We start from the raw sequence: 137,960 nt of genomic DNA, 5'->3' as shown, positions 1-137,960 counted from the left end.
CAAAGACACGATCTTATGAAGAAACATCACAGGTCGGTAAGGAAATGCAGTGGGGCACAGGTGCATTTCATTCAGTCCTTGATGGACTAAATGCGATCAAGGACACGCAGCCTGTTTAAAACTACAAATTTGGGTTACATGATCATTACACGTATTTAATCTGTTGGGATCAATGAAATCAAAACATCTTCAAAGTAGAAGTGATTGATTTAGCTTTAAATAAGTGATCACTGCTGAATTTCATAGCCAGCTCTTTGCATGTTAAGCAGCACTCGCACATAGCAGCACCCTAACAGCTGATTTTAATCATTTTTTCCCCTCATAGCACGACGTTAAGTCATCAGATATTGGTGGCGACGTTTTTCCAGGGCTGCTAAGCTCTTAGCTGAACCTGATAGATGAAATTTGCTTGCCCAGTGGGTTTAGGAATAATGTATAGACTAGAATTCACTCATTGTATAGCGGCACCTACAACAGCACCTTTTATGTGAATATTTAGTATGACTGTTTTGTCAGGACCTCAAAGACCTTGTGTGTTATCCCGCATTCATTCCAAATCACAGAGAGCCCTGCCTGGCACTCAGTTTTGACACTAAGATTGAGTCTTTCCGTAGCAGCAAACGCGACTCTCTTTGGGATATTACTTCAGAGGTGTGGCAGCAGCTTTACAATGCAGACTTGACTGTCAGCGGTTCTGGTTTTGGAACAGCTTTCACCTCATTAAAACCACGAATGTCTCCGCCTGTATCTGCTTCTCCACTCTTCATTTTACAAACAAGAGCTATTTAACATTGCATCGCAGATGAGAATTATTTCTCCAATCACCCCGTGAATGTAGGATACAGTTATATGCTCTTACTCACACCTGAGGAGTCACTTTATATTTGTAGATTTTCCTTCTACGTAGCCATTAATGGAAGAGAGATGTTCTGACCAGCACAGACATAAAAGGCCTCAGTTGAGTTAGAAACATAGAGGTCTTGTATCTGTTTGTGCGTGTGCAGATGCAGCTTTAAATAGATGAGTGGGCCCATTTGAGAGCATCATGAGTGTTTTCTTCCATTACTGATGATGCAGGAGCATCTCTTTAAGCAAAGAAGGCACTTCCCTGCTTTTGGCCAGCTTGATTTAGTGGCAAGAGAATCGCAGCTCTACGTACAGCACAGTCTTTATCTTCTTTCTGTTCCTCATTTATATATCAGGGCTATGCTGCTCTGTATGATCTTACGTGTACGTCACTACTCATGCAAAGTGTTAAAGGGCCATTAACAGGACTGAGCTGTTTTTCTTCTTCTTCTCTGTCAGAGAGACGTCTGTTGTCAATCCTTGAGTTTATTTTTTTGGAGAGAGGTGATCACACAAAGACCAATTCCTTGTAATATTAGTAGTGACGCTACTGTTAAATGTAGTATTTAATAACAGCACTATTTACGATCAGAAAAATGAACTAGAGTGTGTTATTGTGCTTGGTAGCTTTGGAGACAGATGGCCATTTTTTTTCTTTTCTTTTCTTTTTTTTGTAACTGAATTCTTTAACATAAGCCACTCCCCCTCGACTGTGCGAGGAATTTCATTTGTTCTGAGGTTGCTAAGTGACATGATCTCACGATTGACACAACCTTTTTATTTTTTCTTCCTCTCGTTCTGCTTTTTTTTTCTAAAAGAGAGATCTTGATTTTTTTTCTCCTTCATTTCATTTTAGATTTTAGAAAGGGAAAGAATACAAATGAAATAAATCAGAATATTAATTCAATCACTTTTTCTACTCCTATTTTCAATAAAAAGTGAAAGAAAAAACCAAACAAAAAGTTGATTTGTAAATAAGTAATGTACAGTTTGTATCTGTAACTTGTCAGTCTGTCATTGGTGACAGAGTCTGTCTTGCTTATAACGCACGCTACAAGTAAATAAAAAAGGAAAAAGTATATTTAGACTGTATGGTCCCTTGAAAGCAAGTTTTAAATTAATATCTGATGTATATTCCTGTAACATTGCATTTTTATCTGAGGAATGATGTTATTAAAAAATTGCAAATAAATTGCATTTCCTACAGTGGTGTGTGTTTTTCACAGGTCTCTATCCTCACATGTTCCTCAATAGACTAACTCTGGCATGACCTAAGTGCCGTGAATGCAATACGGTAAAACTATCAAAGGTCCTGAAAAGCTATTGTATGGACCAGCTATTTCACAAAGAACAAGAGGGTCTCATACAAAACAAAACACTACTGAGTTCCTTCTAAGAACTGTGTGGGCTTTTGCTCTCTAAACATGTCCAACTTTGGAAGAAAATGTGTTCACTCTAAGTTTCCAGATGCCTACGTTTGTAAAGGACTCTGTGGATCAGTCCTGGCTCCTTCCAAAGTTTGAATGCAGAAGGTGTCATTGAGGGAGAGGTGGTGTGCCTGATTTGCAGAAACTTTAAGGTGAATGCTGGGAGGACATTTCCTGGCTTCTTCATTGTAACAAATAAATGTTAATCACTTCACCTGGCAGCAGTGAGGTGATCCCGCACAGTAAGACAATGCCAAAGAAACAACTGAAACTTGAAATGACACTCAGGCGCTAACGGATGTGTAGATTGCACCGGTTTTCTCTGACGTTTCGGGTTGTGTCCTACAGAGTTTTTGTTCCCCTGCTGAAAAAAAACACCTTCCACAAGTCAGAATTTAAAGTTGTTGAAACTTTGTTCAAGTGAATACATCTAAATTTTGAGAAAACCCCCAAATTTTAAGATAATTACATTTTTGACAAGAATGCCAAAAAAAATTCAGTGGCACAAGAACATTCATAGGATTCAGCTCAAAGGGAAGGCTGCAGGTTTCTTAAACAGGGATGAAGTTAGAATAGTTTTACAGAGAGCTGAAAAGTGAAAGTGTTGCATATTTAACCAGCACTCCACCCAGAAAGCTTCATCATCAGATTTTCTACACTACAATGTGAGCGAGTGTAATGGTGTGTGAAACTAAAATGAAATTGACATCGCTGATGGTAAGTATATGCTCAAGTGCACTTTAATGCCTGCCGAATACACTGAAGAAAACAAAGCTTATACTTCCAGCGATTGCATGGTTAATGCTTCCCACACTTATTTCTTCGTACAGAAGGTAGTTCATTCTGGAATTCCAGTTTGAAATATACTTGTTTGACTGACAATAAAATAAGAACTGCAAACTACATGTGAGGTTTATGAGTGGCAAGGTGTCTTTTCAGATTCCCCTGCTGCGAGAATTCTCTCTCGCAGTTTGGACACTTGAATGGTTTCACCCCATTGTGGCTGAGTGTGTGTCTCTTTAGGCAGTTTAACGTAAGGAAACGCTTGGGGCATTCAGAGCACAGGTATGGGCGCTCCCCTGTATGAGAGCGCATGTGGACATTTAGGTGACTTTTGCTGGAGAAACCCTTCCCGCACTGGACGCAGGTGTAGGGCGTCTCCCCCGTGTGAGACCGAGTGTGCAGCAGCAGCTCGCCCGAAGACAAGAAGGATTTCCCGCAAGTGGTGCAGAGGTAGTTTTTCTCCCCTCTGTGCATCTGCATGTGTCTCGTGATGCCAGCTTTGCTGAACCATTTCCCGCAGATGTTGCACAAGTTGGTGGGACCGTTGTGCAGGCGTTCATGCTGCTTGAGTGAATACCTGCACAGGAATCCCTTGTTGCACTGGTTACAGATGAATATTCGTCCTCTCTTATGAAGCCTCTGGTGCTGATAAAAGCCTGATGGGCTGGTGAATCCTTTCTCGCACTGGCTGCAGCGGTAGGGGAAGCTGTGGAGCTTCATGTGAGCCTTCAATTGATTTGGATGTTCAAAGAACTTTTCACACATCGGACATTTGGTTTCTTTCTCTGTGAAGTTTTTGTTCACAGGTCGCGTGCTCAGAAACCTTCTGTCTTCCTGCTTGGGCTCTTTCCATCTACGCTTTTCCTTATTTTCTACATTGTCATTTTTCTGCTTGCATTCCCAGTTTTTAGCCACACTTTTTGGTTCGGTTTTCCTCCGTTTGTCTGAGTCACCTTTTACTTGATTTTTCACAGCATTCTGACGTATCTTCTTCCTGACTTTTTTCCCAGAAAAGTTTGTGTGAATAGAAGCGGTTATCTGGTGCTCACTCTGGATGTGCTCCTGGACTTTTCTCTTTATGCGATGTGTGAATGAGCACTGAGGGCAGATGAATAAACAAGAGAAAGGACCTGAAAACAGTACAAAGCACAGCAAGTCAGAGAGATAAGACTAACTGATTCAAGAGTAATATTGGTCTCCTACTTTTTTTTCTGACCTGGTTTCTTTTTTGGCAGCCAATCATTTGCCGTGACATCAAAGCTTTGACTTGATTCTTCTTCTAAGCCCTCCAGTGATGGTGTTTGTTCTTCACTGTCATGATCTTCCTGACTATAAGCCTCAGTGAACCCCTCTGCGACAGTTTGAGAAGGGAGGGCTAGTGTGGACAAAATGACATCGTCCTCACTGCTTGACCGTGCTGTCAGAGAAGAAAGCCCGATAATATTACACATTACTCACTCATTTATAATACTTCATTAAAAAAAAAAGAAAAAAGGTTCCCACCTGAACTTAGAGTCCCCGTCTGTCTGTGATGATGCAGCAGGGTCTTCAAACTGAAGGGTTCAGACAGATGGAGTCCAATTTCTTCTGATACAGGTGTTTCATTGAGCCAAGCTGCTGTCTGAGATGGAAAGAAAAGACCACAGAAATGCAGGTTGTAAGAGAACAAAAAATCTTAGAGGTTACAAATTTTGATCTCGTGCTGCAAATTACTTTTGTAGTACTGCTGGAGTACCTGCTGCAGGTCTGGTACTGGCAGCAGCTCTTCAAGTCTGGACAGAAAGATGGACACAAGCTGCTGGATCCTTTGGTTATAGATGGAGCCGTAGTTGGCAGGAAAAACCTCCTAAAGAAATCATATCTGAACTATAGGTTCATCTACTTGATGAGAAGCATAGATTATAGGTTATACATTTAATACAACATGTAAATTATGGTACTGTGTGCAGAAAACGAAAAAAACAGATTGTGGCTACCTTGTGACTGATAAGTTAGAACCATATGAGCCACTGATTGTAGCTAAATCAGAGGCTTCAAAACTTATGACTTGTGAATTTTTCAGAAACCAACTTACCTGAAAAAAGAACTCCTTCTCAAAAGGAACATTCAAAATGTTCTGAACCAGGCTAGCAAAGTTGCTGTATGATGTCTTCAATATATCAGAACTGGCCTGTCAAAAAGAAGACACACAATACAGGAAAAAGGTTTTTTTCTGTATTTTTAATCTATTTTTTCCTAAAGCTCATTGTTTGTCTAATTTTTTGTTTGCTTGCTTGTTTGTCTTTTTAAATTTGGTGATGAAACAGCTCTGAATTGTCTTTAAAAACACCCACCATCTCCTGATTAGAGCTCAGCTCAACACTGCAGGTGTGGACTTTATCTAGTTGACTCTGGATCATCTGCAGGTTGGATACACCATCACCTCGACACAGCTCAAGAACCAGCTGCAAAAAAAAAAGATCACGACATACTGTGGAAAAAAAACGACTGCCACTATGAGCAGAAGCACAATATTTAGGCATGTAATAACAAGCAACACAAAACACTTCAACTTCGAAAGCAACAAAAATGTAATGAATGAAATGATGAATAACAGAACTCGTGCCTTACATTAAGTGCTATGAAAAAGTATTTGCCACCCTCCTGAGATCAGATTTTTGTCTGGTTCTCACACTTACATCAAACAAGTTGCAATATTAGACGAAAATAAGCTGAATAAATAACCTAAAAAAAAAACAACTTTCAGGGCATGACCCGATAGCTGGACATTCTCCTTTAGGATTTTCTAGAATAGAGCAGAATTCATGGTTCCACCAATTATAGCAAGTCATCCTGTCCTGAAACAACAAAGTAGCTTCAGACTGTCACACTACCACTTCCATGTTTTACTGTTGGTATGATGTTTTTTTAAAGAAATGCTGTGTTACTTTTATCCCAGATGTAACAAGACTGTTTTGCAACCACCTGGATGAGTTGTCGATGTACTCTTGGAGCACTTTTGGTAGGTTGGCCACACCTGGGAACGTTCACTAATGTTCCAAGTAGTTCAATTAACTACCAAAGCCTTTTAAATGTGGTGAAAATGTAAATTGTGGTTAACAACAATATTCAAAACCTACCATATATATTATTACTTAGACATGCACTAGCACATTAAGGTGAAGGCAGGAAAAAGACCCTCTGAGGGGCCACATAGATAAGTACTACATTAGTATAGGTTATTAATTCCTCATCTCAGCTTCACTGACATTAAAATGTATTTACAGTTGGGACTAATCCCTTACCCTTGCTCTCAGGCCCAGGATGAGCTGAGCCTTCTGGGTGGGACTGAGCAGCTCTGGGACCATCTCTGTTGCCAAACTGATGAAGTCCGCCAGCTTGTCATACTGCATCACTTTGAGCTGCTGCGCTACCTGCCACACGAAGGCAGACATGAGTCTCACTGGAGGGACAAGGAGACGCAGAGAGGCTGGAGGAAGAACACGGTCTGCCGAAGACACTGGAAACAAAGGTTTTGGAGTGAAAGCACCACATAATTTAACTAGAAACTGCAATTAACAGGTTACAGCTATACGAATAGAGAGAATTAGCAACGTTAGCTTAACAGCCTAATTGTTTTAAGAAGGCTTCTCTGAGCTAAAGAAAATAAATAAACCTACTAGCAAACAAACGCGCAACATCGCACAAACCTTCGCTTTTCCACGCCATTTTCGTATTTTATATATTTCTATAAAATTGACTGATTATTACTTCTGCAGACATCCTAATAAACACGGAAATAACCTCTTGGTAAAGCGGATGTTATGACGATATCGTGCCTTCAAAATAAAAGCAGACAGCGAGAGGACAGTTTGAGCTCAAATGTGGTTCACGTTTACTTTTTTCTAATAGACTAGAAAAGAAAAGAAAAATCATATTTTTTTCCATATGCTATTTTTTGCCCTTTTTTGTCTCTAGTGTTGCATTCATACATGTTTACTTACAATTGGGCTTTTATTTTTGTACTTATTGATAATGTAACCGTTGTTTCCAATTAATAAAATCCCAACTCAGTCTTTTAAATCAGTGCTTGGACCCTGTTAATATCAGGGAACATTTAGTGCAAAAACAAAACAAAACAAAAACACACACAACAACAAAAAAACACAGTGGAGAAAAAATGGGAACACCCCGTTTTTACACACCCTGCTACTATCAACCAGGGTCGGCGGGCAGCTGGGAACTCGTTACCTTACTGTTATGTGTCAGCATGTCAGCAAATCAGTCGTCGTCATCATGCTGAGAGGTGTTCGGTTTAACTTTAGGAAACACCTTTTCCCAGCTTTTGGCTCTTTTTGCGCGCAAACTTGAATAAAGACGCTCACCTGTCGCCATGGCACGAACAAGCAAAGGCGCACCTAGATCTGACGAGGAGTTTACGTTTGTCAGCCCAGCTGTGAAGTACCTGCTGTTCATATTTAATTTTATATTTTGGGTAAGTAATCGCGCGCTATTATAAAAGCATTGACTGACTGATCTCTGCGTGTGGTGACCTTCATTTTAGGAACTCTGTGTGCTGGTTAATCATTTGTCTTTGGAGCTTCCAGGGGACGTTTGACTAACAAATAGTTCAAAGACGTTTATGCTGTGATTTCAGTTATGCCAACCATGTAAGGCATCACTTCCTTGTCAGCGGAACACTTTGCTGCTTTGTTTCACTTAGTTGTTCTTTAACTTTGGTGTTCAGAGTGAAACTGAGGGAAAGAGTAGAAGGGAGAAGGAAGTACGGGTCTCACTCACAAAGGCATACACACAAACAAATACACCAGGTGTTCTCAGCTCAGTGTTTAAACATTGACTAAGTTTTATTCTCACTTTGAAAATCAGGATTGGATTTGGTCACCTCAGTCAGTGCTGTGGTTTGTTTCAGCCACCAGAAAATGTGAACACAAAGGAGTTTTCCCAGTTTCACTGATTTCCTTTTTTGTTACATACTCAATGCCAAGCAAACTTTCAGGGTCAATGTGCTCATGGGGCCACACATTTGTTTAATGTCCCCACCTCACATCTGTTTCCTGACAGAGGTTGTCCCCTGTGCCAGGTTGTGCAGGTGGTGATACATCTCTATTTCAACAAATGACTGAATAACATCATTCAAATTAAAATTCCGCAAATTATGTAAAACTGCGAAGCTCAGAAGGTTGGTTGTAAACAAAACGTTCCCATCAGTGGGTTGCGGTGTCAGGTGACCGTGGGCCAGAACTTAAGGAGATTTCTTACAGCATTTTTAGAGTTGATCTCTTGTTGCAGATTTAACCAGCTGAGGTTTAGATCCATGTGAGGAGACTAACCCTTTTTCAGGAAAATTAGAATGCTTAAACCAAGATCTGACATGAAGTTTTAGTGTTTTTCTTATGTCCTTGCTCAGTGTTTGTAGTGTTTCCTTTGCACATTCTATTATATTTGTAATTGTTTCATTTTTTGCATGGTTTTTTTTTTTTTTTTTGTGCATAAGTGTGTCAGCAGTATTGAGGCAGTGCTCGTGTACAAACAGGATAAGTCTGTAAAAACTTGTATGGAATGTGTTGTCATTTCTGCTCCCTCCAGCTACAGTGAGTCTCGTAGTGCGCGCCGCTTCTTTTCATGGCAATTACTGACTCGTATGCAGACATGAATTACCTTCCTAATATCACCCCTGTGGTTTTTTTTCCCTTTTTTTCCCTTTGACTGTGAAACTAAACCCTTCCAAAAAGACAAACCTGACCTCTCTCTCCCACCACATTAAGGCGCAGTGTCTGCAGTAACTCGATCTATGTCATTCAGGCTGGGAAGAGTATTTACTATTATTCTATTGAGACTGAGAAAGCAGTGCAGAGTGAAAGAGCCTTTATTTTTTTTAATGAAGTCTGCAGGTTGCTGTAGGTTAATATAGTCAGATTAAAGCAGAGAGACTGGAAGAATCTCCTAGTTTTAACAACCAATTGTTGGTGATGCAGTTTAACACTGATTCAGAGTGAATGTTTCTGGAAAATCATCAGTGCAGCCTTATCGGTGACTCATGTGTAGCCACTGCACATTTTTCTTATTATTGTAATTGAGTGTTCTGGAAAGATGATGATGCACCCTGTACAAGCAGAAACATAAGAGAAATATTTCTTCATATTCCCCTCGAGTGCATATTACACTTCACTTCTAATTTTTTTTTAATTGCCCCAAGGATAAAGAAATCTTGGGTAATCTTTTTTTCTATGTGTTTGTTCTCAGATAATTTCTCTGGTGTTGGTGTTAATCGGAGTGTATGCCCGCATTGTGAAACACGCAGGTAAAACAATTCTCTATTTATGAAGCATACAGTCTTTTTTAATAACACAGTGGGAGTCCCATCACATATAGGTAGAGTGCTTTTGTTTCTGTAAGGCTTTGTTAGTCCACTTTTTCACTAAAAACATACTTGAAAATGCAGTTTTTGAATTATATTTCCAGAAATGTTTCCCAGCCTGCCCTCTCTGTCTGTGTTATCCTTTGAGTGTCTTCTCTCTCCCCTTCTGCTTTAGAAACAGCGCTCGCATGTCTCGCTGTGGACCCCGCTGTAATGCTGTTGATTGTGGGGGTCCTCATGTTCATCATCACCTTCTGCGGTTGTGTGGGGTCCCTCCGAGAAAACCTCTGCCTCTTGCAAACTGTGAGGAAGAAGAATTTAATGGATTTTAAAGTTTTTATTATATCTTTAAGGGTCCAAATGCACAATCTTTTAAGATCATTGGTTATATTTGTGCTATCTATGCCAAGCAAACAGGTTACACTAGGAAACCATTAAAATATTTTGCTTCTAGAGTTCACTAGTTGTTCTCTGCTTTCTTGCTTAATCTGCACATTTTTTATTTTACAAGTGAGGCGCTCATAAGCAACAGCTTCATGGAGACACAGGAGGAGGTTTAAATTACAATGTGGTAACGACTGCTCTTTTTCCCTCCTCCCAGTTCTGTATCTGTCTGATCGTGATCTTCATCCTGCAGCTGACTGCTGGTGTCCTGGGCTTCATCTTTTCAGATAAGGTAATCGAACAATATGGACTGTTCTATCAATCAGAATAATGTAAACACAAATGTATTTCAGTTCTCTGTATTCTCAACTCTTTCAAAACTTAAATAGGTTTCTTTTGTTGCTCATTCTATAATAAATAACTTTGGGTGTAATAGTCTTTTGGGGGGCTCTTTATCATTTGATGATTTTTATACAGTTTTGTTTTATGTTTATACAGAATATCAGCACTAGTCATATGAGAGGTTATACAGTAGCTTCACATTAATATAAAACCTTGAAAAGCACGCTCCAAACTGGTGCTTAAGACTACTTCTTTTGCCTATTAATGATGTTGCACATGATATTAATTTTCTTTTAATTAAAAAAAAACCCAACAAACAAACAACGACAACAAATAAAAGTCATTTTAGCTCATCACTAGTTGGTTGCTGTGCAACATGATTATATAATATATTGTATCGTGTATAACTAAGCTTTTGTGGATATAAATTTGACGTGATTGTCGTGAAATAAAAATAGATTGCTTTAAAAACAGGCCATTATTTCCCATTGCTAGGAAGATGCTTAGTTACCTAAATGAAGTTTTTGGATAGAAAGGAGATGTTATTGTTGTAAGATTTAAATGTTGTTTTCAATTTTATCTCACAACTTAGACATTCACATTACTCACACTCTCATAACACGTACATATAGGATCTTGGGGGTGGGCACGCTACACGGACTCCAAATTGCCATCAGGGTGTACACCTCACCCCTGGCGTCGTTGCTCACCTCTCAATTTTAAATACACGTAGACATTGAGGGCTAGCAGGAGGGGCTGTGCGCTTACCTGCTGCTCTCTGGCAGGTAGCTCCATGTCCTCCTGGGTTTTAAATGCACCTTAGAACACACATGCATCAACACTACATATGAGCGGGCAGAGGGAGGTTTGGAGTCTTCTCACACCCCCGTTCTCTGTGGCCTGCTGGAGCGGGGGGGCTGGGAGGAGGAGTTGGCCGTCCGACTGGGGTCTGGAATGTGGGGCCTCCCTGCTGCTGCGGAGTCGGGGCGGTCTGCATCTCCCCACCGCAGGGAAAAGGGTAACACCACCTGGGTCTGGGTGCAGTTTCCAGCTCAAGGGGTACCTAGACCTGGGGCTTAGAGTACGCTTGGGGAGTGTGATTGTGTGTACAGTGTCTCTTTGTGTTTGTCTCCACGTTGGGTGAGTGTTGAGTAATTGCATATGAGAGCATGAGGGTGGGAATGGATGTTTGTATCTGTGTGTGCCTGTTTGTCTGTGTCCATATGTCAGGTTGGGTATCAGACGCCACCTCTCTGGGGACATCCCAGGTCCTCCAAGGTATGGAGGCCTATCTCCCCCCACCACCACTTCCCCTGCCAGTGGCAGACACCCTCAGACATCGGTGCGTTGGTGGGTCTTTGTGTCCGGGGATGGGAGTCCAGGTACACACCGGCTCACTCCTTGGTGGCTGCTTATCGGGCCCTGGAGCCTGGGGCTCGCTCGGGCCACTTCGGGGGTGGGGTGCCCTCGGCCTCTCGGCCTGGGGCTCGGTCACTCAGGCACGGCTGGCTGCCGGCGGAGCTCCCGGGCACGTCACTGCAACCCCCCCTGGCTTATGCTCTACGGCTGCTGAGTGACCCCTCATCTGGGACTCTCCTCAGCTCTTTCTGGGACAGTGGCGCGGCTGCCCCTCTGTTGGTCTTCCTTGGTCTCTTGTGTTCTGGGGGCCTCTGGATGTCTGGAGTTTTGATCTCCTCCATACCTGCTTCATGCCCTGGAGGACGGGGCTGTGGCTCCCCACACCCTCTAAGAGATCATTACATGTAGGAACCTTTTAAAAACAAACGCGTTCATGCTCACAGGTGTACACACGGGTGCTCACACACACAAACTACACTCTTTTTGGCTCCTACCTTAAAGCACACTGTGCGCTGTCGATCTTACGTGCTGCACAATAATGTTTAATATTTAGTATTTACTGTTATATTCCCATATATCATCATGATGTTGTTTATCCCTTGTTAAATGCTTGTTTTCTTTTTTCTTTCTCAACGAGTGATCCAGGTGATTGATTTATGTATTTTTGTCTGCTTATTTTGTTGGGTTTTGTTTTTTGCCCTTTATCCCCGTCCCTCTTCTCCGCTGTTTTTTTCCCCTCTTTCTTTCTCCCTTTTCTTTTCCTCATTCAAGTCTGTCCCGTATCTAGAAAGTGAAAATAAAAAATAAAATAAACAATAAAAGGTGAATCAAATAGACCATTACGGCAAGGCTGGGACAGTCCATTTGGTAAAGTAAATCCATTGGGCATCTTTCTTCGCCTTTAGACAATAATTCTGATGGCAAAAGAGCCAAACGGGACAGGCAAAAAAAAAAAAAAAAAGATTTAAATATAGGATGATTTTAAAAAGGTTTAGGTTGCTAGGCAACATGATGACGTTACAAAATCTGACGGAGATGAAACTCTTCAAGGCCCTAACATGTACATGTGTGCCACTTTTGGTTGCTCCAAACTCCTGATCTTGTCAGAGTTGGCAGCCAACGAAGCAAACAACACACACAGGGAGAGAGGTTGTGTATTATAAAATGAGAGCGCCCTCTGCTGCACGTTGTCCATATTAATCTAGATTTATTTCATTGTTTTATTTACTTTTTTTATCCATAAAATACTTTTTCATTTTTCTTTCAAGGCAAGAGGTAAAGTGACCGAGGTGATCAACAATGCCATTGTCCACTACAGAGATGATATTGATCTGCAAAACCTTATTGATTTTGGTCAGGAAGAGGTAAGGATTTAGCCTGAAGGTGGAATTGTTGGGGTGATGGCAGCCTTTTAGGTGGCTACTCCATCTTCTGATCTCTTCTGTCTCATCAGTTTGACTGCTGTGGTGCTTTGAGGTACTTGGACTGGTCACAGAACATGTATTTCAACTGCAGCAAGGACAACCCCAGCCGAGAACGCTGCTCTGTCCCCTTTTCCTGCTGTATATTAAGAAATGACACGGTGAACTTGCTTTTAAGAATATGCTGATACTGATTTTTGTGGTTCATTTTTGTTGTTTTTCATGTGTTTTAACTGTGTGCTCGTTTGCGGGCAGGTAATCAACACCATGTGCGGTCACAACATTCAGGAATTGGATTACATCGAGGCTGGAAACCGCATTCACACCAATGGCTGCATAGACAAAATAGTTGATTGGATCCACAGCAACCTGTTCTTACTAGGAGGCATTGCGCTGGGACTGGCTATACCACAGGTAGAGGATTACATACCAACACTCACACAGCTTCTAATAGAAGAGACACATGTTCAACCTTCTGTCATGTTTTCTGGTTTGCAGCTGGCTGGAATGCTTTTGTCTCAGATTCTGATGAACCAGATCAAAGACCAGATCGAGCTGCAGAACTACAACCAGAAACACAGCTCTGACCCGTGGAGCTGATCCAGGAGACACCAAAGTCTGATGAGGAGAACAGGAAGCATGTAGACACCAGCATAATCGGGGTTGATTGGTAGAACTAAACCAATAGAGTCCTTTGAGCCTGTTATGATTCTTGGACAAAGGACACACGGACAGACCAAATGCTGACTTTTGAAAGGGTTACTTTAAAAGCAAACTTTATACCCAAGCAAGGGCAGAAGGTATATTTGGTGCTCAGGATGTTACGTTTTAGTGAGGAGATGCAGTCGAAAATATCTACAAGAATTAAAAAAAATTTATTTTGTGTTATTTTATTACAAAAGTTTTTTAAAAAAAACTTTTTTAAAAAGCAAAAAGCATAATTTTACCATCAGTGAGGTGGCTCTGATTTTTTTCAATGTGCTGAAAATTACTGTAAATCACATATTGTTTAATGTCATCCTTTAGAACTGTGTCTGTCACTCAAGTTCAGCATACTTAAAATATGTCTTGAGACAAGGCCAAGCCAATGCATACAGACCATTTTGTGAATAGTTTCTTCCTCTTTCGCAAGCTTGTATTACCTCAATGCTCCAGAACCTCCCCCACCCCATGAACATGTTACAAAGTTAAAGCAATAACATACAGTATGATAAACAGGTTTCGTTCGACAACAACCGCAAGCAAATGTTTACACTGCTGCTCTGACCTTTCACAATCATGCTGCCATGTTGGCCTGCTCAATTGTTCTGCCAAGACCTCACACTGCACATGATGTCATCGCCTCCTTTCATTTTGGCCAGCTGACTGCCTGCATGGCTGTGGAGACGCGGGATTTTCTTGTAGGGTGTATATTGAAATACGTTGCCATTGCAAATAAATGTTTGCCAAACCACACAGTTCATATTCTTGTGTTTGGACTGAACTAGTTTAAATTTTGAATCCTTCTTGCTCTCACTTTATTTTAAAACTAAAATATAGAAGAATTCTTTTAAAAAGAGGAAAACAAATGTCTGGAGTGCTGTTGAATCACCCTCTTGAAGTAGTTATTCGTACAAGCCAGTTTGTACTTTGTGACCCGTCACTGTGCAGACTGACCTCCCCTGACTGAGGGGGGAAAATATTTATTCACTCTGAAAGCAAAGCAAAGTCTGGTTCTATTGAAATGTTTTGTCAGGATTAGCTTCAGCCTAGTCATAAATGTTTACTGCTTCATGAAGCTGTAAATTTACAGTACTGTGCAAAAATCTTGAGCTACCCTTTTTTTTTTTCTTTTTGGTATATTGCTTGGAAAATTGGAAAGGTGTAGCAGTGACTTATCGACACACATGGAAATACAGTATATAAGGCAATTCTAATGAGCTTGCGAGTCAGTATTTGGTATCACTGACTTCATTCTTCAACACAACCTCTATTAAACAAGCTTTCCTATAATTTCTCCTAAGTATTCTTCAGGAATAATTCTCCAGGCTTCTTGAAGGGCATTCAAGTCAAGGCAATGGTTGTCTGTCCCTGTGTGTTGGCCTTGCAACAGACTGGCGACATGTCCAGGGTGTACCCCGCCTCTCACCCTATGACAGCTGGGATAGGCTCCTGTGAACCTGAAAAAGGATAAGCGGAAGACTCATGGATGGATGGAATTTTGAGGTGCAGATTCTGGGGGTAGGCAACTCCAGGCCTCGAGTGCCGGTATCCTGCAGGTTTTAGATCTCACCCTGGGTCAACACACCTGAATCAAATGATAAGTTCATTACCAGGCCTCTGGAGAACTTCAAGACATGTTGAGGAGGTAATTTAGCCATTTAAATCAGCTGTGTTGGATCAAGGACATCTAAAACCTGCAGGACACCGGCACTCGAGGCCTGGAGTTGCCTACCCCTGGTCTAGTCCATGAGTCAAAGTGTTCTAGTTGATATGCATGCACAACTGGAATCTGAGGTTACATTTCCAGGTACATAATTCCATCAATGTTGACACAATCTCCAACACCACTGGCTGAAATGCAGTCCAAACCATGACACAGCCTCCACTGTGTTTTACAGATCCCAGTAGACTACTGGACCTCTCTCCTGACCTCCATACATATTGCTAATGATTTGAACCAAAAATTTCAAATTTTGATTTAACCCTCCCAAGGACCTGTTTCCTCTGATTTTTCAGTCTGATGTTTAATTTGGCAGACCTCAGCCTTTCTTTACTTCTTTTTTTCTATTTCCTCTGTTCCTTAAGGACATGGCTTTCAGGTACTGTTCATCTGTTCTAGATATTTTTTAGCCCACCTGTTCAGTTTTCTCAAAATGTTTCAGTTTTCAGCTAATTGCTCTTTGGGAATCACCTTGTTGGGGCAGAAATACTATTTTATCCCTGTAAACTGTGTTATTGTTGCCATTTTTATAGATATAGATTCTGACAGGCTACTATGAATAAAGTGTCTAAAGATCCTATTTGAATTTTGGTCTTTACCAAGTTGTCTGTTAAATGTAAACACATTTTGAGTTAGGGGAGTTTAGGGGGTTAAATCAGTGGTAAGTGGTTTAACAAACAACAAGTCCTCTGAAAATGGTAAGGTACAAGGAGCGAACTCCTTGGAAGCAAAGAAAATGAAAATGGGGAGTGGCTCGAGACTTTTACACAGTACTGTACATATTCATTAAAAAGAAATGACACAAATCCTGTTCCCTAACTGGAAGAGTTAACTGGCACAATTTTTACTTCTTACCCAGGGAGCTTTGCGTGGCCAGAAGTCTAATGTAACTGTGAAGAAGCAAACACCAACATGACCTCTTATCTCCACCCCATTTCTCTCCCTGGCAAATGAAAACCTCTGAGGAGATCTCAACTTCAAACCTGATGCCTGTGATGTTTAGGAGCGCACACAGTCCTATGTTTGTAGCAGCCTTTTTTTTTTCTCCCAATTTAAACATGACATGTCTTTGTGAGTTTAACTCCCCTCTTAGATTCTCACTTCATTAGCACTTTTCAGAGACCTGAAATTATGTAATTATGCAGAATAAACTGATGACAAAGTGACAGTTCAAACCGCAGTATATCGCTCCGTAGGTGTCCCTTATTCTAGTCAGTGAATCAGTGTGTACATGAGAGTTGGAGTGAGTGTGTGTTGGCCTGGGCTCCAGTGCTCTGTGTGTGGTCCCCGCTCCTCTGACTCACTGAGGCAGCCGTGTTACTGTAGGTTTTAAAGAGGCCCAGACGTGCATTACACACACACACACACACACACACACACACACACACACACACACACACACACACATTCAGGACAGAGCAGAGCTAACCCAGATTCACTGCGAACACAAAGCATCAGCAGTCATCCAAATACCACAAGTGCACTCTCCAATTAGAGCAATATCAACAACATGGTGGAGTTTTGACCTTTTAGGTATGTGCTTTTTCTGGTATCCCGCCATAGTCAAAAGAAAAGAACGATAAGTGGATGAGCCTAAAATAATTTGACTGTGTGAGTTCTGTCCGTGTGTTTGTGTTTTTATTAACAGTATAGCCACCTTAACCAGAAAAGAGGAAGTTCAGACCATTATGAGTGTCCCAAAGGAAACTAATTTTGAGTTGTGCCCCTCCCTCTCTCTCCCACACACAGATATTCCGATGTCATAATCGCTAAGCCTTCATGTAAACAAATAATAATCCCACACGATTAATAATAAAGGTTGTGGCTGGTGAGCACCGTAAGACATTTTATTTTCACTTGAAAGTCTTATGTAATGCCTGCACATGTACATTCCAGTGCAAGGAGTGTTTACTCTGCATAACTGTGACCAAAAAACAAATGTCATCAGCACAGATCAGCCTGCACGTACACTTTCTGTACATCCAACGTTCTCCATGTGTGACCTGCAGGTAAGTGGCTGCTCTAGAAAGCATTTTAAGCACCCACTGTTCTTCATTTCATCCACAGTTCATGTTATAATATAAAAACAAACGGTTGTATTACCAATATACATACTTTGAAGAGATGCATTACAAATGCTGGACATGCTGATGTTCTACACTTACACTCTGTGATCAGAACTTTGAGAAACCCTGATTTCTATTCCACTGTTAACACTGTTGTTGCAAAATGCATAGAAATACCATACCCATACATATTTCTTATTATTTCTATTTGTGTATCCTATTAGCTTGTGATTTCGTACCTATTCAAAGATAATGAAAAAGCTCATAACAGAATTATGCAGGGGCTGTTGTATATGCAATGTAATTAAAATTGCTCTGAAAATGTCTGAGGGTCACCTGGGATCCTACATGGGGATGAAAGAATGCAAATATTTCATCTTTACTCCCTTCACATTGTCAATAAGAATAAATTACAAAACCCTTCTCACATGAGAGTTAACCTGTCAGACCGGAGAGTCGGTGCTGTTTTGGGGTGGTGGTCCTCGAGATGAGAAACTCTGAGAAGGTCTGCCATAAGGCACATTCTTCTACTTGCAGAGGGGGATGGGAAGGGAGGTTTTGTTGCCCTGGCTTTCCCCCACCATGTGCATACCAGAGATACAAAAAAAAAAACCCCAACAACCAGCAGACAGTGAGTGCAGCTCACAGGGACTTAACAAAAACCTCTCATCAGACACTTCACCCGGAGAGAAACACTTCTTCAAACTCATACAGAGATATAGGATAATTTATCACCTTATTTTTCTGCCACTATAAAAAAAGAGGGGGGTTTTGGAGAAGGGGTGGCGCATGTGAGCTGGAGATCCTATTACAGAGATCCAGACTTTTTCATGGCAAGTTTTTTTGGAAGTTGGGGGAGGGAAGAAGAATCTGCAACTTTCCTATCCAGCTTAAACGACACAAATGGATACTTTATTACCGCTCTAAGATCACCATCCGCGTTTTCAACACATGAGGACATTTTGCGCGGCGGTTAGATTTTGGATAATGAAGGAATTCGGGAAAAGCCAAAAGGGATCGGATGAGAAGTGCAGAATGAAACAGTTTGGAAGGACTTCGGGAAAACTTTAAAGTTAGTTTTTTTTAATTTACCATGCCGCTTTTGGAAACCTATCCTAAATCTAAAGAACAGAGCAACCCATCTTGGTCTTTCTGTACATTAGTTTGCTGAAGCACAAGAAAACAAAGTGATTTTTTTCTCCCTTTTTTGCGCAGTTGAATCTCTCCCCCCCTTCCAAGATGTCTTCCAAGAGTTGGAGCTCCATTGTTGGATTTTACGGGATGCTTTGCATCTGGGCTGCCTGGCTTTCTGGCTGCGGGGCAGTGCTCTCTCCAAACGGGACGATATTTGAGGATACCTGCAAGAAAACCACAACTTGCGAGGTGCTTAAATATAACACGTGTTTGGGATCGCCTTTACCATACAGTCACACTTCTCTGATCCTGGCGGAGGACTCCAGCACCCAAGAAGAGGCTTTTGAGAAGTTGACCATGTGGTCCGGTATGATTTGAAAATCATAATTCATATTTGCTACTTTAGTACGTTTGTCTTTTATGTCAGAGAAGTCAGTTTCTTGATACCGCATGTAAATAATTAAGAAAATGCTTTTTTCTTTTTCTTTTTTTTGTAGTAACAATTAACTCATTTAGCTTTTTAATAAGCCGAAACTCTGAAAATTGGCTGTTTTTCAGTCAATATACCGTATTTATCAGTATTTACTTTGTATTGTTCTATTGAGATAAGATGTTAAATGCATGATAACGGCCTGCTGTGACAATTCACAAGTACTCAGGAGGTTTAAGTAATGGAAAAGATCCTCGAGAGGAAAAGAGGGGTTAAAATCCATTAAAGGTAACAAAGGACAATCATTCAAAGGTGTTAAGAGCGGAAACAAATGAAGACCGGCTGATAAAAGGGTTTTTAGATATTCCGCAAGAAGACTTTGACCTTCATAAACTCTCACTAATGACCTGTCAGTACCAGGCCAGCCTCACAGATCTTAAAGAGTATCATTTGTCTCGATTTTTACTAATTTAGAAAATCATTCTTGTAAACAATAATAAAAAAAATTGCAAGTATTATAAGGTGAAGTCTGTAACCATGCCCGTACATAAGTGTTACACGGATGGAAAAATAAACTTTTTTAATTTGTAAATTTTTAATCCCAAGTTTTTATCATCTAGACTATAAACTGACCTATAATTGACGTCACGAAATCTCACTTTGTCAGACTGCCAAACCTCAAATCTACAACAATCAGAAACAATTTTAGCCATAAGACCTGTAAGACCTCTATGACTTGATGCAACATAATTATAACAATTATGTATACTGTATACAGTATACACAGGGTGTTCAGTTACTGTTAATATGTTCCATTAATAATTCTATTTTGAAAACTGTGAAAGGGGCTATTTTGATATGAAGCATATATCTCTTATAAAACACATTTAAAACATATACATTTTATATGGGAGGGAATGTGGTAGTTTTCATTTTCAGTCACACAAAATGATTTTTATGTCATTTTTTTGTCCATATGTGTTTTATTTATTTTATATATTCATTTATTTATGTCTGAGCAACAGTCAAGAAAAGTATGCAGTTAACTACCTGCTGGAATTTGAATTGAATTGAATTGAGCCGTTATTTGTCACTTGCAGTTGCCTGCCAGCGAAACTGGCACTGCATCATTTGTGCAACTTAAGGAACTTGTGAATTGGCCATAAACACACAGTAAAAGACTGTCTGAAACGCAATAAATACAAAAAAAATCTTATGTTTAATGTTCTGTTCAATGAAAAATGAAAAGAGCTCAACAGTAGCAACAATCTTACTACAAAATGAGAAAACACCACCAACTTAATGCTGCTTCCTTAGCACCTTATCCCTTCACATATCTGGAGAATAAATGTAATATGGACGCCTCAATATTTGTTTATTCATCATATGTTGTCATTGCAATATTGAACAAAACATTGAACATTGTAGATTTTTCTCATATTGTACAGGCCCACCTTCTCTGTTTTCCACTGACTGAGTTGTGGATTACTCGATTAATTGCTATTGTACAAATAGAACATGCAAATTAAAATAATCAGATTCAGTCAGTCATATTCAAAGTGAATAATTTCTTTTTCCCTTTTTGCATAACTTCTCTTAATATGTACATCTCCACCTCCGGCTCTTGGAAATTGATAGGAAGTGTATAACGATCATCACTGTCATCATCACTGGTCTCATAAATCTAACTACTCATGGGATCATTGTCATTCTTGTGGTGAATCTATCATCTCTAAGTTAAATGCCACAGGAAGTTTCAGTTTTGTTTTTGTGTCCTAGGTTTGCGGAATGCCCCTCGCTGTTGGTCGGTCATCCAGCCTCTGCTCTGCGCCGTCTACATGCCCAAATGCGAAAACGGCCGAGTTGAACTGCCCAGCCAGAGCCTCTGTCTGACTACACGTAGTCCATGTAGCATCGTGGATCGGGAGCGAGGCTGGCCCAGCTTTCTCAAATGTGACAAATTCCCTGTGGGCTGTTCGGTATGTTCAATTGTCATGTAATGTCATGTGAGACTTTTTTTAAAAGTCCGGGCTCAGAGGTCAGGGTCCAGTAAACAGCAATGATTTCAAACTGTTAGGCAGCTGTAAGACTACCCATTATATCCTCTGTTTGCAGAATGAGGTGCAAAAGCTGAAGTTCAACACATCGGGCCAGTGTGAAGCTCCTCTGGTGAAGACGGACATTCAGTCGAGCTGGTACAAGGACGTGGAGGGCTGTGGTATCCAGTGTGACAATCCTCTGTTCACTGAAGAGGAGCACAATGACATGCACGCCTACATCGCTTACTTTGGAACCATCACCCTCCTCTGCACTTTCTTTACCCTGGTGAGACAAACTATAACGGTATTCATTTTTGGGGGGGATTGGGTCACATTTAACTTAAGCCACATTCTCGCTTTGTTAATTATTTCTCTTTATTTTTCAGGCCACATTTCTTGCAGACTGGAAAAACTCCAACCGCTACCCAGCTGTCATTCTCTTCTACATCAACGCCTGTTTCTTTGTGGGCAGCATCGGCTGGCTGGCCCAATTTCTGGATGGCGCACGTGAAGAGATTGTATGCAAGAGCGACAACACGATGCGACTCGGGGAGCCCTCGTGAGTGCAAAACCTCGATCTCAGCGTTAAATATGATACGATTTCATGTGATTTTTTCCCCCTCCGCATGCCCCCCCCCCAAAAAAAAGAAAAGAAAAAGAAAAAAAAAATCACAGAAATTCTCTAATCTTGCTCTTTTCAGGTCTTCGGAAACGCTGTCATGTGTCACCATCTTCATCATCGTCTACTACTCCCTGATGTCAGGTGTGATTTGGTTTGTCATGCTGACATATGCCTGGCACACATCCTTCAAAGCTCTGGGCACTACTCACCAGCCACTGTCTGGTAGAACCTCTTACTTCCACATGGTCACCTGGTCCATCCCCTTTGTCCTCACTGTGGCCATCCTAGCAATCGCTGAGGTGTGTATGAGGCTTTTCACTAAAATTCCTCATTCTTTGAGATTTTAAAATGTTTTACAACTGAGGTTGGTCAGTTTTATGATTCCTTTTGTCTATGCCTGGTTGTCTAAAGGTTGACGGAGACTCTGTGAGCGGGATCTGTTTTGTGGGCTACAAGAACTACAGGTATCGCGCTGGCTTTGTGCTTGCACCCATTGGAGTGGTGCTTGTTGTTGGTGGCTACTTCCTCATTCGCGGTGAGTTCCGAAGAACTGGTTTGTCATGTTTTGAGCTCAAAGAGCTAAAAAGAGACACAAACTGTCATAAAAGTTACTCTTTAATCTTTGCAAAGACTTAATTAAAACATTTCTCTGTTTCTAGGTGTTATGACATTATTTTCCATCAAAAGTAATCACCCCGGTCTCTTGAGTGAGAAAGCAGCGAGCAAAATCAATGAGACTATGCTGCGACTTGGTAAGTTCTCTACTCTCGCCTGATCAATATCAGAGAGAAACCATCCTGAGAGTTGAAACCTGGGCTTAACTGCTTGTTCATCATAGAAATCAGGCATTTTAATAATGCAGGGGCGTAATTTCCTGGGGGTTATGACCCCCCCCAAGTAATCAGACCCAACCAATATACCCCCCCCAATAAAATTATGAATTATCTTGCACAAATAGGCTGTTGATTTTCTTTACTTCTTTACTTTTCTGTACTATTTCAGTTATTACCAGAAAAATAGTTGCATGTTTAATCATCTGCCATTTGACCCCCCCTCCTCATGTTCAGCACAAAGTTACGCCGATGTAATAATGCATTAAGGTTTCTTATTCTGTATGATGTATACAAGGAGCAAAGCGACTAATACCTTACATATAATTTGTTGTCCTTGTGTTTCTTTACAATACAGGAATATTTGGATTCCTTGCCTTTGGTTTTGTCTTTATAACCTTTGGCTGCCACTTTTATGACTTCTTCAACCAAGCTGAGTGGGAAAGAAGCTTCAGGGATTATGTGCTGTAAGTTGTGTTTTCTTTTAGACGGAAAACATATAATTTTATGTGTTTTTACTCCTCACACTAACAAAGTCACCACTGCTATTGCACAGCATATTACCCTTTCCACCTTAAAGGGACCACAATGCCAGGCCCAGGATGCATATCTCCTAAAAAATAAATAAATAAATACCTGAATTTTTCCAAATATGTCACATTAATTTAAAGTAAACCTATTATGCTAATTTCTATCTCCATATATTTATAATTGGAATCTATTAGAGTACCTTTGGATAAATTGTCACTATAGCCTGACCGATTTTTAAGACCAATATTTGGTGATTTAAACATTCCATATATTGGCCGATTTTTTTTTTCTTTCAAACACAAAACACATAAATAGTTTCCCCCAATATTTGTTATTTGTTGTTATTTATGAGTCCTAACATAATATGATAATGCAGTTTAAAAGTACTCTTCCTTTTTCGTTACCAGTCGTTGATTACTTGTTTACACCCTGCCTGAGTCTACTTGGATCAGCTGGTTATTGTGCTGTGTTCTTCCCGAAAATGTGTTGTCAATAGGGAGGTTGCAGAGTTCCCTCTGGTGGACAAACTAAGCAACACTTGTTACATGCTTAAAGGCGGTTTCTTCCATATGTTTTATACCACAAAAAATGTATCGGCCATTAAAAATCCCAGTCCCAATATATTGGCAAATAGCTAATATTGGTCCACTAATATTGGCTCCACTCACAGTATTTAATGTTTGCAGACCCTCATGGAGACCTGCTCCTCTCCCTTTAAGGCAACTTTCTTTTCATTGGCTACCCCTTGTAAACAGATGGTTGAATGGAAGGTGATCGGGGTGACCATATTAAGGATACCCCTTCTCAGTGACATCATACACTGAGCAGTCTGAGGCCTGAGATTTTGGCTCTCCTTTTAGGATTTAACCAGCTGATCTCTTGCTGATTAGGCCAATGTGCAGCTACCTGTGAGAACTAATTAACCAAAGCATGTTAATATCATGCATTAGTTCATTTCTGTTGCATTGACATTTAGTTGTTGTTTAAAAATTTTAGAAAAGGTAAAATAACATTAGTTTTTATGCTATTAATCTTTTATTTATACACTCATTATGCACCAAAGTTTTGATTAGGTGGAACTAAAATGGTCAGTGGTAGCGATCAGTATGGAGTCATTCGAATCCTTGTCTGGACTGAAGGAAGTTTTACCTTACAGTTTTGCAGCAGTTCAAGTCCTAAGGTGTTAAAGTTTACACCTGCTTGCTTCAAAAGCTGCTTTATACCTCAGCACTTCTCAGTTTCACCCTCCGCATCCAGTCACACACAGATATCCACAACCTGATGCACACTCCAAACCGCCATCTAACCACTCAGCATGAAGCAGTGAATGCAGCCCTCTTTCCCCACCGTGTTGACACTGGCTGGACTGGAATGAATTTTGCCTCAAAAATGTAAACCACTCTCTCCCCACCCTAACATGTAAAAGACCTTCTTATTAACCAGATCCAGCATTTGAATGCACCTCAGTCATATGACTAGCTAGAAGGTGTGGGAGGCACACACTGTGGGCACTGTTGGAGACACAGACTAATCGTCTCTGTCGTATTTTCAACAGGTGTGAGGCCAACGTGACAATCGCCTCTCAGACAAACAAGCCCATCCCAGAATGCACCATTAAGAACCGCCCCAGTCTGATGGTGGAGAAAATTAACCTGTTTTCCATGTTTGGGACGGGTATCGCCATGAGCACCTGGGTCTGGACCAAAGCCACCATCCTCATCTGGAAACGCACCTGGTGCAAGTGAGCAAGTTAACACAAACTTCTGCAAACACGTATCTGGTGTTATGGCTATAGCAGTGAAGAGATACTGTAGGTTAGGATGATTATTTGCCCTTTTTTAATGTTCTTTTAAAAAAAATTAGCAACAGTCTGTTTTTAAAATCATTGTTACACGCCTGTCCATATTAATATGTACAGTGATAGCGGTGTGTTAAATGCCTGCTCTTTGTCCAAAATAACTGAAAAGTTTGGATTGTATCCCCATCACTTCAAAGTATGAAGACACGCACATGCATTTAGTCCTGTTGTGTACCCCCAGTGCATGCATTTCAGTTTGCACTGTTGACTTTTTGGGGGGTTTGCATTTTCAGTCGAGGCCAAGGCTTTCTTACTCTGTATTTTTCCATGACAGAGCTTGATTGATGATTTTAGCATTTTATCTAAGGTCAAATGGCAGCTGTTGGATTGCAAAACATTAGGTCTCAATCTCTTGCTATCAGTGGATCAGGACTGAATTTTTGTTGTCAGAAAAATTAATGTAGCCATCCGTCATTCTACTTTGCCAGGATCATCGGCCGTAGCGATAATGAACCGAAGAGGATAAAGAAAAGCAAGATGATCGCCAAGGCATTCGCGATGAGGAAGGAGCTCCACAAAGATCCAGAGAAAGAGCTGTCCTTCAGCATGCACACCGTGTCCCACGAAGGACCAGTGGGTGAGTATATCATTGAGCTAATTCAGATAAATACATCTGAGTGCAGAGATGTCATTGTATTGACCAGTAAATGGGGTTAGGGTTAGTTAGGGTTAATTTTTTTCTTCTTTTTCATAGCCGGAATCAATTTTGACCTAAACGAGCCATCAAATGACATGTCATCAGCTTGGGCACAGCATGTGACAAAGATGGTGGCCAGGCGAGGTGCCATCCTCCCACAGGACATTTCTGTTACTCCCACTGGTACACCAGGTGAGCTCCGGAGACCATGATTCTGGCTTTACACCAACTCCCTTGAATATAAATTTCAGATCAGATGTTCTAGACCTTGGGTTTAAAAAAAAAAAATCGTAATCTTTACTTTCTATTATTTTGTCACAGTGCCCCCTCCAGAGGAGAGGAACCGCCTGTGGATGGTGGAGGCCGAAATTTCACCAGAAATGATAAAGAGGAAAAAGAAGAAGAAGAAGAGGAAGAAGGAGGTGCGTCCGGTTGAGGAGATGGTGGACCACCAGGTTTATCGCCAGCGTGAGTTTGGTCGCAGCTCAGTGCCCCGTCTGCCCAAACTGCCTCCTCATCCAAGCCTGGTTGCCAATCTGCAGGAACAGCAGAGACAACAACAGAAGATTGAGGAGGAAGTTCTGCCTGGGTCTTACCCAGACTTCCAACCTTCGCGCCGTCTGTCATGCGAGGAGAAGTGTCCCTACCTGCAGTACCAGACCAGCCAGAATGGCTATGGCCACAGCATGCTGTCTGACCCCCTGACCTTCAGAGATCGTCCAGAGGATCTGGGTCTTGGTCCGCGTTACCCTCCCTCCAATTGGCAGCCTAGTGCGTCTTCACGCTACCCTGGAAATATGGATATCACTGATGGAATATCAGAAAGAATGGCCCACGTGGCTCGGGTACCAGCAGGCCGGAGGGCTGGTTACGGACCCATCCACTCCAGGACCAATTTAATGGAGGCGGAGCTTATGGACGCTGACTCTGACTTCTAAAATCATAGCTGAAATAGACTGTTTTAAGGTGTACGTACATAGCAAGGTAAAAAAAAAAGTGCTGGATACTTTCGCAAATTCTTACTAAAGTGCAGCAAAATCCCAATGCCTGGACGTTAAGATGGAACAAAGCTGGTCATTTTTTTTTTCTTAAAAAAACGCAAAGGGATAAAATAGAATAAAAAGTGTTGTGTATAAGAAATTATTTTTATATTTTATTTGTGTCCAGTAACATTTTAAAAGCAACTCCAGGATGATAAGTCAAATAAGGCAGCTAAAACCGTACATGGCTTGAAACAATACAGAAACCCAGATGTCTTTATCCTGAAGCACCGACTCATTCGTCCGCCTGCATCAGCTCCAACCTGCTGGTTACAACTTCAAGCTCTGTGTGTTACGGTGGGACCCGACGCTCCGATCGGTGCCAGTCAAGGATGAATTAACCAGGTTTACTTTTCCTGGGATTATCAATGAATGACTTCTTTAAAAAGATTTCACCAATTCTAGAAGACTATTTTAAAATGCCTTTTTATTGTTGTTGCTATATTTAATATTTTTTATTGACGTCTTATGTCACGAGTATTTCATCACTCCTAGGGCAGCAGAAGCTGCATAATGCTGTTTATCGCAAGTCTTCTCTTGTATTATATTTTAATGTTTTGCTCTATCTTCAAGCTACTATATATCTATTAATTGTTTGTTCTTATGTACAGTTGGGGTACTAACCATTACCCACACGCCCCCTCACCCTATAAATACTAATAATTGCTAAATGCTAAATGTTCGCACTTCCTGAAGAATTTCTAATACACACTGGGACTAAAATGAAATTAGATCCACATACGATAACTCATAGCTTCTTTTACACTTCATTTTTGATGCCTTAAATAGTAAAGCCTTTTTTTTTCTTTTATTAAATAAGCTACTGTAACTGTGTAGTTATATGTACACACTCTGTTGCCTGGTGCAATAATTCTACACTTTCTGCTTTGATTGGAGGAAAACTTACTTTACAGTTTTGCTGCATTGGACTGAAATGAATGGCTCTCTTTTACTTGTACATTTCAACTTTTCTTCTACATTTTTTTGCAGCTGTATTTCTACTTTTTCTTATTCTGTTGTAAATATTAAGTCAAAACTGCATCCTCCTCAGTTCAGTTAAAAAAAATTTGATAATGCTCCACAAGGAGCTTATTCAGATCTGAAAATAAAAAGTGCAGAATTTTCCATCTCTCTCTCTCTTTCTGTGTGTACTGTATTAGCTGCTCATAGATTTCTCAATCTGTTATATTTCCAATGTACAAATCACTCGATTCTTCTGCTTACATGATGTTGAACAAAAGGGAAGAGTCAACTGCTCTATAAAAGAAAAAAAAATCTGCCGCTGTACTCGTGCTGTAACCAAATGATCACCTACTATCGTCACGTGTGTTTACACTTACTGTGGATAAATGATGCTGAAGTAAACTGTGTTAAATCGCTACTTAGTCAACACAGATAAATTTTGTTACATAGAAGTGTATGAGAATTATTTATGTTATTAGTAGTTGCCACACTGCCACACTATGAATTCAATAACAAAAAAAAAGCTGATGTCCACCTAAAAAGTTTGTGTTAAAAAAAAATAGAAATGAGGATTACTTTTGAAAAGTAATAATTTCTGTTTTTTTGTAAGCTGTCTGAAGATTAACTGTGGCGCTTTGTGTGTTTAGTCTCCAAACTGAGTATAAGAATACTGTCACTTTTACTGTGCAGCTGTATTTTCTTTTGTTTTGTTTTTATATGTAAATAAAATTTTAGTGAAAAGTGAAACAGATATGTGCATTTTTTTTCTTCGTGTTTTGCCTTTTGTAACAGTTGTAATCTCCGCTACGACTCGAGGACAGGAACTTTTATGACATCCCATTCCAAATCGTTCCACGTTTGCAGCTACAATAATTTTTACTCTTCCAGGTTTTCTACAAATTTTTGGGCAGTGTGTAGGTGTAAAATTTTAGCCCATTCTCTGTTCTACTTCATTCCAAAGTGGTTGCAAGGAAGGAGGTCAAGTTCTTCTACAACAAACTCATCCAACCATGCCTTTATGGACTGAGGAACAGTCATGCTGGGACAGAAGAGGACCCAAATGTCCCCACAATGTATGAAGTACAGAACTGTCTAAAATGTCCTGTTAAGAAAAGAATTAGGATTTAACTTTAGTCATATTAAAGTCGCCAGGCCAACCCCTGGAAAAACTGCGCCACAGTGTGGCCCAGTACTTTTGACCGCAGCGTGTACTTGCAGCATGCAGCTTGCACTAATGATGTGCAATACTGCAAATTTTGGTATCAGTCTGAAACCAAATAAATACAGGGCCTGCATTCCCTATACCAATACCGATCCTGATACTTTTAACCCCTAAAGGCAGCTGGAGGGTAGGACAGTCTTTCATGATTTATGAGATGAATCATAATTTATTTGGAAATGATGAACACACCTGAATGACTCTTAAATCACTGTGATATTTTCTTTCCACAATAATTAGCTAAGACAACAAAACCAAAACACACCTTTCAGGTTTAAATATATTTTGAAACTGTGTTTTTTTTGAAGAGCTGGAATGGAAATGTGCCTTTTGGGTCAGCTTCTGTTCTTGAAATTTACCGCAGGCTATGAATAAAATGGACATAACAATCAACGTAAACACTAGTAGGAATCAAAGTAACTTACAAAAATGCCATAAGAAATAACTTAAATTTTATACATAAAATTAAAAAGCGAGGTAAGTGATAAAAAAGTAATTAAATATATAACTTATATTATATATTATTATTATATGACCATATATGATATATTATATAGATCCAATGGGGGCACTAACATAAGTACAGTTTTGGTTTTATGAGATTTGGAGAAGAAAAAAACCCATAATAATATCCGTATAAAAATAATATTAAGAAAAGTGAAGTTGAAAAAATAAAATAAAGTTAGGCGCTCTGTCTGTATTTATATATCAGAAAATATAATACTCTTGCTGTTTCCCGTCCGCTTCCCCCACCGCCCACTTCACCTCGTCCTAATGGTTGACTGCTAATGCCAATAGCAGCTCGGACTGCACAGAATAAAGAGGGAGGGAAGTCAAGTCCAGAGGATTACAGGATAGGAGCAACGCTCGGAGAATAAAGTGTCATACCAAAAAAAACCAAAAAACAACAACAACCCAAAATGTCCCACAAAAACTGTTTACTTTTACCGGGTGATGTGGAAAACTTACCAAGAATATCCGAGGCTGATTCATCGTCAGGTGAGACCAAACTATTCAGCGTGTGCTCCTCCACACCTGCGCAGATCCTTTCATGTAGACTTTTAAAAAATGACGTTTTGAGTATTTTGTCAAGTTTGCGTTCCACGTGCTCTTTAAAGTCGCTTTCGGTTAAAAACAAAAGTTAAAACTAATTTCAATTTGTATTTTTGTGGTCATAATTCTATTGAAAACGACGTTGTTGCTGTTGTTAAACCTTAATGTTTAAACAGATAGCGTTGTGGAGGATAGCCTGATGGTCACAGTTGTATTGTATGTATGTATGTAGGTCATATGGTGCTTCCTTGGGATGGTGTTTAGTAACGTTCCTAGAGGCAACAACTGCTCACTTTAACTCCGTTTAACCTATTTTTTTCTGTTTTGATTTAATGAAAAAATCACATACTTGCTGCTGTTTTCTTCTTGCAGTAATTTCTTTTCATTTTAATCTTTGCCTTCCACTGGCTGCCAACCATTAAATCAACTGCTTTTCATGAACCATAACCAGTATGCATTCCTTTTTTAATTTGAAAGCCCAGCAGGATTCTTAGCGCTGCATTGCAATGCACTGATAATCAGTCTTGACTGATTGCTGTTGAGAGCATGGGTTTTGTATGGACTCTGTATGACTCTCAGGAGGTTTGTGTTTGTCACACACATTTTCATGGAAGCATGTCGGTCAGCTAACACACTATGAATGGAACTGATACGCTGTTCTCTTCTGAAAACCATACTTCACGCTCTTTATAATGTTTCCATATTTAGAGACCTGTGTCCATCAAGAACAGCATCGATATCCACGGAAACTCTCCCTAACTGATAGGCTCTGTGTTGGGGCCCATCATCTCGAGACAGGCCCTGCAGATACACCCTCCCCAGATGCTTCTGGACACCACTTCTGCCACTACACCCCAAAATGTTTTTTTGGTGTCCATAGAGGTGAATATGACATTAGCTGAAACTAGAATAAAGTAGCAGATACCTGACTGGATTTAATAACTCTAGTTGGCTGGTTCTGGATGATCAAGACTACCTTTCCCAACATGGCTAAAGCATTATAAGATTCTGTGTATATGGACATGTGAAATGTTAAAATATAGAGAGGTTTAAATTAGAACAGGGTAGAAAAGTTGTTTTGGTTTTGTTTTTTTAATCTGCACAGGGGGGCATGTCACCTCAGCCCGGTCTTCTCCACCACGCAATGGAGAAGATGGATGGCATGAATGCACCACAAGGACTACAATCAGAGTTGACAATGAAGTGGAGGCACACAGGGAGGCCAACAACTACAAGGTAGGAAACCACTCAATCAGGGCAGTGGTTACGTGCTAAACAATTACTACATACTACGGCATCTAATTTCTCACTTTTTATTCATAAAGGAAAGAAAAGGGACTTGAAGCATTTTAAAATACACATGTGAAAAGGATGCAGCTTTCGCAGTAAATTTAATATGAGTCTAGGGCAAGAATTTAGAAATGTAATCACACAGAATCTTTCATTTCTAGTAACCATAAACTTTAGTGGTTCTGTGATAGCCGTTTGAGGTATCAGAAGTGACGCAGAAAAACATGGGGTTGTGTTTTGGGGCTTTTTCTTCTCCTGTAGTCTGTTATCCATGCAGGCTTAAGGGGGTTTTACTCACTCGGATGGAAAACGCTGCTAAACCGCCTGAAACAGCTCTTCTGTTGTCCTGGCATTTCTTCTGTTACTGTGTTGCACAAAAAAACGTACTCCACTTAATACAGATGTTAACAGCAATTTACGGTCTGCTAGTTTTTCCTTACAGAAGATGCTTTTACTTTATGATTGAGGATTAGTGGGCTAATTTTTACGCTGGTAGGAATGTTCCCACAAGAATAGCAAATATATGTTCAGTGTTAGCATGATGTGCCTGACATTAGTGGTTGCTTATTACGATAAAGCTGTAAACATTTATGTACTTTTTTCAGTTTCACTTCTTTGTCTTTTCTTTCTTCTTCTGCTTCTTGCTTCTTGTAGCCACCTCTGTCACACCAACCCTCTACATGTCTTTCACCAAATTCATGAGCTTTGTATGTGGTCATCCTCCTTTTTTTTCTCCCCCCTGCATGGCAGCTCCATATTTAATATACTTTGTCCACTTCCCGGCACATGTGCAGATTGCCTCTAACGTTGTCACCAAATCAATCAACCTGAGCTGTCCCTCTGATATGCTCATTTCTAGTCCCGTCGAAACTGGTCCCTCACATTATTTCTAAACTGTGGTAAAGCTGTGTTTAAAAATGGCTACATGTAAAACAAAAACTCGGAATATCTCCAGAATGACACTAAAGCTTTTTCTTTTTGAGTCCACACCCCTGATTATGAACCTGTGAGTGTAATACACGCACTCAAAGCTGCAGGTGTTTTTCTTTTTAACAATAATACCCCTTTATTTCTTCAGTTTGGTTTCAGAAAATGGAAGGCCAGTGTAACGGAGAAGCCCATTGAAGACCAATCGGAGATCATGAAAGAGCTGCACTCTGACCTTAGCATTGTTAAGGCTCAAGAACGCCTGGGTTCCTTTTGCCTTTTTTTCATATTAGAACTCTGTTTAACTCCAGCACGCTCATACATGCAAATTCGTGTTTCTTACGCTAAAGAACTAACCTGCGTTTGTGATTTCTGTCTCTTCTCAGGTTCAGTGGTAACCTTTGGGAATGTGTGCTATGTATTTTTATTTGGTTGGTGGATAGCGTTAATCTACATCCTCATTTCTGCTGTCATGTTTCTGACAGTGGCAGCTTCTGCTTATGGTATGTAGTCTTTAAAAAACTGCAGCACTCTTGTTTTCTGTAAATCTGGAAAATAATGCTAATGAGTTTCTTCTTTTAGGAAAAGTTTGTGTCACATTGGCATGGTACTTTATTTGGCCATTTGGGAAGTGTATTGAGAAGGTAATGAAGCCTTTTAATGTAATTTGTGTACTAAATTTGATACTGTGTAGACGCTAGAGTTGCTATTTTAAGTTTAAAAATCAGGATTTTTAATAGGATAAATAGGTTTTAATGACAGCATTCAGTTAAAATCCTCTAATAAGAATTTATTAATTTTTTTTCAGGTTGATAATGTACTTGATAGATTCTCTGTGAACCCTCCAAACTGTGAGGTTATTCCTCATGAGATGGACAGTGAGGACCTTGTCGTGAACAAAGACTCTGCATCCTTAGTGTCTTCACCCCCACCTATCCAGATCCCTGTCCCAGAACTGCCACCAAAGAATACTTCAAAGCACTGGGTAAGAAAATCATACTGACCTCAGTTATGTGGTGCTGTGCACAGTTCTGAAATATTTATATAGAAGTTTACATTTAATTCAACCTCAGGGAAAAAGAACAAAGAAATGATTAGAATTTTAAAAAGTTGCCACGGCTTTCACGTGCATGACGAGTGTATGTAAGCTTCTGACCATGAGTCCTAATCTGCCTCCACAGTGTCGTGTCAGCACTTGCATTTGGTTGTTACTTGGTTACCCTGTCCTGGCTGTCATGCACTGCCTCGCCTGTGTGCTGTCCTGGTTGCTGGTCTTCACCATCCCAGTAGCAAAAATCAACGCTCGTATACTAACCGGCGTCCTTCTCATGGCACCAGAGGACCTTCACATCCACACACTGGAAAAGGACAAGGTTATTTACTGAAACAGATTGATGTTGTAGATATCAAGGCAGAGGATGCGTGAAGGATTTCCCCCTCCATTACCGCAATGGTTATGCTTTTCAAAATACCAACCGCAGTGTTGTTACTTTTTACAGCCGCCTTATTAGCCATGATCCTTTGTACTTCCCACAAGCTTTAAATGTGGTAGCGTGTGTTTAATGCTGTCTGTGACACTTTGTTCCTTTTTTAAAAGAGCAATTGAACCATATCACAAAAAAAAAGTTTTCAGTTTTCACATGGCCTCAAAGTGAAAGTATGATCAAAACAGTTCAGCAAAACTGAACTGTGTATAACTTGTTAATGTTGGAGCTAATCAATTTTAATGCATGTTTACTGAATCCTTTTTTTTTAATTCTACGATCTCCCTTGCAGACACAGGCATGTGGAACCAGAGTCCTCTTATGCTGTTATCAAGCTTTCAATATGCATTACTACAAATACACAGTCCACGGTATCAACATTTTCGCCCTCAGTATCCTTTTTAAGTTGTTAGACATAAAGTAAGGGGCTCAGTTACAGTTTTTAATCCTCAGCCTGAAAGGCCTGGGGGATGATCGCTGAGCGGTCTGGTGACACTCAACTTTGTGAACACGATAACCCAAGGATTGTAGACTTGATACCACAGATGTATCGGCTAAAAATGTAGGAAACGTTTTGGTGACCGTGACCACAAGGTCAAGGCCAGAGGTCAACTTTACTAAAAGTCTTGTGAAGGAAAAATAATTTTTTAAACTATGTTGTAATTGTATTTACTCAGAAAGATATGATATAGGCCTTTCGTCTTCATAGCTTAGCTATAATGATAATAACCCTTCTGCTGTCTGATTTCTGTAACTGTATAAATTTTCAGGCCAGGGCAGACGTGCAGAAAAGATGTTCTACTATAGCCACTAGTATTTTTACTGCTGGTCTGTCCACTGTCTGTCTGTTGTCCTTAAACCTATGCCCACTGCAGACCTGCTTCCGTTGGTATTTATCACTTTGATCATTGGTTACGCTGACAAAGAAAACAATTACTTCAGAGCCGAGACAAAGTTTGCTACAGCCATGATTTCCATTATTCCCCTGTCTTATTATATTGGCATGGGAATAGCCAGGTAAAATTCTTTCATTTTATTTTTGAAGTGATGAAAAATTATAGTGGGTGAAATTCAAACTTCACTCCTTTTTTATTTAATTGTTTTTAGCCTTTGGTAACTATCTAGCCCCAGCTCCTTTCATCTGTTTTCCCTACCAACAAGTAGGCAGCGAAGCAAGTCTTGGACTGCAGCTGTTCATGATAGTCCTGCTCGCAACCAGAACCTGCAACAGGTGGAGGATTTTTAAACTCAGAGGCTGCACAGCAGTCCAAGATTATCGCAATTGAGGTCTGTCCACAGGACAAGAAACACTCTGATTGACAACTGAGTGACACTGACAACTACAACAATAGCAAATTTGCCTGCTTGCATGGGTAAAACACCAGATGGCACTAGCTGGGGCTCGCTGGTTAGCGGCCTCTGAATTTATGAATTAATGTGTTAGTATGTAGCAAGTTAATCCCACTGAACGTTTTCAGAAACTCTTAACTACATATAACATTTCAGTTCTTTTTGTTTATTTTGCTTTGTATCTGTGTATACTTCCTGCAGCATTTCTGCACAGTGTAACTTCGCAGTGGGAGCGGTGGTGAACGCAACTTTTGGCTCCATCACAGAGTTGACATTCTACATCACGGCATTGCTTCAGGGACATCATGCTGCCACCAAATGTTATGAAGAGGTTGTCAAAGCTGCGTTAACTGGCACCCTTCTTGGATGTATACTGTTCATACCAGTAAGAGCAGATGAATTGTGCCCATTGGTTATATTCGCAATTAGATGTCTTAAGCAGATGGCTGTACTCATTGCATAAAAATTCTAACTGCACAGGGTATATGTATGATCATTGGGGGTATTAAACACCAGGAGCAACGATTTAACAGCCGTTCAGCTGGAGTGAGCTCAGCTTTGCTCTTCATATCCATTGGAGGTAAGGATGGCAGATGTGCATAAAACAAACTGAGAAACAAAATTCTTCCAAAACCTGAGTCCAAACCCCTTCCATGCTGCAATATTGTCCCTAGGTGTGTTTGCACCTACCCTGTTTTCAAAGACCTTTGGTAATCTGATGTGTGAAAGTTGCAGCGATGTTCCCGGCAATGCCACTGTGTCCTTCGTCTGTAAAAACTGTCACTATGACACGGTGGGTGGCTGCTTCTTCTTTTTGTATAGAGTTATAGGGTATTTTGTTATAGATCAGCTCAGTAAGTACACTTAAAAATGTCCAAAGGAAAGACTCAACTTTTAGGTTTTTCCAGGGCGACATGTTGCATCTTATTTTATTGTTGATTTTTCATTCTTATCTTGTTTGTGTTCACAACAGAGTCAAAGTGAGCCCCATTTAATTCTGTCCGATATTGAGTAAGTCTTGATGCTTGATTGCACAGCACTTCTCCAACACGATCAGCTTGATATTGTTTTGAGTGATAATTTTTTTTCTTTTTTTGCAGGCCTCTTATGTACACAATTTCTGTCCTTCTGCCTGCTGCATACCTAATTGGCCTCATCTTCACACTGAAGACCCATTCCCACATCTATGATATCCATATCAGCGATGGTCACGGGGGCCATGCACACGGTCAGTACACACAAGAGGGTACCAGCACCTCCAACCCCACTGGTGAAATCACCACCGGCCATCTACTTGTCACCAAACCATGTATTAATGCCAGTATTATTGCCCATGGGCCACGTTGCAACAGGTGTGTTGTGCATGCAGTTTAATCTTTTGGGGAATAGGAAAGTGAAATGATTGCAAAATGCTTATTGCTCATTGCATTCCTTATTACCAAGCATGTGCAGTGTTGCAATAAGGCAGTTTTGCATGTAAAAACCTGTGAAGATTAAGGGAATTGCATTAAATTGTTTTCTAGGGGAAAAAGAAATGCAAACCAGCTGTGTTATGGAAAATCTTAAATAAAACTGCAACCAGTTCTGCAACCAGCAAGACTGGTGAGCATTTTGGAGAAGGAGTTAATAAACACATTGCAGACAAAGAACTCTTACATGTTGGCCCATCTCACTATACCTTCAGCCCCATCCTTAAAATCTTCTCCCTCACAGAGAGAATTATGATCTTGTTTTCTGCTTGGCCGTCACCTAAGGATTTACATCCCTGATAAGGAGGAGTCGTCTCACTATCTGTTTAACATCTCCCATGAACTAACAATGGCCTCACTGTGTCAAGTGTGTGTGTCGAGCATAAGGCCCATTTGTAGTGCACATGCATACTACTAAGTGACAGTGAGAAAGTGATATTACTATTACTAATGTGGTATGATTCAAATATATAATTAATACATCAGAAAAGAAATCTGTCATGACAGCTGCAATTTAAAAAAAGCCTTTCTTTGAACGTTTATGCATTAAAATAAAAAATCATGAAATATAACTGTCATTGTGTGTGTGCCCAACAAGATCTTGGCACCTCAAGCCATTAAACATTAACTCATTATTCTTTATTTGACTCTCATGGCAGACCAGTAATCAGAATTAGCAAATTAGAAGTTTGTATTTTTGTTTGTTTTAGCAAAGTCTGGATGCTAATTTAAAATGTAGCACAAGCTAAAGGTGATAAGCAAGCTGGCTTTTAGAGGGGAACAAGATTGCAGATCATACCTCATAAAATGCATATTTGGATGTCCTTATGGACTGACTGTGTGGAATGATCTGTGGGTAGATCTGGAAATGTTATTTGGTTGAAAGAGCCTTTCCTCTAGAGAGCAGATTACAATCTAATATTTGCAATGATAATGATTTTGGGTTTTCTTTGTTTTGTTTTGTTTTTGGGTTTTTGTTTTTTTTTTTAAAGTTAATGAAATAAAGGGCACTAACGGTTTAAGGTCATAAGTACTTATTGTTAAACCTGTCAATGAGCTCATGGTATGGATGTTACAAGCAGGTCACCATGTTGTCCACTGGTCCCGGTGGAGGGCTCTTGGAGTGCTGATTGTTGCCACAGTGCTGATGGCTTGCTGTGCTGACCTCTGCACTGAAAACATTAAGCCCTTTCTGACCCATTCCTCCATCTCCCAGGTATTTCAATACATTATTATGCTTTTTTTTTTTTTTAATAAGGAAAATGTAAAGGAAAAACTCTAAACTTTATTGAACAAGACACCTGTAGCATGTAGAATGAAGTGGAAACCTTGTATTAAAGCTGACCAAATATTATAATACTGAAGTTAACTGCTTATCTGCTTATGCTGCAGTACTTCATTGGGGTCACGGTGTTGGCCATGGTGCCAGAGCTTCCTGAGATTGTCAATGGGATTCTTTTTGCACTGCAAAACAATATCAGTCTCAGGTTTGATAACATCGTCCCGTTATATTATCACGTGTGTTATAACCCACCTGGATGGGCTCAATTTTAATCTGGAGTACTGGAAATGCACAAAATATTAAACCTTCCTTGTCCCCTCTTTGCAGCCTTGAAGTGGGAAGTTGCATTGCTGTGCAGGTCTGCATGATCCAGATTCCACTGCTCATCCTCTTCAATGCATTCTATGTAAGTTAAATTGATTATTATTTTGTTTGTGATAATTCCAGTTATGACATTTCAAGCTATATATATTATTTTTTTCCTCTTTCCTCCCAGGATGTTGGCTTTATGCTTGTGTTCAGCGATATTCATCTTTGGGCTAGCATCTTTAGTGTAATTGTGGTCAATTACATCTTCATGGATGGGAAATGTGACTACTTTCAAGGTAAGCAATATCAGGATATAATACCAGAAATGTAAGTATTAATTTTGCACGAATCAGATGTTATCAAGGACTTTCTCATATGTGCATTTGTCAAAGTTTTTCCTATGTCAAATATCTTGCTTATATCCACTCGTTGTCTTGTCTGCAGGCACGGCTCTAGTGGTGGTCTACCTCATCCTTTTGGCCCTTTACTTCTTTGCTCCTTCTCCACACTCGTGTTAATGTGCCAAATAGTAATTTTGAAAATTAAACACATTAAAAGATTTCTTAATCTTTGGTGGTTTGGGGTCAGACGCACAAAATGTGGGATCAGAAATGTCATGTTGAAGATTAAAGTGAATATTTGGATTTTTTTTATATTTATATATATATGTATACACATAAAATAGTGTCTTCCAATTCTGTCTGTAATTTAAAAACGTTTTTGCTGTTGAATAGAAATGTCAATTTGTGGTATTTTTCTTGTTAATCGTTGTAATATCTTGTTGATATTTGATATAATAAACATGTTCATTAAAGAAAAAAACTTTCTGTATTTTTGCATTTTGACTATTAATCTCTCAGCTTTTTCATTTTGATATTTTGCCTTTGAGGTTATGTTATTCACTAGCATTTGGGCAAATTCAGCTTCACAAACACAACAAATACAGGGATGTATGACTTTGATCTATTGTGGACTTTGAATAAAAGCACTTTGAATAAAAGAATAAAAGTGGCAGCAACGATCCATGCAAGAGTCTTACACTGGACAATTCTAGTGTGCGTCATGCTAAGCATTAGTACAGGAAAGAAAACTGGGGGGGACAGAGAGCTCTTTACAGAACGCCTTTATTTAGAGACCTCTTAACACGACACTCATACAAGCCCAGTGTACAACATTTTCGGGGTCACCTGTAAAACTGTGTCCCAAAGTAACGATTTGATGTTATTAAAAAAAAAAAAGGGGGGGGGGGGGAGCAGGTAATGACATCATGCATCAGTAATTTGGAACAGCAAAGGGGGAAAAGCAGAAGAAAAAGGAACAAGGTAAAAATAATGCAGGCAGACTCATGCATATGTGACCAAACCATCTGGCAACATCCCATCATATGTATATTAAAAAATACATATGGGATCTTGTCATAATCACATTTTGAAGGTGAATATTATTTGGCATCTGTAAACATGAACATATTTTATTTAAACACTTGGTTTTTAAGATTACAGGATATAAAATTACAATCTTGGCCAGCAACATGTCACAATATGCAATTATGGGACTTTTAATTTACTTGTAAGTCTAAGAATTTTGTCTAAACATGCAAATATCTGCCTCTATTTGTCAAACCTCAATATCAGTTTGGGAGAAAGGCACTGCAGTATAAACAGATGTTCGTGTAAGCCTGCTACTGAAGCAACTCCCTGTGCATCATGTGTCTTAAACAAAGAGGGAGTAAAATTTTAAACAGAATCAAGTCTTTATTCAAATATAATCATCTTAAATATATCTATATATAGATATATATATATATATATTTTTTTTTTTTTTAAGCACCAAATTCACAGTGATGTGTAGCATGGTTTGGTTTACAAATGAAACCTGCAAGCAAACACAATGAAAAGGGAAAGAAAATAATAAATTATCTTGAACATACCCACCTCGCTTCAATTTCATCTCCAGACTAGGCTGCAATATGATGTATAATGAACAATACAGGAACTACAGAGGTCCAGACACAGGCAAAACCAGCATTTAAAACTTCCTTACATGCCAATGAACAGCACAGTGTTTCTGCATGTTTTAGGCAATTCACCACAAATAACATAAGACTCTTTTCACGGCATGCACTAATTTCATTTTTTAGGATTTGAATGCTTTTATATCCCAGGCAGATGGCATGTCTTTTTGTTTTTTAAGATATAAAAATAATTTGGAGAAACTGGAAATTTAAGATTACTTACAGTCAAAGTTATGCAATGATCCACTTTGACATTAAAAGCTCAGAGAAAGGTTATTGTAATTGGCTGATCAATGAACCTTAGAGAGTAAAGTGAAATAAAAAGGCCAGTGAGGAAGTCACAAAAACATTCACAATAATCTAAAACTCTACAACAGGTCAGTAGAAATGAAAATTATATATTAGATAGGGAATTGTATTAAATTGGCTAAAAGGTGCAAAAAACACCGCCATGGTTCAAACCACCATCTGCCACTGTTTCAGACTGATGTCAATACTATCGTCGCCTCTGCATGAAGAATTTTTTTTTTAAAGATGACAAAAACAAAAAACCAAATGTCCACAAATGTGTAAGACAAAAATGTGCAAACTGCAACATCAGTTCACGAAGCTACCCCACCCTCCCCCATAAAAAGTGATTTCATTTTAATATACATGCATTCGTCATTCACACTGAACTTTTAAAATTACCAGATAATGCCGATTTGGACAAAAAACAAACAAACAAACAAACAAACAAACAAACAATGGGAGAAAACAGTGTTTGACTTCATGCCGGGGCAAAATAAACCATTTCCAGCTGTTTGATGAAAACCATGACTGTATTAGTTTGACACAAGTGCAGGGACCAGTGGGGGGGGACAGGGTCTTGAGTAAAATCCATAAAACATTCCACATATACTCTGTTCTTCATCACTTTAACTATAAAAAAAAGGAAGAAAAACAAAAGAAAAAGGCATCCCATTGTTTTTGGTTTTAAGGCGAGGCTACGTCAGGCGGGAGGGCAGGGCGGGGCTTGGGTCACCCTAAGACTTCCTGTGAATTCAATTTTGTACTGAGCCGCTCTCCTCGCTGTCCCTTCCATTTTACGTGTTCTTGCTCCGCTAAGTCTATTTCAAACGTTCAGTGAGTTCCTGTGTGAGGCCCAGGTTGAGCAGCTGCATGGTGGGGAGTGAAGAAAGGTGGGGAAAGGCCTTGAGGAGCTTCTCCCAGCATAGCTCCAACAGGCTGGGCACAGTCAGCCAGATCTTGAACAGAGAGCCAGTTCTCTTGTTCTCATGGATGTTCACCACACCACCATGGATGTACATGCAGCCAGCCTGGGTACAAAACAAAAGAGATGGGGAAAAGGTACATTTTACAGTGTATACAGCTTAACAAGGTTCAGGCTTCTAAACTTCTTCAATGTCATCATTGATTATCCAACTGGTAACAAACAAAATCTTTTCATTAGGTTCTCCTTGCACCTTCTGGATCACCAACAGTTTTTTATTTTTATTTTAAGAGGACGGTTCCATATAATAACTATAACATAGAAAACAAAATTAGATGTCCACAAATATAGACAAAAAACAGCCATCATCAGGGGCTTAGAGCCAATCACTGGTCTCATCCACACATTGAAACTATCTATCACACCTCACCACATGTCTTGCAGCACCCTCTCATATTTCTGCCACTCCTGGGTTCATGCAGTAATACTGATCCTCTCTTGGCACCATAACTTAATGTTTTATCTAGATCCATAAAGTGCAAGTCCTTCTCCTTAATACTTCTGCATCAACACTCTCAAAGCAAACATTGCATCTGTAGAGCTCTTTATTGGTGTGAAGCCATTCTGCAGCTCACTGATCGTTACCTATCTTCTTAACCTAGCCTCCACAACTCGTTCTCATAGCTTCACGGCATCACTCGTAAACTCCTTCCCTCTGTAGTTACTACAGCTCCACAATTGATCAATAATGTGCATCAATGTCAAAATTGTCAAGGAGCCTCAAGTTCTGAAATGTGAAGCCTAAAACCTCATATTTACTAACAGTCAGGATAGGGATGATTGTATAAGACTCATATTTTCCCCTCTTTTTTTTAAAGAAGAAAATGACCCTGCTTTTTATTGGATTTACAACATTTTCAACATTTCTGTAAATATTTTCCTCATAGTATAAATATTTACATAATGAAATAACCAGTTTCATTATTTATTTATACCAGAATGATATTCACTTTGTAAATTATATATATTTTGTAAAACGGTTTGATAAACCATGCTGCGCTTTAGGGCATCACTCCTCTGTGATGGACAGATTGCTGTAAGCACTGTCCTCACAGTTTGTCATATTTGGATTTACAAACAGATGCATCAGCTAGAGGCTTTACAGAGAGAATCTGCAAACCAGAAGGTGACGTCACCATGGCTTTGTCCATCTTTTTATATAGTATATGCTAGGAACCCACGACAGCTTATCTAACATGTAATTTCACCTTCTGTGTATACATTTATATTCTGAGTTTGGTGAGTACTAAGGTAATTTTGCTACTTTGAAATTTAGACTGATCCAAAGAAATGGTATTGTACTAACTGGGGTAACAGCAGCACAGTGAAAGTAGGCTGGCTCGGGCATCACTGCTGGTAGTTTGCTCCACTGGAAAGTCTGAAGGTTGATTTTCCACAGATCAGCTAATATCAATTCCCCATTGTAGCCTCCACAGATAAATACATCTACAATAGAAAAAGCAGATAAAAACATTAGAATGAGAGGATGTAGTATGAAATTACAGTGCTTAATAAGTGATACTGGCTATACAGAAATATGTTCTTTGGTATAGCAGGCCTCACCGTTGCGTATCTGCACGCAGCTATGGCACCTTCGAGGAGCAGGATAGCCTGTCAAAAGCACAGATATTTTAGCAAAGTGCACTACTGTTAAGGATAGCACAGGCTTACAGTTAATCATGATGTGAAGTATACAAACCTATCTTTTCATGAGGTTTAGTTGTAATCTCCTCCCAGGAATTGGTTTCCAGATTATAAGCATGTATCTTAAATAAATAAAAAAAATTAAAAAAAACATTTTAAAAAGTGACATGTGTGAAAAATGACAGACTTGGACAATTATCAAGATGGAAGACACTTCTACTGATAAATTCAAAATATTTCCAAATCATCTGATCAGCTTTTGCGTAGAAGTACAGATATATAAACAATGACTAATGCTAGCATTTTTATATGCTTTTTTAGTAGTAGTGTACAGATTTTTTATTTTTTTTTTTGTAAAACCAGAGTTTTGTTTCTTCTCTTTTTACCATTGGCACACTAAACAAATCCTAGGGAGTTCAAAAAAAGACTAGACTTTAGACTAAGACTATGAATACACCAGGGACATGGATTTTCCTTAGCTGGAACCTTAGCTGGTGACAAGTTACTTGAGGGTATATAAAATCTTTCAGTGGTACAGTACCTTATCTAAAGGATATGATGTCCAGGAAGTTCCTCCTCCCAGAATATAGATCCTCTGTCCATCATGTGCTATTTCATGCCTATATCTGTGAAACACACCATGACAAGGAATTTTAACATTTTAATACTAGTAGAGATGGAAAGAGATATGTTATCAGAAAACTTCACTCGCGATACAATATTATTGTAATTTTTAAGATTCTGCAATAATAATTCCGGCGACCTTCCAGTTACAGATGCACTTCCCAACCCCCTGAGCCACGGTCGCCCAATTATTATTAATAATTCTTTTTTGCTTGCAAAATGATTTTCAAGCATACCAACAATGTCACTATAACCTGCCATAAATGTTAACATAAGACGGAATCAGTCGGCAATTGAATGGGGTCAAAGTGGCAATTATATCCAATCTGTTTCTGATAATACAGCAGTGAACTGCAGAGAAATTTATTGTATTCTATAAAATATTGATATTTGGTTTCCCTGTATTGATACAATATTGCCAAACAAAATATCCCCCCCACCCCTAATGCTAAACTCCTCTATCATCATACCGCTCCTCGGGCAGGTCATCGGGAGGGTTGTTGGGCTTAAGGTGGATCCACTCTCTTGTGGTCAGGTCCAGCCTGTGTAGGTCTGTGCTGTAGATATAACCTGTTGTCCCTCCAAACACGTACAGGAAGCCGTTTATAATAACCATTGCCTGGAGGCAGAAAGTATGAAATGGCAGATAAAACACTGAAACAAAAATTTTACGTACAAATTTTTCTAATTTGAATGTGGTCGTCAGAAAGGAGGACGACTGATTTCTGTGGCTACCTGTCCATAGATTCTGTTGGGCTTCTTCCCTCGACAGTTGAGCAGCGACCATCGTTTGTACTTCACGTTACAAACGTGAACGTCGTTGCCATTATTTTCACCAAAGGGGATTCCGGTGCCCCCAAACACCAGGAGGTTGTTACCGTGCAAAACAGCTGCAGAAAAACAGCAACACCAAATTTGATTTTCATACATGGGGTTTTTTTTTTTGTTTGTTTGGTTGGGTTTTTTTTGGGGGGGGTGGGGGTATGAAATACCAACAATGTGTAAACACTAGTAAAATGTTCAGAAGTACTAAATACACAATGCTTCACCTGACATTGATGCCAGCTCTGTGGGCATGTAGCCCTCTGTTCGGATCTGCTGCCAGCAGCCTGTTGCAAAATGATACCTCCATAGCTCCCTGAAAAGTGGATAGTCTTCATTTTCTGAGCCTCCTGACTCATCGTAGTCAGGGTTGTACCCACCAAACACATACAGGTTAGTGTTGTCAGCGACGCAGCGGTGCCCACTGCGGGCAGGTGGTGTGCGATGCCCTGGAAACAGAAAAAAAATAAACAATCAAAGCCTAAAAATGACAATGAGGAGTACCATCCATCATAGCAAAAAGCTACTACTTGAGCTAAATGCTGCTCTTAATTTTATGCATGATTTGAACTTTGACACTGCTTTACCAGATAAAACAAACTTTTTTTTTAAAACTGACAGGAAAAAAAAAGGTATATAAAAAACATTATCCAAAAGTAATACAAGTACTTGTAATAACAGTGATATGCCGTGGTCATATCACCCAGCAATCAAATCAATTAAAGCGTTAGAGTATAATCTGCATATGCATCTAAAAAGTCAAACGTTTTTTAGAACTTAAGACTAGTTATAGCTCCAACCTGACTAATGCTCCACCGGTTATATACATAACATGTCAACTTTCAAATTCATAACTATGAGAAATTCTGCATTACAAGAGTCGTTGTATGACATTTACTGGAACTTGGGAAGAAACGTAAAGGCGTTAGACCAAGAACGCTATATAAGCTCAAGATTATGATCTATGTTAACTGATAAGAATGTGCTTAAGGTTCAGTATAATCAGCATTCATTACTAATTTCCTTGGCTGTATTGCAGTCTTTAGGATTACCATAAATAATTTTTACAACAGGTCAGCTGGGATACATGATGGATGGAGCGAATTTTAATGCAGTTGCATAAATCCTTAACAGAGAGGAGGAAAGGAGTTACACAGAAGATTAAAAAAAATCCTATTTTCTTATATTTAATTTTTTAAATGCTATTGGATAGATATACTAATTGAGGCAAATTACTGTGAAGCCGCAGTTACAGGGTAATTTACTAACAATGTGCTGTAATTTATATATAAAGATGCAGCCAGTTCACCTCAGTAAAAAGAAAAAACAACTTTTTTGTAGAAAGAATGCAAATTAGTGGCTTAAAAATCCAGAGGAAGGCAAAGCGCTGCATGCCTGCTAACTAAAATAATCCAGTTTAAGCTCAGGTTTCATATAATTTTTTTTCCTCTGAAAACAGCAAGGCAATCATGATAAATGAGACGAGGCTGAATAAAAGTGAATATGCTTTTTATATAAGAAATAACTCTTCTATCAGAAGAGTTATTTCTCAGCACTGTGCAAAGGGGTCTAATGATTAGGACTCAGGTGCAGCGCAAGATTGATCCAGAGGAGAACTGCATTATTAAAAACTGTCCCGCCCTATAAACCTGAAATCTGTGTGGAACAGCTGACCTGTACCATGCGCAAAAGACCACAAAACATCATTTACAGTCAGATGATGAGACATCTCAGTTGCTATGTTACTATCCCATGTGCGTGAATGCGCACTTCGCCTTTTAGTTTTAATAGCACATTGCAACATTTAAGCATTAATTTAACTCCCCAAACCTTTTATTAGTTACAGATTCAACAAATGGGGTTTGCCTCTAAACACGCACGCAATTTTTTTTCCAAACACAACTTTTTTTTTTTCCAGCACTAAAGTTTGTGCAATTTGCAGTAAATTGTGTTCCGAAGACTTTGTAATTTACACTGGTGTGACTCATTTAAATATTCTCCTCCTGAAAGTGAAAATACAAATACATTTGGCATAATACCAGCCTCAAAAAACCCCTCCTGTTCACATACTGACACTTAGTCTCTTTCGTAAATCCAGCAGCTTTTTAATGTCAAAAGAAGGCTTTGTGCTGCTGTAGACGTTAGTACACCTGGCCCTAGATTTTTCTTCTTTTTAAGCCTACAGTGAGTTTTTCCACAGACTGTTCTCTTTTATAAGACCTCCATAAAACAAAAGGGTCAGAACATGTTGTGGTGAAGGAGGATGTGCGTTTTGTAGTCCATCTTCTACTCATTGTAGTTTCATCAATACTCAGGCACACTATGGCACCTATTTGCTCCTACTGTCTTGTAAAACTTCATATGAGCAATAAAACTACAATATAAGTATTTTATCAGTCATCAAGATAATATTTCTCTGTAGATCTATGTCAGCATCCGTTAGAGTGACCAGTTTTGGTCTTTGCACTGCAGAATTTCCCTTTCCTGACCAGCTTGTATCTGTAAAACACAAAAGTATACAGGATCTCAACTTAGGATCTACCACAGGCATAAGAGGAAATAACTAGCAACCAAAGAGCAGTCTATTCTTTGAAAATTTTATACACACAATAGATCAGCTCAGATATGTTTGGGTTTTAGTTTTTAGTTTTTTGACCAGTAGAGGTTATACTGAAGTTATCCTCGCTATACGTTGCTGGAAAATATAGATGTAACACATCTCTCCATGACTGAGAACATACCTAATAAGAGCTTTAAACATGTTAGTGGACATGGCTCTGTGATCCGCTTAAACCATCAAATATTTTATCAACCCTCAGCATAAACCACAGATACACACAAAGCTTAAACCTTCAAATTGTTATAAATAAAACCTTAAATCCATGAAATCCACTCCAGCCGATATTAGAACATTTACTGTAGCACACTGCAGCCGATAAAGCTCTATGCAAAAGTATTATGTGCTATTTTCTCCTGTTAGCTTAGATAGGATCGCACCCAACACATCAAAAGATAATCAAACAGAATTGCGGGATGTTGCTAGCCTGAATGTAATGCTTTAAAATATCACGAGTAAAGTCAAAGTTTAAAATTCCTGACTCAAAGTAACAAGCAGCTGATGTAAATGACACAGACTCAATTTGACTGTACAAACATGATAACGTCCAGGTAAAGCGTAACGTCGTTAGCATATCTTGCTAATGTTTTTGACCGACCTGCTAACGTCACACCGTGCGGCGGCCGGCCTGTCAATTTCTGGAATTTATTCAGCTGGTCTGGACTGTGAGCACATTCGGCGTCCGACATCGTCTCCCCCTTTACAATCCAGTCACGGAGAATGGCACGTCAAATAAAAACAACATCTCATAAGAGCCGTAGAATCATTTTACGTTTCAGTCAGTTTGGAAGACATCCACAAACGTTACCTCCCCCCGCTGTGGATTGGACTTGGCCAATCACTGGACTCGTTATTAGGACGTTGCGTCATTAGATGTGGGCGGGGCGGCGCTTGCCGGTATGTATCCACAACACAACAGTTTTACTTGGAGTGTGGATGGCCCAAAATGCGTTCCCAGGCTATATATATATATATATATATATATATATATATATATATATATATATATATATATATATATATATATATATATATATATATATATATGCACATATTAAAAATACAAATAATGAAAAAAAAATGTTGTTATTGCTTGCACTGTACAGACCTAGTCAAGGTTACCAATTACCTTCTTTTAACAACTGAGAGTGGAGACAGATTATCATTTAGAACATGAAGTGGCATTCTTATGTTTGGGGGGAGAAACAAACAAACCATTAAAAAAAACTGTCACCATGGGCAGCTATTCATTATCTAGAGATCACATCACCTGTGGTGCACCATAAGGTTCAGTTTTAGGTCTTACTTTGTTTTCTATTCATGTGCTTTCAGTTGGAGAAAATACAGTTAGTGAATCAGGAAGTGCAGAGGATGAGTAGTAAGAATTGGGGGCAGCTATTAAAGACATACCTGGAGATGTTTAAGACAGAGGGCTTTTGACCAGATTGTTTAACACAGTCTTGGAGAACATGCCTAAGGAATGGAGAATAAGTCGAGTGGTAATGATTTTCAAGAACAAAGGTGATGTGCAGAGCTGTAGTAAAAACAGAGTTTAGAAAGTTGATGACCCAGACCATAAAGACAGAGTGAGAGATGTGGAAACTAGATTAGGAGGAGAGTTGAAAATCAGTGAGCAGGTGATGTAGGCGATGGCATGTATGTAAAATTTAATTTAATACTTTTAGTCAATAATTTCAATCACTAATATCTTTAGTATTTTCTTCCCTAATGTTAAAAATATGGTCAGATAAGCAAGATGGGACAAAAATGTTTCTGCTTTTATCCAAAAGTCCTCGATGAAAATATATTGGGACAATGCTGGGCCCTCAGAACGCATCATTCTTACTCAAATGCCTCCAGATCATAAAGTAGAACTTTGCTGGCTTGAACAGAGACACATTTTCCTACTATCTGGTGATGCAATATTCTAAAAATTGAGCTAATAACAGTATCTAGTGGGATGTGTTGCAAAACAAATCTCCACCAAATAAGAATTTCTTCAAAGCGACTTTGTTTTTGTCTATATAGCATACCTTATAGTTGAAAATATTCATGTTTTCATTACATTTGTGTTAGAGCTATTACTTATTTGAAATTTAATTTATGTAGCTCTTTATTCTACAACAAACTACACAGCATTATATGGTGTCTTAAGAAGCCTCCACTTCAAACTACAGCAGAAGATATTAATGGATTACTAATCTTACAGTGTAATATTGCCCAAAAAAATAAATTCAGAAGGGGGAATTTTGTATGCATATTTATTGCAGTTTATTGCATCTGTATAACAACATTTAACAAAAGATCCATAATAAAATACAAATTTAAAAAGTAAAATTTTAACCCTAACCCTAAACAAATTTAAAAAAATTTAAGAAATTAAATTAAATTTAAAAAGTAAAATTAAATTTAAATTAAATTTAAAAAGTAAAAATAATAATGTTAAAAACACACAAAAAAGTACATTTTAAATCCCAAATTTTTTTTATATTAAATACCAAATAAATAATTCTTTACATTTAAACATTAATAACAGTTAATCTATGAATTTAGCCTTACGGAATTACGCTTCTGAAATTTAAGCTATGTTCACGGTGAAGAAGTGATGTTGTTGCAGCGCTGTGGTCTTGCAGCATCACGAAGCGGAACTGTCGGTTTCAGGGTGTATTTTCCGTGGGACCGCAGAGCCGATCATGGCGACTCTCGGCGGCAGTCGTGGGGATCGTCTCGGCAATTCTAATCACAACAAGTCTGCTATTGTTTCCCCGGAAAAAGTTCGTGAAATTCTCAATGAGGGGGTGTCGTCAACAGGCGTGGGTTCCAACAGGTGCGATTCTTTTTTTTTAATCAGAGAGCGCTCATGGTTCAATTTAAAAAGACGGAGAACAAGTTGGCGCTAGCTAGTTTGCCTAGCCACTTAGCTAGCTGTACTTTTAGCTTCATTCAGTCAGCATAACGAGAAGACGGATGAGATTCCGCAGGTTTGGATGCATCTAAGCTAGGAACTGGCACGCCTTTGTGCTTTCATTGTTGTATTCATCGGGCAAGTTTGTTATGGTAGCATCTGAATTGTCGCCACTGTGTACAGTTAGAGATAAGAGGGGGTGGGGACCTTAAGTTTGGTAGTAACTCCTTACTTTGCAAGTTTGCGGTTTTGCTTCCATCATTAGGTTAAACGAATCGATTCTATTCAGTAGTGTGCGATTAAAAAATGAAAATAGGAAACATATAACGTGAAGTACGCATAGCTTTAACCAGTTATATTTGTTTTATCAATCATGTAAATAAAACTGCATACTGAAGATGTGTTTTCCCCTTTTTGATGATTTCAGTGTACAAGGGGATTTGAATGTGCTGGAAGTGAAAAGCAACTCTCAAGCACCTTGCGAAGCAACGAACAAAGAAGCCTTTTTCTCAAGAGTGGAATCCTATTCAATATCCTTTTTTCCCTCATTTTGAATCAGTATGAGCCATCTTAGTTCTTGTTTTTATGTTATGTTGTTATTATTACATGTCCTTGCTGTATGTAAGTTGAAGTTTCCCTTAGCGCCGCACTGTTTGAAATGGGCAGGCAAACCACGCATACTTTCCCCTTTGATGTGTGCCAGATATGGCTGGATCAGTGTTGGCTGTGATATGCTCAAGTGCTGCAGCTGCCAGGCTTTCCTATGTGCATCCTTGCAGCCAACTTTAGACTTTGAAAAATGTGAGTGAAACTTAAAGCAACTGCACAATAACACTAGAGGACAAACAGGTTGTTTTGGGTTTTTTTGGCAAGGTTAGGTTGATATTGTTGGGCTGCCAAAATTTTTTTTTTTTAAATTGAAGCACATCTCCTCTTTTAAACAGATGAAAGCCGCATTGCAGAGATATCAAGGCAGCTTCAGACACAGCATGAAAAGTTTTGTCCTTGGCCTGACTTTCCATGTCCAGGTGGGAGCAAGCATTTTGCATAAAACGTATATATCAGCAAAAGTAATTTGCCTTGAATAAACTTTGATTTTCTTTTTTGTCCATGTAATGATCATGGTAAATGTTGCTTTTATTTCAGAGCGTTTCTGGCTTGTTCCAGCCTGTGAACCATCGACACTTCTTGCTGCCTTTTTGGAGCGCTTCCAGAGCGCCTGTCTCCTTGCACAGCAGCTGCCAGCAATGAAACCGGAGCAGCTGAAGTCTATGGTGAAGCTGCAGAAGGGCTTCAGCCTTTTTAGGATACTGACTTCAGTGCTGTTTAAAGCATTATACATATTATTTACATTAGAGAATACACTTAAAAGAATGCATTATCGAGATTATAGAAACAGTTGTCTGAGTCACTCCTTCACCTATACTTATTGGCCACTCTTTCCTTGCAGTCTTTGACAGAGGACGTTATCAGCAGTATGCTGCAGGTGATTGAGGAAGAACAAAAAAGAATGGGAGAGACTCCTTGCTCTGAGCCTTTAGCTATCCAGATGGCAGCATGTATTGTTTCTCTCTGCGGTTGGGCAGCAAGGTGAGATGTAACTCGAAACTCCTTTCATAGAAATTAGTGTTGTCATATGCTGACATTAAAAGTTGCGTGAAAATTTAGAAACATTGGACAAAAAAGTGTTTTTCTCCATCTTAGTCCTGCTCTGCACGCCATGAGCCTGCCGATCCTCACCTGCTCCTACTGTATGCGCAAGGTGGGCTTGTGGAATTTCCATCAGATGGAGGGAATGGGAGGTGAAGCAGACAATTCAACAAATACACTGGGCACCCCTGTTCAGGCAACCAGTCCTGCTTCAGCAACCCCAAATGATGGTCAGGGAGAGCATTCGACTTCCACCTCACCGAGCCCTGCTACAACTCCTTGTCGCATGAAGCTGCGGAGCCAGGACTCCACCCGCTCTGACCAGGTAAGGAGGAGGACCAGGCGTATTTCCCGAGCTGTGCCATTAGCTGGAAAAACACTGAACCACGCTGTGCACAAGCTATGATGCACGCTTATTAATCCGTTCAATTAGAACAAGTGAATGTAAACTTCAGAATATACTAAGCTGCTTCTATGCTGTCTTGGTGTATGTTACAGGGAGAGGGTACCTCCTCCCCAGTGGCCTTGCGTGCCCGGAGCAGAGACTCACCTAGCCCCAGCGAAGAACTGCCAAGCCCTTTGACGAGGGGCAAGAGGCCCGCAACTCGCAGTAGAGGACAGGGAGATGGCTCAGGGACTGACGGCACTACTAGCCTGCCTCCAAAGCGCCTGTGCCTCTCATCAGCTGGTGGTCTAGTAAGAACTAACATTACTGAGGTTTTTTGTTTGTTTTTGTTGTGGTTTTTTTTTTTAAATGATGGCATCAGACTTTATCTGAGGGAATCCGTACAGTCCTGCCTGGTTATTCAGCCAGTGTTTCAAGAGTAATTTGAGTATTTTGTTTGGTTTACATTTCAGTTAGAAATTTTGTTAAATTAAAACATGAAAGACAAACATTCCCTTTTTTAAGGCAGAGGTGTATAATACAAATGTTGACTTACTATCTCTTATTTCAGGATGGGCCCTTGCCCAAGAATGTATTTGACCCCTTAGCTCAGCACAGGGAATGGTGTCCCTGGATCTCCGTAGGAAAGGAGAATGTGGATCCTGGGGCTATCCCTTTTTCAGAAAAAGGTTCAGGACTTTATCAGCAGGGCTGGAAAGCTGCTCTGGACCTCCTCATGCCCATGAAGAAGAACTCCAGTATAGACGAAGGCAGTCCAGCACAGGCAAGACAAAAAGTTCAAATATTTATATTTCATAAAAAAGAGTCATCAGACATGAATATGATAGATTTACAGATTTTTGCTTTGTTTGTTTGTTTTTTCTTCCAGGGCCCCCGTGACAAATCTAAAAGGGTGTTTGCTATATTCCGACAGTGGCAGGTTTCCTCTTCGCCATCTCAGTAGACTCTTTGCAAACAAAAACAGCATTGCAACACTGAAGTGATGAACTGACCTCCACTCTTGTTTGTGGTACAGAATCCATATTATGAATGACAGGAGTGTCAAGTGTTATTAAATGTAAGCCATCAATTGAGGTCTTGTTTCTGTTCAGTGTTTGTCAAGGACAAATAAGGTTCATTGTGTCATTAGACAAATGAATGTGTTCCCAGTAAACAGTAAAAAATGTGAATGAATGAATGCTGTGGCTTTTTAAAAAACATTTCAGTTCGGCTACAAAAGATTTGGGATGTGTACCGCCATCCACATGACCACAAAGTCTGCTTTGGTAGTCCTTGATGACAACGTGATGGTCTGGATTTTTGTGGAATATAGAAGATCATGAGAAAGGGCCACATGGCTCTACACTGGAAAGATGATGTTTACCTTTATTGTATTTTGAGTTCTTTGCAAGAGCAGTAAACATTAACCTCAGATTAGCAAAAAAAAAAAAAGACTGTGAGGAAGTACTTATGTGTGTATTGTTTTGCTTAAACACCAGATGGATACAATAGCTGTCCTCGAAGAGAGCAGAATCTTTTTGGAGTAGTGATGTTTTGTTTTTTCTCATCCGTGCTACCCGGTTTGAAATTCTTGATTTTCTGTGATATTTCGTTACCGATGCAGTTCTCACTATCTTGCATGTACCTTTGTCTTTGTAGACGCTCCTAAAAGGGTTTAATAAATTGCTCTTCTGAATGTTTGTTTTACTTTGCATGTCGTTCTTCTGAGATTTGTAAGATAAGGCCAGTCAAAAAATTTATGAAATTATATTGTAAATCCAAGAAAAATGCACACAGTACAAATGTGTCAGATGGCTCTGCTTCACAAAGATTTTTTTTGGAATGTGTTTTTTTAAGTTTATTTTAATTTTATTTGCTGAAGTGTGTTTATGTGCATGAGTGTATTTATGTATAGATAGATGGATAGGTATTGTGGTCTTGTAGAAGTGGTATTTTTAGCCATGACCATTTTATTTATTCTTTCCCTAGATTAAGTCTTGTTTGTATTCTATAAATAAGATATGAGGTATATTTCAGCTTCGCATAACTCTGGGGGAACTTAGTCAGTTAACAGAAATGAATCACAAGACTGATGCCCCCCTCCCCCCCAAAACCATTCACTGTTCTTGAAATGGACTGTCGGTCTTGCCAGACATTTTGGGGTGCAAGTCCTGACAGCCAACATGTAGGGGTGACAATCTGGAGGAGCTGAGCCACTGCTCGCAATTATGATATCCTGAACATCTTGAAATATTTTTTCCAATATATCAGTTTTTAACTGTAAAAACAGGCATGTACGTGTTTCCAAATGAAACTTAAATATTAAAAACAATGATATTTTGGATAAAACTACAAACATGGCCATTTATGGTGACGTTTGGGTCGCACATAATATGACGTCATTCGCGGAGGGATCCCTGTGTCGGAACCATGGTCATATCGTTGAGAGGCAGTGAACGGCAGAGGTCTAGAGACAGCTCAGCTACTCATTAGGGCAGAGATACGTTGAAGTGGGAAGACGTCTCGCTGCGAGCATTTCTGGAGGCAAATGTTAACTTTCGGATAGTACCGTTTGCTAGACTATCTAGCGTTCCGGGTGGCTAGCTTTCAGCTTTCTCACGGGTGTTCTGCGGTGGAAGAAGCAAAAATGTCGTCTCCAAGTCCGGGTAAAAGGCGAATGGATACCGATGTGGTGAAACTGTATCCTTTCTGAACATAAACAACAGTCTCTCAATCGCTATCTGGTCAGCTATGTGCTGAACAGTTTGTCAACGTTATATGAGTGAACTCTATTGGTGCTGCTTGTTTTTCTTGAAACCCCCCTCAAGCAGAAAATGCTTTCACAGTGAATGACTGGTGTTTTGTGTAAACAACATTTTGCTAGCAAAGCCAAGTGTTAGCTAATTCTGTCCTGCGAACCTTCAGTCGCTTATCGGGACAGCTGTATTAGCTAATCAGATCGGTCACAGGTCCTTCCGGCATTTTTTTTCCATCGCAATATTATTTCTTTGTAACTAACATTAGCTGTCTAGAGCTTGCTCTCCAGCTCTGAAAATTACTGCAATGTCCGCACAGACGCCGACGTTTTTCTCCTTATACAGAAATGTTTTGCTACACCACCAACAGATGTAGCAGAGGTAGACTACCTAAAACACCTTGTGGCAATTTGGTTTCTTTGTTCACTCCTCTGTTTTATGACGGGAATCAAACTCAAACTGCCCCTTTCACACGCTTACACAGAACCTTGTTTACATAACGTAAGCCCAACTGAAAACGCTGCTGCTTTTGTTCTAGTCGCAAGACGTTGGCGTTATTGCTGCGTGTATAGCGATCTGGGTTTACCTAGCTTTGCTTTGTAACCCCACTAAGGGTTTGGTATGTGTGTTATTGGATCTACCACTTGACAAGAAGACCTGCAACGAGCGTTGTTGAACTGGCGTGCTAGTCAGTTGGTTAATTTCAGCATCAAAATGGCCACCTGATCAGTGTCTCTCACTGTACTTCAGTGTCAACAGGCAAATGCATGCAGTACTAACTTGTCTCATTTTCGATGGGTGTTAACGTGTAGTTTTGGACATACTGGATCTGGAACTGAGTGTGGCAGCTGTTACGTGGTACAGCAGGTGTCAAGTCCCCTACAGTCATTTTCACTGTGGAATGTTTGAACTTTTTGGCAGCATCTAGTGTGTTCTGCTTTTCAAGTCGTCGTCACCATGTTTACTCTTGCACCGCTGCTTTATTTGTTTAGCTTCACTCAGGGATGACAGAAGCAGTTATAAAAGTGAATCATAACGTCAGATTTCCAGTCCATGCAATGTTCCAGAAGGAACAGTATGAACAAGTAGTTTTGTTTTTGTCCCAGAACAGTGGAAGCCAGCTTAATGATTGGGTAGCCTGTTACTAGCCGGAAACCACATGAGGGAGGGACTTAGAACAGCTGATGGGATCGCAGTAAAAGCTTTGCAAATATGGGGTTAGAAGTGGGCTGGTCAGAATTAAACCAAAAACAAGTAGGAGTTACCCCAACAGCTTCAAACTAATAGTTTTAAAATTAAAATATTGACAGTGTGTTGTTTGTTTTGTTTTTGTTTTCAAGCTTGGGCTTAATTTAATTATTTCTGACCAATAATATATAACTCTTTGAATATAGCATTATATTTTTCTTTTTTTCTTTTTTACTGCAGTAAGAGATTGGTGATGAGTATGTAAAGTTTATTCTTCCCCCGCTCGACACCATTTATGTGTAAGGTGTAGCAACTGTGACAGGGTGCTGAAACGGACAGAACAAGAGTTGTAAAGGTTGTAGTGTGGACACCCACACACAAAGCATTGGAGTGTAGTAAAACCCCTCTCCTTCTTGAGCTACTTCACTGACAGGCAAGAGCAGGTTTGCTAAATACCGCCTGCTCAGTTTTGTACAGTGGCCTGAGTGTTTAAACATACCATCCAAGACTAGTGGTCAGCAAGTGTTAAGAATGACAGCTATGTGTGTTTTAAATGTAGATCTTAAAGAGTTGGATTTGATCTTGAGCGGGCAGGTCTCCAGATTCTAGTAGGCCCTTCTTCTAAACTATCAATAAGAACCTGTTTCTGTGCTTGCTATCAATGCATCTCCCCCTAGTGTAACCAAAACCTGAAACTCACACTGGCTTTTAGACAGACGCAGGTTCTGAGAGGCCTTGTGCATTAATTTGCTTTGGCCACCGGAGAGCTGTGAATCTAGAACGGAGGCCGTGCGGGAATTCGTGAAAATGAATGTCAGAATGACCTTAACATGTAGCACCACTCAGTTAAGCTTTGTCCCAAGCCAGCCAATACTCTGCAGCCTGCTTTTATATGCTAGTACTCACTACTCTTTGTACAATTCTGTGAAATATTGATAGAGAAGACATTAAGCGTTAGTGTACAGTGACTTTCCACTGTAATACGTCTTCCTGCTAGTTCGTTCCCTCCTATACAATATGAGACAATATTTATTGACCGCTTCTTGACAGACTGGATTTCTTAAACATTAAATTAACATTAATTTCCTATCATCTGCATAACCTCTTGACATTTGGTATTCTGTCTTGGTCTCGGTTGGGCTGATTTTGATGTCGAACACAATGTTCTTGAAGGAGCTTAGCACAGTGTGTCACTTCTAAGAGCTTTACATTCAGCCTGTTGTGTGGGATTGACTGCACATATTGTGTAGGAAGTTGTGCTGTTATTTGCATATAATTTTTTATTGGTCTTGTTGTTTTACAAAGACTTTCAGGTGGAAAGCTCCTGGAATTTGAGAACAGGTGAATTACATAGCACTAAGCCTATTGTGTGTGCTAAAACAGGTCATTTTAACAAGGCTCTTATTATTGACTTCTCTCGCTTTTGCTTGGCATATAATTGACCAACAATAAGACTTGGACATCTTTATGTGTGACAATTCTAATTTATCTAATGTAATTGTTACAAAATTGGTCTTTCAGTTAACACACTGCAAAATTGTTTATTTAATTAAAAATGGGAAAACCAACAGAGAAGAGTTTTAAAATGTCTCTTCTCTAGGTGCTAAAAATGTAATTAATATGAGATGTAAAGACTTGAGGTGTATATTCTGCTGTAAATAAAATTTCGCTCTATCAGAGGGGATGTTTGGACATCTGATGTCCTCAAAATGACATCCCAGCTGTACTTTTCAACCTTTGAGTTCCTGCTGAAAGGGCTCTCTGGAGCATGGCCACCAGCAATTTTTATTCAAGTCTGCTAAGAGTTGCGCAGAGGGGTGTCAGAGGCTTTAATCTGCTCCAGTATTCATCATAATACCTCATGTCAACATTAGCATATACCTCCTTTTATATTGATAAAGGTGTTGCACATCACACCTCTCAACTTGCAGTTTTCAAGGAGAGTTCACATTTTTAGACTTTTTTAAATTATTTTTTAAAAGTAACATTTTACGCAGCAGTCAACCTTTCGCAATCTGATTTATTCACTTGTCCAGGTTCATGGGACATTTTTGATTGTCCTCTCCAAAGCATCCCTCCTCCCTTGCTAAGTGTAATACCAATCCTGAGCTTTATCTCCTCTCTGCTTAGTTTTTTTTGGCCCATTGTGCCCATGTAGAATGACATCCGGACAGCATCAGCGGTAGGTTCTTTTGTGTTTCCCATTTAGAGAAGCCCCTGTGACCCACCCCTCCCTCTCTACCTCCTGCTGCTGCGTCAGGCCATGTCGCACAGTCACGGGCAGCTAAACTGCACTCAGTGCTATTATTGCTGGACTGAACTAACTAGATGCAGTTTATTGTAGGGAAGGAGCCAGCAGTTGTATGCTCTTTCCTGACTGATTAAATGGAAGGCACAATGAACCCATGAGCAAAATGTGGAATGCCCTGGTCTGATGAGGAAGTTGCATAAGCTACCAGCATGCTTTGTTACTGGGCTGGAATAACTACACAGTAGTTGACACAAAGAAGTTCATAGAAAACTTGCTAACTTCAATTTTATTTTCATTGTGGTTGCAAGATAATGTGACGTGCTGTAGGTATAAAAAGTGTAAAGCACAGTTGTCCTTTGCCTCAGTTACTCACCATACTATTACTCCCACAGGCAAAATATCTGAAAGCATACAAAAAAATCGAATTGAATTTAAAATTCGGTTAAATATAAGTCTTGTCAAGATTTTGTGGGTGTTGAACCGCATGCATGATGCTGTCAGTTGACACAGTTTTTATTATCTTTATTTACATTTGGTGCATAACTTTGCTTGTGTCACTGCAGGTGTGTTTAAAACATATCATCCAACCGAGCTCCTGCTTTTTATCGTTTTTAGGACTTTGTGAATGAATGCAAGGTAACAAAGTCAATTGTGTATGAGGCCCCTACTATTCAGGAGGTGCCACACTGATTGACAGTCCTGTTTTGGGGGTCCAGGAGCAAGGCATCGCTGACAGTAGGGTGTTTGAGGCCCTCACTGTTAATCCCATAGTGCATACAGCGAAGCTTCCTGCACGCATGGCTGCGTTCCCTTGGAAAAACAGATGGACTGAAGTTCCTCTCTTTGTTTCGCATGATTTTTTTTTTTTTTTTTTTTTTTTTTTTTTTTCCCCTCCCCTAGCATTTGGGAGTTCAGCCTGGCTCTGTCACTCACATGCAGAGGTGCTTTAGTGTGGAAAATCAAAGGAGTGACAATGGGGTAACTAAGTTTGGTCATGTAGGCCAGAGCCGCTGGATCTGCCTATTTAAATGTTGCAGTAAAACCACTGCAGCTTTTATTTGCTTGAAATTAACCTGCATATAAAGTAAAAGGCCCTTATCAAAAAAATGCAACCTATACTTACACACCCTATACTTGCCTCACTGTGCTAATCTGCTGCTGTTCATTTCTCATCTGTGTCAAGTTGATAAAATTAACCCCGCGTGTTTCTCTAATTAAAGCGAATTTCACCATAGCCATTTCCTGAAAATGTCTCTTGAGTTTTTTTGTGTTTTTCTCTGTACAATAAGCAGCACATCTTGTTTATTAGATTTTCTCATTAGACTGCTGCTTCAGATCCAGGCCATTGTTTTTCTTGCACTGGCTCAGTTTTGTGTTAATGATCAACTCATTTGTATGTGCATGCACGTAGCTCAAATGCACGTGCGCACACACAGACTCTGTCACTACTGCTGTAAATTGACTGTTGATTTAGTGAAGGGCTGAGAGGAGGAGCAGCTGAAGGATTCACATTTGATTGCAGTGGGTGGGCTCTCATCTCTCACCAGTGAAGACAAAGAACTTAGTCTGCTCAATTCTGAGCTCCTCCGGCTCTCACACTGGGAGGTAGCCATTGGTATATTGAGACTTGCATCTGATGAAAACTAAATCTGCATTGCAAAGTGAATAATACATTTGGCTAACTCTTGCATGTTGAGCTGGCTATTTACGGTTTATTACTAAATGAGTAAGGGTAAAAAAAAAAGAGCTTTTCAATTTTGCTGCAAGTGCAAGTTGTTGTCTTGTGCAGATGGCTTTTACATCTGGTGAAATTTGAAATCTGTATTATGTTTAAAAGGTTTGCCCAAGGTTTATTATTCTCAGGAGCAATGATTGTGCATATTTGAGAAAGCAGTCCTATTAAATGTGTAAAATTATAGACTGTGGATCTTTGAAGCAGAAATAAAACAGACATATTTATTTTTAATTTATTTCCCATCCACCTTCCAGTGAGTGCGCCGCTTAACAGTACCAGACATTTACAATCGGATTTCAGTTGAGTCAGGCCTTTGGGGGCATATGTCCATTGATATGTAAAGCCTGCTGCAAGATTTTCTTTTGCACAGGCCCCACACACCGGTCCTCCATCAGCATTCAGACTCTTTATGTCTCAGAAGGAGCCGGAGCTGATTCTAAAACAGACAGCTTAAGCCCAGCTTTGCTGAATAACACCACACTTGAGATTTAAACAACAAAAAAAAAGCAAAGGATAGCCATTTCCATTCAGCATTTCCAACATGCTCATTTTGTGGTGGGTGTAAAAGAATGCTTCTTTGTTTTTCTAAAGCACAACTAGACCTGCGCCTGTCCAAGGTACAACCTGTTACCATTGAGCAGATGTACCTTTTGCATTGTTTAGCCTTTTAAATGTGAATTAACCATTTCCCCCTGTCTTTTAATTATTTTTTTTGTAGCTGTGTTATCTATAAAATTTTACAGTGTAAAATAATCACCATATGGCCATGAGTTAAATGGTTGTCTTTTTTCATGAGTTAAATGGTTGTCTTTTTTCAGTTAGTAACACAGACGGAATATTTAGTCTGATTATATCATGTAAAAAATTAACTTTTGAATATAAAATATTAAATTCAGAAGCATGTAGATGTTTGCTGCCACCCAAAGGTGCTGTACTTGCAAGAAGCACATATTAGCATGTGAAAATAACTATAGAGTAGTAAAGTATAGTGTGCAGCTTAAGAAATAGTGACATATTTTATCCATAGCAGGAATGCAGTTCACTAAACGTTTTGACATCTGGTATTAGTAACAACCATCTTCATTTACCATAATTATCAATCATCGTCTTTGCTCCCAAAGAGCCAGCTTATTTTGATTGTTATTTAAGCAGAGAGATAGGTAAGCTAACATAGCTTTTTTTTTTTTTTTTCTTCAAGTGCTCTGGTGGAGTGAGCCATAATGCTGTTGTGGTATATTCTGGCTTTCTGCATTTGTCTAGAAAGGGGGTTAAAAATGCCCAATAATAAAGTGGAGAAACTATGCAAAAATAAAAATAAAAATGGCACTGAGAGAAGGTGAGGGACACAGAGATTCCTTCTATTCTTAGTGAGATGTTGGAAAGACATGAAATAAGCAGAAGGCTAACCTATCTGCTTCCACATTACTGATGTAGTTTGAAACAAATTATCAGTAACATTGTAGCACCAGAGGTTTTTACCTACAGCATTCACAGTTTCAGGAACAATTTGAATCAAAATGAATTTGGTGTAAATCAAATTCTCATATTAGTAAAATCCTTTGTTTACTCTTTAATTTATGTTGCTGTTGTTCTGATTCACTGTGTACTTCAGTTCCCCGTTGTGTACCTTGCAATCTTTGTAACGTGGTGAGCAGAGTCTGCCTCAGTGCACAAGCGTGGAAGCATATTTGCTGGCATTTCTGGTGTATATCACTACAGGATTGTTTAAGTAGTGGATGATGATGATGATGATGATGATGATGATGATGATGATAATAATAATAATTTGATTTGATTTGACTTTTTTTGTTTGGCTTGTTTTACTTTGCAGACACTCTGAAGAACTCTTACTTAAAGTCCTCTGCATTGGATTAGATTTAATGGAGAGTTCATGTCATTTTATGAGCCAGTAAAGCAACTGGCAAGTTTACATATTATATAGATTAATTATTTACATCTTGTTAGATATAAACAGAACCACTGTCGTATCACTCTTGTAAATACAAGGGTGGGTTTGAGCCATCTGTAGACTAGTTGAATTGCAGCTGCAGGCTTGATTCCGTTCTCATTTTCATTCCTCTTTAGCTGACCATGTATTCACAGGATTATCTGTCTACAGAGTCGATGAGCTGGGGTTTAGTTTTTTTTTTTTTTTTTTTTTTTTTTGTTGTTGTTGTTTGTATTTTAATTTTAGTTTTGTTTTTTCAGGCTGCAAATCCCCATTAACACCAAGCTACATTTGTTTTTTTTGTTTTTGTGTTTTTTTTGTTTTTTTAATTTGTCTTTTCTTAATTAGCAATATCGGAAAATGCCCTACTTGGGGAAAGTGTTTACTTCAGGGTAAGAGGGAGACTGTAGGTCAGTGAGGTTTTGTGATGATGACTGCAAGGGGAGAACAGTGTTTGTTTGGTGTGGAGTTGATTAAATCACTCTCTCTCAGAAACACCCTGCCTATCACTCGCTCTGCCTGCAGTGGCAGGATGGTTGCTGTGCTACAGTAGCTGCCTCTGTTTTCAGGCAGAGTGTAGTGGAGGTCACACAGTAATCTTGCTCGGCTCGGCGCGGTGCAGTAATACATACAATGTTGAATGCACAAACACATCCAGATTTAAACACAGGATTGGACTTTAGCAGGAACAATCCACATGTACAGATAAAGTTGTATGCTGGCAGAGATTTTCAAAGAAGTAAACACTCATGGTCTCACGTGCTCACATGCATAATTCATGTCTCTCAATCCATTTTTAAACAGGAGGAACAGTCTTGTTGGTCACATTGACTTTGTTGTCTGTTTCTGTGTTTTTGTCTGTTTTTCTGCAAATTGCAGCTTGTATTCATAGAAATAATAGTTTTCTACATCAATGGTTAATGGGTGTGAATGTGTGTTTCTTTTGGTCGTTTATATTTGTCTCTCGGTGTAGGAAGCCTACCTATTGCATACACCCTGAGGGCAGCTGCTATATTTCCTGCCTTTCATCTCCAAGGCCTTTGATTGTATATTTTTTGCTACAGTCTGTGTGTGAGGGAGTGAAAGTAAAATAGAGATGACTTTCTTAGAGTTCCTCATCTCCAAACACAGAAATATAAATATGGTACTCTCTTTCTAAGTTGTAAGTTTTTCATTGAAAAGGGAATTTGTAGCTTGATATCTTTCACTTTACTACTTTACATCTTGCCTCTGAACCTTTCGCTTCAACAATTTTCTATAATTTTTACCACATTCCGAAGTCTGATTCTTACCTAATGATAAGGAGGAATTTTAGGACAATCATTCATTTCTTCTAGTGCTGTGTCATATCCTTCGTGGTAATACCAGTCTAAATTTTGAAGTTATATAAAGGTGTAATATCGCTATAGCATTGCCATGTTAGGTTTCCTTGTATGCACAACAGCTGGATGAGCCTGGACATGTCTGAGAGCAAGGGCTACAGTGGTGTGAAAAGGTGTTTGCCCCTTCCTGATTTTCTGTTTTAACTGTTTGTCACATTTAAACGTTTCAGAGCATCAAACACATTCAAATAATAGACAAAGATAACACAAGATGGCACAAAATGCAATTTCTTAGTATTAAGGGGGGGTGAAAGCCCTACATGGCCCTGTGTGGAAAAAATGACCCCTAAATCTAATGACTGGTTGGGCCACTATAGCTGCTATCTTTTTCAGCGCTATGAAGGAATTTTATCCTACTTGTCTGTGCAGAATTGTTGTAATTCAGCCACATTGTAGGGTTTTCGAGCCCGAACTGCCTTTTTAAGGTCATGCCACGGCATCTCAATCGGCTTCAAGTCAAAACGTTGTCTGGGCCACTCCAAAATTTGTTTTTTGTTTTTCTTAAGCTATTCAGAGGTGGAATTGCTGGTGTGTTTTGGATCATTTTCCTGCTGCAGAACCCAAAGTCCACTTCAGCTTGAGGTCAGAAACAGATAGTCGGACATTTTCCTTCAAGATGTTTTGGTATACAGCAGAATTCAGGTTCCATTTACCACAGCAGGTCTTCCGGGTCCTGAGGCGGCAAAACATCACACCAGACCATCACACTACCACCACTGTATTTTGCTGTTGGTATGATGATGATGATGATTTTCTGAAATGCTGTGTTACTTTTATGCCAGATGTAAGGGGACATGCACCTTCCAAAAAGTTCAACTTTTTTCTCGTCAGTCGAGAGACTATTTTCTCAAAAGTCTTGAGGATCATCAAGACGTTGTCTGGCAAAACTGAGATGAGCCTTTATGTTCTTTTTGGTCAGTGCTTTTTGTCTTGGACCTCTGCCATGCAGCCATTTTTGCCCAGTCTCTTTCTTATGGTGGAGTCCTGAACACTGATCTTAACTGAAGCAAGAGAAGCCCGCGGTTCTTTGGATGTTGTTCTGGGGTCTTTTGTGACCTCCTGAATGAGATGTTGACTCCAGGGAAGTTTCACCACTGTTCCAAGTCTTCTGCATTTGTGTATAATGCAGTGGTGGGCAACTCCAGGTCTCGAGGCAGGTTTTAGATCTCACCCTGGGTCAACACATTTGAATCAAATGGTTAGTTCATTACCAGGCCTCTGGAAAACGTCAAGACATGTTGAGGAGGTAATTTAATCATTTGAATCAGCTATGTTGGATCAAGGACGCATCTAATACTGACCCTCGAGGCCTAGAGTTGCCCACCCCTGGTATAATGGCTCTCACCGTGGTTCACTGGAGTCCCAAAGCCTTAGATATGGCTTTGTAACCCTTTCCAGACTGATAGGTGTCAGTGACCTTGTTTCTCAGGTGCTTCTTTAGATCATTGCATGATGTGTTGCTTTTCACCTTTATCAATGAAACCATAATTTAAAAACTGCATTTTGTATTTACTGTTTAGCTTTGTCTAATGTTAAAATTAGTTTGATGATCTGAAACATGTAAGTGTGACAAATATGCAAAACACTAAGAAATAAGGAAGGAGGCAGACACTTTTTCACACCACTGTATGTGTTAGCCTCCATCAAAGATTTAACATCTAAAAGAGACCACCTTCAACATCCTCCAACAAAGCACAGCGCTTTACCAAATATGCAAGAAAACTGCGTCTGCTACATGTTTCTGCTCTTGAGACAAAAACACACACCAGGCTACAAAGGTAGAGATACGTGCACCTGTTCATCTGTGGCGCAATAATAAAATGACTCAACAGAGCATTGCTAGCAGCTACAATGGCTAGCTGTCCATATGACAGGCAGAACAAATGGTGGATGGAAATCATTAGTGTGATTGCATGGTGGAAAATTAGGACTTAAAGCAACATCCCAGGTACAAAATATTTTTCAGTCTTATGGGGGAGGGGGATTGTTCTAGAAAATGTTATTATAGATTGATTAACACCCAAGTCTTTAGACTTGCTGCTGCTTTAGTCTTTCGATCTCCAATAGCAGGTTTTATATGCCATTCGTTTACAGGTAAGGGCACATCTAAACTTCCAAACTCTCCGACTCTCGTTTGTGCTTGTGGTCGAGTTGTTGTTGCAGAGGATCGCATACTTTTTCTAGCCTGGCATGTTGATGACGTGGAAGGTAAAACAGTGTGCATGTTATTAGCTTAGTCAGATTGCATGTGATTTATAATTCTGACTTGGATGAAGCTCAAGTCACAGTTTATGTAATTAAGGCTGAAATCTTGGTAGTTTCAGGCAAAACTGTAAATAACTGACCTGTGCAGTCAGTTTGATCGTTTGATTTGATTGCACGTCATTGTCCTTTGATGCAATACATGAATTGGATCAGATGAATGGAATTGGCTTTTCCTCGACCCCTGCTGTTCAAAAACGGCAAGAGACAGGAACATGCTTTGAAAATAGCCAGTGCCTCCCATCACTAGATCAACAACTGCTGTCTCCAAGAGCGAAATGTTTGAGCATATTTGACGCCACATTGTTTGACAGTATGCTGTTTATGATTCTCCGTCGTGTTTGTTTTCTGTACTTGGAACGAGGCTGGTTGCGAGGGGATATTTTGATCCTGGGTCAGGCAGGGATAGAGGCCTGAATGGACCAGAAAGAAAACAAGACATGTCTAGACCACAACTGTAAATGCTATTTACTGCATATTTTTACATCTAGGTATTTAAAATGTGTTTTATAGGCTACAGAAGAAATATCAGGACAACATTGACCTTAGTCCTGGAGTAACAAGGTAATTGTTAGTCTGAGAGGAGCTCTTTTGTACCTTTTCTTTTATTTATTTATTTTATTACTTTTTTCATGTCTAACACTGTGTTATTAAAGAGTGAGCTGGCATGTTGAAGTCAGTATATCCTTATAATAAAGTCTGGTAGTGAAGGAATTTAGGTTACAGTTCAAGGCTTTCTGTTATCTGTGTGGATTTATGTATGTTCTCCTAGCTTGATTGGGCTCCGTGTGTTGGATTATATTTATTGACTTACCTGTTTATGTGATTTTAACTATATAAATCCAAGGTCAAGGGTTGGACAGGCGATCTTTGCGTGGGGGTGAGATAAGTAATGATATAACTCTGTAGTTAATTGTCCTTTTTCCATTAATTCTGTTTGGGTATTTGGGATTACCCATGCTGGGTGACAAATTATTTAGTTATATTTTAGTTCCCCTTTTATCAGCTTATTTATTTTAGCACTTCATATTATAACCTTTTAAGATGAGGTGCAACATTTAAGTGTGTTGCACTTTTACACTGCATGCTTATACCTTTAGAGCCTTTTGTGATCCAAGTGTGTTTTACCATGTTTTCAAGATGTTAAAGATACAAAGTATCTCATGTTACAACTAAATGCACCCAAATCAGTCACATGTTCTTAAAGGGATACACATGTAAATGTTGCAGAGGTTCTATTTTCTCAGTGTTTCTGTGCTTGTTGACATTGTTTATTCGACTTATTTGCCAAATCTGAACACAGTCGACTTCAACAAACCAAAAACCAATCTAGAGTTGAGCTCAGTTAAGCTAGTAAGTTGGTTGGCTGTGTTTTTCACATTCCATCTCAATCCATCAAACAGTTGGGGAATTTACAACTTCCCTCTGTTCTTACAGACATGCCAAACTCCTTTTCTGTAGTGTGAGAACATTGTCAACAGAGACCTATAGTTATTTATTGGGTAGAAAAGGCTATTGGGTTAGACCAGACAGATGGAAAGAATCACATCGAAGTGATATTAGTTTTGAGCTTGTGTCTGAGAGAGATTCTTCTTTGAAATTCTTCTTTCCTTCATCTTTAGGTTAACTGAATCAATCAGTGGGTCAAGTGTACTCTACACGTTAGCCTTTTTAGCCTAAATTAAAAAGCTGGAATTCATATTGCATTCATGTGAACCATATTTTTTTTTTCTTTTAATTTTCGAATAGAAAGTATAACCACAGTGATTGAAATTCAAATCGAGCTTGGTCTGGGTGAAGCTGCTGCTGACAGATGCTGAAACTGGGTGAATCTGTGGCTACATGTGACTGCTGTTTCCTTATTAGATGAAAACTGATAGATTTTAGTTGGATGAAAGCAAGTTACATGTCAGTGGTGTCTGTTAGCATTATCTTACTCTATGAGATATTAAACGTACTCAACAGTTTAATATTTATAGGCCATCAGGACCCTTACATTTGCATTTCTATTTTGTAATTTAGGTAAGTGTGACATCATATAGCAGGGTCGATTTTTCGCTGCCTTCCTAGTTAGACTGGCCAGTTTCAGTCAGTGTGCAGTGTAGTTACTGTTGTTTTAGCCCCATAATTCGCTTATCACCCACCACACCTCACGGTTTCTGTTTCATACCACAACACACACAGTCTGTATCGTCCTGTTCCTTGTCACTGCTGCCTTGTCTTATATAGCTTTTAGATGTGTAAATGCCCTTTTTAGATAAAGAGCAGAACTAGAATAAAATGAGGAATTATGCGAGTGTGAGCACTGAAATATGATGCAGGAGTTGTTTCTTTAGGCACTGGGCTTGTTTATGTTTTCCTAGTGACCTTTAGATGAGTATTTAGTTCGCCTTGGATTTTGCATCGGAGACCCTCATAATGCTTACTTGACTCCAGTGCGAGTCAGAACAGAGAGGTTCCTCTTCTGTCTGAAATAGACACATTTCCTTGTTGAAGCCAGGGATTCAATCTGCTCCTAGCAGTCTCTACCAGAACTTAAAATAACCTTCAGTTTGATTTAACCCTTTGGGGTCAGTGATGCTGCTAATTAGATCCACACTAAATCAGGATCAACAAGACAGCTGCTTCTGTTCGCTGTGGAAAACGGTGATTCATGTTTTTATTATGATCTCCTTTGGTCACATTTAGGCAAAGTGATTTCTTTTTGGTTTTGTAAAAACAGCGGTGATTCAGAATGCTTAGTGTGATAATGACTTTCTTCTTTTTTTTTTTTTTTTTTTTTTAAACTTTATTTATGTTATAATTATAGCTATGACTGGAGTAGCAAATGAAAACACAGGCTGTTTTTCTTTACTAACACCTTTCTTTTAAAAAACAAAAACAAACAAACCTGGCTCATGGTAAAAACAGGAAATCATTGTTTTTGCAAATATTTGTAAATGAAACTTCAGACAACACATCAAATGTATACATATTGTTTTAGTTTGATCCCAGAAACAAGTTTAGGCTGAAAACATTGAGCTGGGATGCTAAAAATACATCTTATCTCAAACATCTCATAGCTAATTGGGCTCATTAGTGACATGACTTGGTATAAAAAGCATCCCATGGAGGTTTTCACCACTGTATGAAAGACTCCCTGGGAGCATTAGTGCAGCTCACATGGGTAGCTTTCACATCTATGAAGGCACCAATAATGCTCAACAATATATATAGTTTTTTCAGCTATATATGATACTATAGAAACCTCCTTTTCTGATATTACCAGTACAGTATTAACTGTATATTTTGGACTCTTAGGCTGTCGGCTCCATTAGTTACAACTATGAGAAGTGACTAAAATTAGCATTTCAGTTTGTAGACATGCGTACAGTGAGTACTGTTTTGTCAGAAGTATGTGTGGTAATATCAAGTTCTAGAAAGCCAAGGTGCTCATGGAGAGTGACACATGGAAAAGAGACTTGGAATAGTTAGCAGATGAAGGATGGGTGAACACTTCAGTCAGCATCCTGATGTTAATTCAGTGTCCCGAGGGGCATGGCATTGAGCTATTAGTTGCAATAGATAACGCCTCTCCAGGATTATGGATTAAAACAATTAAGTTATTATTATTTGTCAAAAGCTGTCATTCCTCTGTTTAGTCTTCATAATTCACAGTGATACAGACAATCATGTCAGGTAGGAGAGAGGAAACCGGGCAGGTTATTCTTGTGCATTTGTCTACCATGCAGGAAAATATGTGATGATACAGGAAGCAACCACAGCTCACTGACTGTTTCTACAGAAGCCAAACGATAGAATCAGTCCTGCAGTTCTTTGTTTGTTTATGTGTATGCTTTTCGTGAAGCAATCCTCCTTAACTGTCCTACAGCATCGAGAGCAAGCATGAAGTCACCATCCTCAGTGGACTCAATGAATTTGTAGTGAAGTTTTTTGGACCACAAGGAAGTAAGATTTTCTTCTTTCAGTTTTTTTTTGTTTTTTTCTCATTCCACAGACATTTTGAATATTGCTGCTGAGACCTTATTCAGTAACATGTTCTAAAATAATTAAGGGGTTATCCAGGGTACCTTTTTTTTTCCTTGAATGCAGTGCTATTAAGCAAGCATTTTAATGTATTTTAAACCAGCTATTAACATGAATGCCATCGCCATAAAAACAAATGAGATGTTAAGATTGATTTACAGAGCATGAAGTGACAGTAAATGTGGTTGTGAGAGCAGCCGCTGCAGGAGTGTCAGTCTCTTTGTTTAGAACATAAAGTGCTTTTTCACAGCAGGCAAGAAACGCAAAACGCAAAACTAGAGCTGAGGCCACGAAGTGTAAAACGGAAAGGAGCTAGGCTTGAACAGGCTTGAGGGGAATTTGGATGAGGAGTGTGGCCTCATCAGCAGGAAATACTTCTTTCATATGCTACTTGTAACATCTGTCACACTAAAACCACTGTCACTTACGCATCAGCAAAGAGGGGAAGTGTGTGTTTGACCCTGTTTATGTTGCCTCGAAACAATGCCAAATAAAGGGGAACTGTTGTCCCCATTGCTGATCAACCGTCATGTGCGTTATCTGTCATGTATGTGCTACTCAGTTTCAGCACAGCACACGAGGGTCCTGTTACACACAGCTATTCTGGGCAAGCACCAAACACCCCCGCAAAATCCGAGTCGCTTCCTCTTTGATGTCAGCGTATTATTTGAAGTGATTTGGAAGTAAAGATTTCTCCTGGGCTGAAGTGCATTACTGCATAAAATGACAGATACGTGATGAGGGAAGCTCATGTGTAGCAGAGAAAATTGATTATAACACTGTTTTTAAATCCATTTAAATACACGAAGGGTGGAAGATGATGTTGAGGCGAATAAAAGTCTGTCGTCTGCACTCAGCTTTGTTCTTTTGTTATGTATTCTGTGTCCCCTCCTTATGTACAGCACCGTATGAGGGAGGCGTGTGGAAAGTGCGAGTAGATCTTCCTGATAAATACCCATTCAAATCACCATCAATAGGTACGAACTCTAACTCTACTTTACATCCAGACTTATTCATCTTAATTTTAGTTTTTAGCACTGTCCTAACTTATTCCATGTCTTTTTCAGGATTCATGAACAAGATTTTTCATCCCAACATTGATGAAGCGTAAGTTGCTGCACCATTTCAGACTATTAATGCAAGTATTGAAGCTCAAGAATTCATATTTGTATGTTGTCAAGTCTTGTTTTGAAAATGTTCATGTTAAAATGTGAAAAGGATTAACCTAACTCAGTTATAGGAGTGCCATTGGCCATCACGTTCATTTTATGCTTGCTTAATGTTCACAGATGACAAAATTAACAGCTGAAAATGTTTGAGTTGTATTGAAAGGGCAGCAGGTAGAGTAGCTCATCTACCAATCGGAAGGTCGGTAGTTCAATCCCCGGCTCCTCTAGTGTGCATGTCGAAGTATCGTTTAGAAAGACACTGTACAACTGTGAGTTGCCCCAAGGTGCATCTATAAGAGTGAGAGTGTGTGAACATTAGGTTCAAAGCGCTTGTACAAAGATGAACAGTGGATTGGACTAGCTTTGAGTGGTCAAATAAAGAAGAAACGCACCATATAAGTACCAGTAATACTGTTTCACTGTGATTTCCAGTAATCTTTGGGCACCAGAAAATGATGGCAAAAAACAAACCAAAAAGAGAAGCAGAAAAATATTGGCCAAACTTGACCAAAAAATTCAGAATTGCTGTGTTTTTCTTTTGTTTTTCTTATGTTTGTAAGTACGTTTGTACCTGCTCGGTCAAGCTCTTTGCTTTTCTGAGTCCGTAAATCCACTGAACAGTCCATAAAGGTGAGCAGGAAAAACTTGTGCCTCCTCCCCATATGTGACAGTGTAGCGTTTCAAATACCAAAAATAGCAGGGCATCTAGGCTGTTCTCACCAGCAAATGATGGCAAGTTTAATAGAAACATTTTTATTAGCCAGTGGGTAAGGTCTGTAATAAGTGTATTTATATAACTGTTGATCTGTGGCTAGGAATATGTCAACAATAACAATCTAAAGCTTAAATTACTGAAACTTGACATTAACTTACACAGCAACTTGGTTTTAGTTATATATTTAGTAGGGACAGGCCGTTCTAGTCACATGATATTTCACAACTTTCAGAATTGACAGGAAATATACAGCTGAATGGCCACAGTTTGCTCAAAAGCTGCTGGGAAGTACACCTGTTGCATCTAATTTTGCATTTCTCTTAACAAACGTGAAGACATTTTCAAAACAGGATGGCTCTTTTGTAGAAAAAAGAAAAACTCTGCGTAGCAACATACACAGATTCGTCCTTGCCTGCCTTTGGCCTTTTAACCTGTAACTCTCTTTTCCCTCTGTTTCCCAGATCAGGAACGGTGTGCTTAGATGTCATCAACCAGACATGGACAGCCCTTTATGGTGAGTGACTACGCTCTGTGTCTGTATTGAGTTCCCTCTCTGAGGGTCGTGTGATTATGTGTGAAGAACTTGACAAAGTGCCATCCGCACAAAATAAATACTGGCAGCTCCTCTTTAGCAAATGGTGTACTGTTGCTCTTTAATCTACTTACTGTGGGGAAAAGTGAACACTAACAAGGTAATACTCTCAACCAGCAAGGTCAGAAAACAGTCACCTTCGACAGGAGTGAGTTATTATCTGTCAGCTGTGGAAGACATGCCCACATATACTTGATGGGAGCAATTATACTCAGTTACTTTCCCTCACTGTTGCTGGTCTCCCTGCTTCCCTGGCTTCCCCGTGCCCTTCTCTCAGTAAAATTCCCCATTAATTTCCCATAATATCCACTTCACAGGGTTAAAATAGCTGTTGAGTAGTATAAATGACTTTACTGTAATATACCTAGCAGATGTTCCAGCATCCCTTGGTATTTATTTTAGCTCATGTTCCTACTCGGGAGAATACTAAATGCTATTTACAGAACCAATAAAAATGAACTGAGAATTCATTCTGTCTTAATTATTTTCCAGCGAATGTTGTATTTGTGTGGATTACTGTAGGTTTTGTTGTGTCGGATGTTTAAAAAAAAAAAACAATAACAACAAAACAAACCACACAGAAATAAGCCAAATGACAGGAATAGGCCAGTCAGCCAAGCATTGTGTAATGAGCCTATACAAAGGAAGAGGGAGCAAAAGCATTAGATTTAATCTTGTAAACACCAAAAACCATGGAAAAGAACTGGGGGAGTGTTTGCTTTCCTTACATAAATGGACCCAACAGTGACACCTAGGAGATGAAAGTGTCATCTCAGGTTTTGGACTCTCCCTCAGCTCTGAGAGAACTAGCTGAGAACTAGTGAAAAGCGGTGTTTTGTTTTTTTTTGTTTCTTCCTGTGTGAGTTTATCAAGCTCAGAATTTTGAGTTAATGCCCAACTGACCCCTTTTAAATTAAGCTAAACTAAGCTATGATATGGTAACTCAACAAGAGCACCCAGATTTTTATTGGGCACATAACGGAATGACATTTCTTTACCAGGTTTATTCAGATTAGAGGTTACATTTACGAGTTGCCCGAAAATAACATCCATTAAATGAACAGCAGTTCATATTGGAGAGCTTTATAAGGTTACATGCTTTGGGGGCAAACCCTAAAACTGTCAACCTGGAGTTGGGGCAGTCCACTTTCCAAGGCAATGGTAGAGTATCCAGTGGGGAGACATGCACAATGAGAGTATTGGAGTTCTTAATAGCCAGTCAACAGCCAAACTGTGAAACACATAAACCTCTGGATTGTTGAATTAATGCATGCGCACATTAGAGCATCAGACCAGGCATCTCGAATCATTATTACAGTAAAAATGTAGGTAAGTGTACTTCTGTGTTTCTTGGTTTACCATATCTAATGTGAATTAGCTTTTTTGTTTTTTCCGAGGGCTTTGTTGGGATAAACCAGATTATGTTGGCAGTGTGGATTAATGAAGCTGCAGTGTTATGTAACTTTAAACATGAAGGATAGATCTGTAACTTGGAAAGGAAAACAAAATTCTAATAATTATTTGTAAAAAAATAAATTCTAAAGCGCCTTTTCTTTTTCTTTTTCTTTTTTTTAAATCAAGTTTTCCTGGTGACTCTACAACTTCAGTTCTAACCAGTAGGTTTCCTTTTGTGTTTTTCAGATTTGACCAACATCTTTGAGTCGTTCCTGCCCCAGCTGCTGGCCTACCCAAACCCCATCGATCCCCTGAACGGAGATGCAGCTGCTATGTACCTTCATCGGCCAGAGGAGTACAAGCAGAAAATCAAAGGTTCAACCTAATGAAAATATGTTACCTGCAGCAATCCATGTTTTTTGTATCCAGCAGAATATAAATTTGTAGAAGTATTTTCCTTTCAGGAGGTATTTTCCTTTTTATTGCAGACCAGCCAGCTCACCTTTTTAAATCTGTTTTCTCTATTTCTTCCGCAGAGTACATTCAGAAATATGCAACAGAGGAGGCTCTGAAGGAGCAGGAAGAGGGGGCAGGCGACTCTTCATCTGAAAGCTCCATGTCTGACTTCTCAGAAGACGAGGCCCAGGACATGGAGTTGTAGTAATAGGAGGGTTCCCCCATCCTGCCCCCCCTAACCCCCACAGAGACTATATTTGATTTCCTAACCATGAGAAAGCAGACTTATAATATTCATATTTAAACAAGTTGATTTTTTATTATTATTATTATTATTACTACTAAACAAGGATTTTTATGGATATATAGCCTTTGGTGTGTTTGACCTCCCCTCCCATTCTGTAGCTGTTTCTCCTCACACGCATCCACGTTCTCTGCCTGTCAGTCTGCTCATTTGTGTGGTGCGTCATCTAAGAAGCTTCCATGTGAACATCTGATTTCTCTACACAAATCCACTTCATAAAACTTCCCTTTTGACCTCAGCGACATATAATTTCCTTTCTTTTCCCATAATACCAGTTGACTCTGACCATTTTTGTTAGTTGGTCCCCATCAGATCAGGTTAGGTCTTACTTGCCCTCTCTGGTGTACGTCACCACATATTTGGGGGGGTTTGTTTTGTTTTTTTAAATGCACACACTGACACACAAGTGTCCGAGCACATTTTATATGAAGTGCAGTGCCAATAGACGCTAACAAATCAACCTGGAATACCTCTTAAGCATATCTCTTAAAACATATGAACAATATGAAATCGTTTTTGGGGTTTTTTTATCATTCAGTTCAGATTCTACATGGACTGTTACATTACTCTTGCATTGCTCTTTGTTACTCTGTTGACCTGCAGCTGCCTGTATATGTTTGCTGACCTGTTTTAGCTGCTCTCCCTTTAAGTCAGCCTCCTTATGATTGGCTGCCCATGATAAACAGCAGGCGGAGCTTCTTGTGCTTCTAGCCAGAGCCGTGTACATCATGCAGAGCCAAGAGTAGGAAAACAAAAACGTATCAAAGCGAGCATTTAGAGCAGCCTTTTCATGTAATGTCCTCACTATGTGAAACTACTTGTTTAATTTGAGAATCCAACATAATGCATTATAAGCAACAATACTAAAGATCTGTTTTGTACAATGTATGCTAGCTGCACAAACTGCACATGTAAGGTCAGTGCACACAGGCAGTGAAGACAGAAGGTAGCTCTAATATAGGTTTTCTTTTGTGGGCATTCTGGTCAGACTCTCTTGGTATTTTGGGAACTAAAAATAGACCAGAGCTACACTTTAACCATCTGACCGTGCATGTGCATTTTATACTCCACATCAGGAGTCACCTCAAACACACAAGCACCAGACTGTCATTGTGAAGGGAGGTCTCTGTATTACAATCAGCTGTATATGTGTTTTTGAAACACATTTCTAGTAGTGTTATTGGTCCTAAGGAACTTTTCTGACTATATAAATATTTTTTAAAAGGAACAGCACTAAAGTCTGTTTTAATCTCAGTAAAAAAGCAACAAAAATGGTCATATGGTTACTGAGTGGATCTGAGTGAAATTTAAAAGTAATTTGTCCCCCTCCCTGTTGAGGTTAGTGTTGTATCAGTCTTCCTCACATTCCACTGTTACTCTGGATTTGCTCCGATGCATGCTCTCCATGTTGGTCTGACTGGTACGTAACCCCGGTGGTGTCGAGTGGACTGTCTGCTTACAAGGATCTCTTTTTGGATTACGAAATACGAGCCCTGTACATGATAACTAAACTGTACAGATCTGAGTTCCTAACTTTAAAATCAAACAAAGGAACACACCTTGTGTTATTCACTGTGGCGGGTGAAGATGTCCATCTATGATGCGTGGAAAGGAATTGCAGTCACATTTTTGAGTTTTGACACTTCTGTGTTTTTTTTTTGTTTGTTTTATTCCTTTCTCTACTTTAATTTTTCCCCCAGTTGGGGGGTGGTCAGCGCGCTTGGTTTGTTTTTTAATCTTTTTTTTTTTTTTTTTTTTTTGTACAGCGTATACCTTGTACAGTAAAAAGACACCTCTCTGTAGCCTCATGAAAATTCAGTGTTAACCCAAAAACACTGACTTAGTGTTGCTCACGGAGGCTAACGCGGCAGACGGACTACCTAGAAAACCTTGAAATGTATTCACTTCGTAGATTGCAGTAAGAATCACTGGTCGCTTTGTGGCGGATTGTGGATCCCAAGTGAAAGATTGAAGGCAGAATTCCACCTCATCACCTCTGATTTCGACTCCCTCTTCTGTGCCTCGTCATAAAAAGGAAGTCCACAAAAACCACGTCTTCAAAAAGCCATGAAGGTCATTCATTTAAAAATTAGAAAGGCACATCGCTTTAACCTACAGTCTTCTCCCGTTTCTGCGGTTTGATCCTGTACAATTTGTGATTCGACGTCTAAATTTTCAGTCTGTTGACAATTAAGGGAATTACCCAGGGCTGCGAATGGCATTAGGGTTTATTTGTGGTAATGTAGGATTGTTAGACTTGTATGGCTCAGGTTTGAAATTTAGTTGGGCTGTATCTTGGATAGTGAATAACATTTTCACCCAGGTGATACTGAAAGGATGGAAATCATGCTAATGTTTGTTGAGCAGTGTTTTTGACATGTCACGATAGTTAGTTTTACCGACTTCGACTAAACATTTGCTACATGGCTGTATTACAGATAGCGTTACATAGTTTGGTATACTTACCTGATAAAGCATCGATGCGTCATCTGATTCTTAGTCTGTTTTGTGGTTATATGTGAGATGCCCCATAAACATGCCTGCTTGTCATCGTCTTTCAGATTCAGAGTTGTACAGGGGTGTGTGTGTGAGTGTGAGAGGGATTTCAATCTAGGATGACCTGTAGTGAGCCTGATAGATCTAACTGTACTGAAATCTAAAGTGTGGTTCAGCCCTTTTCAAGACGTTGGGTTTTCTCTATAAGCATGATCTATAACATAGTTCTGTGCTCTTTCGAATGCAGACGTCTCCATGGTTTGTTTTTAATTCATCTGATCAGTTTGACCGCTTTGAACCCGGGATTGTTATTTCTTTAATCCGCCCTGAGGATGTTTTGAATGTCAGCTTGGGTTAGCTCTCGGCAGAGTTAACCTTTGCTATAGTTGACACATTCAAGGCAGTTGAAAGCAAAGTGAATGTTATACATTATTTTGTGGTGAGGTTTGTGATGCACATCAAAAGCTAAACCTTACCCGTGTGTGTGTGTGTGTGTGTGTGTGTTTGTATGTTTGTTTGTTTCCCCCCCCCATGCAGCAAAATAAAGAAAAAAGAAAAATTGTGTATTCGCACAGAGAGGGACCCACGTTTTTTTGTTTGTTTTTTAGGGTTTTAAACTTGGTCCCTGTTGGTTGAGCTGTGGTTCAGCTACACTGATAAGAATTTCATGTTAAGGTTTTTTGGGGGGGTTTTGTAACAAGCAACTCATAAATCTTGTTTTACTTGACATCTGTGCAGTATTGTACTAATAATGTACTAGATCCAAGGTGACAATTGTAATAAAAATGGCACATTATGTTGCAGCAGTGCTACAGGGAGTTAACAGCTAATTTTTATCTTCTTTTGTTTTGCCCACCCCCCCCCCCCCTCCAAAAATCTTAAGATTGGTTGTCAGGATTATTTGCAATAAATTGATGATATACTCAGCTGTGGCCTGGTGTTCCTCTGGTAAACAATCTTCTCAATGGCCAATCTTATTTTACTGATAGCTGCCTTTTTTAAAATTCGAGTTATCTTTAACTTAAGAACTAAAGAAGACCTCCTAAAGCCAGTGAATGATTACACTTCCCACTGCAACTTGAATTCTAGAGTATTTCTTTAAAGATTGAAGCATTTTTATGTTCTTTTATTTCATATCCTTTTGGCTTGTTTCCCCATTCACTTCTTTCAGACAACAAGCTTGCAGGTTTAAACAGAGACTCCGCACATCTATATCATTGATGCTAGGATTCACAGAGCCTCACAATTGTGACTGTAAACCTGCACAGGAAGTCCAGAGCTGGGCTACAGTCTTGCAACTATAGCCACACTCCTCTCCCAGAACCTGCTGCATACAATAAGGATGAAGGATTTGAGTGAAGTGACTGGTCTATTCATCTGTAGACGAGACTCCCAAGGCCCTTTCTCTGTTTTATCAGCACAGCTGCAAAGAGCAGGAACCCTCATCCTGTAAAGTCACCTCCCCCATGTGTTGACTCCTCGAGCAGTTGCATGCTTCTGGTGTGGAGTCGAGGCTCACCTCCCATCCTGTCTTGTGCTTGTGTGGATTTGTTCCCTGCGCTGGCCGACTGCTGCCGTCAGGGGATTTAGCAGGCACACGCAGCATGGAAAACAGCAGTTTTGATTTAATAGAAACTATGTATTTGGTACCTAGTGTGTGATACTCAAGGGTTTAAAAGTCAAAGGGTTTTGGATTTTTTTTTGGTTTGTTTCAGTAAATCCATTCTTTGTTTTTTTTTTCCACCTTCTCTGCCCTCATGTTTTATTTTGTTTTGTTTTTTTTTCTTTTTTTCTTTTCATTGTGAAGTGGGCATGCTTGTCAAAAATGACAGATGCTCTCTATTAATAGGCTTATAACCTCATAAATAGTTGTGTATAAAATAAACTGTTATAACTTCTTTTTTAATAAAACATTCAATGTGTATAGATGGTCTTTGTCTGAGGGTGATTATTGTGCGATTTTTATCTGCACATTTTCCTGAGAGAAATTGTGCACTTTAAACTCCAGATACATACTTACTGGTCACTTTGTTAGATACACCTGTTCAGCTGCTCATCAATACAAGTACTTTATCAGCCAATCTAATGGTAGCAATTCATTACAATTACTCTGTGTGCACAATTATTAGGCAAGCTGGATTTTTGAGGATTAATTTCACAACTACAGTGCACTCGGTCAATCCAAATGTTAATGAACCTAAACCTGAATGTTTAAGAAAGTAAAAGTGAGGTTTTGTCTTTAAGAGAATGAGAATATAAGCACAATTATTTGGCAACTATTAGTGTGCAGAATTATCATGCAACTAAATGAAAAATGAGCATTTTCCCATCTCACTAGTTTATTTTCATCTGTTAAAGTGAGAAGAATAAAACCACTCAAAATTTACATATAAACATTTCTAACATGTCAAAAAAATAAAATCAGTGACCAATATAGCCACCCTTCTTTTCAATAACTGTCACATGTTTTTTGCTCTGTTGACAATCAACTGTTTGTGCTGCAGCAACCACAGCCTCCCAGACACTGTTCAGAGAGGTGTACTGTTTCCCTACACTATAAATCTCCCATTTAAGCAGGGCCCACAGGTTCTGAATAGGGTTTAGGTCAGGTGAGGAAGGGGACCATGCCATTATTTTTTTTCATCCTTAAGGCCTTTACTGACTAGCCATGCAGTGGAGTACTTTGATGCATGCGGTGGAGCATTGTCCTGCATAAAAATCATGGTCTTCTTGAAAGATGCAGACCTTTTCCTGTGCCACTGCTTGAAGAAAGTCTCTTCTAAAAACTGGCCGTAGGTTTTGGAGTTGATTTTGAGGCCATCATTAACCCGAAGAGGTCCAACAAGCACATCTTTAATAATACCAACCCATACCAGTACCCCACCTCCACCTTGCTGGCGTCTGAGTCGAAGTGCAGCTCTGTGTCCGTTACTGATCCAGCCATGGGCCCATCCATCTGGGTGCAAAACAGCAAAACGTTTGATGGTTCTGTGGTCAGTCACACCCCCAATATCTTGGTAATTTCAAGAGTTCTGCATCCCTCTGAAAGAACTTCTACAATTTTTGACTTTTCAGAGTCCTTCAAATCTCTTTTTTGGCCCATTTTGCCTGAGGAAGAGAAGCTGCCTAAAAATTATGCGCACCTTTATATTGAGTGTTGATCTCTTTAGGCCACACCCTCACTCATTACGCAAATACACATCACCTGATATGCTTAAATCCAATAGGCACTCAAGTTTATCCAGCTCGAAGTTGGAAAATATGCATAAAAATTATAATACGGCCAAAATACTCACTTCCCTAATAATTGTGCACACAGTGTAAGCATGTAGACATGGTCAAGAAAACCTGCTGAAGTTAAAACTAAGCATCAGAATGAGGAAGAAAAGGGATGTAAGTGACTTTGGACATGGAATGATTGTTGATGCCAGTGTGGTGTGATGAGTGTATTATATGTATGAGCTTTTCAAACAGTAAAGGTGCAAAAAATAATTGGAATATGGTGCTTTTTAAAAAGAAAAATCATTTTGTTGATCCTAAATTTGTATCAACAATTATTTTTTATTATGGATTAACACACAGAATGGTTCAAAATAAAGATTTCATTGATTAATTTCTGTTGCAACATTCAGAGGGTAGGGTCAGGCTACTGCGTGAACAACAGGACAGTGTGGATCCATCCTTCCTGGTTCAGACTGTTGGTGGTGTAATGATTGGACCCTTCTGTACCAGCTGAGCATGGTTCCAGTGCCACAGTCTACCTGACTATTGTTGCTGGTCATGTCAGGTCATCGATGTATGCCCAAACTGTTCCATGGTGCTTCCAGCAGCCGTGTCACAAACATGCCACTGAGTTCACTGTACTAAATTCACCTCCACAATCAACATATGTCACTCCACTAGAGCACCTTTGGGATGTGGTGGAGTTGTGGTTTGGATCATGGATGTGCAACTGACAAATCAGCAACAACAGTGTGCTGTTAAGCTCAAGCAGGTGACCCAGACGCTGTGAGGATAATGAGGCAGCCAGGCTCCTCTGTGGGCCACTTGCTGCATGTCTTACCCCTGTTTTCCTTTTGTATCCTATACAAATACTACCAGAAGACAATCTGAAGAACCACAAAAAGAATACTTTGTCTCCATCTGGCCCATTGTGTCCATCTGGGGTTAGACACCATAATATGTAAGCCTCAAAACAGTATTCTTTTCATCTTATGGCACAGATGTGTCTGGATACTTCAAATAATCATTGAGGCTGGTTATAAACTTCATCAGTATTACATCTATCGTGCACAGGAGAATGAGATTCAAGTTTTCGGTTTTCTTTCTTTCCGTCTAAGACTCTCACTTCAGGTTTTCCTCTCAAGGTCCACTTGACACGATAAGACACGGCAACTAAGTGGCAAAGTCCTGGATATAAAGCAATGCATCTGACTTAAAGGTGCCTTCAGCTCTGGACAAATTGCCCAACCTTGTGATTAGGAGGGGCAGCCAATCAGAGGAAAGTTGACTTAAAGGAAGAGATGAGAGGCTGAGCTAAGGACCACTATAAGATAAAGAGGGCTCAATTTAAAGTGTGAACCATGCTAATTCGCTTTAGTAGAGGCTAAGCTGGAATAGAATATAACATAGTATAACAGGTCCACTTTAACTATCAACTTATTCCACTAGGTGTCAGTGTCGAACTGCACTCCTGTGTCTGATATCCCCCATAGGGTTGCCAACCGTCCCTTAAAATACGGAATCGTCCCGTATTTCGAAACAAAAGTTCACGTCCCGTATTGAGCTAATAAGGGACGCACTTTGTCCCGTAATACAGTGAGAATCAAAAGTAGTCTATAAATGTTTATGGAATTAACGCTTTGTTTGAAAGCATAATTCCCAGCCCCTCTCCTGCTTTGTGACCAATGAGCTGACAGCACACTTATGACAATTCGAGTATGACAAGTCAGATTATCGCTTATCTCATTGGTCGAGGAAAGGTCGCTTACGGAGAAAATACCGGAAGACAACAGATGACCACAACAAGAAGCATGGCCAACAGGGGAACAAACGCCGTCACTGCGGTGCAAGTCTCGGACGACAGTACACCTAAAGCTGGGCAGACACTGTGCGATTTTTTCAGTCGCGTTATTCAGCTCCTGCTCAAACTGCACGATTGACTCGCAGGGGTTAAAAGTTGGTAGGTCACGATGCAGGTCTCACACTATACCGCCCGATGCTCTGATGCGACCTGAGTGCTCACACTGTGCCTCCATAAAATGAAGGTTATAACAGAAAATCTGTCGCTCGCTCTCTCTGTCTTTCACTCACACAGACACACCACCACCATCAACTTTGCTAAATTGCTAATGAAAAACATGATCAGGCAGCTGTGATTTAGCAGCGATGTAGATCCAACTATTTTCACGGTTGTTGTGGTCGTGATAATTTTGTGAGGCCACATCGAAAAGGCTCGGATGAGCTTTTCAAAGTTCTACAAGTTGTGCCTCCATCGCTTGTGTCCAGATCACACGCTGCACAGCCGTGCTGCTCCATCTTTTACACCAACGTTTACGTGTTTGCGCGCGAGCAGTGTGAGAACCTCACGAGCGATTGATGATCGGGAGCTGGTCGTGAGGTGTTAATCACTTCTCGTTACCCCACGTATACTACACGACGCACGATGAAGGCCAAAATCGGTCCGATCACTCAAAAATCGGCTCAAAATGGGCCTAAAACCGCACAGTGTGAGCCCAGCGTTAGAGCAGCAATGTTTGTTCCCCTCAGAGAAAGGGAAGAATGGGAAAAGGAAAACACCTGGCTGGAAAAAGTTAATATGGGCATGTGCAGTGAATATCAGCGCTATGTGGCCAGAAGTGTGATAATATAATTTATTTTGTGTAATAAACGACTGCAAGGATAGATGATTACAACAAATAGATGACTAATACATAAAAGTAATACATAGATGAATAATGATGATGAGTTAAGATGCGTAATCATGGGAACAAGCGGGTTTTCAAACGGGAGCAGCTGATTAGCATTAGAAAAGCTGAAATAATACCTCAGCTGAAGCCAATTGTACTAAATGCACTAAATGTGCACTGTTACAAGAATATTTTTCTTTCTATTGTTTTCTATTATTTTAAGTTAAGCAGGACAGAGTTCTTTTAAAGAAAGATTTACTTATATTCTCAAAAGTTAAGCATGACAGGCTTCTGTTTAAGAAAGAGACCTGTTTTACTGTGTTAATGTTGTCATTTTGAGCTAAAAATAAATGGCTAAATGATCATTTGTTTCACATGTGTTCATATCACAAAGAATACACATCTACTTAAATCAAATTCAAGTCAAAGGGTTAAAAAAAATAATTTCACACACAAAAAAAGAGCTAGAAAATTCACCACACTGGGAAGGGTGAAGACAACTGGGTCGCCCGGCCCTGGCCACGAGGTGTCCCTTATTTATTTTTCAGGGAGTTGGCAACCCTAATCCCCCATCATGTTTGTACTTAAAGTCTGGCATAGTCTCTGTGAGTACTGTGAAACTTGAGACTCACATTACTACCCCAGTCTTGCCGAATGACCTCAGACACACAGCACCTGATCTACGGAGCATATTTACCTTTAAGAATGCTATTCATGGGTAAAGAATCAACCTCTTTCAAATTTAGGAAGACGTGGAGAGGTTTGGCTTCGGTGTGTAAATCAGTATTAAATACTTCATTGATCTGTCTAAGAGCTGTTAAGATTGTGAGAGCTATAGGGATTGGGGTTTTATTTTGAAGGGAGATATTGAGCTGTGTGCGATCAACCTTGCTATGACGGCAGTCTCAAAGTTCAGTGCAGTGTCCGCCAACAGGCCAGATGAGGGCGCCGCCTCCTGCTCCATCCTTTGTCCTCAGTCGCAACCCGCTCTGTATAATCACAGCAGGAGAAAATAAATGCTGTGACATAAGGCTGTTTAATCCTCTCTCCTCTGAAAAATGTATTCTGTCACGCAGCAATCTGCTCTCCCTTCCTGTCTGTTCTTATTGCAGTAGCAGTGCAGAGCCACATAATTACTCTCTTATAGTTCTGTGTTCATTTTTCTTTTTGTAAATTTGCTGTATTGTGTATCTATTTCCTTTCTTTAGGTTATGTAGAAAAAAATATATAAATTACAAACAGCCTTCCAGTACATCCTGCATACACTTCTATTTTTCCTGTATTGTATATTCAGTGCCAGGCCACAAGCCACAGCGTGTCGGAGCCCTAGAGGGTCTTCATCTTGGCCTGGAATGTCAGTCAGGTGATCAACAGGTCGTGGTTTGTGTGCCAGCACAGCCAGAAAACATGAAAAAGATTCTGCCACACAAAGATTGATGTAATAAGGGAAGACCTGGTGAGCAGCCAGATCCTCCACATCCTGAATGTCATCAAGGAGTTCTGCAGCAAATTAGTAGGCTACTGCACTTCAGCTACATGACAGATTTAAAGATTTTAAAAGAAAAGAAAAGAAAGAAAAGAAAGGGCAACAGCAGCTGACCTGACTCGTAATCCCTAGTTTGAGTAAATCTTGAAAAACAAAAGCTTCTAAAACTGACTTGTGTCTCTCATTTTGCCATCTTTGCATGTTAGAAACCTTATCTTTTAAACACACACACACAGTCTGTAAAACATGCAAATCCGAAGTCTAAACTAAAAGGTGACATTTGTCAAGGTTATGAGTAATAGTGATGAGTAATGTCACCTTTATGTATAAAATTGGCAGGGTGAAAATCTGACATCTTGTAGCAGCATATTTGCATGTCTTGTAATTAGGATGTGTTAGTTTAAATCTGAATTTGGGCATTCCAAGCAACAGCAGCTTTGATGACAAATGATGACAGGCCCACACACTATATGCTTTATTTTATGCAATATGGCTAAGGAGTATTGTTCAACCTCTTTCTAAAGCCTGACACCCTGTTCCTGCATCAGAAAAGGAGGATGCAGGGAGGGAGAAGAGGGCGAGGCTATGTCTCCACACAGCCCTGACCTCCAGAAGTCCAGCAACCTGAGATCCTCAATGAAATATTTAAAGCTTCTGTTTTATCCGCAGTGCGTTGGTCAAGACAAACTGCGGGCCTGCATGACGTAATGCCAAAGTCATTCACCAGCTGTCTGATTGGTCCACGCTGAGCAGGGTGGTCAGGTGTCCTGTGCCTCTGTGGCCTTTTAAGGCATTATGATGCCCCGAGGCTTCACATTAGACTCATGACTATCTGCTCCAAGTTATGATCAATCACGGTTGGCTACAGCACTTTCCACAGCAAGGCTTTTAGCAGTGATCCTGCCTTGTGTGCACATTCTCTAACAAAGGCAATTTCAGCCAATCTATGTGTATAAAAGAGACAGTGTATGCTTTTTTGTGACTTTAGGCCTCCAGCTTTATGGTTTAATAAGTTACAAGAGCAGAAATTAGATTTTTTTTTTATGTGCTGTAACCTGAATAAATTTGTATTAGGTTTAATGTATGATTTTTTTTTTTAAAGCATATACATAATAATAAATTGAGCCAGAGTGCAAGGTTTCTCGTGTTGGTGTTAGGTGGCAGGCAGTGCTCTCTCATGTTACAAGCTCTGTTTCACTGGCACGGCAGGGGGTGGACGAGGTGGCAGTGATGCCGGTGCAACAGCAGCAAGCGGTACAATGATGCTGCTGGGTCTTTACTAATAGATGAGCCGCTGATTAACACGCCTCCCCAACCAAGACCACCACCGAGCTGCTTGTTCTGCAGAGCCTAAAGCAAGAGAAGACAGCAGGGAAACAGTGCTAGTGATGACAGGTGGTGCAGGAGTCATACAAATCACCTTGCAGAAGTTGGTTTGTTGGGGGGCGCAAATACATGATGATATATATAGATGATATAACAGTAGATTCTACTTTCTACAAATAATAATAATAATAATAATGATTAAAAAAAATAGCAGGACTTAAAATCTAAGCCAGTTTATTTATTTATTTTTGCAATTTGCTTTTGTGTTTGTTTGTTTGTTTGTTTAAGCAAAACTGGACATTCCTGCGAAAATATACATTTTGTTCGGGTTATTAACATTTTCCCGATGTTGCATGCTTTGATCCCCCATCTGAACAATTAGGTTGAAAATTCATATTTTCTCAAAAAGAATGAACAAATCATTGTCATAATCCTCATGATTTAATATAATTGAAATGCAATTATATCACTAAGATGTAATTATTGTATCCAATATACCCAGCAAATAAAGATAAAAAACAATAATTGCAATGACTGTATATGATATAAAAGATCAATCAGCATTTTCTCCTGTGACATATATATATATATATATATATATATATATATATATATATATATATATATATATATATATATATATATATATATATATGGATGGAGGGCCATAGGATGAAATAATAATAGGGCAAGATTTAGTCTGTTGTTCGAAAAGAATAACTGAATAGTGTCATGGTCCGGGTTCTACCTTCAGGCAGAGACTCCAATCAGCTTCCACACCTGGTTCCAATCAAGTCACCTGCATATAAGACCAGCATTCACAACAGACCTCTGCCAGATCTTCTGCTAACCCATGTCAGTGCTAGGCTGCGAACCCCTTGTGAGAACCCTCAACTACTGCTTTTCCCTCACCGTGTTTTTCTTTGTCATAGGACCCACCTGGCAGTCACGTTTCCCGAACTACTCTCATCTCCGCCTGGACGCTGGTTCTGTCATCTGGTTTCTTCCTCTCCACCATCGGACTACACCTGCCTGCCTCCCTGCCAAGTCCCTCACTCCACGCATATTCTGGATCCTCTCTGGACACTCCTCACCCGGAACCCCCTGGACACCCCTTCCTCGCATGACACTTTAAACCTGCAACGCGTAAGCCCTAACCTCCATAGCCTAACCCTGCAGCTGTGATTCACTGGACTGCCACTGACTACTTGTCTCTTCTCATTATAGTGACTGCGTACCTCCATCCAAGCCGCTGCCCCTTTTTTCCATCCGTGAAATCCAGCACCTAGCCATAGCACTCAGTTTCATGTTCACAGTTTGGCCTCACAGTTCATAGCATTTCATAATTCATAGCATTCCATAATTCATAGCATTCATAGTCTCCTGTTGTGTAATTTCACTAGACACTTGTAAATAAAGCACTGTGTTCACGCCCGTTTGCCTCCCTCTGTGTCTGCATTTGAGTCCACACCCACAGCCGGGCCTTCTCGGCCGTAACAGAATAGATTAAAATCAGGATATTATCTCTCTCTCTCTCTCCACACACACACACACACACACACACACACACACACACATACATATATATATATATATATATATATATATATATATATATATATATATATATATATATATATATGTGTGGAGAGAGAGAGATAATATCCTGATTTTAATCTATTCAGTTATTCTTTTCGAACAACAGACTAAATCTTGCCCTATTATTATTTCATCCTATGGCCCTCCATCCGATCCCTCCGCTGGCACCTGTTTCATCTGGCTTCAGCACGACAGCACAGAACCAAATGAGTATTTTAAATATTCATCGAGTGCTGCTCGTCTCCTGTATACACTACCGACCTCTCACACAGATGATCCGGGGCTCCAATTTCAGAATTTCCAGGTGGAAACCACTTCAAGCCAGTGAGGGGCTCCGTGCTCATGCTCTCCATCAATTGAGCACCAACGACGAGTCGCCGAGGATTAATTTCACTGTCGCTACTCACTCTGAAATGAGTGTAACCAGACCCAGTTCCATCACCTCTAAATATTAGACGAGTTTTGTCTGCTTCGTTATCTGCCTCATTATCAACAGCAGGTAAATGGACTCTGTATGGCCATCAGAGAGGACGATGGGTAGTACTGGCCCTTATATATTAGGCATCCAAGAGTGAACTAAGGACACTCCGGTGATGTGCAGCTCTGCGTAAAACCTGGAGGAGGATGAGGACGACATCAGAGGCCCACTAAAGGCCCAGCGCTGCGTCAAGACACCAGGCCCACATCAGGTTCGCCAGGTTGTATGGTTTTCACTGGAAGGAATAATAAATAGAAACTTATAAATCAACTATAATGTAGGTGACTATAAAAAGAAAAGAAAAAAGTAGAACCTGTTATGTCCTACAGTGGTGTTACAGCAAAGGCATTTTTCTTGCTATCCTCGGACAGGAAATGTTACGCAATCTGCACAGAGTAACCGGCAGTGCAGGCTTTAAATGCAGTGTTTGATAATCATTAGCCATCTGGACGTAGTCATTTGATCTTACAGCATCTCGACCCAAGAACTGCAGCCTCAGCCGACTAAAACTAATCCCGTGATGGTGGTAGTGTGTGGGAGGGGGTGCTGGTGGAGCTGGGATAGATGTCCCAAAAAGTCTATCTGATGCACGGTTGCTTTATGTTCTGAAAATGCATCACAGGCCATGCCAGTCAGCACCTAATCTTACGTTTGGTACATCAGTTACTTTCTTTATTGTGCTCACTTTTTAACAGAATGTGAAACACTGAAATAGGAAGCGGATGCACTGCTTTATGCCTTTATTTTATCCCTCTTCCTCTCATTGGGAGAGTAATGTGGTCTGCATGTGCTGCAAAGATGCGAAACGATGGTGCACCAGTGATCTATATAGCAACCCAGGCCTGCAGGCCATTAGCCAGGCACCAGGCCGGTGAGGAACCGTGTAGTTGATTTTTTTTAAAAGCATTTACAGAGGAATATCCTACTTTTCGAATATAGCCTACAATAAATATTGAATTTTAAATTCACATTAGAATGTATAAAGGACGAAAGAACTGATTAAAATCAATTTAGCCCACGTGTTTGCATTAAGATTGCAGAAAAATGCTAAGATGCAGAAGAAATAGTCAGGTTCTGTAAATGTTAATTCTTATCATGTGGTCAGAAAGGCCCAATTTAAATTTGCAATTTTCCTCTCATTCCTATTTTTTTTTTTTTAACTGTCTAAACATATTTTAATGTCTTAAAATCCACGCGGGCTGTAGGACAAAATAGAATAATCTCCATGTTCCAGCTGGAGAAGAATCCGACGCAACCTTTTCTCGGGTTAGCCCAGTCAGAAGAGGGGGTTGGTCCAAATTATTTGTCAGGAAATCGTTTAATCCGGAGACAAAACCAATCCTCATCCACCCAGAGTGCTGCAGTCCCGGGGTTAAAAACAGCGCCCTGTTTGAGGTCTCTTCAGAGAGATCCACTCTTAAAAAGACTGTAGAGGCCCTCAAACGCAGCAGAGCAAAGAGAGGCTCGTGAAGGTTGGATTATTTGATTCGTGGGAAGAGATGCTTGAAAAATGTGTTTTTATTTGCTACCGGGCAATTCCTTGCATGTGTGCTCACAACTCTAACCTAGAGAAGGGAGACTGGATAGAAGCTGGGTTTGATCCTAGACAAAAAAAGGAAGAAAAAAGACCACTGTTATGAATACAGGTAGGCCAAACAGAGGTGCGTTTTGTACCATTTTCGGTTCCTTGCGCATACCATTTAAAGGGTAGGGGCCTGTCTCATATTTCACACACAGAAATAGCTCTAAATTTGTTAGTAAAAGTAGGATTCAAGTAAAGATTTGAAACAAAAGGACGTTTCAGAAAATTTAAATATTAAAACTTTGGCGAATTTCAGTGGCTGTAGTTTCACTCTTGTCGAGTGTTGTTGCCGCTTTGTGTGTCTGCGCCTTTAAAAAGGTGCACGGGGCACCTATCTTTCTGTAAGTGTGCAGCCGGAACGCGCAGGTAAATGGGAGGAGGTTTCAGTGTGGGGAGGGGGAACCGGTAGGAGAGAGAGAGAGGGGGATAGAGAGGAGAAGAGAGGAGCGCAGGGCTGAAATTGACATTTGATACTCAGGAAGTTCAGGAGTCTGCTTGGATTTCTTTTGTTTCATTGTAATTCTGCAGTCCTGCTGCGGGCAACACAGACGGGAGGTTTGTGTCACTTCCACACAATGTTAATAGCGGAAAATCCTTAAATGATAATGATAGGTTAAGGACTAAAATGTGAGTTGGGTCCGACTTCTGAGCGGTTCGTGACGCACGACGATTGACTGAGAGGAAGGTACGAACAATATTTCGGTTTTTTGTTGTTGTTGTTTTTTAACGCACAGGTTAGTTGTTTAAATAAAGCAGCCGAATACACAGGCTAGCTTAAAGAGAGGGTTCACATCAAATGAGAAAAGATGGGCGAGGAGGCCGTGTTACCTACCAAAATACTTGGCTAATATTGCAATTTGTTTTACTTTGTTTTTTTTAAAAAGATGAATGGTTAATGACCTACTAACAGATCAGTCGTTTTATAAATCTGGCTATTCGAATACTTCAACTTAAAAACTTCAACTGCTATTAATTCAATTTAATGTAAGGTACTACTTTTGTTTAACCTCTTCTGGCGTGAGGGTTAAAAAAATCCGCACAAATAGTCCGTTAAACGTGGTCGAAATTAATATGAAATAGACTAAATAGCAGAAATGCGAAATGTGTGTATATATATATATATATATATATATATATATATATATATATATATATATATATATATATATATATATATATATATATATATATATATAGAAATTTTGATAAAATATTATTTAAATAAATGTTCAATTTAATGCAGTTGTGATAATTAAATAGGCTCTTTTTTATTTTCGGTGATGCTCGAGCTTTGTGGTATGTAATCACGTTGCACCTGCTTCTATTTCCGTCCAATACCAAGAGAATACAGTGAAGACCTCAACCTAATCCTGCGGATTAATACTGAATTGGGTATGTTGAAATTTTTTTCTCCTTTTCTTTTCTTTTCTTTCCCATTTTTTAAAATCCCTGTACACTGAGGGTAATTAGGATTGTATACAGGGTGTGTGGTGTTATGAAACAGGACAGTATTCCTAATCAGGCCAAAAAAAAAAGGGGGGGGGGGGGTTGGGGGTTGGGAGGGGTCCCTAAATATAAACGTAAAAAAAATATAAGTACTTAGATGTGACTTGAAGTAGATTTTTGTGTGTTTCAGGTCATAAGACTGAATTTAGATCTTGCTGCAGGACTTAGAGGAGTGATAAATCCTCCTGAAATAACCGTGAAGTTGAGGACTTGTAGACTCCCTATTCAGACAAATGCGATTAACAAGGGGCTTTGGAGCAGCTTTGAGGTTAAATTAACGATGACAGAAAGAAAAGGAAGTCCGGACTTTGCAGTGTTAACATTTCAAAAATATACAGCGTGTCTAATCACGATGAAAGGGAATTATGAGTGCTTCCTAAACATCCCTTTGGACGTGTTACATCATTTCAGGTAATATTCTCATGTAATCTTGGATTTTTAATAAGTTGGCCTATGTTTGAATTCATGAAATGTAACTATAGCGCCATGTTTAGGTTTAAATTAAGCTGTCAAAGACGACATCAGGAAATTGTCTGTGAGAAAAGCTACATAATTATTGCAAATGTACAAACCTCACATATGTTTTTTTCCCTTTGACAGTTGGTCTTCATTACACATCAAAACAAGATGGCTTTTTAAATTGTTTTTTATTTCCCAGATAAACCTACATTTATCGCTAACAAGAGCAGGTTTCCATGTCTTAAATTATTGAACAAATTGAATAAATTATTGAACAAAATTATATAAGTAATGTTTTCTCTGATTTCATTTTCATTCAGAAATACTGTCCTTGTTTTTCTCTGTTCTACTTCCATGAGTAAGAGGCTCTCATTTAAAAACACCTTACTAAAATCTCATGAAGCTCCTTTCTTAACTAATTAAGGTATGGAAAAACACGGGCAAACCTTTAAAGGACACAGGTTCTTCTTCTTCTTCTTTTTTCCGGACTTGGCTTTTTAGTGGTATTGATTTCTCCAGGAAATGGCAATGGGAGTCTAGCTCAGGGAGCCATTTGGGCGTCTGAAGAATCACTTAGTACATGGTTTGATCGCTGGAATCAATGGGAGCTCCGCGCACTGCAGGGCCCAGGGTGAGGGAAGCTAATGGCTGAACCAAGGGTGGGGCGTCTGGGCCCTGCCAGGACAGCGCTGAGGACAGCTAGCTTCTCTCTGATTCGGATTATCTGTGGCGCAAAGATTCTTTTGACAACATATCCAAGGTCAGGAGATGGTTTGAAGGTTATGATTCAGCTGCAGTATCGTGATTTAAACCCTTTTATTTATTATTTCGATGTGAAAGAAAAGAGAAATAGGCTCAGTTGTTTGTGTATATTTTTGTAAGGGAAGCCTTGCATATTTATTTGACAGACATTTTGAATTAGTTGAGTTGCTTCATTGCTGATATCTTAGTCTGACTACAGTCTGACTGGGATTTGTTGTTTTTAAAGCTCAGACTCAAATCACAGATACACCACACGATATGTGAATTTATCCTTATTTTCATTTCACTGACACAAAACCTGCAAGCCAGCTTTTACCTGTACTCATACTAGTTACATGTAAACTCTTGAAATAACAACAACATCAACAATGATGAAAACTTTTATTTTATCACAGATTTTAAAGATTAACCCTTGTGTGGTGTTCGTATTTTTGTTACTCAGCCAGTGTTCATGGGTCTGGTGGACCCGCTAGAGTTTTGGCTTTCCAAATTAACACTATCAAACAATTTTATGTTAAATTACTCAACAGATGTTTACTTCATCCCAATTACAAGACATATGAACAGCAAACATGGTTAATTTTTTCCCTTTACCTTTGTTAGATCACATTTATGAATTAATGTGCTTCTCGTTTTTCTTTTATATAAAATGTTATAAATAAATCAGTTATAATCAAGTGGAGTGAGTGGAAAGACACAACACATTTACACGTGAAAAAATAATTAATTGTTAAATTTTTCTTTTGAAAAAAACTGAACACGGGTCTCACAGACCCGAACACCATACAAGGGTTAAAATGAATGGGTCGTTATAACATAACTGATGCACCTCAACACAAATACAGCAAGTAAATGAAGAGGTTTGTTAAAGGTGTCACACTTTGAGCAGGTTGATTGTGTAGGGGGAGGGCAGGAGCCAGGATGTAAAGGGATTACTGATCAATCCACGTAAGGGTCATTTATGTGCCAAACCTAAGTTTAAGACATCGGTGGGTTTGATAACTGATCAGTGAAGTGCATACATGTTTCCTTGTTTGGTCTTAGCAAAAAAGCAGTGGCTAATGTATTTTGTCAGTGTTATCCAGTTCTGTGTGAATAAAAAAACAGCGCCTGTTCCTGAAAAATCTTGGACTTTCACTCCCAAATATTAATTGCTTGACTGTTTAGTAAAAAAATTAAAGAGAGCAAAATCCATCAAGCGTTTTGTTTGGCTTGATTGTGTGTGGGTAAGATGTTGAGATTCAGGGTTAGTATTGCACGAAACCTTGTAAAATGTCCTCTAGATATGTTATAAGCAACAACATAAAATCCGACTTACCAAAAAAACATTAATAGTTGCTTTATAACTGCATAACATGCTTATTTATATGTAATTATCAGGTGCGTATGCTGTCAGGGTTAGCTCTCTGTTCCTAGAAATCTAAAAGCGGGAGTACAGGTGATTAGACGGGAACAGGTAGAAGAGGGTGTTTGCTCACTCGTAGGATTGACTGGACTTATATTTAGTTGCTCACATTGAGGCACAGTGGCTTTGACCTGTTACTCAGTGTGTGGATCAGTCCACTGCAGTGCAGTCAGTCTTGAGCTAAGCTGCGTCACTGCAACACTACGGACATATTGAAGGCTGTGGCTGTTCTAAAATAATTTCTTCACTTGCTCTCATTTCTCTTTCTCTTCTCTCGCACTCTCTCTCCAGGCTGTTGCATCTGCTCTGCTCTTGTGGGTTGGTGGTCTAGTTTGCATAGTTTTGATGACTGTCCCTTGGTGTTGGGGTGACAATGACTCCTGTTCTGTGTATGGCACTGGTAGAATTCACTGTGAGAGCTCACTATCAGTGAATTACCATAGGGCCATAAACAGAGCAGAGAAAGAACCACTTGATGACGATGCCCGTCTATCGCGGCTTACTTTCTGTGGCTCCTCTCTCTTGTGCTTGTGGGTGGGGTGAATGTGATGTAATGACTCTGGTGCGGTTGCATGAGCTGTGCTGCGCTCATCTTGCTTCAGCATCTTTCTGTCCTTAGGTGTCTCTATAACAACAACTGCTTGCATTTGGATGCCCCAGCCACTCCTCTTCTTTGCCCATTTTGGCACTAGCACATTTTTGCTTCTGTATATATACTTTGAGCAATTATGTGTAGTGCCAATATAGGACAAGACAGACTTCCATCGCTTTTGCACAATTGTGGATTGATACATTTGGTATTTATTATTTAAAATGTGCTGATGATTGAACTCTGAATTCTCCTTGCTGTACCTTTGGTTTCATGTATTTTGGCGGATATGGAGCTGACACTTCTGTTCTAGTCTGTCTTAAACCACGACCCCGGAGGATGATATCAGCAGAGCAGGGCTATGAAACAGCCAGCTTATTCTTCACATCGTTTCATTGTTATTTTTGGTTTAAAAATAACACTTCTTTCTATGTTTTTCAGCTTCAGTTAAATGCCATCTCGTCTTAGTGGCTTCAACCATGTTTATGGCTCATTTGTAAGAAGAGGCCCTACAGCTATCAGGTGGTGTTTGGCAATGGTAGAACTCACACTGGTGAGGTAGATGGATCCGGTGGTTCTAGACTTGCCAACTACTGCCTGAGAGCATCCACCAGCTGAGAACAATACGGAGACAAAAAATAGCCCCAAGCAGAGAAGCATCTGAAGCTCATTTAAGTCAATGAGTGAGTGGCTGACGGTGGTGAAGGGTGGGGTGAGACTCTGTTCCTCCCCTGCACACCCTGGCCTCAAAGCTCCAGTGACTTGGTATAAACTTTTTTACGAGCAATTTTAAAGAACAATCAGGATCTAGATAAAACTCCCGAAGTGTTTGGCTTCTTTAATTCAGAAAAGATGACGTGCAGGAGGCAGGACAAGTAGAAATCAATTTTTAGCTTTGGGAGACGGTTTCACCTCTAAAAACAAGAAGGAAAAAAATCAATGTAAGTGTTTTCTTGAAACAAGATATTTGAATGCAATCAATGAAAAAGTCTAGCACTGCATCCTAAAGTATTACCTTGTTCTCCACTTTGCAAGATCGGGCTGACAGTTTTACCGCATAATTGTTCAAACATGTAGTGGCGGATTGAGTACTTGGACAACAAAACATATATTCAGCTTACTATTTCATTTGGACAAGTTTAGATCAGAGGAAAAAGAAGAAGCAGAGATTTTCAGAATCAATTTTTTTTTCTGATGTAGGCTAAACTAACTAATTTGGGGCGTGGGGACAGGAGAATAAACAATAATGATGACAAACATGATTTTTAATGGAGAAACTGATACTTCGCAGTTTGTTCCATGAAGATAATGTAATTAAAATAATGGTTCATCAGTCAGTCTTTGACAAGTGGACAAATGAGTGCAGCTCTGCAGTGCTCCACTTTATGTCTACAGGTTCAGCTCCTCCGCCTTCAGCCAGCCATCAGGGGGTTCCTCTCTTAGCTCCATGGCATAATTGGCAAACCGTGCGGTGTCATCTTACCCTTCTCTTTTCAGTGCAGCCTTTTCCCCTCCTCCCTCCCTTCCCCAAATGGAAAGGGTGGAGAGTAAGGCAGTCTTTCAAATGTTAGTTTGGTTTGCTGTAACAGCCCATTGACAGTTTGGCGCAAAAAACAAGCTCCATACTGAGCTTCATATATCTGGGTCAGGGTCTGCTAATGTAGGTGACAGGGGGATCTGGGGATTAAAACCTCTTTATCTGCCTTTGCTTAAATCCTGCTTTATAGCCTACACTTCAGCTTTAGCTAATATGATTTGTATTGTTTGCCTGCAGGCTAGCTATATTTGATCTACGTGGATGTCATCAGTGGACCTTTGCAGAGGCTCTTTTGCTTTTTGTGCTGATTGGCCATTAAAACAGAGAATGGGTAAGTGCTTAGATTGTGGCGATACACATATTACTTGACATAAAGGATCTCAGCTCTGGCTGATATTTTCTGGGCAACTGATTCAGGTTAACTGCACTTTTTGTCTCGTGTTACAGATATATCACGCACGTATAACGCCTAACCGTCTGGGCATGAATCTAAGGATTTGACATGTTCTTAATTGTGTGTGCACACCTGCTGACTCATCACTGAAATGCGTCGTTGTTTATCTAGCATTCATATTTGCTTGTGTGTAATGCAAATAAATACTTTTAAAAGACCGATCCATTGTGTCAGACTCCGTCTACCGATCTTCTTTGCAGCAAAGTGCATTGAGGGATAACCCTTGTCAATTCAAGGCCTTCTCCAGATGGACCGAGCAGCTCAGGTTACACCGCATTTTTCAGTGCCCCCTCTATCCCACAGCCCCCCTGGCCCCTTTCTCTATTTCTCTCTCTCTTTTTCTGTTACACACACACACACACACACACACACACACACACACACACACACACACACACACACACACACACACACACACACACACACAGTTTCCTGGGTGGGTAGAGTTGAGCTGAGACAGTGCTTCGCCTGTGTTCTAATGCAGGCTACTGAGCATTAGTGAAATGAGATTATCATCGTTCTTACGCAGTGTCTGGGTTGAAGGTGGACAGAGGTGTGAGCCGGGAAGGTGAGGAGGCCATTATTAGACTATTAGACTACATTATGGGGGAAGACGCTTCATCAGCAACATGTCGGCAAGACGCCTAGATCTAAATTTAAATTGATTTAGAGTGAATTGATTACATTTCCACAGATTAGAAAAGTTTCCATTTTACACTAGAGGGGCATGCATAGCTCAAAAGCAGGGTTCCCTGCCCTAAGGAGCACCTCAAAGGCAGGTTACTGAGTTCATCGACTTGATGAGAGATGCATTCTCAAGTTGTGGTCCAGCCCTATGGGCGAGCGGTAAGAGATTATGTCTTGTTAGAGCAAGCGGGGGCTTGGACTGCAAGTAGTTTGCCCATATGTGTGTGTGCATGCATACACGGGCATAGGGCCTGGGATGCATGTATTAAGAAACGATTAGTAGAGATTAAAGCTCTGCCCCAGAGTCTGCTTGCACGACTCCAGGCAACAAGAATGACCAACCCCTCCCTTCACACCCTGCAGTGCCCCCTGTGGAGCTGGGCCACTGAAGCTCGTGCTGCAGCCTAGTCTGCCGGCGGGGGAGAATCAATATCGCTGCCTCTTCTCTTTTGAGAGCTTTTCCACCACTAAACATATCATATCAGCTATATAAATCCAATCCATTATTATTATTATCACCTCCAGGATGGAGCGCAGGCACTCACACTGAAACCTAGTTGCCTAGATTTTGGTTTGAGTTTATGTCAGATGATCTATCTGAAGTTTGAAAGTGTGCACTGCAGTGTGGTGCACCACGATGTCTGCAGTACCTCCGTGCAGCAGTCGAACTTCTCATATGAAGCAATTGGTACAAATGCAGGTGATGTAACCACCTAACAGGTGTTCATTCATCCAGAAGAATGAGGTCTACAGTTATTTAGGTTATTTAGGATGTTTATTCTCATGGCACAGTCATGTACAAACCTTCATCAGGGAGTTAAACACATTTCACATAGGAAGGATAGGAGCCTTCAAAAAAAGGACCAGATGACACAAAGCCACCAACTTTTACTACATTTAAATCAGAATTACCAAAACATAAAACCAGGTTTACAAAAACAAGTCAAATCAAAGTGGTAATTTAAGTCAAACTACTTAGTAATTTATGAATCTGAAAAGCTTGTTTTTGAATAAGATACCTATGTTACCTCTTCATGTGGAAAAAGGGATTCAGTTATTTAACAGGCATGTAATGTAAATGGGTTAATGTTATGGAAATGTAGTGTCTAACTAATATTGCCTGTATATGGCATATTTGAGTTCTGCTAAACTATTCTGCAAGCGTCTTTTTCTTCTACTAATGTAAGAGACTTTACAGCCGAGGCATTCTAGCCAACAAAATGAGGTTTTACAGTATTTAAAATTATTCATAGTAAACTCCTTTTGAGAGGAGAGGTCAAATAAATAAAGCAACATTTTGCTGGAAGTTAAAAACATATATTATTATCAGATATTTGAGCTCTTATTTTGAAATGAAACTCTCAAAAACTCCATTATCAACTTTAAATAGAATAAAGAATACATTTTTAGGTGAAGCGCCAGCATTATATGATGCAGTGGGTAAAATTGGTGACAGCTATCCCGAGGCTTTTATCTTGTGCTATTTTGTTACTACTTTGATCACAAATTTAAAAAGATGAAACGCACTTTATGGATGGATACTGCAGAGTGATCAAGAAATAAAGAAGGGAGAGACTTAGCGAGAAAGAAAGCGTGCTAATAAAACCTCTAATCTGCAGTGACAGTTTGCATACATGTCACGCAGTGTATGACTGCACCATTATATAGAGACTTACATGGAAAATTACCATTTCTCTTGCCCACACAGATGCACACAATACACTTGACCTTATTAAGGGGTCCAATCGAAAAATCCCAGAAGGGAGTATATAGTTTAAAAAAAGAAGAAGAAAAATAAGGTCTTTTTCATCTGTGAATGCAACCTGGTTCGGCTTTAATCTGGAGGAAGAGCGGGATATACACTGACGCCTGATAGATTAAGGCCCGAACGCTTCTCTCTCTGTTCTGCTCTGCAACAGAAGGGCCCTGCTCACAAATCCCAGGCTTTAAAGCAGAGGTTTCGGGCAGCTTATGATGTAATCAAGGCCCATGTCTGTCACGGGAAAGGTGGGGGGTGCTATAGAGGAGAGTGTGGAGGTTATTGGGCTTTCTGGCAAGTGCACCATTACGGGTAAAAGGTGGAGAAATGTGGTATTTCTCAGATAAAGGTAGAAGGAATGAGGCTGTAAGGTCATCGTAAATCTTTAAAAGTCTGCCCTAAACAAATTATATGCTGAATATGATCATTTTCAAATCCATGTTTTTTTTCCCGTGTGATTCACAGAAATATTTTGGTGTTTTAGTGTCTCTATTTTAAGGCCACCTTCCCTTTAAGCCAACTCTTTTCTGATTCTGTCTCTGGCATACAGATAACTTGGAAAGCAAGTGGGTGGAGCTATGTCTGAGATTGCCATATTAGGGATATGATCTCTCACTGATATACAAAGGCAAAAGTGAGCATCGTAACACTGAAAAGCACATTTAACTTTGGCTTTACATGTATTATTAGTCATTTTTTATGGCTATCTTCAGAATTTGAAGTATAAACTATACTGAATCAAATGAATGACTTGTTATCAGACCTTTACCAAAGTTGATGGCATGCTGAAGAGGCGATACAATCATTTGATTCAGCTGTGTTGGAGCAAGGATGCATCTAAAAGCTGCAGGACAGCAGCTGTCGAGGACTGGAGTTGGACACTCCTGCTGTAGGATATCACAAAACCAACCTGCAGATGCCAAAAAGGTTTTATAGAGCTGACTTTTCACATGTATGTTTGATGTTAATATGACAAAATCCACTAATTGTTAGGCTTTTGGATCAAGAGTATAATAATACCCGAGAAACTGGATGAATGGTGAACAGCAGCCATTTTATTGGACTTCATTTTTTCCCAAATACACAATTTTGGTGAAAGTCACACCAACTGTTACACCTTCATCAAACAGAGTTGATTCTCGGCAAGCATGGTTTTTTCGTGTGGCAAATCCTTTCGTGGATCACAAATAGTGCAGCTTCTGTCCAAGTATGACCAGCTTCCTGTGGCATACAAAGTGATGGAGACCACCGAGTCCTGCGTGACATACAAAGGAGTTCATGTTGCAAATAACACGGTTGCCTCCTCGAATCCATGCACTAGGAAAAAAATGAAAAAAAAATTTGGTGGACAAAAAGACTGCGTCAGTAAGTCCTCTCCGCCATCCAACAGTTAAAAAAAAGAAAGTTATCCTGAGTCTTTGCAAAATTTTGGCATGTACTTGGATTACAGTAGAACAAAAAAAGGGGAAAAAAACCCAACAGGGCAAGACTTTCTAGGAGTGTCTGCATCTCAGATGCTGTGTTGTACAGTGAGAGAATTAGTGAGTTGAAGTGGGAACAGCAATTGTGAATATGGCGAAACACAGGAGTGACTTTCCGACTATGGCACTGAATTCGTCATCCTAATAACAGAAACAGTTGAGCATGGACAATATAGTGAAAAACCCCAAACAAAGACAAGAGACACACTCAGTGAAACAGGGGTGGCTTTCCTCCCAAGCTTTTTGGTTCATCTTTGTTTTAAGCAAAGGTTAATTGTAAAGAAATAAATACTAAATACTCAACTTCACAGAGCTAAAAAAACCCCCAAAAAACAACCAAAAAAACAACGCTAAATGGGAAAAATACACCAACAAACGCAATCTCTTTACATAGTAAACACAATGCATTGATAACACACTTCCCCTGTAGATGCACATTTAAAAATATATTTGACATTGTACACAGCATGATGTCTCGGAAAACAGAACAGATAAACAAATCTCCTAGGTGGCCAATCAGTGCTTTCTGCTCCTTCCAAGGTCACTGCTCCAGGGTTACGACCTCCACTGCCTGGCCGTCCAGTGTGACAGTGTTATCTATGCGTGTGGCGACAGGCGCCATTGCAACCTGGACGGGCCGGTTACCCTGGGCAAGGCTGGTGACTACCGTCTGGTACATGCTGACTGGAATCTGGACCAAACCTAAAGGAAAGAAGAGGACAAGTTGGACTTAAACATGCAGCACCAGCATCACTAATACATTTTTTATTAGTTTAAACTGCGTACTTAGGTCACAGGTATGTTAATATTACAGGGAAATCATTCACAGGTGGACACAGGTACCTTTTTTAAATAAACCTATTAGACATTTGAAGATCTTATACTCCTCACTGGTTACCCAATTCTATTCTACTGTCCTCAGAAATCTTGTTTTTGTTTATGGTGGCTCATTTAGATGCTGGCTCATTTAGAGCGGGTTGTCTAGTATTCATTAGGTTGGTGACTCAATACCCAGCTCCTGCACCTGTATGCAGAAGTATCCATGGGCAAGATGTTGAACCCAAAGTACCCTCCATGCATTTCCATCTAGGTTTGCAGACATGAATTAGTGTTAAAAATGTGTTTGTGAATGCAGATTGCATTGTTAGATTGCTGTGAAGTTGGGGATTTTCACATGGGAGTCTCTAAGGGACTGACTCCGTTTTTGAGATGGCCCAAAGTGGTCCTTTTTCTGGATCCACAGTTTATTTGGTTTTGTTTTTCAACCCCACAGGTTGTCAGCTCTTCTGCTAAGAAATTCTGCTTTTACATTCTCTTGCTAGAGGAAATCCTGTTGACGGATTTTATGTTTTACACGGGCCTTTGGGAACCCATCAACTCCAGGTAGTTGTTGGTGACAGGAGGCAGACATGTTACAGAGAAGGCATTTCTGAACAATGACCCAATTGAACGTCCTCGGCTTACTTCCCCCATTCCCAGCTCCGTTTGTGCGTCTCTGCCTGCAGGGATTACTGCTGCAGTCACGTGGTGCTCTGCCCCACCCTGCAAGCTGTCACAGTGTCACAGGCAGGCAAGAAGGTCAGCATAGGGGATGGCAGTGGCTCATACCCACTCCCATTACTGCAAGCTTAGATGCTGGATGTTACAGGCAACCAGTCCACATTACAAATGAATCACTTAAAACACATAACCCAGATGAAACAAGGGTGGATATAATTGTAACTGAGAATAAATAACATTTTGAACAAAATAAGAAAACAATTCATTCAATAATAAAAATGGAACTCTGCTGCCAGGTAAGGTCGTAATTGTTGGTCCTCTTTGTGGCCTCTTGCTCACCCCTCTTGACACTTATTTGTGACAGTGTTAAGCTGTTCTAACAGTTATTATGAAGGAAACCTTATAGGGAGCGTGGCTTTGGCCTGGCACAGCAACATAGACCTGGGATGAAGTGCAATCTGTAATTGAAGTGCCACTCGAACATTGTTACTTAGAGATGAAGGGTCATGCCTTGTATAGCCGTGTTTATATATGTGTCTTTGTCAGTGTAAGGCAGGGGTCAGCAACCTTTAACACCCAAAGAGCCATTTGGACCCAGTTTCCACGCAGAAGAAAACACTGGAGCCACAAATACTTTTTGACATCTAAAATGAAGATAACACTGTATATATTGTTTTTTACCTTTATGCTTTGTGTAAACAACTAAGGTGTGTTGCTTAAATCCATGAAGTGCTACAGAGAAAATTACATTTTATTTATGTAATTAACACATTTTGAACACTTAAAGAAATATAACAAAAGGAAAGACACCTAGCTGAACTAAAATGATCCAAGTAGCAAACAAAAACTGTTGTGAGCCGCCACCCTCATATCGCCTTTGGGCTTTTGGAGCCTTGACCTGACTTTTAAAAAAATAATTGGAAAAAAGCACTATGCTGCTAAAAGATGAAAAATTCTGCCTAAATATGTATTTTACCAGGTTAATGTGTGTGGCGGGGCGTGGTCTGCAGCGCCGCTGCAGGGGAGGCGGATGCACGTGAGCGGCACCCACAATCACGTCTCGCCGCCTTAATGTCTGCGCTATCTATGCTGTTGTTGGTATATGTCGGGCTGTGAGCTGAAAAGCTACAGCCGGCTGTATGCGTACAGCAACCGTGTGTGAAAAGTGGTCAATAAAGAGATGCTGAAAAGCATGTTCATGGAAACATCGTCGGGTCTGCCTTGATATGTTTACAATGGGATTTATGCTCCTGAACCTCTGCGCACAGCGTCTGCAAATCGGGGCTGTACTTTCATCTTTACGCAGGACTGTAAGTTGCCATCTGTGAGGCGTGAGCGGTGTTTGTTTATAACATAGTTCATGGTGGAGAACAGCTGCTGACAATGTGGATCCGAAGATCCATAACTAGCCTACCTTGGGTTGAAAGTCTCGATATATGCACGGCGTTTCGGCGAGTACACCGGCTTCCGCTATTGCCACACTTATTTTGAGCGATGAACAAAATAATAAAATATAATTTTATTTTTATATTTCAATATCACAATAATCTTCCAATTTGGAACTACAAGTTAAAAAAAATAACTAACATAAATAAAATACACTTCAGCTAAATACTTCTAATTTATTTCCCCAAACCACGTGGAGCCGCACTATAAGGACTAAAGAGCCGCAGGTTGCCGACCCCTGGTGTAGGGTTACTACACAAGTCAATCAGCAGTGTAACCTGGCTGGTGCACTTCAAACACCAGTCTTCTCTGCTGTGTAGCACTACAGTGATTAGCGAAGGTCAATAGTTGCGAGAAGGGCTGGATTTGGCAGCTCCGTTAGATGTTTGAGTGAGCTATTACAGCCAAATGGCTCTTCGTGGTTTAGGAAGCAACATGCCAAATAAATAAATAAACAAAGCCTGCAGATGTTAGATTTGAATAAGGTGAATCCCCATTATAGGATATGAATGCAGACGTAGCACCTATTTTTGCATTTGCTCAATGTTTTAACAGGAAACTTTCATGATGATGTTATTTGGTTTTCTAAAATAGTTTGGCAACATGAGGTAATGGATACAATTGTTTTGTAGTCAACAGCCTGGCAATTGTTATAGCCTTTTAACCATTAAACACACCATGTCTCCCAGCTTTGCCTGCTACAGAACCAAACTGATTCCATTGGTTTCTAAAACTCCCACTAACACAAGTCTGATTCGTACTGTGATTTAAACAGAAATTCCATGGGCACACACACACACATATATGTATATATATCTATATCTATATAAATATAGCAACAGAGCTTGGGGGTGTCTGCTGACAGCTGGTCAAGTGATTAGACTATGGACTGATAATGGAGTGGATCAAAGCTCTTAAGGAGGGCACAAGAGGGACCTCTTCATGCCCCTGGACTAGTGTACATTGTGTGTTGGTGCATGTTTGTGTGTGTGTAATATGTGTATTGTACTGATCAGATGACATAATAAGTAAAAGATTGACAGCTTGCAGGCTACAAAAGGTTTCCCAATTCAATATCCCGATTCGTTTAAATTAACCAGTGAATCAAATTGTTCAACAACAATAAATACTCAGGATGCAGCTTTGGCAAAATGTTATTGCTTATGAAACATTAGCCCCATGTTTAGCCTTGAGGCTACTGACGGAACATATCCACGAAATTGTTGTCAGTGCTATTGAGCAAAGAGGGAAGGCTGTCACTGCAAACTAGCCTAGTCCCAGCAGACACATGGCAATAGCAGCGTTTGCACTATGCATTTACGGAGGGTGAACCTCTAATAACGTGTCATTAAAAGAAGGGACAAGATGCACACATAAATACACACCATCTGTCACATCAGCACAGAGCAGATTACAATGTGGGGGCTCAGAGGCCTCGCAGTTGTTCTACGGGTGGGAAGCTTACACTTAGTGAGGCTAATTAGAAAGGCCATTGGCTGGGGAGCGCACACAAACACCAATGGGTAAAATGTAATTGCACACATTTACTGATTAATTTTTTTTATTCTGTTGTAAAGTACACATAGAAAACACATTTTAGAAAAATATTCCTCATTCCTTACCGTTTGTCCATGAAAGTCTACCAAGAGAATTTTTTTAACGTCAAAACTTGCCATTTCATTAGGCACACCTGTTCCAATTCAATTTAGATTCGATTCAATTTTATCTTATTAATTTTAATATAGTGCCAAATCACAACAACAGTCACCTCAAGGTGCTGTTCCACTGGTCAAAAATACTAATATCTAATCAGCCAATTATATGGTAAATGGACTGATTCTTATATAGCGCTTTTCTACTCTCCCAGAGTACTTAAAGCGCTGTATACAACATACCTCATTCACCCATTCACACCCACTCATACAAGCACTTCTAAACTAAAGTGCAAATTAATCAACATTCACACTCATTCACACTCCGTTGCTTGCCACCCGTGGCAAGCAACTCAATGTAATCAGGCATGTAAACATGGTCAAGATTACTTGCTAAAGTTGAAATTTAGCATAAGAATGAAAAAGAAAGTGACTTTGAGTGTCGTAAGGCTGTGGGTGTCATATATGCTGCTGATCTACTGGGATTTTCCCACACAACCATCTCTATAACGAGCAAGCAGCAGTTCTGAGTAAAATACTTTTTTGATGCCAGAGGTCAGAAGAGAAAGCCAGATTACTTCAAGGTGACAGGAAAGCAGCAGTAAGTCAAATAACCACTCGCTGCAACCAAGGTATGCAGAAGAGCATCTTTGATTGCACAACATGTGGGCTACAGCAGCAGACGATCACATTGGGTGCCACTTATGCCGGCTAACAACAGAATATCAGACTATCTTCTGATAAATGAAAGAATCTCTGTATGTGTGCGTCTGTTTTGCACTTTTCGTGACAACCATTAATCAGACCTACTTTAAACTTGATGGTTGGACTGCAGGGCACCTGAGGAAATATATTGGCAAGGCTGGAGTCATTCCAGAGAGCGGTAATCTAATCTTTGGGGTCCTCGTAAATAATATAGATAAATTGATTTATGTGGTCGCCAATATAGATAACATAGTTTATATATAAACTACCACTGTTTGATTGTTTGATAATGTTACTAATGTACCTGTGATTGCAGGCAATGCAGTAGTGAGGTAATAACTATGACTTTTCAGACCTTCATTGTCTGTACAGTTTAATGCTGCATACCAAAAAAACACTTGACTTTTTTTATAATTATGTAATTGCTGTAATTTGAGGTGTATTTTATTTTATGTTGCTTCAGTGTTTGCTGTATTTCTGATAATTGGGTACCTGTGGCATCTTGAACCCCTGCCAGCGCCCCAACAGCAGCTGCCGTCTCTGCCAGGACAATTTGACCTCCGCCTTGTAGTGTGGCTTCTGCCAGCGTCGCTACAGCGTGAGCTGCTGCCTCACTGTAACACACAAATCACAAGTGCACTATATGTAAAAAAAACCCCATATTTCTGTACATGCAATTTCAAATTAAAACACACACAAACAAGAAATTAGGCTTGAAGATGCAATCTCCTGGTACAAAGCCCAAAAGCTCTCTCACGCAGAGTCTGCTCAGAGAGCCAAGGGTTATTAGAGAGATGTGGGGTGAAGACGCAGGAATACATGAGCTATAAGAGGCTTTTCTAGTCTGGACTTACAGAGAATCGGTCACATCACTCCAAAGGACAGGTGCTATGGGTCTAATAAAGCAATTTTATATACTGGATCTATGCAGCAGAATTACTACTAGCTTATTAGCACACCAGTTTCGCAGCTTTATGATAATCAGGCTTGAGGCAGAAATGTAGAGAGACAGAAAGAAAGGAAGAGGAAATGCGAGAGCTGAGACAACAGATTCTTGATGATGCAATCAAGTGTACCAGAAACGACACCGTTTTTTTGTGCGTTGTTTCATTGTTTAATATGTGAATTTAGATTGGATGTTTAAGCTTGCTGGGGTTTTTGACTATGGCTAATAAATCTTGCATCTCAGGTAATATTTAATTGCACAGAAGGAAAACAGTGAGGATAAGAGGCTCTGCACCTCATCTGTAGCTGGAAAACAGACACAAAATGTTCCAGAGACGGCAGAGTGGAGAGCCCAGAGTAGCTCAGCTCAGGTAAACAGCAGGAAGGGAGGGGAAATGAGAAGGAGGGGGTCTCAGGTGGGTGCAGGTAACAAGCCCCAGTGGGACATACCCATACACATCTGAAATGATTGCCAGGACAGGACTGCAGTGAAAAAAAATTCTAACATGGCAGTATCTAGGTGACTGACTTCAGAAACAAACTGCTGAAAAAAATGTTATTCAGGAAGTGGGTAGCCAAGGGTTAGCTTCTTTTAACTGCGACCGAAGCCTACAACAAACTATTAACCTGCTTCTGTTGTTATCCTACAGGAACTTTAATTTGTGACTATAATAGGACTGAAAACATTTTTTTCTTTTTCTAACACAGCAGCCTAAATGAAGTAGAGATGTAATGCTGTGTATTTATACTCACAACATCTCAAATGCAGCTATTTTAATCTGCTCTTACCTGCATATCAGCAGGTAAGAGCTGTTAGAACGTGAAATATGTGCCTAACAACTGGTTTAATGGTTCTACACCGTGCATGCTGCTGGTATAAAAGGGTACAAGCTAATTATTTAGATGCTGAAACAGGACAAAAAGTATCTCCAGGGAATCCAGTAACCTGTTCTGACACATTTGTCATTTGCCAGCTGCTTATAGCTGCCTGTGCATTTATGACATTTTTTATACTTGTTAGTGTTTTTTTTCTCTCAGTGAAATTAAAACTTGACATGATAATAACATTTTTTTTGTTTAAAAGGTTCTGGTATTTTCTGGTGACAGCACCAAAACTTTCTTCTCTGTTAACACATTTGTAGGCTTAGGCTTAACAACATAGGGATGTTAGCTACTATTACAACAGACTATTTTGTAATTTTTTTTTTAACCTTTTTAAAAGTTGTCTTGAGCAAAGTTTCTCCAGATCTAAGTTTGCATTTTTTAGTCCTGTCCTTGTACCTGGACCGTTTACACTGCGTGCACCCCTTTATAATAGGTTAGAGACCTATTATAATATCTCAGGAAATCACATAACATAATATTCAGCTCTGTCAGAATCACCTGTTCAGTGCCATTGTAACAGTGGCTCCGGGCTGAATCTCTTGGCTAGCAGCGACAGCAGCTTCAGCTAGGGATGCCACTGCCTGCGTGGCCTCTGAAGCTTGAGTCGTTTGGATTGTCATCTCCCCGCCCTGCAGGGTGGCCCAGCTTGGTTCCACCTGGAGGAAAAACAAAGTATATACTTAAGTTTACATACACTTATCAGAAGCATGAGTGTCATGGTAATTTTAGGCTTCTTCTTCGAGCTGTTCTTTTACTAGGATTAAACGATTATATAGCAAACATAATTTACATTTTCTCTGTTCCACACAGGGTCAAAATTATACACACAGGCCAAAATATGAACATACGCTCACAACACACTAACAGGATTTGTTGAAGGTTCAACAATGTGTTTTAACTTGACGAGGCCAATTAATTCTTGCTAGTGTTCATTATTTAACTACAGCTGGTAGAAATGACCAATACTCCAAGTAACTCAGTGAAAATCTTAAAAAGGAAAATTGTAGATTTCCACAAATTGGGAAGATCCCTTGGAGCCATTTCTAAATAACTAAAGATTTCATCAGTTCAAATAGTTTTATGCGAGAACAAGTTTTTCCGATTTTCACCCCTTTGCCAACTTGGAAGAACACCCAAACTGTCCCCCCTGATGAGAGGCAATTGTTTGGGATATTCAGAAAGAACCCAGGAACCACCAACGCTCAAGCCTGCCATGAGCTGGAAACTGCTGGAACACCAGCGTCACTGTCAAGCATGATGGTGGTAGCATCATGCGCTAGTGCTATTTGGTAATCAGTGGTACTTGTACATTACACAATGTGGATCGAATAAATAAGACTACCTCCAAGTTCTTTAAATCAGAACAGTTCAAACTTCGACACAGGTTTTCTAACAGGGAAATGATATATCAAAACTAATTTTAGAGTGCAGAAAACAGGCTGACGACATAAAGCTTTTGTAATGGCCCAACCTCAACCCTACTGAAAGCTTTTGGACCACTAACCAATTTAAATGAACAAGAAGAGTGTTAAATATCCAGCCACGTCTAATGCCAGAAGCTTGCAATGGTAAGCAAAATGGTCTGGTCAAGGTGCAATATGCTAAGCTACCAAATATTAGTTGGATATATGTAATATATATGAGCCTGCATGTATACATTTGGCCCTGTGTGGATTTACACTTCTGACCATAAGTGTAGATGAACATTAGCAACGAGGTAATGAGACTGAGCAAATATTGCCGGTATTAGATTGATGGACTTGTGGCTTTAGTTTTGATTTTGTGGTATTAAATAGAGTGCATTTTTAAGAGGCTATGTGTGCAGTAAATAACTTAATGTGTTTCAGTATGGTTTTTGATAAAAGAACGATTTCTAGGCACGTTTGAACGCATGTGGGTGTTACCTCTCCCTCAGTTACCGTTGAGTAGTTAACTTGTGCAACTGTCACACCAGGCAGCTCCGACGCATCCGCAAGAGTGGCAACTGTGTGTCCTGTACCGACCTGAAAACAATACATTTCCACCAAGTGCATTAGGCTCTGTAAAAAACAACAAGAAGGGCAAAAACTCCCACTCAGGAGTATAAAAGCCATGCAGTGAATAAAACGCACCTGGATAAGCGAGACTGTTCCATCTGGATTGTTGATGGTCTGTACCACGGTTTGTGAGGGCACAAGGTGAGCGATACTTTGTGCAGTGGTCAGGTGGTGCTGGGTGGTGGTTGCCGTGGTTACCTGCTGGTCTTCAAAAGCATATAATAGATCCTCACGGCCATGCTGCTTATAGCAGTTCTTCACTATGGTTCGCAACGCCTGCGTCCAAGAGACCTGAGGAAGTACAGACACAATTTAATGTTAGCAAAAATTCTTAAGACTGATGACTCTAAGGCATGGTACATCTCTTAATATAATCAGATGATAAATATGAATTATGTACAATGGGATTAAATTAAACCGTAATAATGAATAGACATGCGCCTGTTTCCTTTGCTCTAAAGCTATCTCAGAAGATACACAGAAAACACAAAATAAATGACAGAAAAGGTGTTAACAGCTGTGCTGGTTCTACTAAAAGTGCATAGACTTGGCTTACCAGCACCTCTAAAGCCTGTTCTTCTCATGCTATATTAAGAGGAAAAAATAATGAGCTTCAAAGGTGTGCATTAGCTGTAGCTTCATATTTAAAGTGTTGATTCATGAGTTGTAGCAATTTTCCTTGAGGTCTGCAAAACAATTTACTACTATATTCTGCTGTATGTATGCTAATAAAACAAGCTTACTGTATCTTTTACTCCTTCATATGGTATCTTTGCGTCTTTCTCTGGTATGTTACATCATATGACACCAATCTATCTTAAAGCGACTTGTGTCACTAAGGAAGCAATGATCCAAATCCTAAAGTTGTCTAGGATGGCTTAGTAGTTAGAACTACTGTTCTAAGTTAACCAAATATGGGCATTTCCCAAAATGCCATCAACTATGTCTTTAAGGACTGTTATCACTGTCACTGAATTACACGTGGCAGGTGACTCTTGCAAAGGCAAGAGCTCTGGATCTTTAGACACCACCAAACAGAACTAGCTAATGTAACAGAACAGGATTAAAACACTGTGTAAAAAGAATCTTTCTCATGGGTGGACAATACAACATCTGTTTAGTTTGTTGTCACTTTCGGATCTATAAAAATCTTTTGTTGTTGAGTGATCTGTACTCACAAGCTACATTCATTTTGTGCACTTACAACCTTGTACTCTTTCCCAGCAAAATATCACGTTATACTAGTGTTTGTCTTACTCTCTGTTTCTGCTCCTCTGTGCGCACATCACTGCGAACGTTGGCCCAGGGGATGTCGTCGGGCCACCACACTGGCTTGCAGCTCTCTTTACCCCAGCCAGGCTTCCCTCTGCCTGTTGAGTACTTCAACATCTCTGGGATAAATGCTCGCAGCTGTGCCTAAAGGAAAATAAAAGAGGAAAAAAAATGCATGGAAAAAACAGATTATATAGACAGAAATATAATGTGCAAAGCTGCAGGGCATACACGCCCTTGAGCAGGCTGCGAGAGGCGTGCATTAGGTACCTGCAGCATGTGCTGAGGTGGTCAAGGCCTGAAAATAGAAACAGACCTTCTAAAAGGAGAACAATGGGGTCAGGTTTACTAACAGACCAATCTATGGCTATGGCTCCAGCCTGACGTATCAGACAGACACTGCGAGCACATCAGAGGTGATCCAACAGACAGCCTGTTCCAACAAAGGCTCCAGGACACTGAGCAGAGGTATTAACAAGGACGAGACAGTCAGTATTGTTAAAAATTAAAATTGACTGTCAAACAAGGGCACTGCATTAACTCTGTGCTAATAGGTGCACTGTACAGACTTATTTCTTTATTGTCAACAGACTCTATCAAGACGGTATCAAGATGGGGTGGCTGTAGCTCAGGAGGTAGAGCAGGTCACCTACTGATCGGAAGGTTAGTGGTTCAATCCCTGGCTCCTCCAGTTTGTATGCCAAGGATCCTTGGGCAAGATACTAACCCCAAGTTGCTCTCCGATGCATCCATCAGAGTGTGAATGTTTGTTAGGAAGCACTAAAAGCTTAGAAGAAACGTGAATGTGGCATGTTGTATAGATGTAAGAATCAGTCCATTTATCAAGTGCTTGTCCACCGTTTTGGAATATCTTACAATGAAGTAAAAAGTGCTGATTTTGCAGGTGACCAGCTGGTGAAAATGTTGTTGCGCTAAAAGCTAAAAATCCGAGCTTTATGGTGCATCTAGTTTCTAAACTTGAATAACAGCTGCCTGACAAGGTGAAAAAGCGAGCGGATGACGTTCTTAATCTCATCTGATTTGCTTGTTATCGATCGTCTGTATGCATACTTCATGTGCAGTAGTGAGTGGCACGCATACGCACTGCCCATCATGTCGACAGAGCCCGAGCAGGCGCGCGCTTACACTCACTGACATGCCGAGGTGGGGGTTTAGTGCCAGTGTCCTCGGCGTCCCGGTAATATGCAAGCATCACCGGGGGATTATATTGCACAATGAGGCACTGCAGCGTCCGCCTGCCTTGACATCACAAGCTAAATTTGGTTCCGGGAGAAATAAATCCCTCCCTCCTCCCCGTTAGGCCCCCCTTTTCTAACTCACAGTCACACAGCTCCTCAGTGCATCACGCAAACAGATATGAGAAAATGGATCTTGATAGAAAATTGAGTGTCGGTGCTTCGCGCCAGCTTTCGAACAACAAACCCTCCACGTAATGGAGCTCCACCAGAGCCAACACTAGCTCAGCAACCTGCATTAACCTGCGAAAAAGCCTTGTAGGAAAATTATTCTCCCATTTACACCTGCGATGATGGCGACGTATGTGGATGTATCTGTGCAAGGCCAGATGGCCAAATTACAGTGGCTAGCGAGTTAAGTGGCATGTTGCCCTCGCACCCACCACCCCACCCCAATCCTAATCCTCCAAGCAGTGGTCCAATCAGACTTCAGGAAGGCTGTTATGTTGCTGGGTTCCTGAACCTAACAAGGCAAGGGGGTAATTATGAGCTCAAGCTAGTCGTGGGATCACCTGCTACAGATGCTCCATATATCTGACAGACTAGGGCCTCTGCTTAACCTCATTTGGGATTTCTTCAGCTGTATAAAATTCTACTGCAGATATCCTTTTAGAAGACATGTTTCTGATACGAACTGGGTGTCTCTACTAAATTAGCTTCCTCTCATCTCATTCCTTGGCCAAGGTTTACTAGCTTTTCCCAGAAGGACTAAACAACTTCCTGTTTCCAACGCGCAGCACACACATATCTGTAAAAACACCCACCCCACACCTTTCCACCCGGCTTGTCGAAATTGAGTGAGGCAACAGGTTACTCGCGATAATCTCATCCTACTACTTCCAGAAAAACAAGCTCCAACTAACACCTGGCCTCCAAGGATTCATCCGGCACTGGGATTGGCTAACGCGCGCCGAGGGTTGTGGATCGTCTCTGAGGGCCACTGTCATGCTGCCTACTGTGACGATGATCTAGAGAATGCGTCAGCAGCACTGGGACGGCAGAGTAAACAAGCCATGCTCCCCTGGGCTGAAAAGAAAATTCAGGCCTGCCAGTGGTACTAACGCTACGATGAACGGCCTACAATGGCTGCTCTGCTTATCAAAGAGAAGGATTAGCTTTTTCTCAGATTAGAGTTTATTTTAATGGTGATGCTGCTCTTCAGGATGAGAATAAATGCATGACTGCTGAATAGATTAATCAAAAACATCAAAAATGAGCTAGTGGACAACACACCTACAAATAAGCATTTGACCTTGCTACATGTAGTTAGCTAAGCTCTTCCTCTCACTAGTTAGAAGACATAGTTTAAACTTCCTGGTTTGTTAGCGGCTGGTGCCCTCTGCTGGGAGTAGTGTGTGTGTGTATTAGTGAATTTGTACAAAGGAAAAAGCGAGTAAACTTTAGCACTTCTAGAGAATAGAGAGAAGGCCTTATTTAGATTTCTGCGGGGAAACTTTGTAGAGCCTACAGCATACATGTAAGTGGCTGAGGTTGTTGCTGGCAATTCCTATATTGATTTTATTGTCCTTTAAATTGACATGATGATTGTTATTCTCTCACTGATAAATTCGAGTTTGCAGTTAAGACGTAGCTACGGCGTAGATTCCCCACTAAAGAATAAATCCGCAGTAAGCCTTACCTGGGTCATCTTATCCACAGAGACGGGGATGCCATCAATTGTGAGCGGGGGCAGCTCTGAGGCGAGTTCTCCACCTGCAGGGGCATGTTCAGCCAGGGCGTTCTCCAGGTCCTCCAACAACATGCTCTTATACTTTCTTACCTAGTATCCATGAAAGATACATCACAGTGTGTCAGCCTGAGCTTTTAAGAGTGATAGCAGGTTTAAATAAATCACTGAAGAAAACATTTGCTAGTAGATACCTGGTCAAAGATAAGTAACTACATGCCTTTTTTTTGGTTATGTTATTAAGACAAAATCAATATGGCCTTTAATAAATTATTATTAGCTATAAAATTATGAGTATTTTTAATACACAAATAGTTTTTAGGAAGAAAGATGTAAAGCAGATTCAGTTTATCTAACATGCAGTGTATACTTATGACAAGGGAAACACTGCATATGACTGAGAGGGCTTCACTGAAATAAATGAAGGAGAACACTGAGGTTTGGTGTGATGGTAAGTTTCACTGTGTTACAAACTAATGCTTTCTACCTGCTCTATTTATAAGACTTACCACATTCTCCAGAGGAGCAGCACCAAACACCTTGAACACAGGGTTGGGTTTGGAGGGGGAGATGCACAACACTATGGCTTGTTGGCCCACTCTAGTGGTGTACTCATCCAACGTGGCTCGCAGTTTCCTGTTAACAAACACCATCCTTTACTTCTGTGTTCAGATTAAAAGCTACAAAGCACAACAACAATTCTACCCTAGGAGCTGAGCGAGGGATATTTTGGTCACCGTAGCTGCTGTCAGAAAAGCTATTAGATCCACCTGAGCAGACGAGTCTGCTGTCTCTTACGGATGGAAGGGTTGGATTCAAAGATATGAGGCCTTTTTCTTTTCTTCCCAGTTGCTACAGCAGCAGCAGCTGCCATACCCACTGGCCCTGAAAGAAAGAGGAGGAGGAGAGATTTTACCAAAGGTAAAAAGAGACAAAGTATTTTCCTTCTCTGATTTGAGCTTTTAAAGCCCATGTGGTTGTTACTGTTTATTGTTCTCTTTTTTTAAATATAAAATATGTTTTTAAAAAGACATGAAATAGCATTTCACCGATTTAATTTCAAATCATGTCAACTTTCAGGGATAAAGATGGAAAAAAAAACAAACATGGCAGAGGCTTGACAAAGGCAACGCTGCCTACACAACTAATCCACTGGCGCCACCTGTTGCTCAATTGAAAGCATTTTGCTTAAATTATGGCATTATGGGATTTACCAGGCTTGTATAATTAATCATAGCTGCTAAGAAGAATAAAAAAATAAACAAAAAATGGTCTGTTGTAAGGAGTTGACCGTCTAATTTGCCACAAACTTTGCAACCTTAATAACAATTATCAACATAAGTCTACAGGTCGTGAAGCACTTCTGCTTGTAACTTTGATCAGACCCAACTAACACACTCTGGAAACAGCACAGAGTTTAGACTCACCTGCAGCAGCCAGGTGAGCTGTGACCTCATCAGTGCCAGCCGAGTTGAGGATGTCTGTGTCATCATATGGATCGTCATCTGGCGAGGAGGTCGAGTCTTCCTCAGCGCTCATCATGGATGTGTCAGTCAAGGTGGTCACATGTACCTATACACGAATCAATGAATGAATGAACCTGGGACTTGCACTTTAGTGGGGTGTTGAGATTTCTGATCTGGGTCGGTAATTTAACAAGATGAGTGATTAATATCAGTAAATTTGTTTCTAATTTACACCATTTATTATGTTTGTAAATGCACCTGCTGACTGACAGCGCTAGCCTCAATGGTGGTCATGTGCTCTGTCTGGTGAACGGAGTGCTCATCCATTATCAGCCAGCTGGTCTACACAGCTAGGTCCACAGTACAGTTACTGAGGAAAGAAAGAGGGAAGTGATCAAAGCACATCAAATTTAAATGGTAAATGGCCTGTATTTGTATAGCGCTTTTCTAGTCCCTAAGGACCCCAAAGCGCTTTACACAACCTGTCATCCACCCATTCACACACACATTCACACACTGGTGATGGCAAGCTACAATGTAGCCACAGCCACCCTGGGGCGCACTGACAGAGGCGAGGCTGCCGAACACTGGCGCCACCGGGCCCTCTGACCACCACCAGTAGGCAACGGGTGAAGTGTCTTGCCCAAGGACACAACGACCGAGACTGTCCAAGCCGGGGCTCGAACCGGCAACCTTCCGATTACAAGGCGAACTCCCAACTCTTGAGCCACGATATGTTAACTGATATGTTATCTTAACAAGACAATATGCTGATATTTATTTATACACTAAAATGAATTCATATGCAACAAGAATTTGGAAGTGTTACAAAATTTCAGACAAAACTGTGACCATGCACAGCTGCCACTGTCATTTATTTTTACAGGGAGAGCTGTCTGATGAAGATAGATGCTATGGTGTCTTTGTGTTTGTGCTTAGTGCACCACTGCCGCTCTGCCTCCAGAGGACGTCATACTGCATTAATAGGGAATTTCATTTGGAAGAGTATTGTCTGAAAAGAACGTTTCATTTTTTTCACTCTTGTCTGACTGTACCACTTTCACTCTGCCCATAGAGGGCACTTATGTTAGGTGTTACAGGTGATGAATTTGGAAGATGTGCATTCCACCCAGTAATAGATAGCTTAGCACAACTTAGATACAAATCACAATTTAATGTCCAACTAAAGGGTCTTTAAAATTGTTTTGACAGTATGGGAAACTCCATATTAATTTGGAAAACTGGATATGTGAATATGTGGAGTTACACTGTAGTGTGGCTGAGGAAAAATAAACATATATTGCACACTAACACACACACAAATGCTTATGTTCACTCCAAATCAATCAACTTACAGGGTTAAAAGGTTTATGAATAAATGAAAGGAGACCGTTTCATGTAGATAACCTGCTTCGTTGATACAGTGCAAAGATGATTTATAGAATAGTTTTATAATCATGTATCTGCACGCACTGTTTTAACTTTTACAGTGGCCTACAAGAACGTCAATACTGGCCCCCCACCAAAATAAAAAAAATACATAAATAAATGCAACTGAAATTCAGGTCATTCATTTCAGTCTAATATATTTATTGCCAGCTGCAGTACATGAAGTCTAGACACTGAGGAGACCAGTGATGCACGAAACGCACAACTCCACAAGAATGTGTATGTGTAACCAATTTAGTGACCTGCAACCAGCTTAATTTTGCACAGGACCGGATAAAGAATTGATCGTGCCAGACAGTAATGTACAGTTAGCCGGATCTGCCGGTGTACTGTCAACGACTGCTTCACTGAGCTAAGCTAGCAATGCCCTACATTCAGCTAATTAGCTGCCTAGCTAACCATTTGGCGGTATAAAGCCGGTCGTCTAAAATAACACGAATTCTGCCAACAATTTTCCACGTTCAGACACTAAACAGAACGATTACAGGGCGCAATGAAAGCCATCGTAATGTAGCAGCTAGCACGAAACCCGCGCAAAAAAAATCACACAAAAACATAACGCCATAACAGGCCCGGGCCTGTGGGCTCATCCTCAGCTATTCTTCTCTCTCCGAGGTTGAAGTCGATACGCGCCTAGATCACGATTCCCCCCAAAAACAGATTTAAAATACAATCCGACTCCAGTCAACATCTAAACAATCTGCATCGTTCACCCCAACGCTGCCGGGTTCGATGATGCGGCTGCGCCGGGGCTGAAATAGATGGAGATTGCGCGGTAGGGCACTAACCTCAGAGCGGCTGCGCTACTTCGGGCCTGCGCCGTACAGCGGGGATGGAGCCGAGCTTTAATGGAGGACAGAGGGGAGCCAGCACCAAACACAACTAACAGACCGCACACAACAGTGAGCTGCACTAGTGATGCTTTCAAGTGCCTGCCGCGCAACCGTAAGAGTAATACACAAGAACTGAAACTACAATAACAAACGTGCACATAAATACTTTGTAGACATTGTTTCATTGTTTTCTTTAAACTGATTCTAGTTAACAACTCATTGACGATGTGTCAACCTGACATAAATATTAAACATACCTTCACTTTTTATTATGTCAGTTTTTAAATTCTCGATTTTTTAAATGAACCCCTACAAAACTGTTGAAAATAAATACGTACTATATTCAGAGCCTTTATTATGTTTTTTGGAGAGGGAAAAGTAATTAAAAATGAATGAGGGTATGGAAATATGAAACATAAAGTTTATCTTAGTAAATAAAAGATCAAACTAAGTAGTTTTTGCTGATTTTCCACGTTTAGAAAACCTGGACGTCACTAAATGTCCAGTTTAATATAACACGGACCTTTTTTCATTGCAATGAAGCCCATAGCTTACGATTCTGCACTGAAAACTAACTTTTCCTGTACTCATTGAACGCCACATAAGACCTGTCGAACCACGCCCCTTTCTATTCAACGGCGGCAGGCGCCAGAAGATGGTCGTTATTCAAAAGTGGTCTAATCCGGTTTGGCAACAAACAAACACGAAACCACAAAAAAATAAAGTATCTTTATTTTATGTTAATAAAAGCTACTCCCCTACTCAGACCCCATCATTACCAAGTAAAAAAAAAAAAAAAAAAAAACCCACCCAAACAAACAGAAAACCCCCCAACAACAATAGGCTAGATCAAACCAAGATTTCCAATTTACTGTAATTAGCAACTCCTATGGTCCTGTGACATAGAGATGCCAGGCTGCTTTCTGTAATGAACATAGATTCTTCGAAGAGGTTAGTTGACTAAGCTGTTACTTGTTCATTTTCTCGTGTTTATTTCTTTCCCTAATAATACACAACTAATTTGCACAACTTTAATTATGAGACTCATGCAAAGTTTTACGCGGAAACATAGCAAGATCGGGCAGTAGCTGAAGGATAGCATTTGAACCGGTTAACACAGATTACAGAAAATCATCAACCCAGATCAGTGATAAAATCGAAGAAAATTTGAATTCAGATTACACTGTCAAGAGTTTTGCTATGCCGATTTTAAAATAGTGAAATATTTTCATAGTATCAGTTAAGTCATGTCTATCAGATTACCGCCTTGCTTAATAGTTAGCAATTTTTAAAAATAGATAATTACGTTTAATATAGTATTATATGTATAATAAAATGGAAGATATGCATCATAATATTGTAAAACGGCAACAACAAAAACTTGAAACATGAACCTATAAGATGCACGCTACAGGGTAAACATGCAGCTTTTTGTATTTTATTTGTTAGAAATTTTTTATTAATTTGAATTAAAGCATTTTTGTGCAACTCAAAAATAAAGTTAAAAATTAATTAGGTTTCTTTGTTGTTTTTAATACCAACCATTCAGTGCTTCTAAGCTTTCTGCAGCGTTCTCTGTATCAGTGGCAGATATTAAAGTGAAGTTTAGGGTACTGCAACCCTGAACACAGTTGGTATCTTAAACACCTGGTGGGAGAGTGAGCTACACGCATAAAGAGGCAAGTTTCTCGTGCACTTATATTTAATTTCATACGTCCTCATGGGGGCAGTGTTGCATTACAAATCAGTCATGGAGCTGAGCTCTTCAAGTTTGTTGTAACAGGAGATGGCAGTAGGGCATCATTGATACGGCCCTCTGCAGGTGCCCTGGCATGTATTCAAGATGATGGATGTTTTACATTAGTGTGTGATGACAGCAGCTTATGTTTGTGTCTCACTAAATGTCAGCAAGTATCATATTAAAAAATCTGGCAGGAGAGCTGCAGAGTGTGATCCTGCGTTTTACAGCTTCCATACTGTGTAGCTGACCTTCAATCCTCGCTGTCTCACTGTCATCCCTCTCTGTCTTACTTTGCTTTCTACAGACAGACATGTGTTTTCATTGTTTCCTAAAGCTTCACAATGGATCTTTATATAGAAAGAAAAAGTGTGTGTGTTTTCTTTGCTGTTCCACACAACATGCGTTGAAATTTTAAGAAGAATTTGTTGGATTTTCTTTGTGAAAAAGTCAACCTTTAGCTATATTGTTTGCCTGGACTTTTATTCAGTTTTCTGACTCAGGAGGTCATTTAAACATATTTTTTTTGTGGTAACTAACTTGCACTCTGGTGCATAGATCATTTTAGCAGAGTCATAACTGCTCACAAATAATTTTTATGCCATTCACAGAAGTTGTTTCTCAAGGGCACTGCAGTGTGAAGCAATATCCTTGAAATAGGTGATGATGTCACATAGATGGACTGAAAAGCTGGAGAATGTAGAAGAAGCAAGGTGCTATTATTTGGCCCTATTCTACTTTCTCTATCATGGGCTATGGTTGGGTATAGATAAGGTTTACAGCCTGGGGGTCTGGAATCAATAATGGATGTAATTGGTGAGCTGGAAGTGAAGATAATTGAAGGTAATTGTGTGGACCGTCACCAGCTTTGTCGAGAGGTCAAGTTATCGAAGACGAGAAGATGGCGGGGATGGTAAATCACTCTCTCTCCCCTAGACCTCCTACTGTATACCTATTGTTTATAGCATTAGTTAGTAATAACACCTTTGCATTTTATTGACTTTCTTTTTCAAAGCTGAAACAATAGTTCCAAGAATGTGTTCGTCTTCACGTAAGTTGTTATATTTGCTCAGAAAAAGCTATATGACCTTGTAGTAAACTAGATCTTTTGCATCTTTGGGCCTTTTGGTGTAAAGGTACAATTTACAGATGTTAGATTTTAAGGTTGTGCTGTTTGTAGTGGATGCTTTACAAGCACGTTGTTACCATTCATACTCTCAACTCTGTATAATGCCAAACAGATCAGATATTTCCTTGTATCAGCAGCCTCACCCTTCTGCTGTTCAAACTTTCTGTTCTTGAGGGGGACCCAATTAGAAGAAAGTTGGCTTGAAGTTACAGTAACCTGTTTCAGACACTGCATAGCCTGAGGGGCTGCATCAACGCCTAGTATAAGATGATTTTCATTTCTACTTGACTGGATTACTGCAACATCCTTTTTGCAGGGCTTCCTAAAACAACGTTCAGTAAGCTGTAGCTTAGTCAGAAGTCTGCTGCAAGGGCATTAATGGAAACCAATAACAGATACTGGCTTCCAGAATCCTACAGAATTGATTTAAAAATATTTTATTTATATAAACAAATCTTAAATGGTCTGACAGTTAATCACTTTACATCCGAGTTTGCCTTCTTAGATCTTCCACTGCCAAACTGTTAGCTACGCAGTACTCCTCACAGAAAAAAATTGGGGATGCAGCTTTTGCACATTATACCCACAAACTCTGAAACAGCCTCTCCCTCAAAATATTAGAGAAGTAGACTCTAAGGCCAATTTCAAGAAACTGTTATAAACACGCTTTAAATCTGGTATTCAACTAGTATTTCCACTTAATAATAATACCACTGTCAGTTCTGGTGAGACTCGATTCAGTAGTCTGGGAGATACGGTGCAAAGTTCTTCTACTTCTAAGTTTGCTTCTTCATTATATTTTTCCTTGTTTTTTTTGTGGGACTTTATGTATTATTTATTTTTATGTATGAGCTGTTTATAAACTTGTGGGTGTGCATATATGCATTTTTAATGGGTTGTTCATTTGTTAAATATCTCTTTTAATATATTTATCAACCTCCTTAACCCCCAGAAAAGCCCTTTGAACCCATACATGTTATATTGGGCTATACAAATAATTGAAGTGGATTCATGTTTATTTTGAACTGTGACTCATAAAAAGGCACGGTACTAGAGTGCAAAGATAAAGAATGGAAATTCTGGAAAACGGCATAATAGATATCAGTCTTTTTAATTTTTATCTGGAAGAAAATTGTGCAGCCACTTCATTTAGTCACTTGATATGTGCATGTTGTTTTCAGTTTTTTGTCAGTACAACCAGTGCAGTTGTAATGCTGGCCCATAAAGCAGTGAACTGATGCACTATTTTGGCAGCCTTCATTAAGAATATGGTGTAAATGTTTAATTTAAAAATGTCTGCTAGTCAATATAATTCAAGAATCACAGTGCAAAAACTTATGGCCAGTGCATATGTAGATGCTCAGAGTAACTGGTATGCTCTGAGTCTCTTTGGCATTGTGTATTGGACTAAAGCAACTCATAGAATATTAATTAAATTCTTTCATAGATTCTTTTCTCCCAGTGAACTTTCCAGGGGCAGAGAAGTGTTTTAAAGGTGAAATGTGTCCTATGGTCAGCAGGGGGCACTGCAGTACTGTGCATTAACTTAAATCTCAACCTCTGCAAAAACTTCACTGGTGCTCTGCAGAGTCATGGCCACTGAATGATATGACACTTTCATTCATATTTCACTCTAAGAACATTCAGCGATTACTCCCATCTTATAGCTTGGAGTAAAAGGATTCCAAGATCTGCACTCTCTTATCTTTCTGTAGATTATATCTGCTTTAACACCGTAGCATTTTACAGTCCAATTGGTGTTCTGTTTCAGATAATGCATTTTTGTTTTAAGTTGTCATTAGTGATAGATAAATGAAGGAATGTATCTATCATAACCTTGAACACTCAGAATACACTATGGTTGTGTACTCAATGTAAAAAATAACATTATTGTAGTTCTGCTCTTCTTTGACAATGCAATGTTCAGTATAGACTTCCTGTTAATTTTTTTTCTTAGTTTAAAAAAAACAAACCAATATTTTTATGTAAATAAGATTTACATTTTCATTGTAGGTTATAGTCCCTTAACGTACTTAAAGAACATGTTGAATGTGTACTGTAGATACAATTTAACAGCTTTACAGTATTTGTAAGCATCACTTGTGCATCTGTAAAAGTTAAAATTCTGAAAAAGGTGTCTTGTACCAACTCTGGATGTACTTACTTTAATATATTATAACTAGTTTAGTCAGAATGGCAGAAATAAGCCTCTTCCCAAGGGTGGCTTGGCTCTCCCTTGGAGAAAGGGTGAAGAGTTCAGTCATTCAGGAGGGACTCGGACTAGAGCTGCTACTCTCCCAACTCAAAAGGAGCCAGTTCAGATTTTTTTGGGCATCTGACTAGGATGCCTTCTGGACACCACCTAGTGAAGGTATTCTGGGCATGTCCTACCGGGAAGAGGCTGCAGGGCAGACCCAGGACACGCTACAGAGATGATGTCTCTCGGCTGGCTTGGGATCGTCTTTGTGTGCCCCTAGATGAACTGGAGGAGGTGGCCAGTGTTACGTCCCCTGGCTAGTCTAGGGGGTGAAGGGATGAACATAAAGGTGGATGGTGAAGGAGGAGCCAAGATGGTAACTTTAAAAGGTTTATTTAATGCTGGTGATGAGATTTGGGTTCAGACTGAGGTATAACTTCAGGGAGAGCCAAGGCCAACATAACAAACAAAACATCCCTGATGTAAAAATAAAAGAAACTTACCTAACTCCAAAGAAAACAAAATATACAACCTATAACCATAACCTACCTAACAACACATAAACTGGAGAAAATGGGATGTCAAAACAAAAGGCAGCTCTCCCCTACAAGCAGTCTGAACATGAAAACAAAAATGCACATACAAGTCACAAAGGCATGCAAGCCTGCACAGGTATGGCAATCAAAATGACCAGAGGGCACAGAAACACAGCTCCACAGGCCTTAAGTAGTGCTCCGCTGATTAACAATTATCTGGACTCTGAGCGGCATCCAATCAGGACGGAGGAGGTGGAGCCTAGACAAAACAAAGAGTTAGTAGGGAGAAGAGACATCCTCCTGGGGGGATGTAACACCAGGAAGAGAGGGAGTGCTGGGTTTTTCTGTTTAGACCCGGATAAGTGGTAGAAGATGAATTGATTGGTAGCTTAGTTAGTTTAATGTTAGCATATTAAGCAGCATAATTGCAGAAATCTCAGGCCTTTTTAAAAAATGTTTTTTTTTCTTAGAACTGTCTTAAAGCCTACAAAGAATATGTAAACATTTCAAAGTGAACACAAGAAATCCAACAGGAGCAGTGGTTGTGTTGACAAACAAAAATGTGAAAAATTTTAGGTGCATTATACGGCATCAGTCATTTGCTTTGATGTTGCAGCCAAAGGTTTCCAGGTGATCACAGAACTTCACAGTCCTCCTGTCATTGGTTGGCTCAGAGGTACAGTAGCTGCTCTAGGATTCCTTCTTGTAGTTCCGACTTCCTGGGGGAGCCGCTGAAGGATGTTGTCAGTGATGAATACTCTTTGTAATCTAACGGGATATTGGAGTGGAAGTGCTCAACATTCAGCTGGAGGGAAAGGGGAATAGAGGGAGAACATTTACACAATCTTATATACATGGAAACCATGAAGGGACTTGGTATTGATTATATGTTTTGACTCTGTTTTTCTGTTTTTGCTTTCTACATGTTTCAGTCTTACTTTAATCGTCTGCTCTTCCTCTTTCCTCCACCCTCCCTTCACTGTTTCTTGTACTATGTATTTTGATTACAAGAATTAGTTTCAAAACAGAGTTGGTGCAAGTATTTGAAAAAGAGCAATTACTACTTTATATAACTTTGGAAGACATCAGGTGTGTTTTCACTACAAATAATCAAGTCAAGACTTTGCCTTTATTCTTCAGGCACAGCTTGTTGTTAGACGAAACTAGAGTATGGAGAAGATCATCATCAAGGCAAGAAAAACATAACAGGAAAAAACAAGCAGCAAATGTAAAGGCAAGAGGCTGAACTATCAGTAGACTGTCTCTCAAGTGTCTATTTCCTTCTCCCTTCACAATGTGTTCCCATGCTTAATTGGAAATGTAGTGTAGGTAATGAACCCATTTATAGACTCATTACAATATTCTGCGCTAGCAAAAGGTATTGTGCTGAGACACAGGACAAGAGCTGTGGAGAGGAGAGATTAGAATGGAAAGAAGTGAATACATGAAGGACATTCATAGATGGGAAAATATGAGACTAAATATTTTGACATTTAAAAAAAAAAAAAGGGTATCTCACAGGTGTACTTTTGTGTCTTTGTGCGTCCTGATTGTTGTGATCAAGATAATTGGGAACCTGTCACCTTGTGTTGTACAGTGAATGCTTGCTGAGAAACATGGAGATATAGCCATGTTGCCCCATGTCATACAAACTCCGTTTTTTTGGATTGCAAGATTCAACACCACGACAAAAATCATAACTTTTAGAGCAGGTCAGCCTCATAGCAGTAACTGGTAGCGATCAGAAAAGGTGAAATCGATGAGAAAAAGAGAAGAAATATGCACGATAAGATGCAAGGGTTTATCTCCACTCCTCACTCTGTGCTATACTTGGCTTAGTTTGCTCTTGCTGGGAGTTACAAGGTCAGATTATCAACACTCTCATCTTTTATCAGAATCAGAATCAGAATACTTTATTGATCCCTGGGGGAAATTATTTTTTGTTATCATCAGTATTCCAGCACCTATGCTGGTTGGATCCTGACTAGCCAAAAAAACATGTCTAGGAGAAAGTAATGGGGACAGAAGGGTACACGTATAATAAAAAAAATGTCTGAGCATTCATTCATAGTTTATTTTAGTAAATACTATCTCACAATCTTTGCGATACCTCTCATCACATTTGCATCATCACAAGAGTATACTAAACTTTACTGTTATGTTTCATCCCAGCCAGCTAAATTTTCACATAAGTGCTCACTAAACCTCAGCGTAGTTAAAATTCTGTTTGCACAATGTTTGAGAAAATTCTATTAGTTACAAGCTGTGTACTAGAACCACGACCTTAACTCGTGATGATGAAGATGAAATACAAAGCAGAGTAATGGATTCACCTGCCATTTCCTGTTTTAAATCAAATAACCCATGGTTAAATGCTTGGGAGAAGTGCATATTTTGATGCCAGCGACTCACTCTGTCATACTTAAATGGCACAATGTTTTCTCTTTGACTTAATGAGCTTCATTAAGGTCTGACTCACTAGTCTTCTGAATTTTTGTTTTTTTTTCTTCCCCCCTCTTATGCTAATTCAGTAACAGGAATTGCTGTTTTCATGCTGGGTAAAGTGCTACAGTGCACATCACTTCTTTGCTGATCTCTTACTTGACCTGTTGTCTACATAGTGCGTCTTGTCCATGTGCAGTGTTATGAGTACACCCATTATTCAGTAGCTTGTAGAACCACCTTTAGCAACAATAACTCAACGTAATGGTTTTCCATATAACTTTATCAGTCTCACACATCATTGTGGAGAAATTTTGGCTTATGCACAGCTCTCTTAATGTCCCACCACTGCATTTAATCAGGTCGAGGTCTGGACTTTGACTTGGCCATTGCAAGTGGGATCATTGGGATCATTCTGCTGTTGCAGTATAGTTGTCCATTAACCCCCTTAACTGTGTGATTGTACAGATTTTTTTTTAAATAGTAACGTGTGTGTGTGTGTGTGTGTGTGTGTGTGTGTGTGTGTGCGCGTGCGTGCGTGCTTAAAAACACCCAATCCACATGCATTATATTTATCTACCAATGAAACACTAAGAGGAATGGGCTGGGGTATTGTCATGTGATTATAAGGCCAACTGGACAGTTACCAGTGTCAAACCTAGGTATGTTTGGTACTTTTCAAATACTTTAGTTCTTTCATAGTGTATGTTTGTAACACTGGATGAGAAAAACTCAAATCATCATCCTGAATTTGCACTCTATCAAACATATCTAGATTTGACATTGGCAACCCCCCATTTTGGCCTTATATCACATAACCATATGGCCAACCCATCCTTGTTGGTGCTTCATTGGTGGATAAATGTACTGCATGCAGACAATTGAATGGTTTTAAAGAAAAAAAGTTGTGCAATTTTCTTTTTTTCCGTGCAATTAGTGGATTAGTGGATAGGTATACTCGGTGTCTTCTATTTATAGTGCCGTCTACAATATAGTTCTTGATGAGCCTGATGAATGCCACAGGCCGAAATGCAATGCTTAATAATAAAGCAACCCTCCAAAAAAGTCATATTAGTTTGATTTTTTTTGTTGTACTGTCATGAACTTTAACATTTAACATGTTAAATGAGGCCCATAGAGTCTGAGATGTAGCTTTGCTATATCTGGGCGATACTGAGGCATTTTGTTAACACACACTTGAATGCTGGCAAAACTTGTTCTTTTATAAAGGACATCAGGACATCAGATTAGCAGCAACTAGCTGCTACCTACCCCCTTATTTCTATGGAAGCAGTGAGGGTGTATTTAGTTTTTCATACAACTGCACAGATTCCTGTGAAACTTTCTTTTCATGACTATATATCCAAATCTATTTGTATTTATTTATTTATTTTTACATTCAAGCCTTCACACCGCAACCACTGAAACATCAAGAATCCGAGATGCTGATTCATTTAAAGCTGGAGGACAAACAGCTGACGAGGTATGAAAAGTAACTCTGTTTTTAAAGGCCAGCCACTTTGACTGTTTGTATATGTGTGTGTACTTGTGCTGTCCTTGCTCTAATTGACCAGCTGTGGCTACGTGTTCGGCCTCCTTAAAACCCCCATTGATCCCACAGCCATTTCACAACAGGCCTTATTGCTTTGCTTGTGCCCTCTGTTTCAGGCGTCTGCAACACCCCTGAAAAGGAGTAGAGGAAATAGTGGGGACTGAGCAAGTGAGTGTGCAAGAACTGTGGTGTTTGAAGTGGAGGGGTAGTAATGAAACTGTACATTAGGATGGATATTCTAGAAGATCGGTGTGTTTTGCCACTTTATGGTTTCCAAATCCTATTCATTGAGTCAATGAAAACTACGATACGGCATGCAGGAGTCGATAAATTGATATCTGCAAAAATGAGTTAGTAAAGATTTCTGATGACATAGGCAGTGTGCAGCGAAACATCCCACATTTGCAGTTATTAAAATATAAATCTTTTCTTGAATGTCAAATTCAGTGACAGTAATTTAGTCTAAGTAGAGTACATTAACGTATTCTCATTCAAAATATATAATTGCAGGGCTAAATGGGTGTTAAGTATTCTTAAATGCATGCCGTGTAACCTCAAGGTCTGGGTCTGGCTTGGCCAAGAACCATTTGTCACCCCTTTGCTTTCTTCTCCCGTGTGCCTTATAAAAGCAAAAACCTTTAAAAACAAATAGAATTGTAATTGCTTTTAGCTGTGGGCTAAGGTCAAGGAATGTGCTACTCTCAAACTTGGCTGGCTTTGATTGCAAGCTTAAGCACATTTTCAAGGAGAGAAACTTGGAAAAGTCTTGGTTAACAGAATTCCATCTGTTTTATAGTCGATACAACAATGGAGATCTGCCAAACACCGCACACCTCACTCTGTAATGTTATACAAACTTTGACCTTTCTCCCTCCAGGACTGTTCTCGGGGGTTGTGGGCCAGGGTCAAGGCCATTAAAGCTGGCTTAATAAGCTGCTGAGGCCTCCATCTGCCCAGCCCCCTCCTACTGGTCCATGTGAGGCCTGAAGGTTCAGAGTCAGCAAAGCTGGAATCTGGTCCTGTCAGCAACCTTCAGAGATGGTTTGAACAGTGTGTCTTGATGGTAGTCTGTCTTTATTTTCGGCATGAATGATACTTGCTGATACATGCTGATCCCTCTTAATGTGCAGTCATACTCATGAAGCAAGATTTTTTGGCATACTTGCATGAATCCACAGATTTTTAATATTCTTTGAATATTAGCACATTTGGCACTTTCTTACTGGCGTTTTCGAAGCAACTGCCACTGATAAGTGTAGACAGCACAGGAAGCTGAAGGAAATGGCACATGCATCAGACTGATACTAAAAAGAGAATAATAATTGCTGAAGAACTGCTAAAAAATGTTGCACACTGCCTACAAGCATATCAGCGCTTGCATGGACCCATAATTTGATATGGTATATTACCATTACTATGGAGTTTTATCTGCTCTGATAATGGTTGATTTCACACTGAACAGAGAGTATTTTGCAAATTGTTCTTATCAATTTCATCACTTTTTGGGGATCCAGACATGTAAAATTGATATTTTACCATCCTGTGTCCGTAAAAGAGTTGTTTTTTTTTGTTTTTTTTGTCCTGATGAATGTTTAACATTTGAGTTTTTGAATCTGCTTTTCAAACCGCTGGCCTATTTGCGGGATTATACATACCAGCCACCAAGATCAAATACAGTTCTTTTAACTGTGTCATCATTATTTTAGTTTTACTTTTGTCTTGTGGCTTTAGGATTGTTTATGTCCCTATATTTTCTAGTCAGAAGAGCATGAAAATAATAGAGCAGTGCAATCGCTGTGGTATAGTTTTAGGTGCAGACTTGTTTCTTTTGACTAGGTTTGGTTTGGTTGTGTGTGTGCGTGTGTATGTGAGAATGTGGCACATCAATGGTCCAATCAATGACCACATCACCACCACGAGTCTTTTTGTACTTGTTTTATGGTAAACTTTGTGTTAGTTTCCATAAATGTTTGTTATACGTAAAGGGGTGTGCAACCAACGCAAACATACTTGCTTGCAGTCTTCCAATGAAGCAAAGAGCATATAGCTGATAGATGATGCTTTGCATAGGTCAGATGCTAACTGTTTGAAAAGTGGACCAGAACAGAGGAGGGAGTGAGAGTAACGTTCATAACAAAAATGACGAAAAATGAAAAATATTCTAGAATATTCTATTATATTGTTCTAATAGAAGGATAAAATTTATTAATCCCAGAGGGAAATTAAGTGGTCATAGCAATTTCAAAGCAATCATATAAAGTGAATTGTAGAAATAGAGATATAGGTAGGTAAATACAGAGATATAAATATAATACAAATATGAAAGGACACAAGTATTACCCTAATGTTCCTTGGATATTAAAAGATGTTATAAGTGCACAGGTGTGCAAGTGTACATTGTGGCGTACAGAAGTGACAGAGTCCTCTTCAGTAATGTGGGTCTCACCCAGGTGGATGAGTTAAATAGTCTGATAGCAGCAGTAGGAAACGACCTCCTGTCTTGTTCCCTCAGGCAGTGAGATCGAGGGAATCTGTTTCTGAAAATGGTCTTCAGATTGTCCAGTATCTTATGGAGGGTCGGAAATCGTCTTCGATTGGCAGTTTTCCACAATTCCATGATATAAACAGAACCAGAAACTCAGATGGCGGCTGCAGTACAAAGACACTTTTCATTGTTTTTAACATTTGGTTTTTTTCGTTCTTCTTCTTTCTTCTCTGCAGCTGACAAGGACCAACAACATCAAAAGCAAGATTAGCCCACAGACAGGTTGTTGGTGACACTTTCCCCTTGTGACAGTAAACAGCTGCAACATATAGACAGTAGCCTAATTAAAAGCGGGTCTTTACTCTCCTCTGTCACTATGTACTTACTTAAGATGGAGTTATTGTGAATTCAGTCTTTTTTAAATGCTGTGAGGGAACAACATTAAATTTGAAAAAAAAAAACAAAACCCCAAAAAAAACCCAACATCTATTTTGAGTCAAAGATGAACTGATTTAATTTTGGTAGTCAAAGGTCAAGGTTACTGTGACCTCTCAAAATTAATTGTTTTCCCCATAACTCAAGAATTCATACATTCAGTTTTGACCGAATTTCACACCACTGTGTAATAGGATAACGTGATGAACTGGTAACATTTTATAAGCAAAAGGTCATTGGCCTACATTGCTTTGATATGATTGTGTTCTGCAAAAATACCTAGTTATAATTCAACACCATGAGTCACAGAACTGAAGGTGAGATGGTGACTATATTTCAGTTTTGATGCTCATTTAGTGACACTACTTTGGGTGCACTCCTATTTAATGTCTTCACTGCATACGTTATTCTGAAGAGTCAATGTAATGAGAACATACCACATATAGTGCTTTATAGACATACTGCTTTGTTAGCACCATCTGTTTAAAGAGGTGCTGTGTGTCACTCGTTTTCTGAAAGTACTTGATAGAAAATTAGGAATGTAAATGACAAAAAACTCTAATACACAGATCCCCTTCGTACATGTTTAGTACTGCAGTTTGTTCTACAGTGTCTTACTCTTGTGAGTCAATGCATTTTTAATGTGGACTTATTTTCAACTGAATAATTTAGTGCTTGGTCAGCAACAGGGGTGATCCAGAATCCATCTGATGGGGTAGAAAGAGCATGAGGGGAAAATCCAGATGCAGAAGTTTGAATGGGCCTGAAAATGCATACTGGAGCACAGCGTACATGGGTCATTATGTTCAGAGACGAGTCCAGATTAGGGCAAAAATGTGGAGAAGATGCAGGGATTGCTATACTAACTGTTTTCTTTACCATAGGGTAAAGATTTTGATAGGGGCATTGTGATGGTGTGGGGGGTCATCTCTTACACTGGAAAAACAAGGGTTTTCAACATTGGAAGTACTCTCAATGCAAAGAGAGATCCACATGATATTCTGTAACTGGTAGCAATCTAATATCTCCACAGTCCGGGACCGAACTTCATCCTCCAAGATGACAACGCTCTCCTCCACAGAGTGGGCTTTATCAGAGGCTACCTTGAGAATTTGTGAGTCAAGAGGATGGAAAGGCCTCTCTACAGTCATGACCTCAACCTCATTGAACAATTGTGGGATCAGCTTAGGCGTGCTGTTCATGCCAGACTGACCAACATGACCACATTGGCTGACTTGCACCAAATGCTGGTTGAAGAATGGGATGCCTTCCCACAGCAATGTGTAACCAAGCTGGTGACCAGCATGAGAAGGAGGTGCCAGGCTGTGTATTGTTCGTTCACTACCGAGGCCCCAGTGAATAAACTGGTTTCTTCAGACTTAAACCATTAATATCAATAAATGACACTAAAAAAGAATCAATTGCAGAATAAGCTGTTTGGCATTGGGAGAGAAGATTTGGCAGGTTTTTCATGGGTGCGATGAGGAAATAAGCAGGCTTTTTCAACAGTACAAGATTTATTGTTACAACAAGGAATGATCAACCAAACACAAATTTTCAAAGTTTTTAATAATATTATTTGTTATGAAGAACCATGTCATACTCATATAACACTGAGAGAGAAAGAAAATATAGTGGACCTCTATGACACAGGTAAACAAGTTATATCAGGGTTTGGATTTGCATACTTGTCAAAATCATCATTTTTAGATTAGGTTTGTTAACTGTGAGCTAAATGGGGGGGAATCAACAAAGTTTTCTCATTTCTCTTTCCTAGCTCCCTTCATATCATACAGACAAGAGTGTGTTCGTTTGTTTTATTGCATTAGAGCATTATGTAAATATGTATATTGCCATTCTCTTGAGGGAGACTGCACTGATGGGGCTGAATAGAGCATCTGGAGAGGGCAATTTAACAGGCAGCGATGAATGCCCTGTAACATATGTCATCTTGTCACACACACAAGTTGACGTCAACATCATGATGCAGAAGAGCGGGCAGGCCCATCTGCGGCAGGGGTAGACCCGGGCATCCGGAGCGCTTCGTCTCTTTCATTTACCACGGCTGGGCGCTGAGTACGAACGCAGGGTTTGTGAATGGCCTGTTGTTAATGAGGCCTCATTCGGTGCAAGGAGACACCCAGGGCTACCGCTTAGTGGCATGCCCTCGGCCGACATGAATAAAAAAAGCAGAGTGGGATCATTAGGCCCCCGGATGCCCGAGGGGTCCGGCACTTTAATCACGTTTGCGTAATGAATGCAGCTGCTTTGAATCACTGCTTATTCATAATGTCCACAGATGCGGTTGTAATGCAGCGTTAATGTTACTGCTGATCTGCCAGAAGTCGTGGGTCTGTGTGTTCACAGACAGGGGCCACTCTGTTGGTTGGATAGTGTAACAATGGTATGACAAGCCTAGGGTCACGTTAGATTGATCAACACCCAGAGATTTCTTCCTTTGCCCTCATGAGTATGGACAATGCAAATTCAAATGTTGGCATATGGCTTAGGGTCACAGAATGAGGGTTACTTCACATATTATGCAATAAGATGGCTTCTACATTTGCGTTTTCTTGTATTTTCAATGGGCATAATCTGAGAAGAATCCCTTTCTCCACAGTTTTCACATAGTTTCCAAGTCTCTGACTTTCTGCTGAGAGTGCAAAGTCTGTTTGAAGTGGTCCTGCAATTTGAAAGTATGATGAATTGTGCCAGAGTCCAACAGTTAATGATCAAACAGTTTGTTTTTCCATTCACTAAAGAAATGAATGGCACATCACTTTTCTTCCTTTTGTACCAAACTATAGCTTGAGAAAATTGCTAAAATTTCTATCCTTAGGTGGAGAAATGATAACATGGTTTGTTTGCTTTTATGGAACCTCACAAAACCTTTGTGATCACATCCTAATGAGTGACCTTTTCTCATTTGTCCTCTTCAGAGACTCATTTATGCCAGCACCAAGCTTTTCCCTCAGCTGTGGTCGCAAACAGCGTGTCACTCTCATCTTTTTGATGTTCTCTCAACGCCTTTATGCTATTCAAAGAGACACTGAGTGTTTCTATATGTTAACTTGTCTCAAAAGTAAATTCATATGGATAATCTTGTCAGTTGGCCAGTCCTGGATCACGTGCACTTCAAGGCATCTGTCTCTTTGACTCTACTTTTCTTTCTCTTTACGGTTATCATTGAAATTAAATTGTGCCTAAGGGATTTGGAGTAATTGTGTACAGCCCCTTAACAATGTACATTAGTTTTTGGAGTATAATGTTGATCACTGTCTCCTTTGAGACCATTGCATGCCTGCTTTCTGTCCATGCCAAGGCATCTGCCTTCTCACTATTGAAAGTTAGAATTAATCCTCAGAAGGAGCTCCCATCCTAAATGGGTAAATTAATTCTGTTTGGTTTAAGTCCTCAAGTACATCTGGACTGTCTAAAGCAGGGCTGCCCAATCCCGGTCCTCGAGAGCTACCGTCCTGCAGCTTTTAGATGCATCCTTGTTCCCACACACCTGAATCAAATGAATGGCTTGTTATCAGGCCTTTGCCAAACATGATGGCATGCTGAAGAGGTAATCAAACCATTTGATTCAGCTGTGTTGGAGTAGGGATGCATCTAAAAGCTGCAGGACGGTAGCTCTCGAGGACCGGGATTGGGCAGCCCTGGTCTAAAGGGACGAGAGCAATGGCTGCTGTCTCAAATCCCATCTTTTGTGAAGCCCAGGTCTGTTCATGCAGACACACTACGCAAGCATAATGCCTGCTGCAATTTTATCTCGATTTCTGTGTATTTGCATATGCATAGGCTGAATCATTGTTGTCATTTTAATGAAGAGGGAAAACTCCCTCACAGGCAAATACAGCTAAAAGAGACCATTTTAATGGCAGACATGCCTTCATGATCAGCTTTAATAGGCAGCTTTAAAGGGGAGCTGCATTGAAGTGGAGGACATTAAGGAAAAGCTTAAAGTAGCTCATAAACTGCTTGAATCCTTGAACGTTCACTGTCATTATCCAAGAGGATGGACAAAAAGCATTCAATTTCGAGTATCTTTTCCCATCATTGTCTCCTGTCACCCTTACCCGATTTGTGATTTCTGAAGGAAGCATCTGAGTGATGCTGATGTATGAACAGATCTAAGTACTTTTTTGTCTTTCTTTACTTTAAAGGATGGTGCTTTGCACAGACGTGCCTTTTGTGGTCTACCTATTTGAAGTTGTACCTGAAGAGTGATATGAATGTGTGTAAAAGTGCAAATCATAAACGTAAGGTGCACAATGATCTCTTTGTGGAGTTCTATAATAGCAGTGCAACTTTGCTGTCTAAACAGCTATCATACTAAATATGTCCTAATACTGTTACATGCCAAGGTCTGTGAAATAATAAGTAGGACAAATGAGAAGAGTGCAAATCCTTATGGATAAAGAGAGGATACTAAAACCACTAAGGTAAGTGTAGTTGTGGTCAAAAACTGGGGTCAGGGGGGATTTGATATTCTGAGATGGAACAGAGCCATCACCAGGGTGTCAAAACATGTGCAACAGTGTAACATGTTAGGATTACATTTTAGACTTTCACAACATTAGCACGTATCTGCTGCTGTCTCAGCATCAGACACTACAGGTAACCTTAACTGTAAAGTTAACTTTGGGAATGTTTTGACAGCTTGCAAAAGGCCAATAGAATGCTATCGAGTAGTTCTGATGATGTTTTGTTTCATTGGGGTCATTCTTTTCAGCTCATTGGCACTGTGCTGAACTTCTATTTTTATATATATATATATATATATATATATATATATATATATATATATATATATATATATATATATATATAAAAAAAATAAACTGCTTGTGGAAAGATGCTAATATCTATACTGATATGGACCGTGTAATGTGTTAGGAACAAAAAGATGACAGAATGTATGATAAAATAAAAATTATCAACCTACAGGGGCTGAAAATGGAAAAAATGATGCATCAGGCATCATAGTTAATTTTTGACAAAATTTCATTACAGAAACTTAAATTGCTACTCAGTGGTTTGTATGGCTCCCACGTGCTTGTATGCATGCCTGACAACACTGTGGCATGCTCCTAATGAGACGGTGTTCTAGGGATTCTCCTCCCAGATCTGGACCGGGACATCACTAAGCTACTAGACAGTCTACGGTGCAACATAATGGGGTTGGATGGACCAAAATTTTAGGATGTTTCTATTGGATTTAGGTCAGGCAAACATAGGGACTAGTTAAGGGTATTAATTGCTTCACCCTCTAGGAACTGCCTGCATACTCTTGCCAGATGAGGCCGGGTATTGTTGTGCAATAGGACAAACTTAAGACCCACTGCGACAGTGTAGGGTCTGACTATGGGTAAGGATTTGATCCTACTAAGTAATGGCAGTCAGGTTACTGTTGCCTAGCCTGTAGAGGCCTGTGTTTCACTCCATGGATATCCTAGTGGTTGATGTCCTGGTTGGTTCTGGTCATCTATGGGAAATGCAGATTAAGTTTCGTGGTGCCAAGCAGTGGGCAAGGGCCAACTATAGCACGTTGGGCTATTAGACCACCTTCATGAAGTCTGTATCTGATTTGTCTGAGACACTGACACTAATACTGCTGAAGGTAATTTTGTAGGTTTCTAGCAGTGCTTGTGCTTATCCTGATCCTCCTTGTACAAAGGAGCAAATACAACTCCTGATGGGTTATGGGTTAAGGACCTTATACGATCTGGTTGAGCTCTCCTACCTGCCTGTCTCCTGGATTCTCATCCAGTTCTTGAGACTGTGCTGGAAGAAACAGCAAGACTTCTGGCAATGGCACATAATGATGCACCATTCTGGGTTGACACATCATCAGTTCAGGTATCCTCTCATGCTAAAAAAAAGAGCAAAAAAAATAAATAAATAAAAAATAAAAAAAGAGCAAAAAAAATGTAGCTGAAACTGATTACCCCCCCCCGCTACTTAACTGACCAAATCAATATCCCATAAGTTTAACTGACTGATTAAAAAATGTTTCTTTAATAGTTGTGCAGTGTAACTGACACTAAAATTAGTCTACTTAAGGTTATCATAAGGTATAATTACCTTATGATAACCTAAGTACATGTATCCTACCTATATATGTTTACCTACTGAAAACATTTTAGCCATTGCAACATTGTTTTGTTTTTTTTTCGCAATTGCAAACTATTTCAAACAAAAAAGTTAAAGCATACTTCAAAATAAAACAAGGATACTATGTTGGATTATGTCAATTAGAGATGGCACGATACCACTTTTTAATGTCCCATACCGATCCCGATATCATAAATTTGGATATCTGCCGATACCGATATGAATCTGATATTTTGTAATCAATAAAACTGTTTTTTATAAATATCTTGCTGCATTTTGTAAAAGTTCACAATTAAGTTTTAAAAAACAAGAGACTGAAACTATTCTGTCATACCTGCAAAAATACACTGCACCCAAAACATTTTATAGTTCAGCAACACTGATCAATCTAATAAATTTAAACCTACACCATCCCCCCTATTCTGGTATTTTTCTGGTATTTTAAAGAGTACTTAGGTTGCTTAATATTTCCACTATCTAATAGGGTTGCCAACTCCCAGCAAAAATATTAGGGAACCAACCCCCGCCCTCCACCTCATGATGCTTAATTGATGTAATCAACTTAAATTTAATGCAAGTGTAAGACAAATGCACAGAAATCAATTATTTTTCTACAGTAATTAAATGGATTCAACATCTTTCTTCAACAGACTTGCAGACTGCACAGATTGTACCTTCCCAAAGGAAAAAGTACTATAGCTTAATAAGGTGTATATATGACTTATTACTTACTATATACAATGATGGATTTCTATACATTTAATCAGATGACCACTTTTGTTATAAGATTCAGATAATTATTTATTCAAAGTTTTTAAATGACATAACAAAGAAAAGTATTTCTCTGTGCCCCCCTCTCCCTGTTAATGCCCTACCTGGCCCCCCTGGCAAAACTTTGCTAGACCCGCCCCTGCACAGTTACCAGCCATCAGCTACGTAAAAAAGGATCCTGGAGTTATTTATCTCTCAGAAACAGTTCATAACTTCTCTTCAACTCACCTGTTCAGCTCTGATGATTCAGTAAGGACATCTCCTGGTTTCATCTTCATGTTTCACTCTCACTACATATCCAAACGGATATCATGACCAGCAGCTTTTACAGCCGTGGCTCCAGCAAACCTCAGCTGATACTAGAAAGTAATATTAAATACATTCTAACAACAGCTTATCACGCTTAAATGTGCTGCTGTTGTTTATCCGCTGGTCTCCTCTTTCTAGCGCAAAGTGGGCGATAAACAAACAAGAAAGACGGGACTTGCGGCAGAAAAGCCGATCAGCTGATCATTGATCAGTTTCATGTTTGAAGTGGTGGTGATGATTGTGATCTTATTGGTTATAGCCATGATGTAAGAGGTCCCATTGAATGACTCCCACTATTATGCTAGCATGTGTAATATGGTCAGTGCTATGAACTACTGCTTTATTCACATATTTTATGCTTTTAATGACCATGGTTCATAATGGCCATGTTGTCATAATACTACTTTCATTAGGCGGTGAGTAAGATTAGATTGCCCTGTATATGAGTATGTATGAGCCTCCTTGACTTTCCAATTCTTATTAGTTTGTGCTGAAGTATAATTTTCTTTCTGTACTTCACATGTTACTATAATCTCTGAATGTTGATCTACTCACTTATGTTCTGGTTTATTTCTATCTATTTGGCCCAACATCTGCCCCAGTTTTGGTGTGGATGTGCATGTGTTTTTCTATTTCCTTTAGCGAGGCCAACAAGCAATGTTTCGAAGACTGATGATGCTGAGGTGAATTAGACATTTGTGTCACTGGGGTTTGCGTTTTGTTTTTTGTTCTGGAAATATTCCTTACTGCTTTATTACTTCTTTATAACTATGACTTTTAACATTTTTATCCCTATTTCTTATTATATGGCTCTCACTATTATTTATTTAAGTACTAAGGGTGAATTTTCCGTGGGTCGACTAGATATTAAAGTTACGTAGGAAGTAGGTTCACTTTTTATTTTTTTGCGTCTTTGGAGAATGCTATATAATTTTCTTCAGTAAAATGATTATTCTTTGCTTGTGCCTGGCGGTAACTAGTTTTATACTTTAGTATTGGAGCATCTATAAAAAATATAAAGGGAAAACAATAACAGTGAGACACAAAGGCTGAGGAAATACAATACACTTTTGGCCTCGGGAATCAGCAGAATGAGCAGACTGCGCATAACCAAGTGTTTACAAATCTGTACAAATGGGAAAGTTTCTTGTTTGCAGCAGTTTCGCATATTCAACTATTTAACATGTTGTTATTAGGTAGGTCTGTGATTTGGGTTTGTTTTCTGTTCAGATTTTCCACACCATTGGGAAAATCTGTTTTCTCAGATTAAAACATTAGTGCACAATGCTGTTGGCTATTACAGAGAAGTGATGGTTTGAAGATGAAAATGTTTCAAGTATGATCTTAACATTGCCTTTGACATTTCAGCCAGACTCAATAATTCATTGCACACATCAGCTTTGTGGATTTACAAGCCTATCAGTTGTTTTTGGTTTGCTTAATTAGAACGGGAAGGAAGACATTTTAATCATCAGTATGCAGCCACATGTTTGTTAAATGGTCTCTCTAACCATGTGATGCAGTGCCGTTATTTGATTATGCTTTTCAAAACATTGTCTGAAAAGAAGAACAATATCTGGGTAGTGTTTTATGTTTGGCCTCTGTGTCATA

At 39.8% G+C, this 137,960-nt stretch overlaps 8 protein-coding genes and 1 long non-coding RNA gene across 17 annotated transcripts; 6 read left to right on the top strand and 3 right to left on the bottom strand.

The window, feature by feature from the left end:
* Nucleotides 1–2,995: 2,995 nt before the first annotated feature.
* On the bottom strand, nucleotides 2,996–6,903 carry LOC146649986 (uncharacterized). 4 transcript variants are annotated; one of them, XM_085386827.1, is made up of 8 exons: nucleotides 6,716–6,903; nucleotides 6,341–6,555; nucleotides 5,390–5,500; nucleotides 5,131–5,226; nucleotides 4,792–4,899; nucleotides 4,560–4,677; nucleotides 4,273–4,473; nucleotides 2,996–4,186 (listed from the first exon to the last, which is right to left on the bottom strand). In XM_085386827.1, exons 1-8 carry the CDS (start codon nucleotides 6,762–6,764, stop codon nucleotides 3,174–3,176), a joined length of 1,911 nt encoding a protein of 636 aa, XP_085242953.1. In that variant the 5' UTR covers nucleotides 6,765–6,903; the 3' UTR covers nucleotides 2,996–3,173. The 4 variants fall into 4 exon arrangements, with proteins under 4 accessions (XP_085242953.1, XP_085242952.1, XP_085242954.1 ...); XM_085386826.1 differs by having other exon boundaries at nucleotides 4,792–4,902; nucleotides 6,716–6,902; XM_085386828.1 differs by having other exon boundaries at nucleotides 4,792–4,902; nucleotides 6,746–6,882.
* Nucleotides 6,904–7,202: 299 nt separating this feature from the next.
* tspan33a (tetraspanin 33a) lies at nucleotides 7,203–14,382 on the top strand. Its single transcript, XM_085386830.1, has 8 exons — nucleotides 7,203–7,530; nucleotides 9,300–9,357; nucleotides 9,590–9,717; nucleotides 10,016–10,090; nucleotides 12,768–12,863; nucleotides 12,953–13,081; nucleotides 13,176–13,334; nucleotides 13,419–14,382. Exons 1-8 carry the CDS (start codon nucleotides 7,429–7,431, stop codon nucleotides 13,518–13,520), a joined length of 849 nt encoding a protein of 282 aa, XP_085242956.1. The 5' UTR covers nucleotides 7,203–7,428; the 3' UTR covers nucleotides 13,521–14,382.
* A 3,627-nt stretch (nucleotides 14,383–18,009) lies between these two features.
* smo (smoothened, frizzled class receptor) lies at nucleotides 18,010–26,594 on the top strand. Of its 2 annotated transcripts, XM_085386642.1 has the most exons (13): nucleotides 18,010–18,480; nucleotides 18,624–18,909; nucleotides 20,752–20,951; nucleotides 21,088–21,297; nucleotides 21,398–21,570; nucleotides 21,713–21,932; nucleotides 22,045–22,168; nucleotides 22,293–22,385; nucleotides 22,822–22,930; nucleotides 24,550–24,735; nucleotides 25,281–25,429; nucleotides 25,547–25,681; nucleotides 25,811–26,594. In XM_085386642.1, the coding sequence occupies exons 2-13, from the start codon at nucleotides 18,648–18,650 to the stop codon at nucleotides 26,425–26,427; spliced, it is 2,478 nt and encodes an 825-aa protein (XP_085242768.1). In that variant the 5' UTR covers nucleotides 18,010–18,480; nucleotides 18,624–18,647; the 3' UTR covers nucleotides 26,428–26,594. The 2 variants fall into 2 exon arrangements, with proteins under 2 accessions (XP_085242768.1, XP_085242767.1); XM_085386641.1 differs by having other exon boundaries at nucleotides 18,010–18,909.
* A 2,957-nt stretch (nucleotides 26,595–29,551) lies between these two features.
* cax1 (cation/H+ exchanger protein 1) lies at nucleotides 29,552–38,511 on the top strand. Of its 2 annotated transcripts, none has more exons than XM_085386866.1 (20): nucleotides 29,552–29,710; nucleotides 30,473–30,646; nucleotides 30,870–31,000; nucleotides 32,133–32,247; nucleotides 32,368–32,484; nucleotides 32,564–32,625; nucleotides 32,838–32,966; nucleotides 33,163–33,354; nucleotides 33,764–33,857; nucleotides 34,341–34,482; nucleotides 35,017–35,200; nucleotides 35,296–35,395; nucleotides 35,490–35,608; nucleotides 35,789–35,826; nucleotides 35,916–36,043; nucleotides 37,367–37,500; nucleotides 37,677–37,771; nucleotides 37,894–37,972; nucleotides 38,063–38,171; nucleotides 38,320–38,511. In XM_085386866.1, the coding sequence occupies exons 1-20, from the start codon at nucleotides 29,632–29,634 to the stop codon at nucleotides 38,391–38,393; spliced, it is 2,295 nt and encodes a 764-aa protein (XP_085242992.1). In that variant the 5' UTR covers nucleotides 29,552–29,631; the 3' UTR covers nucleotides 38,394–38,511. The 2 variants fall into 2 exon arrangements, with proteins under 2 accessions (XP_085242992.1, XP_085242990.1); XM_085386864.1 differs by having other exon boundaries at nucleotides 32,790–32,966; nucleotides 33,758–33,857.
* A 1,505-nt stretch (nucleotides 38,512–40,016) lies between these two features.
* Nucleotides 40,017–47,693, bottom strand: klhdc10 (kelch domain containing 10). Its single transcript, XM_085387133.1, has 9 exons — nucleotides 47,468–47,693; nucleotides 44,480–44,701; nucleotides 44,166–44,320; nucleotides 43,901–44,049; nucleotides 43,348–43,432; nucleotides 42,862–42,928; nucleotides 42,726–42,773; nucleotides 42,469–42,608; nucleotides 40,017–41,208 (listed from the first exon to the last, which is right to left on the bottom strand). Exons 1-9 carry the CDS (start codon nucleotides 47,556–47,558, stop codon nucleotides 40,999–41,001), a joined length of 1,167 nt encoding a protein of 388 aa, XP_085243259.1. The 5' UTR covers nucleotides 47,559–47,693; the 3' UTR covers nucleotides 40,017–40,998.
* Nucleotides 47,694–49,536: 1,843 nt separating this feature from the next.
* Nucleotides 49,537–53,505, top strand: zc3hc1 (zinc finger, C3HC-type containing 1). The gene is made up of 10 exons (XM_085387319.1): nucleotides 49,537–49,696; nucleotides 50,202–50,304; nucleotides 50,425–50,575; nucleotides 50,719–50,802; nucleotides 50,921–51,048; nucleotides 51,225–51,364; nucleotides 51,479–51,749; nucleotides 51,923–52,120; nucleotides 52,381–52,593; nucleotides 52,699–53,505. The coding sequence occupies exons 1-10, from the start codon at nucleotides 49,563–49,565 to the stop codon at nucleotides 52,771–52,773; spliced, it is 1,497 nt and encodes a 498-aa protein (XP_085243445.1). The 5' UTR covers nucleotides 49,537–49,562; the 3' UTR covers nucleotides 52,774–53,505.
* Nucleotides 53,506–54,238: 733 nt separating this feature from the next.
* ube2h (ubiquitin-conjugating enzyme E2H (UBC8 homolog, yeast)) lies at nucleotides 54,239–77,014 on the top strand. Its single transcript, XM_085386575.1, has 7 exons — nucleotides 54,239–54,509; nucleotides 69,203–69,279; nucleotides 70,260–70,334; nucleotides 70,425–70,464; nucleotides 71,703–71,755; nucleotides 73,475–73,603; nucleotides 73,765–77,014. Exons 1-7 carry the CDS (start codon nucleotides 54,457–54,459, stop codon nucleotides 73,887–73,889), a joined length of 552 nt encoding a protein of 183 aa, XP_085242701.1. The 5' UTR covers nucleotides 54,239–54,456; the 3' UTR covers nucleotides 73,890–77,014.
* Nucleotides 77,015–94,669: 17,655 nt separating this feature from the next.
* On the top strand, nucleotides 94,670–95,731 carry LOC146649979 (uncharacterized). The gene is made up of 3 exons (XR_014908371.1): nucleotides 94,670–95,245; nucleotides 95,360–95,453; nucleotides 95,570–95,731. It is a non-coding gene; the product is annotated as an uncharacterized LOC146649979 (long non-coding RNA).
* Nucleotides 95,732–99,057: 3,326 nt separating this feature from the next.
* nrf1 (nuclear respiratory factor 1) lies at nucleotides 99,058–116,718 on the bottom strand. Of its 4 annotated transcripts, none has more exons than XM_085386476.1 (12): nucleotides 116,591–116,718; nucleotides 114,612–114,723; nucleotides 114,315–114,459; nucleotides 113,658–113,772; nucleotides 113,397–113,523; nucleotides 112,840–112,980; nucleotides 109,930–110,088; nucleotides 108,748–108,963; nucleotides 108,541–108,639; nucleotides 107,135–107,292; nucleotides 105,299–105,420; nucleotides 99,058–100,205 (listed from the first exon to the last, which is right to left on the bottom strand). In XM_085386476.1, exons 2-12 carry the CDS (start codon nucleotides 114,678–114,680, stop codon nucleotides 100,045–100,047), a joined length of 1,512 nt encoding a protein of 503 aa, XP_085242602.1. In that variant the 5' UTR covers nucleotides 114,681–114,723; nucleotides 116,591–116,718; the 3' UTR covers nucleotides 99,058–100,044. The 4 variants fall into 4 exon arrangements, with proteins under 4 accessions (XP_085242602.1, XP_085242605.1, XP_085242604.1 ...); XM_085386479.1 differs by having other exon boundaries at nucleotides 108,556–108,639; XM_085386478.1 differs by having other exon boundaries at nucleotides 114,624–114,723.
* Between the last annotated feature and the right edge of the window lie 21,242 nt (nucleotides 116,719–137,960).

Source organism: Rhamphochromis longiceps, linkage group LG17 (genome assembly GCF_057381845.1).
Source record: "Rhamphochromis longiceps isolate RC_006_pf linkage group LG17, R_longiceps_female_GT1.1, whole genome shotgun sequence".
NCBI lineage: Eukaryota > Metazoa > Chordata > Actinopteri > Cichliformes > Cichlidae > Rhamphochromis > Rhamphochromis longiceps.
This window is presented reverse-complemented; position numbering and strand designations above follow the sequence as displayed.

Excerpts from the sequence above, each read along its gene's own strand:
- ube2h (XM_085386575.1), top strand. The coding sequence starts at position 54,457 with ATGTCGTCTCCAAGTCCGGGTAAAAGGCGAATGGATACCGATGTGGTG. Across the intron at positions 54,510-69,202 it reads GATACCGATGTGGTGAAACT|CATCGAGAGCAAGCATGAAG; the intron begins GTATCCTTTCTG and ends ACTGTCCTACAG. Across the intron at positions 70,335-70,424 it reads ATTCAAATCACCATCAATAG|GATTCATGAACAAGATTTTT; the intron begins GTACGAACTCTA and ends TGTCTTTTTCAG.
- LOC146649986 (XM_085386826.1), bottom strand. The coding sequence starts at position 6,764 with ATGGCGTGGAAAAGCGAAGGTTTGTGCGATGTTGCGCGTTTGTTTGCT. Across the intron at positions 5,227-5,389 it reads TGAGCTCTAATCAGGAGATG|GCCAGTTCTGATATATTGAA; the intron begins GTGGGTGTTTTT and ends TCTTTTTGACAG. Across the intron at positions 4,474-4,559 it reads GACGGGGACTCTAAGTTCAG|CACGGTCAAGCAGTGAGGAC; the intron begins GTGGGAACCTTT and ends CTTCTCTGACAG.
- smo (XM_085386642.1), top strand. The coding sequence starts at position 18,648 with ATGTCTTCCAAGAGTTGGAGCTCCATTGTTGGATTTTACGGGATGCTT. Across the intron at positions 25,430-25,546 it reads GTCCCACGAAGGACCAGTGG|CCGGAATCAATTTTGACCTA; the intron begins GTGAGTATATCA and ends TCTTTTTCATAG. Across the intron at positions 25,682-25,810 it reads TACTCCCACTGGTACACCAG|TGCCCCCTCCAGAGGAGAGG; the intron begins GTGAGCTCCGGA and ends ATTTTGTCACAG.
- cax1 (XM_085386864.1), top strand. The coding sequence starts at position 29,632 with ATGTCCCACAAAAACTGTTTACTTTTACCGGGTGATGTGGAAAACTTA. Across the intron at positions 32,248-32,367 it reads TAAGGCTCAAGAACGCCTGG|GTTCAGTGGTAACCTTTGGG; the intron begins GTTCCTTTTGCC and ends GTCTCTTCTCAG. Across the intron at positions 35,827-35,915 it reads TTAATTCTGTCCGATATTGA|GCCTCTTATGTACACAATTT; the intron begins GTAAGTCTTGAT and ends CTTTTTTTGCAG.
- nrf1 (XM_085386476.1), bottom strand. The coding sequence starts at position 114,680 with ATGGATGAGCACTCCGTTCACCAGACAGAGCACATGACCACCATTGAG. Across the intron at positions 113,773-114,314 it reads AGCTCACCTGGCTGCTGCAG|GGCCAGTGGGTATGGCAGCT; the intron begins GTGAGTCTAAAC and ends TCTTTCTTTCAG. Across the intron at positions 110,089-112,839 it reads CTGTGGATAAGATGACCCAG|GCACAGCTGCGAGCATTTAT; the intron begins GTAAGGCTTACT and ends ATTTTCCTTTAG.
- klhdc10 (XM_085387133.1), bottom strand. The coding sequence starts at position 47,558 with ATGTCGGACGCCGAATGTGCTCACAGTCCAGACCAGCTGAATAAATTC. Across the intron at positions 44,050-44,165 it reads CCAACAGAATCTATGGACAG|GCAATGGTTATTATAAACGG; the intron begins GTAGCCACAGAA and ends TTCTGCCTCCAG. Across the intron at positions 42,774-42,861 it reads TAAACCTCATGAAAAGATAG|GCTATCCTGCTCCTCGAAGG; the intron begins GTTTGTATACTT and ends TGCTTTTGACAG.
- tspan33a (XM_085386830.1), top strand. The coding sequence starts at position 7,429 with ATGGCACGAACAAGCAAAGGCGCACCTAGATCTGACGAGGAGTTTACG. Across the intron at positions 7,531-9,299 it reads TATTTAATTTTATATTTTGG|ATAATTTCTCTGGTGTTGGT; the intron begins GTAAGTAATCGC and ends GTTTGTTCTCAG. Across the intron at positions 9,718-10,015 it reads ACCTCTGCCTCTTGCAAACT|TTCTGTATCTGTCTGATCGT; the intron begins GTGAGGAAGAAG and ends CCCTCCTCCCAG.
- zc3hc1 (XM_085387319.1), top strand. The coding sequence starts at position 49,563 with ATGGCGACTCTCGGCGGCAGTCGTGGGGATCGTCTCGGCAATTCTAAT. Across the intron at positions 49,697-50,201 it reads ACAGGCGTGGGTTCCAACAG|TGTACAAGGGGATTTGAATG; the intron begins GTGCGATTCTTT and ends TGATGATTTCAG. Across the intron at positions 52,594-52,698 it reads ACGAAGGCAGTCCAGCACAG|GGCCCCCGTGACAAATCTAA; the intron begins GCAAGACAAAAA and ends TTTTTCTTCCAG.